This window comes from Anopheles marshallii, chromosome 3, assembly GCF_943734725.1.
Source record: "Anopheles marshallii chromosome 3, idAnoMarsDA_429_01, whole genome shotgun sequence".
NCBI classification, from domain to species: domain Eukaryota; kingdom Metazoa; phylum Arthropoda; class Insecta; order Diptera; family Culicidae; genus Anopheles; species Anopheles marshallii.
The window spans coordinates 58308380-58447936 of NC_071327.1; the positions used below are offsets into that span (position 1 = coordinate 58308380).

General features: G+C 44.3%; 3 protein-coding genes across 3 annotated transcripts; all 3 read right to left on the minus strand.

Annotated features, from left to right (window-relative positions):
• Positions 1-39895: 39895 nt before the first annotated feature.
• LOC128716072 (fez family zinc finger protein erm-like) lies at positions 39896-100172 on the minus strand. Its single transcript, XM_053810994.1, has 2 exons — positions 99671-100172; positions 39896-41781 (listed from the first exon to the last, which is right to left on the minus strand). The coding sequence occupies exons 1-2, from the start codon at positions 100170-100172 to the stop codon at positions 39896-39898; spliced, it is 2388 nt and encodes a 795-aa protein (XP_053666969.1).
• Positions 100173-104064: 3892 nt separating this feature from the next.
• Positions 104065-104726, minus strand: LOC128712910 (uncharacterized). The gene is made up of 2 exons (XM_053807775.1): positions 104181-104726; positions 104065-104127 (listed from the first exon to the last, which is right to left on the minus strand). Exons 1-2 carry the CDS (start codon positions 104724-104726, stop codon positions 104065-104067), a joined length of 609 nt encoding a protein of 202 aa, XP_053663750.1.
• Positions 104727-106178: 1452 nt separating this feature from the next.
• Positions 106179-106865, minus strand: LOC128712911 (peritrophin-1-like). Its single transcript, XM_053807777.1, has 2 exons — positions 106856-106865; positions 106179-106786 (listed from the first exon to the last, which is right to left on the minus strand). Exons 1-2 carry the CDS (start codon positions 106863-106865, stop codon positions 106179-106181), a joined length of 618 nt encoding a protein of 205 aa, XP_053663752.1.
• Positions 106866-139557: the final 32692 nt, after the last annotated feature.

Below are 139557 nucleotides of genomic sequence, written 5' to 3' on the forward strand. Positions count from 1 at the left end.
AGTGTTGATGAAGGAAGAAAGCTAGCTGGATGGTTTGTTTAAGGGAAGAAGGTAAGCAGGACAAGATTACCATCAGCCTCATCGTCATCGCATCCTGCAGCATTGAGGGTGGACACGAGAAACAAAACAAAAAATTGAAGTTGACATCATGGTGGGTAACTTACGAGTAAGTCAAGAACCAACGGATAAGAGAAGTAAAAACAGTTCACCTCGAAAGTGTGTAAATAAGAACGGAACGGATGAATGGCGTCGGAAGAAGATCTTTCCTTGCCGGTGTCATGCCTGCAAGTCCAGCTGCTCGGTCAACCATACGGTTTGGGTCTTTTGGTTTCGGTGATAAGGGCGTTATTTTCGGGACTGGCAGGGCCTCCCTTTTCGTGTTCTTGAGGCATTGGATGAATGTGACTGTGTGTGAGATTGTAGGGTTAGATATTTTCTTACTTCCGTTGGGCAGTGTCGATCATTTTCAATAGGCGGAAGCGAATTTTTGGTAGAATCAATGTGTAGATGAAGCAAAGCTTTCTAAAAATGGGATTTTCTCAAGAAACATTCCGCCTCAATTTAGACGGGCGCCTGTAACGTTAAGAAAATTTAAAAGAAGGATTAGAAATATATCTTTAGAATTTCCTACATAAGAACCCAAAAGTAATGTTCATCTTGAAGATAAGAATGCAATGACTCTATTGGAAAAGAACTGCAAATTAATAGCTCCATTCGCCGTATGCCGCAACATTACGGCCAGCCATGTACGTTTTGGGGCGTATCCAGGGACATGCAAACCACATCCAGCCAGTACATAATCGCCCGTATGTCCTTACCAGACGACCTGCTTCCTAACTTTCAGATCTTACGTTTTGCCAAAAATCGCTTCAAATCGCACCCAGCATGCGGAAGGATCTTGCTCTCCGTTTAAGTCACACAGCACGGTAGTTGCCTTGGAACCTACGGTACAACAAGCACTGACAACCCTTTTCCTGGCTGCCGGGTCGGAACGGTAGTGTCTCTTTTGCCTCGTAATGATTATGACATGATAAGGACATCGTTCGCCAACCGTTTTAATTAAGCAGGATAGGTTGGGTTTGGGTTGGCCGCTTCCGACGAGATTTCCCGGTTGCCGGAAGAGATTTCGATAGTTGCTGGAGCAAGAGTTATGACTTCTTACGTTAGTTTGGAACGATTAAAAATGGTTGGAACGGTGCACCGGAATGTCGGTGGTGTAATAATTTCTTTTGTAAGGATGTCACTTTTAGGATGGTTCAATTATTTGTGCAGCAATGTTCATGTTAGATAAGACATAACTGCACTAAAAAAGTTATCTACCACCGGAATCATCCGTTCAAGAATCACTAAACGTTTAAACCTTTCCATTTGAATACATCCGTTATGAAACAGAAACTTTCAAGACGCGTTGATGCATGTTGCTTTTAAAAGTGGCAAGATAGTCAGTAAACGTTCTGCAGGAAAGAAGTTTCTTCTTCGGTGCATTTTGCTTTCAAGGATAAAGGTAAAGTCTCTCGTTTGTCGTCTTGACCGTAGACAAGCCCCGCGCAGAACGGTGGGTCGGGGAATCACGTGGGAAGAAATTGAAAATTTATACAAGAAACGGTTTCGGTTAGCAGCTGCTTATCGATGCACATATTCAATAAGATCCGTACGTCGTTGTGTACCGGGGTTTCGTCTCAATGACGACGACGAGGATGATGACGTCGACCAAAAAGGACACCATGCCCCGACACGATTGCGTTTGATGCTGAGTGTTGGTGTTGGCTGTATAATGTTGACGTTGCTGCTGGTGGTATGAGACCAAACGACACACTGGACGCATAGCGTCGCATAGCGATTGGGCGGAAGGTGGCCATGCGGTTTCTACGGACAATCTACTATGAATATGGAGACATTTTTGCTACCTCACATACAGCGTACTACCCACAACACTCTGGAGTATGGTAGCAGCTCGTTGACAAAGCAATCGTGCAAACAGGTTGGCCTACAGGCACGGCCCACCATTCCGCCCAGTCCGCCCAGTTCTTTCCTGTCAGGGGAATGTGCATTTCAAAAGACAAGAAATAAATTGAGTGCCTGGTGGGTTTTCCGTTCTACAGCTGTGTGCATCTGTATAACTCCCTTTATCCGGGATGCGCTTCGGAAGGTGATTGGCTGGGAATGTATAAAGGGTGCATTGTATGGACATATTGTTGGAATATTATTTACAGACCTTGGGCTGATTCCCCAGCTGAGTACTGGATCTTCTGTACCATGTTATTCGCAATAAACATGTTATCGTCATTATTGTTTAATTCTGTTACACACTGCCGGGGGTGTTTGGGCGTGATTGATGGGGATTGATGTGCACCGTGTACTGCTCTGTTTGTTTAAAATGATTCCATTTAGATGACAGTTATCGATAGGTGTTTTACATTTGTAAAGATGGTGAACGTTTAAAGTAATAATGATTTGGAAGCATAAATGAGCATATTTGTCACACATTAGTGCCTCATGAGATATGCATATGGTTCGAGATCCTAACCGAGATGGTCGTTTCTTCAAATCACCAACAAAATCAAGTGTCAGTTTGCTACTGAAAGCAACCTGCAAAATCATACCATTTGATTGTCTAATTATATGATAAAAATACTTACTTACTAACCCGGAAGAGTCCTCTATACCGCTCATGGTGGAGAGTGGGTGTTTGTCAATTTAAAATAACGTTCCTACTGACATCTGCTGGAATTCAATTTGGACTCCGAATAAGTCCCACAGTAGGATAGATGCCTTGGGACCTTTGGTCCTATGCTTTACAAGCACTGATTACCCTTCTTTTGTGTAGATGTCATATTTGGGATGGATCAATTATTCGTGTATCAATTTTCATGTTGAATAAGAAATAATTGCTCTAAAAATATGATCTACGCGAACGACCTGAAAGGATTTTGCAGACTTGGTTGTCCGGTGTCATTCTAATAATCTGACATATACACAATTCAGTGTTATGATACATCTTGCGCTTGTTCTAAAATAAACTAACTTATTTTGGCTTGAAGTAAATGTTGAAATTGTATAGCTTTAATAATTTTAAACAATAAACATAAACAATTTAATACGAGGCATTTTATTTCTCAGAACCATTTCGTATAACGATGGTAATATTCGCTTTAATATAAAACTGAACTGAAGAATGCAAATAGTTCCGCATTACTCTCGATAAGATGTACGATTAGTACTGATGACTATAATTTTAATTGATTTAAAATACGATCAATGTAGTTTAATGTGTCAACAGCAAGTTAACGCCATGAAATCAATTTATTTTTCGAATTTGCTTATCAAACTCGTTTTTTGAATGCAAGAAAACGAGGACATTACGTTTTAAAAATTTTGATATTTATTTTGTGAAACACACTATGCTCCAAACTTTATCGAAACACATTTTCACCAGTTCCAAATTTACTTATCCAATAAAAAAAATACCATGAACAGCCTACAAATGGTAGCGGTCGCATGTTGTTTGCATTTGTGAGTTGATCGTAAATTATTTCTGTCACGTCCAACACTCTCCGGTTTTTGGTTTCCGAAATCACGTTGACCACGGGTTGATTCTATCCCGGGCAGAACCTCTATTAGTCACTCCCCATACACAAGGCATTTGCTGGGCTTTAGTAGGTGGAGCTTTTTCGGTGTTGAAACGAAACCCCACGAACTCCCACCACAGACACATCACCTGATGAATGCTGGCAAACGTAGCCATCCCATTACGCGTCACGTTGACATGCGAGTAGCAGCACGGTACGGTTTATGGTACAGCGTTTAGTCAATTAAAATTAAGTATGTAAATTTATACAAACGTCATCTCATTTGGTCTGCTAAAAAGCAGTCATTTCTGAAATTTCCGGTGTACTTTCCAGTGTAAAAAAAGACTAAACCACTCCCGAATTTGGATCCTGCTAGGCACAGGGAAAAGGATAAAAGGGCTGTGAGTGGTTGCGATGAAACCATCCGACCGTTTGTAGGGGATGGAGAATTAGATAAATTTTCCAAAGGGCACCGAATGCACTAAATCGCACTAATGGCCACCGGACGCATTGATGGTTCGCTTACGAACCGAATACTCATGAGGTCGTTGATGCTGATGGACAGTACCGTTGTACTGTGTTACATGGACGATGATGACTTTGCAGATAAAGTATTCACCGCTGATGTTGCAGTTACATTATTTATTTTTTGTTGCTTCCAGCAAGTGGTTCGGGCTGGTGTAAAATAACTCGAACAAAAATCGCATCACAAATGGGTACGATGGTGTAACATACGGGCGAAAGGAACATCACCGCTTTTCCTCTGCTTAAATGAGATAATTAAGAAACTGCTCGGCAGGCGATGTGTGCAGTGTTTCAACAGCAGTTGAGACTTTTCACTAATGAGGAAATGGAAATTTGAAGAATTTGTGAATACACAATTTATAAATGTGGAGAGGATTGATTGCGCTTTGGATGGTTCAGTTGGTTGAGTGGTTGCTAAGAAACATAAATGTAAGGAAAGGTTTATTAGATTGCGCACCAGACTTACTAAATAACTGCTTAATCATAGTTAGTATGAAGGTGATCACATAAACAGTTAAGTATGCAATTTGTTTTGAATGTCGTAGCCACGGGCAGCATTCATTTGACATACGGCAAATGTTTGAATTAGTTGAAAAGCCACGAGTATGTGTGACAAGAACAATAGGTCAGCAAAATATGTAACAAATAAGAAAACTAAAGAGACAAACATATTAAAAAAAAACGATTACTTCATCCAGCAAATTGGATTAACTTCATTTATTATTACATTCAAGGCATTGAAAGTCTTTATCAAGGTACAAAGTGTGGAGTACTATAAAATGGATGAGTAAATCGTTAGGAGTTTCGCATTAATTAAATCATTGCAATTTCATAATTATTCAATATGAGGCCGCATTTAAACCCTTTTAAACATTAACGAGTTCTCAATAAAGCAATCAATACTAATTTGCAAGCGTTTATTCATAACCCCACATACCCACGCAACTGGAGCAAGGGGCAATGATAGGACGATAATCGACGACAGGAAATGCAAGCTAAACTTTGCTAAAACTAAGTGTGAAAAGCATTCAAGGAACTGCACCATCTACAGTCAATCGCTGCATAACCAGGGTCGGGATATGTTCGTTGAAAAATAGAACAATCGGAATTATTGAAAGAAAATAAATCAATCTGTAATGGGATTCCACGAAGAGTGTACCGGCACCATCGTTTCCATGGGCTAATCAATGCCAACCTGCTGCATTCAGCGAACGAAGGACAAACACACCCGCCGTCCTGCTCTCAACATTCAATGGGCTGGCGAGCCGTTTGAATTATGTTCCTTCCCTGAATCGATGGCAAACCGCGGCCATTTGCCGAATGCATGGAAATGCAACCGAGTGCACAATGCGAACGAGAGTGAGGGGAAGTTGTTGCTCCTTTCCTGCTAATTTTCCCTGCTACCGATCGCTGGTGGTAATTTGCCTGCCCGTGTAACGCGAAGGTGCGTCATTCGCCTGTCCACTGGCACGATGATTAACAATCAATCAATATATCGGTACGGTTGTGTATAATGGAATCATGCGAGAACTTCGTTTTTGTACACACACACACACACATGGGTGGTCGTTCACAGCGCAACAAATGACGAGAATGTAGTCCGGATAATGACCGACTGTAGAAAGGATAATCTTTTTCTGCTCGATACAATTTGTGTCCAGGTCCAATGCAGGTACGCAAGGTAGACGGAACCAACGGCAGACAGTGGGGGAAGAGGTTTGGCCAAACGAATGAGTGGGAGGATACAGTGGGAAAAATGGGGAAAAGTGGGAAATGGGATGATGATGGGTATCGATTTTGCTATTACAAAATAATTGAAAATAGAAAATTACATCCCGTTAGTTTGTTGATTTGTTGGAAGCAGCCTGTCAGTAAAGTGCTGTTCGAGCAAAAAAAAAAAAAAAATGTGGTAAAGTATGGCAGATGGTGGCCAATTGATAGTTGAAACATTCCCTATCACAGACGGAATAGTGCCTTTCCGAGGGAAATAGACGATTGAGTTGTAAATGCGGTGTTTAAATCTGCGATTAAAACGTATGCATATGGTTTATTTAACATAACGTATCATAAATCGTATCATGTATGTACAGGGAATAGCTCCACAAAGCAGAGTTGATTCGCTAAAGAACATTGTTATCACACGAGCGGAGATGGCAGATTTATATTATTGTAATTTTGTCTTTTTCGATCAGAGAAAATTACCCAGGGTTGGTGGATATCTTGCTGAGGAGCGTTCTGACATTAACGTAACGTCGTGATGTAACGCTGTGTTTAATATTCACCATCAGAAATTCGTACCTTAATACTTACCTATGTGAAGTACGGCGCGTCAAGGAATTTCAAGTATGTTAATAGATAAATGGACGAATTGTTTTTCGGATCCACTTCCAATAAAAAACGTCACATTCACTTCGTTCACTCTATGGTATGGTACTACTTTTGTTTTTTTTTATTTTTTATTTTTGCTAAAACATTCTAAAAGTTACAAAAAAACTTAAACACTCTCAAACACCACGCACCTACTGTGCGCTAATCGCTACTCTGTCTAAGGAGATCGTCGGGATGGCAGAGTACAAAACTGGTCACCGTTTATTTTCTCAGCTAGCGTTAAAGATTAGTTGCTGTAAGTCGATCTTTCAAAACGTAGAAACGGAAGGTTTAAAATTGGGGGGAAATGATAAAAATGTCCATTTCGTTAACAATTTCTGAAGTAACGTATATATGGTGCTGAAGTTTGTTTTAACGCATAGATATGATGCAAAGTTGAACATTTGAACGCGAAACTAACAAATTTCTACTCAAAATTGCATTTACTTACACAGAACCAATCTTCAAATGTACTTTACACAATGATCGACACAATTGTTTTGCAAAACATTCTCAGTACGAGCGGTAATGCTGAAAAAACATAAGGTTTATACCTTTGTTTCCCATTCCGTTTGATTATCTCTTTTCCCGCTCGGTCATCAATGTAACATGCCTGATTTTTGTGTTGCTCTCCTCTTTATCAGTGTTCCGCCTTTTTCCTTTGTAAAACAATGTTTTCAATGCAGATTTGTTTTCTGTGTTTGTTGCATAATGTTTTATTGTATTATGTTTTCTATTTTGTTCTTACTCCTTCTCATTTTTGCCCATTTGAAAAGCAGCTCCAATTTAAAGCGTAAATAATAGAAAAGCACCACTACTAATTAACGGCAGAACTTATCAACTTTCTTTGTTGCTTCCTCCCGGACACAAATCAAACGCAAACGCGCTTCGTGTAAAAGATGCTGGTGAAGGTGTGTGTTTACGTGTTATTTTTATTTTTTTGCTATTTACTTCATCATGTTGTGTTTTCTTTCATTTCTTTCCCTCGATTTTAATCATCCAGTGAGGGAACAAACACTGTTTTGAGTGATTTATATTTTCCTATTAATTCTCGTCACTCACGTTACAGTTTTGCTTGCCCGGTGTTTGTTGTTTCCTTCTTTATCGCGCGTTTTCCCTATCGGACTTTGCTCATTAAACGCGCAACACTCGGTCGTTGCTGTTTTTGCTGCAGGATAAACAGTCCTGCGAGAAGTTTTCAATTTCTTCACAGCAAGCTCCATCTTATCTGCGGAGCTTGTATGGTGAAATCATGAAAAGTGTGGGTAAGGGATTGATATCACGCTCAACCATGGGATGGTTAATTACGTTAAATTAACAACCAAGAAAATCGGCCACCAGTAACCCCTGCGAGTGGGGATGGATTTTTTTTTATTTAATTTTTTATAACATTTGTTCGACTTTCGATTGACATTCTTAGTGTTGTCCTTTGGCTGTGAAGCAGAGTTTTTGTTGTTGTATGACTGTGTTCGCTTTGACGATAGAAAATGGGGCTTGCTTTTTATTTCGCGCAGTCAGGTGGAGATGGAGTGGTTTTTCAAATTCTTTTGTGTGAATTTTTACTTTTAACGTTTCTGATAGTTAAATTGTAATTAAAAATAAATGAATACGATTAATTTAATACATGGGAGTTTACCTTTTCCACTTTTATCAAGGTTTCTGTAAGTTATGTCAAGTCGTGTTATAGAAGAGTTTATTTGCATTTCTTAAAGAAACAATAAAATCGACAGCTCAGACTCTTATTGCACAAGGCATTATTTTGAACTCCAAAAATACTCTTTGAATTAGTCTAGGCAAATCAAATCTTTCGCCCATCATGCAATAATACGCAGCAAATCTTCTACATTTACTCCACCATCATATCGTCCTGTGTAATGTTTGAGCGTGAAAGTACAGCAATTGAATAGTAAAAACCCCCATCGTATCTACCATTCCAAAAAATACACTCCCGTCGTACTTTAGAAGCGACAACGTCGTCAGTGCACCGTATCATTGACGACCGACCACCGCCGTTGCCGGTGCCATGATGGAAAGGCAGCGATTTTCATATTTTCCAACATTTTAATTAATCTCTCAAAAGGCGCAAATCCCCGCATCGGGAATTGTATGCCGGCATTCTGCTGAAGGAGAAGGAATTTTTGCCTGGTGAAATTAAAATTGTAGATTAAAACAATGTGAACCGTCTAGTGGATCGGCTGGCTGGCGAGTGCTGTGCTGCAAGAAATGAGAACAGCTTCCCATTCTGCAGCGGCATGAAGTATGAAGGTTTAGTTTGTTGGATTGAAGAAACGCTGATAATAAGCGTTCATTGCAAAAGTTTCATTGTGCAGCTTCTTAGGTAGCGCTCTGTCTGTTGCAATCTCGTCTTTCGAGATAACGAGCAAGCTGTCGTAGATCTGGTTGACAGCGACGGGAAAGAATTGATTGATTAATTAAAGCAAACAATTATAACAACTTTCGACAATGCTGCACTGTTACACTACAGAGCATTTTATTAGATTTTGTAAATGTACCTAAAACCAACCCAACGGTAAAGCCGCTCATTCACGCATGTTTCACATTACTCTCTGCGTAAACCATTCCATCTCATGCCATGTTACATAAATCCTGTTGATCGCTGGACTAATCCTTCATTATGAGCAGAAAATGTAAGTGCTACGTGGTCGATGAGAAACATTTGCTTTAGGCTGCTTTGGCACTCATAAAAGGAATGCCACAAGTTCCAACAAGAAGCAAAAATGCCCACCTTATTGCCGCTAGCGTATCTCAAGCAATCCTGCCTACGGGGCATTACGCGCCCCCAAAGAAACGATCGTGTGATTGTTGGTAATTAGTGCGGTTTGGTGATGTTGCTGTTTTGGGCGTCTTGCTTCCATTCGCTACCACTGTTGCTGTTGTTTGATGAAACATTAATCGTTCTTCACTGCAGAGGGTGCTGAGCACTGTGGTGGACTACAGGGCCAAAATGCAAAACATACGCCACCGTGAGCCTGCCACCACGTTAAGAGCTGTCCCTCAGCTTTATTAATAAATTTCACTATCAATCCGCTTCTTTTTCCCTTAGCTTAGTGTTAGTGCTGGCCCTCCAATCCAACAGGATGTTCACCCAAAAGTCCATCCATTCGGGGTAGTTGCGTGGAGTGGCAAAAGAAAACAAAATAACTTTCCACCGCATTGCTGAGCTATTTATGTGCGATAGTTGAGTGAAGCTCGTAGCTCGTAGCCTGTCCCCCGTTTATGTTTGGTGCTGCTGGTGAAAGAAGTTGTTATTATTGCTGTGCTGCTCAACACTTACGAGTCAGCGCGGGTTTTTGTACCAAGCTGTGGTGGTTTTGATGTCGTTAGGTTTTATGCTACCTTACCGCTATCAGTTGCACTGTACCGATGCGAACGAGACCCATCGAGGACTTCGCTTTACTAAATACGATAATAACTGATTTTCGCTTCCACTCTTCTACGACTTCAGGAACGTTCCACGTGGACATTGGAGCGTTGAGCAAACAAAAACAAAACAACACCGCTTACAGAAATCCGTCCTCCACGGGAGTAAGCGAAATACAACCCGTTTGGGAAATGAAACGGTCGATTAAGGACGTAAAACAAATTAATAACCACCAAGGAACACAACTTCTCTTATCGAAACTCCCGAGGTGCACATTTCTTCAGCATTCCGAAGGCATCTCGCCGGACCGAGAGCGGGTCTAACGGTGAAGGGCTAGGGCAAACCAGCTTGGAGGAGTTTGGTTGCGATTAATTTGTGTAAGACCAAAGTACGGATCGAAGATAGGTATAGGTAGGTTTAATTTGGGTAAAATTGGACAACACCTAAGCAAATAGCGCGCTTTACGTTGGTTGGCCAAAGGGAGCAAGTATCGTAAAACTGTCAATTGAAGTTCCTTCCAACCGAAAGGATAATGCTTGATACGAATGGTAGTAAAAAAGAACGGCTCAGTTCTCAAAACCAGAACCATGCAGTGCTAGCGGCCGTTGAAGCAGTTCGTAAAAAGCCAACTTTGGTCCCCAGTGGAAGGGCACAATGAGCAGGCGAAGTACGAAGTCCGCACTAATTAATGATGAAGTAAAACACCGGGGTGACTGCTCACAATGGGGCAAAATAAAATTGTTCCGATTGTTTGGAACGGAGACGACGGCCTGGAATTGGAGCTACTTGTTACGATAAAGCAACCGGTGTGAGGCAACCAATGTAGACCTTCCGTGCAACTTGCATAATGAAGCCAAACCCATCATCAGTATCGAACGGCTAGGCAACCAGTTCGACTTCAAACATTCTTGGATTATCGTGAAAAATTGCTGCATTGCTGCTTCAAACGATCGTCCGAGGGTTGTTGTGCAACAATTGCTGTGGCATCAAAGGAATGGCCGTTTGTTTCAAGCCCGGCAATCGGAACCCTTATCAGGTGAAGGGTGCAAATAAAAAAGGGGATCCAAAATCAAGGCGGCTCGGCACGATGGCGTGATTGATTTTGTGTCGCCTGATTTGGGGAAATTGGAAGGCAACGGGAGCGTGTCAGGGAGAACTGCATGTTCCTCCCGGAATTCCAGCCTTGAAACTGGCGAAATAGAAGGTGAAAAACCTTCTCCGATGGCTACCTTTTTAACAGGTAGCTTGGTTGTGTTTTTTTGTTGTTGTATGTGTACCTTTCTACAGCCCCCAGTAAGTGGCCAAGTGGTAATCCTTCGTGGGTGGACCCTTTCACCGGTGGGACTTATGTGCGGGGCAACAGGGGCAACTTGATTTAATTCGATTCTGGGGAATGGTTTTGTGAAATCCCTGCATCAGGAACCCCGTCCGGGAGGAATGGTTTTCTCGGGAGCGGTTGTTTAATATTAATTGAAAATTTGTTTCATTGCAATACACGTCCCAATAGCTGGTTCCGGTAGGTGGCGGGGTTAAGAAGAAGAAAGAGAAGGCAAATCAATAAACATGAAATCGATCGTAGGGCTGGTAGAATCGTTTGCATTTGGTTTCGGTTGCATGGTGGATCGAGTAAATCGAGTAATTTAAAACGATTAGCTCATGCTTGACTAAGGACTAGGATATGAAGCTTATGTTGAAATTTTCAGCACCGTAAAAATGGTTTTCTTTTATGAATGGATTAGAGGTATAAAAAAATAAGTAAAGAGTTTTTAATGGCTCTTTTATGAAATTAATTAAAATAGAATGCTAAAGATGAAGTTATAGAAAATCCATGATCATATGAGATATTCTACATGCTTTCCACTCGATCAATTCTTGTTGATTAACGTGTAGCTTTCGTTCCATTCCACACAGAATACATCAGTAAATCCATAGAGTATCTTTACACGCTTAAACGATCCAAAATCCTTCACACATATTTTGGTCAGTACCAGCAGCGTGAGAATTGCTCGATTGCTCTGATTAAGATTTAGCCCCAACAAGCGATGGTCCGAAAAACTTTCGCATTGACGGAACATTATGCGCCGGTTGGGGCAAGCAATAGTCTTTCGCAATGCTTTATCCAATTCTTAAATCTTTTTGTCTTTTCCCCCCCATGGCTCTTATCACTTATTGTGGAGGGTGTGGTGCAACAAACAGTAAAAACAAATACACAACAACAAGACAAGCACCGGAGCATTCCATATTGGGAAATGAGAAAATGTTTCCGAGCACCCAATGGTCCCCTACCCACCAACCACCCAGTAGGGGATAGTGGTGCTGAATGCATAAATTATGGAAATGAATATGTTTATTGTAATCATAAGCAATAAGCATAAGCAAGTAGTAGCAATGACAATAACATTCGGCGCTTGGAGGGCATACATATACGTAAGATTGTTGTCACTGTGTGTCTTGCGTATGGCAGGGTCACTTCAATCTGTATGTGTGTGTGTGACAATTTCTCCACAAGACCACTTTCGTTGTTTGTCAGCAGAAATAAATGTCGAACGAAAGTCATTCGAAGGGAACCAATGCTCCGGGAGCTCACGGGTAACCAAGCCACCTATCATCGTGCTATTCCCTCACAAATGTTGCTTTGATGTCTTAACAATAATTTTGCTGGTTGCGACAGAAAACCACCCTGCCCAGTGCGAGTTGTATTAAATTATACCCTTTGGCAAACCGTTTATGGTAAAGTGTTTGAAGAATTTTATGGTTGCCTCTTAAACAAAGAAAAAAAAAAGGAAAAGCAAAACAGTGTCAAATGTGAACCAATTTTCCATCCACTGCAGTCAGCAGATTCCAATGCCCCATCCCACCTAGTGGTGATCGATAATTGAGTTTTTGGATTTTGGGGTCTTTTTGGTGGCGTGGCTGAGCTCGATCAAAAATTCATCAAACTAAACGATGAGCAACATTGCAAATATTAGCAGCAAAGGCTTTGATTATTAATTTTATGCCATTCGCCCCAATGTGCCCTCCTTTACCATACCGCGTGCGTGCGCTTATTGTCGATCCGCTTGTCACTAAGGACATCGTACCGGTATCGGGGTTGACAACACGAAACCTCTGAACCTCGTAGGCAATGCGTCGTACCGCCGGAGGGGTTTAGCTCGGGCGCTTTTCCGTCATAATAATTTATGTTCGCTGCGCTAACAGGAAAGAAAAAGCCAGCACTGATTTATTCCATTCCCTTCGGTGAAGTGGATTTTCACTAAACGATCACTCAATCAACGTTACCAGGCGCTACTCATTAGCAGGGAAAATCGCTACATCCAAAGTCACAGTGGCAGTAAAATAGCAACACAAAAACAACACATGCACAAACGAAAGAAAAACAACACAACGAGTGCCTTATAATGAATTACCATACGGGTATGGTGCCTCCTCCTGTGCGAGTCGCTCAGGAACGAGTGAAAAAGAAATAAAATTCTGATTTATCTCTTTTGCACGGAATTATGGGCCACGGCCTACTGCGGCACGGTGATGGAATATTGTTGCTCATTAAAAATCTTATCCATTTCTATTATCAACCATCACCATCGTTACGATCGTGGTTGGACTGAAGCGATATTTACAGCCTAGCTTCTGCACTACATCTTTTCGTTTTTGTTCGTTGCACTCCTTCGTTGCATATATGTTTCTAAATTGTCTATCTCACTAATGATATTCGTCACTTTCTACTTCACCTCCCACTGGTATCTACTGCTTAATCTTACTTAATTGCTTTCGTTCGGTCGGTTTTCGACACGAGGACGATTGACTTACATGCTATGGTTTTATTGCTTTTCGATACTTCGACATTTTTATGTTTCACTGCCGCACAGCAGCTCGCGAAAGGTTGGATCGCGCGGATGCAGGCTCTAGAAGTGATGTGTTTTGGGTTCGTTGTGAATTGAATTTGTTAATTGCTTTTGTTTGCCTAAAGTTCAGCGACCTTGCAGTACGTTTTCGCATTTCCTCCTCTTGTATCAAAACTTTTGTTTGTTGTAATAAATTCCTAAATATTGCTTTTTTGTTATTGCATCACAATAGCTTATTTTAATTTTTTATTGTTGTTGTGTTTAAGTTAAAAGCTGTATTGCTTCTTGGTTTTCTAACTTTTTAATAATTTTTTATCGTTTCTTCATTTTTGTGTGTGAAATCTTTGCTCTTATTTGGAGTTATATTTGAACAAGATTACATTGTATCGATTCAATCTTTGCACGAAGGATGAACGACACGCTGCAGAACCTGCCCAGCCGAGTATGCAATAATAGGCAATCAGGACACAGCATCTATAATGCAGACGCTACCCGTCTAGGAAGCGTCATGTGACACGCTGCACACGAACTTACTTCGCTAAGCGATTAAAATTGTAAACTGCTGTCACACAGGGTCAGCGGCAGCCGTTTCCCCATTAGCCCCACGTAAACGGCCCATCAGGTGGAAAATGCAAATGACACGGTGCATGGCTGTCATTAGAGAAAAAATTCCTGTCCAATAATTCTGGACAGCTGGAGCGAGCCTGGTTACATGTGAAATTGCGTCGAAAATGGGTAGTTTCTTGCAGGAGTAAAATTAATTTATACCGAAGACGCGGAACCTCGGCTCGTCACGGCGATTGCACGTTCTTTAATCAATTGGAAACTGGGTGATAATTATGTTTTCGCTCGCAGAAAACATACAACCATTAGCCATTGGTCTGCCAACGTCCGAAGGCGCACGTTGCGCTTGATTGGGTGCCATAAAATCCTAATGCTTTGGAGCGATTAACTGTTTCGCTATAATTAAAATGCCTGGCAACGCCTTCTGTCCGCATGTTCGCCAGAATGTTCGGTGTCGGTCATCTAATCGGGTCGTTTTCGCCATTATGACAGATCACAGTCAATAATACAAATGAGCAAGGTTTGGACGGGTGGGAATGATAAAAAATATAACAAAACCACGCCGTGAGTATTCGATACGACAAGGCCGTGGAGCCGAGAATGCAATCAACTGCACACAGCTAATTAGTACGATGAGTCCTCGCGGCGGCGCCTCTGGTAACCCTTCGTGGGTAATTGTCGGAAAGTGGCTGCGTCCGTGGAAAGCTCCTGAGAAGAAGATGCCAGCCAGTTAATTGATTGCTTCACCTTTATGTATGCATTGCTCTAGGAACGAAAGCAATGGTTTAAGTGCTACCGAGCGATTTACTGGGACAAAATGTAATTTGCGACTGATGAAATAAAACGGATGTGCCAGAACTGAGTCATACGCTGTCGGATGACGGTCCAGCAAATGGGTTTCTAGGCAAATATCGAGTTAACATCAACATTTGTTTCCCATTCCTTAGGGATAACATTTGGGGCGAAGGCATAAATTTGAGGGAACAAAAAATTAACATGATAGTAGCACTGCGTGGCGTAACGAACGGCCACTGTATGGCAACGGATTAGCAATAAAAGCATAAAACCCTCCAGCCCAATTTCTTATGCGCTACATAAACTCGCTAACTGTCGGTTGAAATTGTTAGTTGTCATCGCTTTTAACGATCGTGCGAATGGTCCAAAGGGAAGATAGTGACGACAGAGTACTGCACGCCGAGGAAAAAAACTAAACACGTTTGAACGAAATGCTCTCCGCTGCTGGGAGCGTAATCTTCGCCATTTGTAAAATTTATGAATTATAACTCCTGATTATGGCACTAATTTACTGTGCATCCCTACCTACCCCTGTGTTCCGTCACGGTTGATCTCGCCCAGAGGACGTTTATGTGACCGACTAGCTCATCACAAACCATCAGCCAATACACGCGAAATCATAAAACAGGGAGTGCTCAACCCACAAACAGGGAGGCAAGCGAGTAGGTCCCCGTTTAGCCACGGAATAGCACGATTAATTGGTTTATTTGACTGCTCGAACGGTCTCAATCGACTCGTTTCGCGCAAAGCTGATGGATGTTTTTTTTTCGCGTCCGCATGGCAGGACACACAGTCTGGATTGGAGGGTTGTTAAATACTCCACCGAACCAACCCCTTACGGTACCGGGTCGAATTGGTTGATAAATATTTATAAAATCGTAATTATCGCAAATGTTTGCCACGCGGGTTGCCACTGTTCGCGGTCGGTGACGATGAACGGGAGCCATTTTTTATTGGATTTATTCATTAGCTAATCTCGCATGATCTCGTCAACCCGTACAGCGCCGAATTGTTAGGGTTTCTAGGAGGAGTTTGTCTGTTTTTTTTGTTGTTCATATTGTTGTTCAACGTTGCTTTCCATCATGGTTGCACCGCCGTTCGATTGGGTTATGTTTTATTGCCTGCAGTACAAATAAGTGAGTGACAGTTGGCGAAACAGGATCGCGTTTTTTCTCCACTCTTCGCATAACTTGAGTAGCTTGAGGCTTTTTCGTTGTCGTTCAACCGTTTCGTTTAGCTTGGATCGTTATTTTTTTATTTTTGCTTTGTGAAAAGAAAGACATTTTTTGCCAATTTCGTTTGTTTGTTTGCAGTTTTTCCTGCTCCGAAGCAAATATTTTATCAGCTGATATTAATTTATCTTCGAGTGCATCGCCGTTGAAGACGCTGCTTTTTTCGTCACTGTAGTTTTCGTTTCACCTGCTAATGTGTCTGCATCCGGAATCCAACCTTTCGCACAGCACCGTGTTGCGTTATTGCTTATATCTGTCGAAAAATTGTTTTTCTTCACCGAAATCCGTCCCTCGTCAAACCCGGCTAAGGGGAAAGATGAAGGACGCCGGGAGAGCTTATAATAAATGAAAAAATATTGCTGTTCGTTTGAAGACATTCGTTAAGCTTATATCTATTGGCTTACGCTAGTATTGCATTGTTCTACCCTCTGTTTTATCCTCATTTAGCACCCTAGACTTAATATTGATTTTATGATTCTTTTTATTTTACAGTATGCTTCATGAAAGGCTTTTCGTGTATTTACTTTGAATTATGTAGGAATGTTTTAGTTTGATAAGTTTTTGATGACCTCTACTGAATATAATGAAGTTGTGGTTGAATAGTTGAAGTAAAATCGTAATATTTGTGTTGTTATATTTTGTTGTAATCTATAATATTTTACCTTCTTTAATGTTATTAATTGTGCTTTTTGCTTTTTTGCTAATAGTTTTTCCTTACTTTAAATTATTAATTGCTAAGGTTTGCTTTTTTGCAAAGGAAGACCTGTATTTTTATCCTTTACTATCTAATTTTTCATACAAGCATGTCTTTTCGCATAAGCAGTTAATTTAAAAGCCCAACTTGATAGTGAGAAGTTACCAAACTACAAAGTGCCGTGAATTTTAATGGAAAAATTTCGTGTTCAGTCCGTAATTGCTACAAGCGATAGAAAATCTTTACAACTGATTCGACTGTGATGGACTTGTGAGTAGGATTTCTTTTTTTTGTTCTCCACCAAGGAAACCGCCAAGATGGTAGGCAATGTGGTAAATATTGCTAAATGTTGATAAAGCACCTTACAGCGTTAATGTTTCCTGTGATAATAGTTACCACGGACCGCTACTGAGACGCCAGCCAGTCTCACACTGTTTATTATTTCACGACCCAAAACACCCGGCAACAGCAGGACCGAAGGATTACGAGTTGTTTTCCTTGGATCAAAATGTGTATTTCACACCAATAAACGGTTACTTCCATTTGTTGATCTGATATTCGGCATGGCCCCACCATTGTGTTGCGCTCACTCCACCCAACCTGCGCTTTCTCGAACGAATTTGATCACGAAAATTCGTCGAAATCGTTTCAGCCAACACGCCATCCATCAAATAATCAAACATTAAATCAAATTTTATTTTTATGTCCGAAAACCTCGGACCTGCCCTTTTACCGGGTGTTGTTTTCGGCGTTCGGATCTTTCGGGGGTTGGTTATGTGCGTTTCCCGGTCCGTAGCCACACGTCATTGGCCACTTCCACTAATCAAATAGTCGAAAGGGAAAAGACCTCTGACACTGCTTGGGAGCCAGTTGGTAGACTTCGGTGCCCGACGAATTTGGACACCGATCGAGACGAGTTCTAGAGCATGTAACAAAGGGTCCCAACAAGGCAAGAGATAACTAAAACTAAGCAAAGCTTCAATCGATATACGACCGTTGACCGATACCGATGTCGATAAATGGCTTGTGGTTTTACAAAACTGTAATGCCTGGGTAATGAAAGAATCCAGATGGCGTTTGATAGGTTTGTATCCATTATAACCGATGAATCAATATCGGTTGATTTGGTATGAACTCTTATGGGCTCGTTGTAATGAAAGATGCATAAATATCTTTGAGCCCAGAAGAAATGTAATTCAATTTTGTCTTCATGAATCAGCACATTAATAAATAATATAATAATTTATTTTCAATAATTAATAAATTTGGAGGTTCCTCATTGTACAGATGTATATCGCACGACTCAACACTCGACGTGGAGTTAAAAGGATTTACTTAACGATTAAATATCTCGCCACTGGACATGACATCAGTTCAAGACTGACAAAAGGACAGATACAAGTGCCATTGAACAGCAACCTTTAAATATGCTTTTTGCAGCATAAAACCAAACATTAAAAGCTTGCTTTTTATGACTGCTTGCTTTTTTTTATTTAATTTATTCAATCAATTTAAAGTGCCCCAAAAACTTCACACACTTCACGGTCTGCGTATCACGTTTCGCATGATGTTCATGATTAATTTTACTAGCTGTTGTTGGGCGCGATTGATCTTTAAACCCATCATTCGTGCCGTACCTGCGGTCTCCCCTCGTCCGGTAAGCAACTGCAGTTAATTAAATTTCAATTTTTAACACGCATCAAACGAAACAATAAACACATCGATAGACGTCGGTCCAGAGGTGCAACGGTTCGATAAAAATTCCATCGACTGCAATTAACCCACCCACGTTGCGCATTTCTCACAAAAAAGTGGCAGGAATGCAGGGGTTTTTTGTTGTTGTTGTGCAGCAGCAGCAGCAGGCGTATGTGTGCCGTAGCTGTCGTTTGTCCCGTGTCGTATTGTTGCAGGCTGGCGTCAATTAACCAATCAGCTGAAAGCGTCCGGATCAGCCGAATGTTTGAATTGTTTCACTAAATGCAGAACGGTCGGCGAGTCGAGTGTGCCGCATGATTGAGCGATTGCTGCATGATTGAGCAGTTCGTTCGTTTCCTTTAACTGCACACAGAGTCTCTTTGTGTGTGTGAGTTTTTTTTTTGCTGATTTCCCGATTGTGTCTATGTTTGATCGGTTGCCTACTGTCCGCTGGTTGATTCACAAGGTTGACAGGTTGGCTCATTTCAAACCGATTCCAATGCTTACGATGCGGATGGTGATGGGTAATGTATTGGTTTCATTATTTCGATCGGATCGAATGTCAAATGGACGTATTATCAGGTTGTTGTTTTGCTCTGCGTAGCTGTTACTTGATATTGATTGCTATTTTAATGTTGCTTCTTTTATGCCAGTTCCGATAGTTGTTCTCTATTTTTTAACTGTATTTTGGTGTGTCCTTTTTAAGTACTTTACGCCTGTTATGTGGAAATGTACCGACAGTATTTTCAAACGATTCGATCATCTTTTCTATTTTTTTCATACAGCTTGAAGATGTTGAGGAATATCTGGCATAAAGTACAATTTTATATACCAATTAATAACAGATACAGCACAACGAGCAAATTCATCACCAATACAAAGTTCGAACATTATCCCTCTAAAAATATTGTTTTTCAACACTATACTAAGAACATTTCCAATTTCAACCATCTTTTTTTCAGAACATCTTTAACTCAAACCTTTTATCGTCTTTCTTCAACAGTTGCCTTGTTGTCTTCTAAAAAATCACGAATTTTTAGTTACTTAGTGCCTTTTCTTATTTTTTTATAAATATAAAAAGAAAGACTTTATTTATACAATCCTTTCCGATAACGAACTGTAGCTTAGTTTCCTTACTTAAAACCCTTTTTCCCACAAATTCGCTCAATTAAAGCAAACGCAAGTGCTAAGGCATTCAGCTTTTCACCACAATCAAAACCGCACCCATCCATTTGCTGGACAGCTCGCTTTCGGCTGCGGTTGATTAGTCAGCCAGGCGTCGGGTGGCAAATAAATCACTCATCTCAAACTCCCACCGACCGGAACGGTGCGCGAGCATCCCCATAAATGACCAACTGCCATTCCTTTCAAAAGCCAGCTATTGCCGTTTTGTACACCCAAACCACTGCCGACTATGCAAAACAGCTGTCAATTTTGCGTCTGAACGTTTCCCGGCGTATCGTTATCACAAATATCCATCCGCCCGGTCTTAAGCTGGGGCTTCTTGTTGTGTTGTGTGCTTCATGTTTAATCTTCATAAATCCACACGAGCGCGCACTCAAGACGCCCGGCGGCACCGTGCAGCGAGCGGTAATTAATGAGACCAATCTGAGACTGAGAATCTGTGTGTTCTCGGTTGGGGTCCAATACACACACAAACACAGACAGGGGTGGAAGCCGGGAACAGCTAGGGAATTAAATTAGTAGCACGCTTTTAGCATCCCGGCAGCTTCAGTAGCAGTTGGGTTTGGGCGCGAGTGGTAGACGAAATGCCGGTACTGTACCGTGTTTTCGGAATTAAGAACGTGGAAAACCAGTGTGGGCAAGTGAAAACAATCAAGCTTCACTCGTCCACGAAATTTCATCCTCCACCCGGCGGGGGCAAACGGTTTTCTCTTCTTCTTTTCTCTCGTATCCTTCTAGCCCGTTGTCGCTCCCGACCGCTCCCGGTCTTCGTTTTTCTGGGGCTGATTAATTAGAGTGTGTTTATGATTTATTCGAGACATTGGTTTTAATTTTCCGTCATCCAACTTCATCCGCGTTGGTAGCTGCGTTGCAAGCGTGGCCAATCGAAGCGAGACAATCGCGAACGTAGCCGGCCCAGAACGAACTGGTGAAGCATTGTATTTTTTTTTTCATTATAGTTTAGCAACCGGCACTGGCCGCGTTAATCGCCAGCTAAAGTGGGTTCCTTTCGTCGGTAGGGAATGAACGCCGCTGAAAATCTGTCGACATCAGCCGAAACAACACTCGAAGCAACAGACCAGAACACAACGGTTGTAGAAATTGTACGCATTGGCGTTGATTTAGTAAACTGTTGATTACAGCGCAGTGTGTATGGGTGGGGCGGAGACGAACCAACGTCAGTGAAACAAACCAATCCCAAGCAACCGCTGATCTGAGTTTGGGAATGAAATGGAATAAGAGTGAGAGAGAGAGAGAGAAACAAAATCACACATACAGCAACAGCTTTCTTTGAACGTGAAAATGTTCCAATATAAGCTTACTTTTTCTTGTTTTCCTCTCGGCTTTTATTATTTTTCTTTATGTTTTTTGTGCCACCGTGCGACCAAAGTGCTTTGTAGTTCTGCTTCGTTCGGCAAAGCCCGCCGCTGCGTACTTACGCGAAGGCCTAAATTCCTTGAGCTACCAGGCGCCTCCATGCTGTCGTTCCTTAGCAGATTGCTTTCAGTCGCCCCCATAATCCCCGGGGCTGAGCTTGTGTGTAATAAGCACCTTTGCCTTTCCCATCATGCGCGTTTGCTTTGTTTTCACACAACACAACACACACACACACGTGCGCATCCCGTATGTTTTTTGCAGCGAGCGGAAATGTAAGGAAAATTCAAAGAAACAGCCACCAGTCGGATTAACTCGAAATCGCTGCCGTAAGTGCGGAAAGCAGTCGAAAAGTGTCCCAGTGGAAAGAGCAGGAAATAGGAAAGGAAAGCACAGTGAAACCGAAATGAAATGCTCGTCTGCTTGATGAATCGGAAGCGATGAGGAAACGCCGAAACGTTTCTGTCGCCAGCAGCTAAGTTTTTACTTGGCGAAATCCGCTCAAAACCCACGCCACCGCCACACGCTGGATGCTGGTTTGCCTGTTGCCGGTTGGTTTCTTTAATCTTTCACTAAGCATTCTACTGGTGCGTTTTTCTTTTCCGATTGCTGGGTATTTGTTTCCGTTTGTTTTTATCACATTTTGGCCAATGCTTTCCGAACCACTTTAAGAGGCCCTTTTAGATTTGGGTGATTTCAAGAAAATCTTGGGCTTTTTTTTTTGGTTCTCAAAAGGGATTTGTCGAACCTCATTTGTTAAAATAAATAAAATGTATTCATAACAACTGTAAGATTGCTATTTAAAATAATTTCAACTTAAAATTTTATCAAACAATAAATTGATTAGTAAATAAAAAAAACTTTTAGGTATTATTAAATGTTTGTTTATCCGTAAGTTTTTAAAAGATATGGAAAATGAATGGTTTGCCGGGAAATCTTCAGACATTCGAAAGGAATACATGAGACTTAAAAGATTGATTCTCAACAATGAAATTCATGGTTTAGATTAAAGGTTTTTTTTTAACTGATAACTAATTTAATTCTTTAATTCTTTTTTGCTATTATATTTTTTTTAGCGAATATCTACTTTTCACTCTGGAACAAATTTTGATTCATTTAAAATCGGCAAAAGTCTACATCGTCACCGATTTAAAATTTAATCAGCCTGAAACCTTCCAATAACCACCAGCATTGATCCTTTAACTTGATTTCACGCCCTGTTGCCATCCGGCAAAACCTTCGCAACTGTGCGCCACTCCTTCCCACGGGCACACACACACACAGACACACAAATGGGTGGCCAAAAAAAAGGGCGTACCGAAAATCCGATATGATGCCTCAAATAAAATAGTCCAGAATCGTTTTGTTAAATCACACACGCCACTCACGGCGTTGTTTATATTTGTCAGTATTTCGTCCTTTCATCTCTCTCTCTCGCTCGTTCGGTTTTCGAGCCATGTGCCATCCACACCGACCGCGTCAAGTGGTTGTCGGAAATGCTTTAACGGTTAAACATTTTGACCTTTTTTTTTGGCATTGATGGTGCCGTCAGACCAGGGTCCAGGAGTTTTCCCCGGCATGACAACTCTGCGACGGTGAACCAATCGTGTCCTATCTATCATGTCATCTCGTGCGAGAGTGTGTGTGGTGTGACTGACGATGACGGTGACTTTGGTGTCCAATTTATCCCAAAATGAAAATGCTTCACCACCGTGAAAGTGGTGCGGCCTGGTGTGAATCAACAACTAGATATATGGTGAAAATCGAACAAATGTGTGTGCCCGTCCATCGAGATAAGCGAAGAAACCACCGGTGCCGATTCCGTGCGTGATTTCTTTCTGGGTTTGGCTGAATGTGATGAAAATGGGAAAGATAGTGCCCGCCGATGGGGTGGCAGAAAAAGGAGTGCAGTTTGACAACGCGCCGTTACATCAACCAACCGAAAACGGCATCATATTCGTGGATGGGTGGTGTTTGGGGCTGGATCTTTATGTATTTTCCATGTCCACTATCGTACACGATGAAGGAACCGCAACAAAGTACGACTAATCAGGCGACCGAAAGCATGGTTTTATGACACACACAAGCCCTGTGAAGCCCAGTGCAATGGGCCGACCTGTTTGTAAGGTGTTGCCCCAGAGGGAAAATGCCCCATTTCGATTGATTCCCTGCTGTAATTGTGGCAGACAACCAGGAGAAAGGTGATGGCCCTTTTTTTTTGTTGCTAAAGCAAGACTTTATGCATCGTGGCCATCCAGGTCGAGGGACTGTACCGTAACCTTTTGGCGGTGAAATTCGTTCCATGTTGCATTGGTGTCGGAAATTAGCGGGCTCGTTTCAGTGTTCGCTATCGGACATTTGTATCGAACACCGTGGGGCTTTTGGAAATCGATTTGTTTGGCAATCGAATTAAGGAATTGTGTTTGTTGGTGTGTGTCCAGGGGATATCGGGTGAACTAGTGGAGTGTTTTCCGTATGGAATGACGCTTTAAGAGGTTGACACAGATAGGAACGTTGAGATTTACTATATAAAAAAGGGTTTATTAATGCGCTTTGATGTGTTTAGAATATAAATGTAGCATTTCTTACTTAGATTCAACTCAAATATACATTCTGAAACGTGTGAGGTAAAATAAACTATTTTAAACGATACTTTAGTAATATTCGACATAACCACGTTTCATGATTTATTCGATAGCGATAAATAAAAAGATAACATGAACTGCTTATTTCTGTGGTCTGATTCTGACTTTTGCTTTTGCGAATGAATGCGATTAACAATAATCACATAAAATAAGAATATTTTACATGCCATACCTAACGTAACGGCTGACACGTTCCTGTTTATCAAACGATGGTACAAAGTAAAGCCGGTTCCGGCATTACAAAAAAATATGAAGCGCAAAAAGTGAAACATGACAAAACGAAATATTTCGAAACCCGAATTACGACATCAATCATTCGCCAACTAACTATCCCAACCGGCAACTCGCACTCCAATGCCAGGAAATGAGTGTCCCTCCAACACACCCCGTACCATTCCCATCCCAACCCGGTCGGACTAATGAAAATCCTGTCCATCAAACAACACGATCGCAACGGGGTTGGAAAACAAAACAAAACAAAAACAAAAAAACCGGGCCACTACGCCGCCGGCGGATGTTGGTGAGCGCGAGACGAAACGCGAAAGCATTTCAAAAACACGTTAAATTGACACCACGATCCATGGTGTAAAGATGCACCGAATGTGCACGTTTGTATGTGTGTGTGTGTGCGCGTGCACTGCTATTTCTGACAGAGACCGGACAGGAAGGATGTCAGTTTCGGTAGAGCTGCGTCTGGTTCCGTTCGCCCGTTGTGGAGGTCAACAGTGACGTGAAATGGTAAAATAATGAAAGCATAAATGGGCATTTTGTGGGCATAAGGGAGAGCGGGTGGTGTAGAGAAGCGGACAGGGGAGGTTTGTTCAATTGCGGATCCCATCCGGTGGCACATATCTTATTCATAAATCAATCAAAATAATTCACTTGGCTGTAGTTTACAATCAAAAGCTTGCGTGAATAGCCGGAAAGCAGGCTTAAATTACTTATAATTCGAAGTTTTGATAGTGGAAAAATAATATTATCAAGAAAAGATGCCGTTTTACAACATTTTAACAAACTTTACCTTTATGAAACTACAATATAATTATTAAAACTTTAATAAGACGCTTGAATAAGCCTCCAAAATAAAAAGCTATACAATATATTCTAGATAGTTCCATACCACACTTAAAATCGCCCATTTGCATGTGTAAAACTGTTGATTACCGTCAAACTGCTCCAGCAAAAGCCGCGCTAATTTCACGTTCGCTTTCACAAAGCCATACATCACAACCTAGCAAAACCGGACACGAAACTGCAATCCACTCGGAATCGGTTGCACCGGTTGCATCGGTAACAGGCGGCGACTAGTGCGAACCGAAAACGTGCGTCGGGCACGATTTGCGATTTGTACGGCGATTGATCTCGGTTCATAAATCAGTTATATTAATTACAAACAATTTCCGAAAGTGACTCGTACAGCGGATCCTAACGCGGGCGGAACGGCCATCGGCTTCTCCGGTACGGTACGGCCCCATGAGCAAACAATGCCGCCTATTGCAAAATGCATTGCCGTCGATGTGGGGGTTGGTTCATTGAATCGAACCATTTATTAATACACAAACAGAGTGCCCTGTGTGACCATACTATGTTTAAGGCCTCGGAAGCAAAGCCCAGCTACCGAAACGGTAGCTCGAAACCGTTCAACTAGCGCCACAAAAACCTTACACTTGCGGTGGAATTGTGGCTTGCCGGGTGCGTTCAAACCTCGATAACCCCCCCCTTCCAATCCGGTGCCCGTTGCATATGCAAATTAATCTCCTCTATTTGCACTCGGTGCATCGGTGTGGTCGATTGTGTTGCAATTGTTGTGCTCGGCACTCGGCAAGAACCAACTGCGGCCATCGTCTTGGTGTGGACAGGGTACCCACCGCACGCATGCAGTTGCTCCGGGGCTTGGTTCGATTTGATAAATTTTCAAGATAATTTCGTTGGAAGAATTAATAAATTACCGTGGCGAAGAAGGAAATCCTTTCCAATCCTACCAGCTGCAGTTGAACGTGTCGAATCGTTCGTTTCTTGGGGTTTGTTTCTATGGGGGGGGGGGGGGGGGGAATTCCAGAAATCTCGCTAATGGATCTTCATTTCGATCGCAAGCATTGATTGTTGGTGACCGTGCGAAAGGAGACGGGACAGTCTTACATGCGCTGGGTGCAAAATCGTAGCCCAAACAATCGTTCCATTTGGCATTCCTGGCGCTGGCAATTCTCTAATTGTATGGATTAGTAGTCGAATGCGTTACTACCGCTAAGCAATCCACTTGAACGCTGTGGACGTACGTGAGATAGCTTTCTAGGCTTACCAAGGCAGCTTACATTCTTGCAAGCCTTCGTTCTACATGAAGTGGCTACCTCAATCTGGCTTACGGTGGTGAACGGATTCTCAACAGCCCACGAATTAGCAAACGAGGGTTGGCGTGCGCTCGCTCGCGCCTTCATTCAGGATTAGGTGCATCCTTCCGGCGGCAATGGTTGGGCGAAGCCTGGTAACATCGATGAACGATTGTCGATTGGTTTAATTACTATTGTCCAGGTTGGTTTACTGCTTTGCCGGGATTGAGGTGTGGATAGTTAACGAATGGCACGTACTGCTGTTGTAGTGGGAAATTGCATGATCAAACTCACAGTGGGTATATCGAACTCACGGTGTAATCGTTTATAAATAGAAATTTAAACAAATATATTTTTTTCACTATCAACCCAAGATGAGCTATCCTTAAGGTGTTTAAGAATATTCCAAAGTTGCTTTTATTTTTTGGCCAAAAAATGAAAAATTAACCCCCGTTCCCATTGTGAGGCTTCGCCAGAAACACCTGCACTTCCGGCAATTTACGGTTTTCCGGTCGCGGGCCCGTGTACAAACTGATTGCGGTTAGCCATCTTGCGTACGTTGGGAAGTACCGCTCACAAACCGCTCAATTGTTCATCGTCCTGTACGCGAAAAGTTTCCACTCCGATATCCACTCATCCACTGGCCGGTCGGGAGTATCCTTAAATCCTCAGGAGTTGGCATTGTTTTAAGTTTCTTCGCCATACTGCATCTTTCCTCTCCCCCGAAACCCCAACGGCCCCCACACCCATACCGTTGGCGTTCCCATACCCTTTTGATTGGCTTTCTGTGCACTTTTTTTCTTTTGGCGAGTGCTCTGTATGTGTGACGTTGTTGTTTCGTTTCGAGATTCCGCCACCTTCTGTCAAGGATCGAACGACCGTGTCCCGGAAAAGGTGCGCTCATTCTGTGCAAACCGCTCCATTGCAGCAAAAAGGTGCTGCACAATGGCGTTTTTGGCACACGGTTGCGCTTCCACCTTTTTGGCTCCAAATCAGAACAGCAGGCTATGGGTGGCTATGGGTGGGTGTGTATGTGTGTGTGCCTGTGCTATCCATCCACGCCTTGCCACTTTTACCACTTGCAAACGGAAAATGTGCTCATTGCAGATGCACCCGGCGTACCCGCTTTTCCACGATCGTGCAATGCACCTACACACACACACCCTTACTGCACCACGGAAGTGAGTTCGATGCGGATTTGCAGACAAAATGTACCACAAAATATCCTCCCGCACCGTAAAACCAATCGATAGCTATGGGTTTTGGGCGTTTCAGTTACCGCCGGTACCGTGCGCTGGGTACGTTTGGATGGTTGGCCTAAAAACAAAAAGCAAAAAGGAACAAAAAAAAGAAAACAACAAGGAATTGTCGAATGCAGTGGAGTTGCAGCGAGCGGGATGCATGGGGAAGGGGAGAGAGAGAGAGAGATTTGCTGTTTGTGGTGCATGGGTGGATTAAATTGCACTTTGTCTGCAGTTTGGCGATGATTAGTGGCTGCAGAAGTGAAATTTGATTGCTCGCTTTGGCCCCTCGCTTCGGTGCTGTTGGGCGACTGCGAGTCAGTGGTGCAGTGAATGAAGCGCTGAAGAGAGATAAAGTTTGATCCTTGTTCGAAAAATGGTTCTTGAGTGGGAGAACGTGTGAGTGTGCATATAGGTGTGCGTTGGGGAAGAAGTGTCTACTGATGAGCTTTTGAAGAAGTTTACACAACGCTATGGTACCGAGCAGAATGCAAGCCGAAAAAGTGTGCTAGGGTGTATTAAATGTTAAAATATCTATAATTATGAAGCGAAGTTCCTGTTCAAGACAAAGGGTTCTACAGCATTGCGACAGGATATGCGGATGCAATGTATTTTCTAGACTTTTCCAGTGTTGAAAACTGAATTGTTTATTGCCATAGGTAAGTTATTTAGTACAACAAAGCAACAGGCAGACTAGTACTGCATTAGACACAAGTAGTTTAGTCATTTAGAAATGGTGCCTTGTGCAATTTATACTATTGACGGTTAAATAACTTTCTGTAGCTTGAGTTAGTAGTTAATAAAAGTTAATTTAAAATGCAAAGCAATTACCCACGTTCAAACGTTCTGCTCTTCAAACCAATTTCAACCACACCGCACACAGTTGCAAAGCATGCAGTTCGAGCAATCAACACTAATCGCCAGCAAAACTCAACCAACCATGTAACAGCAACGTGGAAAACCGAAACAATCGTGCATTCCCAGCACCACTTGCGTCTCGAGACACACCAGTCCACTTTACGAGAGTTCCCTTCGGTACGATGGTCGTTGGACAGTGGCAATGTAACGCTATGCCACCGTTAACAAGTACATCGAGATGCGTGGAGAGTGATAAAAACGTCCAACGACCGATGCTACTGGTGGTTGCTAGAGCCTTCATAAATTACAGCAGATCATGTAAGCATGTGCGATAAATAAAACGCAACTCCCGGAAGATCCCGAACTCCCCGATCCTGGCAGTGGAAGAACGCGGACACGGGATAGGGCAGTAAATTGTCTGCACCATCATCCTGAAGGTACGCCAAATCGTGTTCCGCTTATCAGGCACAGCAAATGGTACATGTGTTTTTTTTTGGGAAAAATGGTCCCGAATCGTTCCAGCGGTATCCGATAGCAGCCACCGACGCATAGCACTTCGAGGACACGTAATCACACTGCGGAATCACTAACGGTCCCTGCGTTCCCGGTACGCCTTCAGTGGGATTGATTTCTGTGATTTGCCGACCAGTATCCCGAGCAGGAATCGCCAAGGGAACCACGGGAACCAAACAACTAATTGACATTTATGGAGCGTTTCAAATCGCACTCGGGAAGAAATTTCTTCCAATCATTCCCATTCGGGATGTTGCACACCAAGGTAGCGTAGAGACGCGATACCTCTTTGTGGTCAACTGGATATCGGTACGAGTGTCTCACATCATGATATCATACCACTGTATCGTGCAACTTATCGAGTGATAGGGAAACAGCTAGAGAGAAAGAGAGCGGGAGTTCCGTGAAATCTCGTGTTTAGCTAATAGAACACTAAATTAATTACCGATACGATGCTACCGCTTACCAGCGAATATCCTTTTGCGAGTTTCCGAGTCCCAAATATCCCATTTCCCCCGGACCTTTTTCCGAGGGACACTTTGCAAGCGCACCCACTCACCGCACAGACAAACAAATGTTTGAGCCATCAATAATTCACATAAATTACCGGCTTGATGCCTTCTCGTTAACAAGGCACCAGCTCGTGTAGGTAGTGTGTTGGACAGGGGATTGCACACGAAACCCCAGGAAAGCTCCGTCTATGCCCGGGGTTGCTGCTGCAGAAGGCTGTTCACCGTCTGCGGAAACTTTGGCCCGTCACATCGAGCGAAGTGCGATGCGCACGTCATCCCGTGCGATCGTAGAAGGTGGAAGGTGGCAAATGATAGGGTGTTCCCGTCTGTCTGCCCGTACTCCGCTGGGAGGTCGCCGCCGTGGGAAAAGTGGGCGGAGAAGTTTAGGAAGCCAGTTAATTAATACGAATTAGTAGCGACATTTATTCAGGAAACTTACGAGAAGCATCCAGCCGGAGGGTGCCTAGTTCCCGTTCCGACCGAGTGATATCATAAACATTCACATACACCGGGCGGCTCGATCAGCACGGCACACGCAGGCAGGATCAAAATCAACAATTAATCATGACTTCATTCGGGTACCGCACTAAGACAGCACACCGAAGCTACTTCCATCCTGGGAGTAGCACAGTGCATGGTGGCGTTTCGGTCCCATCCTTTTAGGTCTGCCTCACCAAACAACCGGGAAGGAAACCGGGTGCCAAAAAGGGGCGGAAGTCTTAGTATGACGCACGTTAGTGAGCATCCGAAGTGCTTAATCCTAAACTTTAAGTAGCTTCATATTTCACGACAGGATTACGCCCTTTGACCCCGCTGGCGAGCGGGTGGAGCGAGCTGTGAGATGAAGAAGTCTAGGCCACGTAGCCAACTACACCCAGATAACAAAGATTCCCCCCTTCGCTTGAACAGAATGGCGCTAGGGTACCCATTCTGATGTCAATCAATTTCGGTACGGCTTTCATAAATTAGAGTAGCGGCACGCTTTAATGTGCTCCTGTGACGACAGGGTGACCCGACAGCGTAGGGAAAGAAAGAAACCGTTCGGAGCAAGGCGTAACGCGTGCGGTACAATTAAAAGCTTGCAATAATAGATACTTGGGGCGAAACTTTACCCCAAAGCCGCTGACAGCCGGTGCAAAACTTCGTGAAGGATCAGGCGTGCCGCCCGTCAGTACACCTGACATGAAAGGAATTATGTAGCACGAGTGAACAATGGAATGGAATGGTGGTAAGTTTTTGGGGCACACATTTTGGCAGCTGTTTAATGCTAATACATTACAGCACTATCTTTAATTCACTGCAAGTGCATGGTGATGCGATCGTTCCTGAAGACATGCTTGTATGAGAAATGTGTTCAAATTGCTTTCAATTACCTCGTTATTCACAGCTTTATACAATGGAAATGGTTTTAAACATTTGTAGTTTGTTCAGTGTGATTGTGTGTACTGTAAGCAGTATAATGTACAAGCGCAAATATTTACAAAAAAACGAATTCCAAACTCAAAAACAATAAAGTCACACAACAAAGTGGAAAATATTCAAACAAAAAATAACGTAAAACTCGACGCTAAACATTACTTTAAACAATTGATTATGTTGTTTTTTTTTCTCCGCTTCGTTTAGGAACTTTGTACCGAACCACTGTCTAAAGGCTACTGTTAAGTAGTTTATACAATTAAAACTAAAGAGAGCCAAACTTTTGCTACGTTCAAGCGTAACCTTTTGTATCAAACCGTGCAGTATTACAAAAATGAATTGAAAATTTTGAAAAACGCGCCTCGTTAGCGCTTACTTACCGAAGGTTTTGTTTTATGAAAATAAACATAAATGCAAGCTTTCGTTCATTTTCGTTTCTTTCTTCCGTTTTCTAATTCCACCGAACGATTTCTTTCCGACGTTGGGTTGTAGGATTGTAAGTAAACAAGAAACCATATTAAGAAACTTAAGCAACTAAACACAATGAACTCATAGGAAGAGAAAATGAAACACACAAACACGTGGCATGGTGTTTTGCTTTTATAAACGGTTTCAAATGGTTTTTGTCACTATATTTCATTCCATTTCTTTTACGGTCTCCATTGTGTTTTTGTTTTGTTTTTCGCTTAGCTTCTTATCTGCGTACGCCCTCACTATCAATAATTGTAATCAATCAATCGGTAATATAATAATAATAATACAGTACAATATATAATAATTTAATATAATATTTGCGTTTGTTTTGTGTTGCCAGTGTGTCAGTGTGTAGGTGTGTTTCGGGTGTAAATTTCGAGCGTTTTGCTTACTGTGGTTCACATTAAATAGGAATTGTTGGTTTTTTTTTGTGTAACTCTCCAAACCTACGCAGTTAGTATATGTGTGTGTGTATGTTTGTGTGTTTTTATTATGTTTCTCACTGCTGTGCGTCTTCATTCGCTAGTCAACCGCGTTAAATAATGTTACACAATGCCGAGCTTTCGCCTCCATCTTCAACGCACGCACCATTTTGTCTGATCGCAACCACCAACTCGTTGTTTGAATTAAATCCTTTTGTGTTCGAGTCGCGTTGGTTGGCATTGTTGAAATGTCTTTTTACAGGTAATTTTTACATACTTTATAAAACAATCGAAACAATCGTGTCCTTTAGTTTGCCATCCGTCGTTTCACCACAGGGGTTTTTTTTTCTGTTGTTAACCGCGATTCGCGTGTTGTTGTGTGTTTAGGTTGCGTGTTTCATTGCTCTGTTTACGTGCTGTCCGAAAATGTCCCACCAGTGAAGCGAGAGTTTCAGTGAATTTGCATCAGTATAAAAATATTTGTCTTTTCTTTGATCACCAGCGTCGAACATGCTCCAAAACAGCTATTTTGATGGAGATGGATTAAAAGTTGCATTTTGTCCAAAATTCTTGAACAAGCGGTTAAGAGTGTCTTTGCTATCGATTTTAACTGTCCCATATATTTATACTTTCAAATATATACTTTTCATGCGTGAGAAATAAATTGTTGCCTCTACGAATATAAGTTCATAGCACTACGTATTTAGCTGATGTTGCCTTTTATTTCCTTGCAATTAATATAGTTTCCTTCTCTCTTTTAACCAACTATTGTTGGCTTTTATTCAATTCAAGTCGTTATATAATTGCTTGCATGTATGTAAATGTATAGATATTGCTTATTTACAATTGCTTATGCGTTCGTTTTTCCTATCACTAGTAATTTAGAGAGGTGAAGTTAAAGTATTTTTAGCACACTTCTCAATATCACCGCCAGCAAAAAAAACCCCCCCTCTACCATTACAAACGCGCAAACGTGATTTAAACGGCATCGAAGTGAGTATAGCGCAGCAGATGAAAACCGAAATGTCAGTCGCTTCGTCCATTCGCATGAGTATTGTGTCGCTTAATGTTAAGCCAACGGTACTGGCACTAATTCGTTCACTACCTGTGCTACAGCAAAACGAGAGCAAACGCATGAGTTAAGCAGCACAAAAGCAAACGGCTTTTTTGCAGTGCTTTTGGGAGGGGTACATTAGTGTAAAATGTTTTTCAAACCTTTCATCAAGTCTTGTAAAATTGTTTCTACTGATGTCATTTATGGTTGACATGCTTATTAAATAAATGAATTATTTTACATCACGCAATAAATAGGTCTTATCTACACCACCGTTCCGTTCGTGCTTTTGCGTCGGTGAAGCTTTGGTTTAATACGTTTTGTCAGAGATCATTTTGAAAGCTGTTCCGTTCGCAATCGCGTTTTTTTTTGTCGTTCTGCTATGACTAGATGTTACACTCTCTTACTTGCATTTGCTCGAACTGGACATTGCAGTGGGCAGGAGTGAAAGAAAGGTTAAACATGTGCCTGTTCTGTTACGAATCGGCCCGTTCCGTTTAAAATTGCTCATTTAAACTTATAGTTAAATATGTTAAGTGATTAGATAATTGCTCGTTTGGACGCAGCACGTATCCGTCAGTCGGAGCGTTTGCCGGGTGCTGCATCTTGTACTACCAGTAGATAACGCTAATTTAGGCCCTCTAGGATAGTGAAGCGGGATATCGGGAGAACCCGTGACAAACCCGTGACTACTAACGTACTAATTGAACGCACACTCTCGATCGTACCAAGAAGTTGCACTGAGACGATAAGCACTATAGATAGAACAAACGAATTGACAATCGTTGCCAAAGATGGCGTCGGTAGGGACCTGCCTGTACTTTCATTGCTTAGCCTTTTCGCTTTCCTTTTGTCTGTGTGTGTGTGTGTGTGTATTAACGTAACGCATAATTGACTATACAGAAAACGGGAAAGAGTATGTTTTCTAGTGTAAATCTACCAGGCTTACGAGTAGTATAGGGGATGGCGATTATAGTTTTTGTACAACATTTCACACATTCATGCACATCTCTCTTCTCGTTCATACCTTATATAGAGAATCTCACATACTCATACATACACTCCACTTAATACTAATTTGTTGCTATTTATTTGCTTGTATTGCACGTTTTACCCACCTACTCCAATAAAGCAAAGTTTCGTTCGCGGCGGAAAGTGTTTTCCCCCGGCAAGACGAACGTCTTCGCTGTGGAGAAGAGATATAGAAAATATAAACGAACGATCCGGTTCGATTTGCATCGTGCCGGGTGTGTTAATCGTTGAAAAACGCGACAAATGAAACACTATCAAAACTGACTGACCGGTAGCGCTAAGGTAGTGCACACGGTTCACACACCATTACGCATACATACCATGGCGACACGTGGCCACCCACCCACGTACACATACATCAAGACAAGCACACAATGCGCATTTAAAATTCATTTTTAAAACTCGATCTCTTATGCTCTTTCGGGGGGGAAAAAAACACTTGGTCATTAACGAGCGTCCTGTCACTTGTTGGACAGCCCACCAACAAAATGGGTGCGTTTCCTTCCTGTTGCCTGTAGGCCAGAATTTTTCCCTTACTCATCCTGCATTTCTCATCATTAGCGGGCTGGACCCGGGGACCCCAAACGTTACCGTACTGGTGTCCAATTAAATTTCATCAAGATAACGAAGTAATCGTCCTCACTTTTGCAGTGTTCGTTTGGTCCATCTCGGCAAGGTGGAAAATCTTTACCAACGCCGTCCGTTACTGTTACCAGCTACCGTTCGGTGGACGAAGGACATATTTTGCAAATAGAAAAAATGTGACGATTTGACAAATTGGTGACGACTTGTCAGTGTTTTTGCTACCACTTCAACATCGTTTGGAACAATCGCAAAAGGAAACACGTTTATGAGAGTCATTTTCTTCCGACTTCCGGCTAACAGGACAGCCGCTTGGACATTGCCTACAGGTGACGTAGGCATTTATAAAGTACCACAAAGCGAATCTAGTGAATGGGGGAAGAGTCTGTGTTTTGTTTTTTGTTGTTGCTTCCTTTTACGTTACTGTCTCCTATTTTGTTTTTCCTTAGGGGTTTAAATTTTCTTTTAACTCTACTGGCATTCATGACGATACATTTTTTTTACTTTTCCAAGGAAAAAAAACACCACAGAAGGCATCACTTTAACGAGGCTGGCTTTATCTTTCCCTTTCTGTTCTATTCGTCCTCCATGCTGACAACTTTCCGTGCCGAATAAAAGAATCTTCTCTGTCAATAATCAATCAACGGTTTTGGCTCTAAAAAGCAACCGCACCGAACGCCATACCATGAATGGCAATTTACGACGGAAGCAAATAAAATCAACATCCTGCTGCACGAGCGCCACGTTCACAGGGGGAAGGTGGAAAAAGATTCATACCCGAGCACCGGGTGACGCCCCTGACGGAAGTCACCGTAGAAGGGAACTTTTTTCGAGAAGAAACTGTTCGTAAAATGAAAATGTGCTCCTTGTAGTTTTTTTTATATATTTTTGGTTGCTTTCTTGCATTGGAGAATTTTATAAAGGTTTTGCCAGATTTCCACAAGGAAGTAGGCTTCATACTGAACGTCTAACCGGCAACTCCCTGGTACTTTCCAGTATGAAGAACGGGCACCTGAAGGACTTGGAGGGAAGAAGTGAAAACTAGTTTTAATTAAACAACTTTAATCGTTTTCAGCATCTTTTCAAGAAACTGCGCGTCGTCTTTGAAGGCCCTGCCCTGGAAGAACCGAGGAGAGATCATCAAAAGGATGCTTCAACAGTCTGTTGCCAAGAACTTCCGCTTCCTTTTGCAGCAGATACGCCCGGAGAGCTCACGTACTACCCGGTTTTACAGCGGAGCCGATGGGATGAGAATCGAGTTTTAAGTAAATGCTCCTCTACAATCCTTGGCCCCCATTCATGCATCCCCAAACACACGTACCTCACACATCCAACAGCTCACAAACACGCTCACTCGCACCAAACGCACACGGCAAGACAACGGTCGGAACAACAACCACCGTGCATAGATCTTCCCAAAAAGCTACCACCTTCTTATGCCACTTCCTATTTGCATCGGAAGGCGGAAGAGTTTTCTTTAGCAATAGTTTGCTCCAAACACTTCCAAGACCCGCATTACTGTTGCCCTATTGTCACCGTTTCTAACAGCGTGCAGCGTGTGTGCGATGTGCGTGTTTGTGAGCGTGAAACATCCACATCTCATACAAACCTCACGTAACCCAGCCTGCTTTGGCGTGGGGTTACCCGCGTGGGAATGCCCACGGAGTGAAATATTTACAGTACACGGTTTTGTTGTTTACTTATGTCCTAATTCGTTGTTTCAGAAACGTTTTGCTACTTCGTTCAGAATCTCGTTGCATCCGGAGTTTCGATATTTGTTTATCTCGTTGCATTCCACGTCCTGTGCAGTTGCAGGGTACACTTAAACTTTTTTTCCAGGAGGAACAACATAAGAAACAGTAAGCCCTAGAACTTAAGTGTACGTGAAGTCTTTTGGCATTAATCAGTTGGGTTTATTTCATAATTTTAACTAACTAAAACAAATCATTAGGGGCAGTCAGGTATGCATTACTCTAACAGATGACTAGAAGTATTAACAAAATCTATATGACATTTCTTAAGACACTGGACTATTAGGACTAATGAAGAACACATGAAAGAATAGTTATGTTTTGTGCGGATTTAAATAAGAAATAAGAATCGATGTGTGCTTCAACTTACAAACAACTTGAAGGACATTTAATACTAAAGGACTTTGGAGTAGTGCTTCGGAGAGATCAAGTAGTTTTCACAGTAGATACAGACGAACTTCCTACAAGTAGCGATACAAGTAGCTGTGGGCAATCCCTAGCCCTAGAACCAGATGCCCGCCACAGCTAGAAATGAACTTAGTAACCAAAACAAATACCATTACAGACTAGATGAAGACTAGATTTTCTTTTCCATTGCCTTAAGTACATTAGTGGTCTAGGAGCTAATCGATGCAAACGGAAACTACGCGCCTAAGAGCTTACGTGCTATCGTGCTACAGTACTATACACTATGCTTCTTACAACTTAAAGTAGCTCCCAAAACTGGTTCCCTCGCCAAAAAAGCTGCCTATCCAAAATGGGTTAAGAAAAAACGAAACACTATTAACAATTTGCTTATCCATTGCTTACACACCAATCGTTCCTTTCGTCTTTTTCAACCCCCCACCGGTCCACATTATTGCCAAGCGTATGTTATTAATCGAAAGTTTTCCTTATTGCTTTAGTACTCCTTGTTTCGCTTCCATAACATCTTTACACCTAAGCATTGCTTTAATCGTTTACACCATTCTAATTTGAGTTTTGTAACAAAGTTTGAGTAAAAGAAGGAAATCCTCCGTAGGCGGGAGGTGATTTTTTGTCTTTGTTTTCTTGTGTTTTTTTGTTTTGTTTTGTTTTGAGGCTATTCCATTGCAAATCTGATTTGCTGCAGCGCAACGTTCAACGTTTTACTGGTTTAACTAAGTTGGTTTTTGTTTGTGTCGTTCTTTTTTTTTGTTATTTTGCTGGTCTTTTGTATTTCTTCTAAAGTTTAATCGTTTTTATCATAAAGTTTGGTTTGTGTTTTAACCGCAAAGGAAAATGTGTTTGCAGTATAACATAAACAGTGTTAGTTTTCTCATCTTTTTAACCTTTTTCTCGTGTTGTTTCTTTACTTCATGGACGTATTAGTGATTTTTTAAAAAAGTTTACTTTCTCATGTTTGTTTCTCGCTTCTTTTAAGTAGTTAAATGATGTTTCCTAAATTGCTTGCGTTGTTTCACATGTTAATTGCTCTTTATGTTACACTTTTGTTTCGTAGTCAAACCGACCACACACGATTGATCGTGTGCATGTTACGTGTGTTGCTTTAAACACTCTAGCAAATCAATCTGGCCCAGGTAAATGAATATTGCAACTGAAACAAAACACTTTCTACCAGGTTGATTAATTGAGTGACATGAATGTAAAGTGAAGCGATTTTCCGTTCGCATGGTTCGCACTATCGTTTGACGTGAATCTCCACAACCCCACATGGTGTCGTTTCCCACCGACGGCCATAACAGACGCTAGTAGTGGTTGCACACTCATTTACGCCCGCCTGTGCTCGGTTTTACGGTACGCTCGGACTAATGATCCATTTGCAGCACCTTACCAAACCCGCCCACACACACACACGCGACGTCACGCGTCACGTAAATTGTGTGCTTCAACATGGCGTGACTGGGGACACGCTTTCCGGTGAATCGTTTCGTAGGTGAAAGGTGAAAAATATATGTTTTTTCTGTTACCGCCCAGCTGCGGAAGGTGACGATTAGATTAGGGCAAGATTTATGATGAACTTGTGGTCCAAATCAACCATTTCCCATCGCACCCCGGGGTTTGTTGATAATGAGTCAGCCGTCAAAGGAGGTAGGAACTACAAACTAAAAAAAAAAAACAAAGACATACACCACGTACGAAATAATGCCTGCAATAAAACCGTTTTGTAGCAGGCAAGGATAAAATAAATTAAATGTGCTTTTGGAGCTGCTTTTCTTTGATTTTAAAACGTTTTTCGGGATTAGTTGTTGTTGCATTGTTAAACATTTCTCTCCACCTTTCCTTCGCCATTTTTTGCTTTTCATTTGTTCTGTTAGTTGCACCTGCACGATTCTTCGTCTCTTCAATTACGAGGTTTCCTTTCAGCACTTTAATGTTAGCTGTAGCGTTTACGTTACTATAATTTAGTATTAACGTTGTTGCATTTGCAGTTTTTAGGATAGGAATTTCTAAACTTTTAGCTTATGTAGAAAGTAATTGCTGATTCGTTTTCTTACTAGTGTTGTGTTGATCGTGTGTGTATGTATGATGTGTGTGTGTATATGGAGTTTTCCGTGTTGGTTTCACTACGCATAAATGCAATGCAATAGAACTAGAGAGGATAAATAAGAGCACGTTATACTGGCTGGTGAGGGCAGGCCAGGACGCTAAGCCAACCGATGAAAAGGGACAAGAGCACGAAAAGTAACGACGATATGGACATCATTCCACACTCTACTCCATCCCTTTCCCACCTGACTAGCTTGCATCCCGATCCTGCCCCATCACAAACCTAGCCAAGGGGCCCGAAAAAATTAATTGAATCGTAGTAGTAAGTTAATTGAATCGAATTGCGCAGGACGCATACGGCAAGCCGTTGCGTTGGTGGCATTGTTTTAAGATTCTCGCGAACCTCTGCCCTTCTATACATACCGCACACAGCGGCACCCATCTTTAACGTGCTCACCTGCTCTGCTAGGCTGGGGGTTCCTTGAGGCTACGCGCTCAACGCACTATATCTGCTACTGCTAGCTTCCTTCACCTGAATTGTTACGGCCTACCAGCGGGTTACGGCAGCTATGCAAGAGTCGTTCTACAGGGGTTTTTTTTCCTCTTGCGCTGCTTGTTTGTTACTTTGTTTCATTTTCTTTTGCTTCTCCTCTTTTATAGATGTATAAGGGTGTAAATATAATATATGTATATATATACTTTGTGTATATAAAGGTTTCATTAGGTATCGAATCCAGCTCCAGCTTGCTCAGTTAATCAATCTTGCAATTTCGTTAAATCGGCGCTTTTTTTTTGTTCAAAGAGAGAGGTTCACTTTTTAAAACGTTTCTATGCATGACTAATGGGGTTGCAATGACTAGTAGAAGGGTTTGCGCTTTATAGGTGTCCGGTGCATTCCCTTCCGAACGCACGCGAACTGTGGTTTTTGTATGCGAGTACGTGGTACGGGAGATTGATCATTTGTGTCGGGATCGCTATTTCGCCGGGATTTGAAGGTGTATCTGTTTACTATGCGCTACTACGTTTCAAAGGGATGTGTTCGTAGAGGTTTGCTAGTTTAGTTTGTTCTACGTAATGTGTTTTGGTTTCTTCGCATTCGTTGCTAAAGCAGTTATGTTTTGTTTCTGTTGCACTTGTAAGAGTAACGTTTGATGAAAGGTTATTTGAAGAAGGAAACAATAAAATGCTTAAATGACTACTTACGAACCGCATTTCCATCTTGCTCTTGTATCCACGCGCCACAAGCGCCTCGATGTATGCAACCAGCAGCACTACGTACATTCGTCGATCAGCTGTTCATGGGGAAACAGTTGCGACCACTTCACAGAAGGCGATCATTTCATGCGGGTTGCTGTTCGTACGCGATCGTAACCGGTTACCCGGCAAAGTTGACGTTTATCTGTACTGCTGCGGCCGCCGCAGCTGCTGCAGCGGCTGCCGCTGCCGCCGATGCCGGATGCGCGTGCTGGTGAAGGTGATGCTGGTGGTGCTGCTGGTGATGGTGGCCGTGGTGATGATGCTGGTGGTTCGCCGTCGTCAGAATCGCGGCCGGACCGAGAACGGCTGCTGCTGCCGCTGCTGCGGCAGCTGCTGCTGCAGCAGCCGCCCCATTTGCCAACCCCGCGCCCGGGGACGTACTACCATTCGCCACCGTACCGTTCCCTGCCGTCAGTGCCAACCGGCTGGCGGCTAGATTTTTCATCACAAAGATACTGCTCGTACCGTTCGTGCCGGTGCTGGGGCTGATGGTGAGGTGAGGTACCGGGGACATCGGTGACGGGCAGGGCATCGCATCGTCCGACTCGTCACCCTCGATGTCGACGTTCCGTTCGCGCTTGAGCGCCATCGGTGGACGCCGGTCGGCGAGTGGCGTCGAATGCAGCTCATCCATCGAGGAACCATCGAGCGAACCGGGCGACATCGGTGACATCAGTGGCGATTGTGGTGCACCATCCTCCTTAAAGCAGGCCGACTCCAGATGCTTGTTGAGGTACGATTTGAGCGCGAACGTTTTGTGGCATCGACCGCACTGGTAGTTCTTGTCGATCGAGTGGGTCTGCATGTGCGCTCGCAGGTTAGACCGGTCGGCGAACGCCTTACCGCAGTGAGCACAGCCGTACGGCTTTTCGCCCGTGTGCGACCGAAGATGGCCCTGCAGCAACCAGGGCCGGGAGAACAGTTTCCCGCAGACGCCACAGCTGTGCGACAGCTTGTGCGTCAGCACGTGCATCGCCAGGGCGGGCATGGACACGTACGCCTTGCCGCAGGTGTGACACTTCTTGGCCGACTGTGAGTCAAGACTTCGGTGAGTTTGCTTGTGGCGCGACAGATTACTCGAGGTGGCGTACTGCTTGCCACACTCCGTGCACGTGTACTTCGCCTTGTTCTCGAGCGCCGTCTTCGGGTCAGCCATCTTTTTCTTCGATCGTCCATCACTGACGAAAAACGCCTCGTACGTGTAGGCAACCGTTTTCGACCCATTCTTACCCTCCGAGTCGGATGATTCCGTCGACTGCTGCATCTCATCGGAGGAGGAATCCATGCTGGCATCGTGCGTAGAGTACCCGGGCAGGGTGTTTGTGCTGTTGCGGTTCTCATTTTGTTCCGGTGAGCTCAGTGCATGCGGTACGGTTGGTGGTGACAGCAGGGGAAGTGGGGAAGTTGCCTGATGCAGTGGATGCGGGGACGGTTGCTGATGCTGGTGCGTCTGCAACGGTCGCCGGTCGGGATCGCTGGTGGAAGATTTTGCGGGCACTAGCACGACCGTGGGACTGGCGGCATGCTGTGTGGGCGAGGCCGCTGGCTGCTGGGTGGCGAGAATTTGATGCGGTGCCGGCGGAGGTAGGAACGCCGTCGAGGCACTCAGGTCCAGGATGGCATGCGCGGCGTGCAGATCTTCCTCGGCCGGTATTCTCAGCTCGTAGCTTGGCCGGGGAGGCCTATCGTCCAGCGAGTACGGCCGGTAGATGTCTTTCTTCTTCGGGGGCAGCGACAGCGCGGTACCGGTGCTGGTGAAACACATGGCGAGGGACTTCTTCTGGGATGGGGATCGCTGTGGACTTTCGGCTCCGGCACTGCTCGCACTCGGCGATGCTGAGGTGGTTGAGGGCGTAGCACACAAGGGTGCGAGGGCGATGAACTGTTGCTGGGATGAAGACTGTTGCTGCTGCTGCTGTTGCTGCTGCTGTTGATAGCTGGACGACTCCGGATCGAGCTTCGGCAGGTAGGCGGTAAAGTGATGCGAAATGTCCTGCCCATAGCCTGTGTGAGAAGCAGAAGTAAACAAAGACCAGAACACTACGATTAGCATCAAATAAAACTGTTGACGGTAGCTCCATGGCATCCATCAATGGATAGTGTCCAATGTCGTCAGTTTGTTCGTCGCATTCAGTCCGCATTCGTGCGGAGTTTTCCGTCTCCCTAAAGTCGTAAAACAGCATTTGAACGACCCTGTCGCCATTGGAAGCAACAGTCGTCATCAACTGCACCACCACCATACACCATGACGATGCGTCAGTACTATAAATCTCTCCCCTCCACTCAGCTCAACTGTTTGTTCAGTCGGTGGGATTTCTGCACCAGACGAAAAACAATCCAATTCCAACTGCACGGACCAACCCATGCATGTACTGGGGTATTGGATGTGAAGAAGAATACCGACAGACGTTGCAAGAATTGCAACGGTCTGCTGCCTTTGGCCACTCTAGTCCCCCAGGCTCCAGTCTCCCAACGAACCGAACCCAGGCATGGATGAGCTATATGTTGCTCCTCAGTTCTACACGCGACTTCGTTTACTGCAATGCTTTTGGGACGTTCGTACAAAGCGTTGACCAAGAACGAACAGCAATCGGAACACGCAATGAGTGGCGAAGATGTTTCCACAGACGCCACAATAACCTCCGCCGTGTTGCCGTACCCTGACCACGGCTTTCCACACGCGCCCTTCACTTATGCTGGATCATACGTGGCGCTCGTGTTCACCCGATTTAGTCCGGTTTGGTAAAACGAAAGAAAAAAAAAACCCTGGTTGCGAGCTGTTTCACATTTTCTTTTGGATGGCATTTGGCGGCACTGAACGTCCTGACCGCAAAATGAAACGTTCGCCGGTTCTGGCGATGATGGGAACCCGAGTTCCCTTGCGTGCCATCGGCCCGGACTTTTGATTCGCTTTACGGGTGGAAAATGAGAAAATTGTTGCTCCTGGCCGGTTCGGCATTTGTCTATTTCTATAGTTGTGTTACCTAGGCACAATATTGCCGTCCGTATTTCCACTTTCTTGGTCACGAAATTGCAAATTTCCGTAACCCCTTTCGGTGGGATGAATGGAAAACTTCATTTTCCAATCGGTCGCTGATGGCGCCAGCCCTGCCCCGTATGGACAGTCGGCACTTTTGCGTTAGTTTTATGGTCCTGGAAACAGGAGGTTCCACGTTCCAGCAACGGGTTCGGGGCATTCGCCGGTGATCTCACTTCTTCGCTAGCCGGCCGAGTCCAATAGCATGTGGTTTTACCGCAGCTCACTTCAGCACCGAAATGTCAATCCGAAGGACCCGGTTTTTGTTTGTTTCGATTCTGCCTTCAAGGTGTATAGGTGTATGTGTACTACGCTCCTTGGAACTAGTGGTGGAGCTCAAAGGCCTAGGCAAGGGATCGGAAAAGGCATTCGTTATTTTTTCCACCATTCGTTTCGCCATCACCCCATCCGCGCTCGGCACCGACCACATTTATATTCATTTTTGGCATCTCGGGGGAGGGTATGTCACGTCACCAGCAGGGAATGCTACATGTCCGACAGAAAACAACCATAGAGCTCGAACACGGGTACGAAAGAGAGAAAGAGAGAGAGCGACAGATAATAAGGGAGAAAGTAGAACGAAGAAAGTGGCGAATGGATGGGTTCCGGTACGTCCTTTTGCACATCGAAACGAGCCGATGGATGGGTTTGGATTTTCTACCGCATTGCAGCACTTTCCAGTACTTGTTTTTCGGCGCTGACGAATGGGGCTTTGGCAGAGGCTTGGTGCACGGATTGCGAAATTGGTACTCGTACGAAAAAAAAAAGAAACCACACGGGGTGTTATGTTTATAAAATCTTTTCGGAATATTTTAATGGACCTGCTCTGGTCGGGTTTTGGTTGAACCGCCCGGCCAGTTTGCGAAGGGCATTGCATCAACCGTGGAAAAATAGATTCCCAATCTGATGCAGCAAATTCTTTCGACTGTTTGGACGAGCATTTCAAACTTGAAGTGTGTTCTAGGTGCAATTTTTTTCGTGTAGCTGCATGATGTAAAGAAGAGACACTGTTGCGGTGTCTACTCCGCACATCGAGCTATGGTACACAAGTATGAGTGCGATTCTCGCCTCGTAACCTGCAGTACACAGCGGGAAGGGTTTGGTCCCTACCGTACTGGACACTGAAAGACACCAAATGGATACATCATTCCGCCTTTTATTGTAGACAGAAACGGGACAGGCTTAAACCATGCGGTCGAATGGCTTCTTCGGGATTCGGATAAGACGAATGGCTTCATTGCGCTCCCAGTGGATCGAGTGCACTCGAAAACTTAATTTCGGAAGGATTACGAACCTGAAGCAACAATCCACCGACCGCTAGCGATGATAAACTACGATGATGGTAGCAAAACATGCACTGAATAAGCAACGGCAATAGCTTGATTTGTCCGCCATTGCGGTTGAAGATGGAGTCATAACAAAACTCCCAATCGTACCGTGCTATTGTTTGGAGGAGTTGCTGACGGGGAACGACTTCGTACGTTGATACGGCAGATGAATCTCGAATGAAGCTTTTTGAAATAAGTCTTAGTACAACAATACATTAAATGCTGCATTGTATTTTACACACGTATGTGAAAGTTTCTTACTATTTTAACACAAATTTCGAGATATTTTGAGTTTGAACAATCAATCTTGAACCAATCTTGAATCTGTTATATTGTGATAATTGAATCGATTGTGATACAAAATTGAACAATACTTTAAGGGAAATCTAGCTTAATGTTCTGATCAATTTAATTGAGTTGATGGTTGTCCTAATTGTATTTCTGGGACATTTATTCACCTATAGATAAATATTCAATCCTCAAAAAAATCTTCCAGATTCACAGGTTATTCTGAATTCTGATATGTGTCAAGATGATATCAAAATAAAATAAATTTAGAACCAAGTTAGATTACTTTTTTCCAAAAATAAATAAATTCTACTAACAAAAAAGACCAAAATGCATGATAAAATAAACTCAACAGCTAAGCCTCTTTATCCCGTTTAATTTAACAATTATAGAAGCTTCTATTATCCAGCATACGAAACGAAAGCTCAACATTTTAAGTAGCTGATTTTGTTGTGGGAAAATGGTCTGAAGATGATATGATGGTTTACCTGGAAATTTGCTCACACTAGACATTAAACAGCAACGTGAGCTTAACCCGCAGAAGCCCCACCATCACGAAGCCAGCTTTAGCTGAATAGTTTTCGCTTACATCTTTATCACCGCAATAAAGACGTTGGCATGTTGTCTAGGTGACTGTAGCATTCGCGCTCTCCTACAACCGACAAGTGATAAATATGTTCGACCGGCACGTTTGTGAAGGTAGCGGCTCAGAACAAACAGCGCTGACTTTCGCAGGCAAAACGGTGCACAAGTCACACACAAAAAACAAACCACTGAAAACCCTTCTGCCCAAAAAAACGATACAAAGAGAGAGCGAGAAAAAACATCAACAACATACCCGTTCCTCACTCATCCACAGTGGGGTCATAATTTAATATCCTTCCCCTGGGTATTTTGAAGCTCCGAACGAAGCTAGTGCCACTAGCAGCGGAACGTTGTGATTTAGGCATACACGAATGGGAAAGAAAGCCGATATTTATGGAAAAGCTTTCGCGTACTGTTCAGCCACCGGCACCGGAAGTAGGTGGATAGGTGGACGAAAGGCGGCGGACACAGGGAGCGCGGCAAGAGGGAGTGGAACGTTGAAAAAAAAAAACACCGACGCCCACAACCGTGCGCTGTTATAATGACGTTTATTTACAGTAATTTATGACTTCATAATCCGCCATAAGTAATGATGAATATCGTAGGCAACGTTCTGATTTTGTTCCCTCCCCCCCCAAGCCATCCTCATCCCGCCCGGTGTGCCCGGTGTCCGCCATCGTGCACCCCATCCCTGCCGGAGGTTTTGTGGCATGCGCCATCCCATCGTTCATTCGCCCCGAGTCCACCGGTGGGGCTTGATGATGGAGAAATTTGCATAATGTTTGCGCAGATAGTTACCGCACCGTTCGTGATGCAAAGCCATCGATTTGAGGTTGAAGGTGGGTCGGTTTGGTTGGTATGGAACGAGCCAAAAAAAAAAAAAAAAAAACAAGTGAATAGATGGATGGATGATGGACAGAAAGTGAAACATTCGCCCGGCTCGGTCACTACCCATGCTTTCACGATTGTCACGAGCGCTCCCGCCAGCCTGCAGATAAACACTCTCGCCCGATAAAACTTGTCATAATTTTCAATAAACATAACAGTAATTTCGCCATTATTAATACCAAATTCGGGCAACATCCTTCCTTCCGGGAGTTACTTCCTGCTTCCCACTCCATCGCGCTCCATTATCCCACAGCCGTCTGAGTGCGGTCCTCATTTACTGTCAAAGTTTTACCGTCACCACAAATCAATTTCCCAATGCCCTTCTGCAGGGGTTTTTCTACCACCCAGACACGAAGACAAATATTCACTTCCTCGCGAGAGTTTTGTGTATGTGTGTGTGTTTGCGGGACAGTTCTGCCATTCATTATTTACATTAATTTATAAATTATGATGCCACTGTGCGCAAAGTGGATCCTCCCGTTGCGGTAGAATCGCACAAGACAACTACCACCGGTTCACCTGTTTGCTGTGGCGCTTGCTCTGCTTTGGCGTAGCTTCAAGACGCTCTCATGAATGGGAAAGCTAAACCAACTAAACCCTGATGCGATGAAGCGTGCGAAGGTGCGGAGTTTCCTACCATCCATTCGGACGGTTTCAGGGTGATGCTGGTGATGCAAAGTTTCACCGCAGAAACCACTCGCCAGGAATGTTTTTGGGGACGGGAGAAGGATAAGAAGTTGGCGCTGGGACGCATCGAAGACGCGAAGCAACAAGAGTCACATGAGGGACCGTCACCGTGCGCGTAGTGTTCATAAAGTGTCCCCTTCTCTCTGTGTTCCTCGTAAAGCGGGGGGAGGCGAGAGAAATTCGAGTGTATAAGACAACCTGACCTGTTTGCCGAAGAAGTGTCGCCTTGGGTTGGAAAAACTTTTGCCCGGGTGATGCGAACTGGGGCTTGGGCTTCAAGTTTGCCGAGATGCGTACGATGCTGATGCACATGAAGTTAAGATGAATGTACTGAACCTGGCAACTTGATTCATTTAATCCTAGTTCAATACATTTGGTTAACTTTGTGTTGCCGTACCGTTTCGAAATAGGATTAAGAAGTTCCCAAATGCCAGCACATTTGCTTGGCGGAGAATAGCGTGCTTATTGCAAAGAGGAGCGTAAGTTAATACACTCTTTACTTGAAATGTTTGCTTTAAAGAGTGCATTCAAACATCAGAGAATGGACATAGGCATTACGCCGAAATGATATAGAAAAATTTCCCTTTTTATAGCAAAACCAAACAACAAAAAACAGTTCACTTTACTGTACAATCGTTCCACGATTCGATACCATAAATAATGAACTTTAACCTATCGACAACATATGCTCGTCCAGCATCTGACACACGGGGAATCGATTTTTGATTGTTGCAAAAAACATAAAGGCCACACTAAAAAATCGAACAGCTCGAACCGAAGCTTTACTACGCCTTAGAATCTCCCGATACCAATATACAAATCCACGAATTTCGGGCGATGTTGTTGCGATTCCGGGTGATGCCCGCCCAACGAACGAGCAACAGTTTGACCGTGGAGCTCCGTTTGCCATTCGGAAGGAAATGGCAGTCGCTTAAAGGAAAGAAATGAAGCAAATCGTAGCATAAATCGTAGGTCACAAATGTGTGTTCGATTTTGGGAAAAGAAAGAAAAAAAAATCGCGGGCCGGGAAGAAAATAGACCAAATAAGAAGGCAGACCTGTTGTTCAAGTTGCTGCAGGCGATTCAAGAGCCAAGATCGTCAGCGAAAATATGCTGAAAATATTTACCACCACGTGGGGGGGTGTGGGGTGGAAATAGGGGGGCCGCATGGGGTGGACAGCAGTAACATCTCACACTCCACCAGCACCGAGCGATTACGATGTCGACGCGAAGACGTTCTCGCGACATGGACGATAGAAAGTTCGTTATTTATGTTGTTTATTTTATTCGCTCCATTGAGCCAGGACCACGATGGACGTGATCGACATTGGTGGTGGCCCCCACCCCACCAGCCTTATGCTGAAACATCCGGCAAAATTTTTATTATTTCCCTCACACTCACACCATCGTCCGGGCCTTGTGCTTGTGTGCACGTGCTCTGATTATTTATGTACGCGCTGCAAACCTTCCCGGCCACGGGCACAGTATGCGACGCGCAGCATAAGCAGCATAAACCTGGCTGTTCGAAGAGGAATAAAATGATGCGAACAAAAAAAAAAAACGTATAGAAGACAAGCGTTTCGAAATTGCCTGCCCGGTGTCCTTACCCGGAGCCGATCGTTGTAAGTGGTTGCTGCAGCCTCCACCGGTGACCTTTTGGCTTTCCGGCACGCAACGCAACCGTGCGCCTGTTGTGAAACGAAGTGCAAACGAGAGCTTGTCGACAGGTTGTCGACAGGTTAGGCTAACTTTTTTCCGTTTTCCTTCCCCAGTGTCAGGCACGACTTTTCGGTAGCCTCAAGCGTAAAGCCTTCAACAGTCGATGAACCCCACCGGAATCGAATTTTCATCCCTTATTCATGTAAACTTTATTCCGAGCCTGCGCCGGGTCTGGACTGGTCGACCAACCTGTGGCTGTGGCATTGGGATCCACTCAAGGGATTGCGACGTTTTTCTTCATCATGTATTGTGTGTTTGTTGAAGCAAACTCCCTCACGCTTCTAAAATACCTGCAAAGTAAGGTGTTCGATGCGTTGGTGATCGTTCGCCAGCAGATACGCCCTATCGCCCGAAACCGGCGGGTGGATTTACGCGCCCGAAACACTTCTCATTTGCTCACAAGCCTTGCAGCAGCTCATGAATTATTTCCACACCGTACACAACCGACTTTAGCATATTTTACTCCCACTTCAAGTGCTCTTCTTTGCCGCATGGTAACGATCCTGGGTATTTATATCCCTGGGTTAGGTTTTTTCTCTCCCGCCTTCCGTCCAAAGCAAGAGGTTTTAAATAAAAATTATACTAAAATTCTGCCGCTTCATAATTTCCTCATCATGATAAAAAAAGCACGTGGCAAGCTACGACACAACATGGCATGTGGAAAAATCGGCAAAGAAGTCAAGAGTAAAAAGTGTGCCGCTTCACTTTATCCATCCATTCTCCAACGTGCGGCCGTACGCTTTTCGGTGGAACCGCGAACCAAAACCGCGGTGGAAAATCATTATGCTCGGTGAAAGTACGATAAGCGATGGAAGGGAAGGAAGTTGACTTGGGCGAAAAAGGGAACGAGGCAGTGAATGAGGCACAACAACAACAACAAAAAAAAGCCATCGTAAAAGCTCCATGTTTATACGACGGGATAATAAAGCAATTTAAATATGACGAGGTGCGTCAGCGTCGGGGTTGAAAGCTGGTCGGAATGGATGGGTGTTGTATTCTTTCTTTTACCTTCCATTTCACGGGGAGTTTTTTTTTGTCTCTTATTTACGTTTCATTGCCCGTTTCGTGGTTTAGAACGGAAGACGGCAGCACCAGAAGCGTACGGTGTACGGTGAGATGTAAAATTTTCACCTGACTGGCTGAATTTCGGGCAATGATGTCGTACCGGGTGCCAGGGGGGAAATGCAGGGAAAATCGACAATGGCATCAATATGATGATGAGCGGGTGCCTTATTTTCCTCATTTCATCATCATTATCCCGGTAATCTCTGCTTTGCAAAACAAAACCACAGTGCCAGAAAACAAGGTGAAGATAGAGCCGTGGCCGTGTATTGGCGTTTTATTTGCGAATGAAATGAACGGCATTTTGGAGACATAGCCAGTAGAGGTCGTACTGGGTTTGGCAAAATTATAAACGAATGTTTCTAAAGGTAAAATTAAATTTTCATACATCAATCTTGATAAGAGTCAAGCGAGTGTGGTCCAATGCATCCGGAGGTAAAAAAGCCTCAATGCCGAAAGAGTGAATTTTAACAACGTTATACAACATTTTCTAAAGGTCCAAACTGTTTTTTATAGTATTTCAAAAATGGAAAGACATTTTTTCCCAATTTAATCATCAAATGAGAACTCACAAACGCGCAGTTGCGACCAATAAATTATTAAATCGATAAAATGGTTAAAAACCTCATCAGCTTCATACATGAAACTAATCTCTGTAGACAATAATATTTCCTAATCTACTTCTGCTATTTCAATGCTTTTCCAACACAGTTTCAAAAAGATCTTTTAATATCCTTCTAAAATAAGTTTTGATTTAAAATACTTAAAACTGTGGTACAATCAAGGCATCAGATGCCAATAAATTATTCATTAAATCGAGTTTAAATTTGTTTTTTTTTTTCATTTACTGCATTTGTTTATTAATTTACTTTAACTACAAGACTTATTAAAAAAAACAACATTTTATTTGTACTTCTTTGCAGAAGTAACAATAAATTGTAAATATTCATTACTACCAACTTAAGGCTAGGCTTGATGGGTGTAGATAAATAACATAAAATTATAGACATTTTTTTCTAGAAGAATCAAGATAGATTTCCAGACTACGTAATCATGTCCCAGAATTTGTGTAAGCTTTGGTCCTCTTTACAGTGAAAAAGCATCATTTTCATAAAGAGGGATGGTAAAATGTGTTTTAAAAAACTGCACCAATGCGCGGTGGCCACTTGATGCTGAATTTTCATTACGACGCATTTCGTGTCCCACCGTCCGAAGTGAAATGAACACATTAAAAATGAAGTAAATGAAGCGTCACACAAACCCGAACACACATGGCCGTGTGGTAGTGGTGGAACGGTAAAAAAAGGAAAAATTGCGGCACTAAAGAAACGAAAACACATGAAAGCGACTTTCCATGCGGCTTCTGTCCGTGGTGCAACTGGAAAAGCCTGATGGAGTGTAATAAAATGATAAAAAAATAAAAAAACAAACAAACAAACCAAACGCTCTCGGACCAACGCTGGTTTGCCCGTACGTTGCGTCACTTCCGACCATCGAGTGTATTCGACAAACGAATCCCGTCTGTCCCTTGGTCTCGACGTCTGCACGTCCGTTCCATTCCGAGGTAAAGGCAAAAAAAAACCAGCAAAATCATTTGTTATTTTATTTCCTCGGCAACGGCAAACTGTAGCTAACAGCGTGGTTGCGCCCCAGCAACGGCAACCCCCGTTCGGCCAGATGCCGAAAAGACGGTGGCAGTAATAGTTGTAGTAATAATAATAATCGTTATTATGATTATTATAATGTAATCGTAAATGGCATTGCAGCAGAAACGCGTAACGGGTGTATTGGCGTCCAGTTTTCGGGTTTGTCCATTTTGCCAACCGGCCAGTGACTCAAACCGATGTGCGGAAAATGGATTAATACGGCATCGAGGTGAGGGAGAGGACAATGCATGCTGTAGCGCTATAAATTCGCTTTTTTTGTTCTGTTGACTTCAACTATGAAAAACAACTACCAAAGTACAATCCATCCATTACTGAAGCTGCAATGTTTGTCAAATGGTACAGGGAAAATGGAAAACATGCGACACATTACTGGTCTTGTTGCGTTTGATGCTTTATTTTCTGTTTGAATATATTCACTTTTTCACTGCATGTGCACAGTTTAACGCTAATTTGTCGTTTTTTGTTCTCGCGCAATCCTACCATTGCGATGCTTTATGTGTGTAGGAATAAAAGAGTTGCTGCAGCAATAGCAAAAAAAAAACAGGGTCGCGCTGGTGAAAGGGGTTTAATCCATCAGCACCTGTACGCCAGCAGTGTTCGGGATGGGATAATCAATCTAGAAACTAGATAAAGCCATACACAAAACTGTGTGCAAATTGATTTTGTCACAGTGAACGGACAGCAACGCAAAATAAAAATAGGAAAAAAAATACGCTAAGCGATGCACTTTTCAATAAATGTGCACTAATGCATTTTTGTATCGCTGCTGGTAGATAAAACACAACGAAAAGTAGAAAAAATGCAATCTAGACACAAATATGCATGCGACCAACTCTCCAACACGACACAAAAAAACAAACCCATTTCCACAGGTGTGGAATATGTTTTGCAGCAAACAAAAAAGGCAGCATCAACGAAAAATAAAGCCTTTAAATGTCAATTTTCTGTTTCCACGTGAAGTAAGCCAGAGTTGTTATTTAACTTGTCTCGTTTCCCGCTCGTTTAGTGTCATTGATTGACAATTTGCCGTGCATGGAAAGCGATTTTTACTAAATTTAATCACCACACTAATCACTCACTCAATGTCAATTATCACCAGAAGGAAGGATTTTATTTGTGTTTTATCTCCATTTGGCAGCTTTAAGGATTTTTTGTTAAATGGTTAGGTGAAAATGGTCGTTTTACAGGACTTAAAACTGGTTCTCTCTTGTGGGCTCTTTCATTTAGGTATATCGACAATTCAACTTGCTGTTGAAGCTGTTTTATATTTTAAATCCACTTTTATCCTTCATCTAGCTTTGCGCCTAAATGTATACTATGTGCAGCAACAAATTCCATCGCTGCCTTTTTTGCTGGCATTCCTATCGGATCAAGTACCTTCCAACACACGTACAGACATACGGTGGCCTAAGTTCCGTTAATGCCCAAATTTACCACCCTCTGTCTGCGTCCCCCTCCCATTCTCCATCATTCTGTGCCATTCGCCCAAGATAACGAGGACTTTTTCAAGTAATCCAATAGATCAGATCAGCACATCTTGCAGGGGGGGGGGGGGGGGGGGGGGTCGGTACCAATGCCATAAATTCTTCAAACGGCCCCACCAAAAAAAAAGGATTCACAGAAAAACCCGAGAACGAGCCTCAATCCGAAGAACCACCACCGCTACCAACCCACGCTGGATGATTTGGTGAGGAGGCAAGCGACGAAAAGAAGCGACACGGACAGTAAAAAAAAAAAGCACTGGCACTGCAAAAGAATTATTGCCTCGGTGCCGATCCTTGGTTCGGATTCTTCATCGATCCGAAAAAGCTTCCGAGAGCTGTGTGTTGCCTGCCACCGCTGGGATGGAGCCAGCCACCCGGAAGTGAAACCAACGCTCTTCTGTCCTATCCGATCAGCGTCAGGATCTTCTTCACCGTCAGCAACAGCATCATCATCATTACCCTTCGCATCGGGTATGGTGTCCCCGTTCTAAAACCAAAATAGCTAACGAAAAGCCCAAAGTTCACCCTAGCCAAAGTACGTACGGTGGAGAACTCTGCTTCCACCCCCGCCACCCGCAAGGGATGTTGTGGGAGTTGTTCGGAAGAAAGTGACTCTTGGCGAGAAGCAAGAAAAGAAAGAACCGAACGTACGATGAGTGCTCGAGTGGCACAATCTCGGTGCCAAAATGCTCTCGCCATCCTCGCCATTTTGTGTGCGCTTTCACCAGGCGAAGAAACTACCGTACAGTCTTCCATCGCTCCGAAGTTCTGAAGCAGATTTTAGACAAAAACGAAAAATTACTAAAAGACCGGAAGAACTTTGGCAGCTGCTGTTGCGACTATCGAGCGCAATGCAACTAGTGCTGCGCCATTTCAACAATGGCCACCCGTGTGGTGTGAGCCGTCGTTTGTCGGGCACGTTATTTTAAAGCAAATGCGCCAACAACCTCGTCCAATCTTCCCATTCCCGACGCTTCGAGTGAATGGGAATGCTGCAGCTGGCGCGCGCGTTTTTGGTGGATGGAACTCTTCGGGTGTTTTCCCAAACCGTCATCACCATCGTCGTCATTATCAGTGACGCTACTGCTGCAAAACCCTGCCCTGTTGCTCGCTTTGCATGCACTTCATGCTACTTCCGGTGTGCTGTGATGCTTTCACAGGAGCACTTTCTTCCTCCCGACGAGTGCAGCTCTTAAAGTTGTCCGAATTTGCGCCATTGTCCCCGTCTGATGCCTGACTCGAAATAGGATACGTCTTCAGCCCGGTACGGGGCCGAGATTTTTGCGACTGCAGTGAAAAAGTTTAAACGAACCGTCTCAAATTTCTCGCCACCGCGTTATGTCGGAAACCGCAACCTTTCAGCTCAGTCCGGATAACGTCGTCGTCGGACGCTCGGTGCAGTCCTGCAGTCCTTTGCCATCGAGCAAACTGTCCATTTCGTACGAGTACATTATTATAATAATAATAACAATAATTGGATACAACGGCACTCGGGACGCTCTTGAAATAACACTGATAAGCGTGTATACATACAATATCTTGTGCACCAGCCTCACCATCCCAGCGCCATCTTGCCTCCGTTGGTTTGAAATCCAGCCGGACTTTACTTCATCAACCGTCTGGAGCGGTGTATGTTAAGAGGTTTTCTCACCTGCACACCATTACTGCAGCCCGGTAAAGTCAGCTCGATAAAGGTTTTAATTAAATACATGTACGCATCCGGACCGACGGGAGTGTGGGCTGGTGAGCAACGGGGAAAACTTCAACCACTACCGACAGCACCCGGTAGCGCAAGTTGTACGGCTGTTTGTTTTAATGATACCGAACCTGTTCTTACCCAGGTGAAGCCAAAAGGTGAGAAATGCGGATTTGCAGTCCACGCCTTTACACCCGTAGCAGCCATAATCCTTCCAGTGGGCGAGGGGAAAACTTTTGCTCGAAGACCGGTCACGATATCAATTTCATACCGAGTCGTCCTCCGTTGTACCCACCTCGGTTCCCGGCGTCGCCTGATCCTGCGTGGCATCGCCCGCACAGCATCTTTAAGGCCGCATCGTCTCGCAAAATGACCAGAGTTTTCCCATTTTCCCACCATGGCAAGCTAATGAACTGCTCGATGGCCAGTTCCCATGCTCGTTAGCCATTGATCCCGTGAAGATTGGGTGTTAAGGGTGTAGTGGACCCGCTCGGTTGATGGACCCGCCGGGCAACATCGTTAGGCCCGGTCATTAAGCCTTATCGATGAAGCGATTATGACGCATCGAAAATGTGTATTATTTGGCCATTAATCGAAATGGAAATCGTTTCGAACGCTCGTGAGGGAACAACGGAGCGACAGTGGGGGAGCGTAGCCGTTGACAAAGTCATTGATTTTTTCGATCATTGGTTCGGTGTTGTTGATGATTGTGGTTTCTCACAACAAACATATAACTTGACGTATAAAGCCAATACCGTTAAAGCAGAACTTCATAGCTACAAATATTAGTTAAAAAATAGAAGAAACTAAAACTTGTATCTTATACCATTTCGCAAAACAAGAGTCAGTACGATAAGGAAAACTGATACCAAAGTCCTTAATTCCACCGCTCGATTACCACAACCGTGACGAGCAGTGAGAACACAAAGCACCATTTGCCCACCGGGGTCGTCGATACCCGATGTACTTCAACCATCTCCATCGGACCAAACGAGCCCCGAGTACGGACACGAAAACAAAGAAAAATGCTTCACACTGGATACGCTGGACGCAGGACATACTTTGACTTTCGAAGATTCCTGTTGCGAGCTCGTTCAATGAGCTCTTACAGCGTAACAACAACAGCAGTCGTCAGAAGGTAAAAAAAAAGTCATTCTGCCGGATGATGCCTTAAAGAAACATCCCAACCACCTCAAACCGCAACGGGCGGTATCATGTGACGGGTGTGCCCTCTAAGAACGCATCAAGCATCCTCGGAGTGTAAAACCGCACGTGGGCAGGGGTGAAAGTGATGCTTCGGCCAGGCAAGATTGAACGATGCGAAGGAAGTTTGAGGGCGAAGAATAAAACAAAAAACTGGAGCAAAATCCACCATCGGAGCTCATCAATCGTTCTGAAAACCGATGCCGATATTTATCCCACCCAGGCAACCGGTACACTGTAAGGACCAGGCTATACTCCTGGTTCGAAGTGTGTTTTTTTTTTATATTTGGTCCTTTTTTATTCTGTTCTCAGCATCGTTTGGAAAGAATCATGAAACGAATTGTGGGTTTGAATGGTCTCAGCGGGAGGACGGCAATGGCGAGAGAGAAAAAAACCGCCCAGTTCCAACCACATGCCACGTAAGCATGTTGAATGTTTTCTTCCAATCAGGAGAGAAAAACAAAGTAAAAGAGAAAGGGAGAAAGAGGATAAATGGAAAATCTTGTGGAAAACCTGTGTCAACCATGGTTGGGACTGAGGACGATGATGGAAACCGTAGGCTCTCCGGTAATGATGCTGATTATGATGAACCATCCGGCTTGCCACGATAACTCCTACAGGTCGTCCTTGCCACCCTCGACAAGAGGGATAGAGCGACACCCCCTTTTCCACACAAACGCAATCCACTAGGAAAAAAAAGCGAACTCAGGTCCGTCCGAAGAATTAATGGATATTTTCAATGACAATTTGATCCTCATTGAATAATCAATAGCGCAACGGTGGTGCTTGTTGTTTTGTGGCCGGGGCCTTTCGTTCGCTTTTTTTTCCCATTGTTCCTCCAGCACAACGATCTCGGTGAAAATTATCCCTAGCGTGCGAGGGGATGAAATGAAATCTTCACACTGCCGTGCGTGTATTCGTCGTAGCAGAGAGAGAGAAAAAAAACTCGATTTCCACCATTTACCCGGTGGTGACAATCTCAACGATGTCAGTAATTCCGGAAGCACAAAACGATTTCCACCCGGAATCATCTTCTCACCCGTGCGGCCTGCATCGGTCCACCACCCGCTTAGCGTGTGGCCATTAGAATCGTTTGCTGTGGGAAGTAAAAAAGCCGTTACGGTTTCGAAATCGGATGATATCTTCATTTTGTTTCTCACTATCGGCTTAACATGGGAGGATACCGGTCGTTTATGACTTTCGGAAAGAGGACATCGCATCACAGTTTGATGTATTTTTTTTCGCTTGCGGATTCTGCCATCCCTTCACTGGTAGTGCGTAGTGTTTTTTCCCATTCGCTTTATCGTCCTCTCGATGACTGTTATCATCTGGCTGATTACGGAAGCGTACTCCCATTCGGAGGGTATTAAACATCGCATCCAACGGGAACAGACCACCACATTCTCGGCTACACTTTGGTGTTGGTATCGATTCCCACACGCTTTAAACATGTTTAAAGCCACAGATCTACTGATGCAGATGGTGGAACTTTAATTTGCCAACGTCAACCACCATTGTTTTGAGGCTTTTTCCTTGTGTCTCTTCACACGTTTGTCTCCAAGTACATCCTGATTTCCTTGCAGCTTCATTTCTTATTGTCTTACCATTTCCACTATACCCCAAAAAAAAAAAAGAAAAGCAGAAAACCCATCACAGTGAGTGACCTCAAAAGACGCTTCGAGTTGTTTTTTTTTCGCTCTTCGTCTTCCAAAATTAAATGTAACCGTAAACTCCGAAATCACTTTAGAATCGTTACAGCAGACAAGAAAATAGCCACACAACGAAACTGGTGGAAGGGGGTGGGTTTATCCCTCCCCCGAAAGGCGGAGTACCAAAACGCGTGAAAAACAAATTCATCATGACTTGGCCTGGCGCGGCGCTTACCCGGTGGTACCACTTTGTCTCGGGTTTAGTGCGGGATAATAGGATGTGGAAAGTGAAAGGCGCTTTTCCTTCGCGTGGAGCACTGTTGATTCGAGCTGGCGCCTAGGTTTTATTGTTTCCTCTGCTTCCAAACACACCACCGGCTAAGCTTCATCTTTTTTTTTTCGTTCTCCGTTTTCTTTTTTCATTTTTTTTGTGTATGTGGGGTGGCCATATTTTCCCTCCCTCCATTGATAAGGAAACAATCGTTTCGATCGGAACGACGGTTTTCTCGCTTTCACCGCGCTCATATTGGAAAACCTTCATCATTCAATCCATCGATAGCACAATCGATCGATCTGACCTTTGTGTCTGTGTGCCTGGGTATGTGTGAGTGTGTGTCCGGGTATTGGAAATGCACGGAAACAATAAAGGACGAGTCACTGAGCGTGTACGAGAACCTAACAGGGATGCTTCAGTACGTTTGTGCAAAAGAGAAACAACAAAAAGGAATCCAAGTAGCCATTGTGAAACGTCTTGCACACAACAAAAGCATCAAGAGATGGAAAGACAAAATAGAAAGCGTGAGAAAGAGAGAGAGAGATAGATGAAAAACATCGCACTGTAGGAAGGAACAGCCTAACCAATAGCCCATTAGAAGATGTAAAGGACAGTAACGGCCATGGTTCGGTGGTACGCGGTTTTGTTATCGGATGGACAGTAACCGATACGGTCGTGTGGCACAATAGCCCGGGAACCTAAAGGACACTACAACGAAAACAAAACAAAACACACACAAAAAAAAATCCCTCCAACGAACTGTTGCCAGAATTCTTTCCTTCTTCCGTCATCAAAGCCCCACATCATCACCGCCATCGACATCATTGTTCTCGCCGGAACCGGAATGGCTCGTAGTAGAAGGCACCAAAAAAAAAACCACGTGATTGTGCGAAAGTCAACAGGAAGGCGCTACTACCCCGGCGTCGTTTGGAATGATATGATGAAGTAAAAAGCTTCCCCATTACTGGTGGAAGTGTTACGGGACTGAGCAGGAAGGAAGGGGAGAAGAAATGCCGTCCCAATGAGAACGAAAAAAATCATTAAGAAAACGAATCAATCAATCTCGTTTCGCCATTATTGGTTTCGCGAAAATGTATTTCGGGGTGGTTTTGGGGGAGCGTGAAGCCAACAACAAAAAAAAAGGCCCCACCATCACCAGCACACATTTACGCGATGACAGCATCAGGTTGGGATGGAGATGGAAGGATGCGTGGATGGTTCCGTGTTCTGTTCCGAGACGAAGGCTCCACTTCGAACGCACAATAGCATGAACAATAGGAGGAACGCGTGCCTGAAAAGGGGTGGGGATGGGGAAAGAATTCTTCGGGTCATTGTATGAAGGCACAACAACAAACTGAACGCATGAAAATATATTCCTACAACCACGCCAACGAAAGCACCGCCATCGGAAGGACTCGCGAATGCTGTGCCCTAATCGTGGTACGAGCTTTCGCAGGACGAATAGAGAACGTTTTCCCCGCATGCAGACACTTTCAGATTTACTTTCTGCGGCTCACCATTTCCACGGGCGGACGTACCGTAGCCTAAAAACGTTTTATTTGACTTGTCGTTTTTTTTTGTTTGATTTTGCTGCTCTGCTTCTCGCTCTTCTAATTCGAAGGCTTAGCGGAAAATGGGGCGCCCTGTGGGCTCAGTTACGGTTTTAGCAAATGAGCGATGATGGAAAATCGTTTGATTGCTTTCGGCTCGTTCTTTCTCCCACCGCTAGTGCCCGGTGCGGAAGAATGCTTTCGCTGCAAGAATATCTACAACCGAATGCTTCTCCGCCAGGAACTAATCCTTGCCACCATTCCCTTCCCTTCCGCACCAGCAAACATCTCACCCGGAAAAATGTATCGGATTTTTTTTTTGTTGTGTCGTGCACGGTTAATAGTTTTTATGACCACAATTGGTCGCTTCTCGTGATGTGATGCGTGCTACAAAATGCGAAAATGGCTGGTGCAAAAAAAATCAACCTCCCCACCGGCAGACAGCAGTGTACGAATAATCTCGATACGCATTAACTTGATTGCGGGCTGTTTTTTTTTTTTGTTTGCTTCGGTTTTGTTCTTGGACATTGGGCTCACCCCTCACGCCAAACGTTTGACGGGTATTAAACGTGTGTCGAACCGTTCGCACACCACCACGACATTGATCGGAGGGTGGAAATGGAGTCGTTACGATGATGGACAGGATTTACTCCATCGGTGAAAGTGATAGCATTTGGAAAAGGAAAAACCAAAGCGAAAGGAAAAAACCAAAGCGAAACAACCACCCAATCATGTGGTTTCTGGTTGACTGTAATTAGTTGAACAGTTCTTGTACATTTTTCCCAAAATATTGACTGGTGGTTAAATGAAATTTAAAAATTTTAAACATATATTTTCCAGCGGAAATCTGGAAATTTGGGACTGGAAGCGTCAATTTCCATCACTTTATCAAGCAGGTTAGCAATTAAATGCACTTGCAAAGTGAGTTTTTCAGTAGAACCTCGCTTATAACATGTGTTAAGAATACTGTCTAAAGGACAGGAAATTACTGAAGAAAATCGCTTTGAGCGAATCGACTTTATAACAAACTGCAAAACAAAACTAAAAAATATGTAAAACTTTCTAAGCAGACCACAGTTGTTTTACGATGCTATATTGTGTAGAAAACTTGATCAAATAGAAAACAAAACAACCAAATGCTGCAATTTTTTAGTTGTAGGTACAAAAAAACCACACACACTCAAAAAACCACAATAAAGCAAAGAGAAACGAAACCATCTAGCTTACTCATTTTTTTACCAAATCGTGCCACACAAATCGCAACCGGTGCACGAAACCTTAGCAGGAAAAGCGGAACAAAAACCACCGCCGCACAACTAATCAACGGAAAACAGATAAATTTACGTTTAGTATATGTTTTCCTGCACTATTTTGAGCCCCCGTTCCGCCAGGGTTGGTGCACCAAATTTCACCATATTTATGCAACCGACTGTTTGTTTTCAGCTTGGTTCTCTTTTTTTTTGTTCTGTATCATTCGTGAGCACTTTGCTGTTGCATGTTGTGCTGTGGCATGAGAGCCGGTTTGTACTGTTACGGTTTCAAATCGTTTTTTTTTCTCATACGGTTTGGATTGTTTTTTATTCTGCTTTCCAAGTTGCCATCAGTTGCTTTCTTCAAATCGGCTCAATTTAAAATTGCTTTTTCTGCTAGCTTTTATGGCCGATGCACTGTTGCTTTCCGAATGGCAGGCAACCAAATGGGATAGAAACACACACACACAAACGCCAAAAACAAAAACAATAAAGGCAGACCATTTTCTCTTGACGTAGCTTTCCTGCTTCTGGCTTGGTCTAATTGATGCGATTGGCATGGTAAGGGAAAAGAGATTTTTTTACGACCATCGAAAAAAACAGGAACACTGAAACGTTTTAATTTATAATGAGCAGCAGGTTTCTTTCCGTAGGAAGAAATTGAAAAGCTCGCTCGGTGCGAAAGGACACGAAAAGCTACTCCGCGATCGGACAAGTGTTTCGGTGTGCTACACACAGCAACACTGCCAATTGTCCTTGTTCGACCGAAACGTTGATCACAAAGCTGAACGCGAAGGGAATAAAAAAAAATGGCAGCCATCGTCAGGAAGCTTCAGGACCGACCGTACACGCCAATCGCACACACAGGTTGGGCTTTTGAATGGAAAATTGAAGGACACGGGCGAATAATACTTTCCTCCCTGTGCCAGCCACTTCGCTCTCGGTCGCTTAAACACTCTGCAACGATTCGCACGAAAATGGTGCAGTCTGTCGTAGGCACACATACACACAGAAACCCTTGGGCTTACCTTCGATTTTCTGCTTTTTCCACAGCTGTTCGTGATACCGTGTCGTGGCATTTGCGCAACAACATGCTCCCTGGTGTGATCGAACAGCCGCCCATCATCGATACCGAATCGATCCGTCTTAACCGGCCGGCATTCCCGTTTTCCCACGTAAGGTTAGCCATTGCTCTAACGCTTTGTTTGTTTATATTTGTCTTCGCACCATCAAATCCACTGCCGGATCGACTGAGTCTGTCGAGCGACCCCGCGCACCTGTGTGGGTATGGACGGGGAAAGGGTTTTTTTTTTCATGCTGCTGTTTTGCCATTCATTTTTCAACCACTTCATTTTCACTTTATCCTGTTGCAGTTTGCTGCAATTTGCCCACTTTCGTTGCCCCACCCATTCGTTCCCGGTCGGGTATTTGTTGTTTTTTCTTTCCTCCTTCTGTTTGATTCATTGCTCCCCTGCTCAGTCTGCATTCCACGTGCACATAATGGTGCATTTTCTGCAACCCCTCGTCATTACCGCCTCCCTTCACAACCATCAGCTCCTCCTTTTCTAGTTCCATTTTTCCACTCGAGACATTTCGCTGGCCCGCTGCCAAGGAACGGGGAAGGGAAAAGCCGGCCGGGGTGGGGTTTTATTTGAAATTTATCAATAATGCAGCCATTGCAATTATGCCATTTGCCATCGCAAACAAAACGACTGCATTGGAATCAGCACAGCAAAACCGGGTGGATGGAATGAAAAGCGGCCGGGGGCAGGAACAGGGAAAAGGAGCCAAAGAATTGGTAAATATAGTTCCATCATGCAGACCATTTTGTCTTTTTTCTTTCGCTGTTGCTTCTGCTATATGTGCCACGACTGCATTCCATACCTTGTGTGTTCGATCAGTCAGGGATTTTTTTGTTTTGCCTGCCCTTTTTCCATCCCATTTTTCATATCCTCGTTGGCCTCAATCCGCAGCAGGTGGCAGACAATCATCGTATCGAATGACGACAATACCCTTCTCGATGATCATCATCATCGTTCGTGATGGACCGGTTGTTAGAAAATTCTGGCACATTTTCCGTCTGTTTTGCAGCGTATGAAACAGGAAAAAAATCACACAAACACACACACAATACGGCGTGCAAAGGACCAGCAGGTGGTTAAATTGATCAAAATGGAGCATACCCAAACAAGCGGGAAAGGAGCGCAGGACGGAAAGACGAGTCCTGCCCGGGAGTTTGGTGGAAAGCATTCCGCATTTATGTTGATTTAGCATCCCTTTCACTAATGGACAAACAACCGTTCTGGCTTCCCCACCATTGGCCACGTTGCCATGTTTTCCCTCGCACGCGGACCATCCCCGAGAGAGAGCGAGCGAGAGTCCTTTCCCGGTTGAGATTATCCTTTTGCCATACGTGAACTATTTCAGTGCCGTGGTGCAGAGCTTGTGTCTGGTTTTTGGTACTTCATTTTTTGCTCCTGCCCACACAGAGCAATCGTGTGTGATAGGATTACTTGATTCACATAGTTTCCTAGCTCCACACTCATCCTGTCGGATAGCGCTAGCCAAGCGATTTCCCTATCCCAGCTGCGGAAAAGCGTTCCCCGCACCGGACAATGGGACGCCGATTCGCGAGGGAAACGTCACCGAGGTTAGGGTGGTTTTTGTTTATTTTGATGAAACGCGACTCAAACCGGATGCCACCCGGGGCCCTGGGTTTTTGCGAAGATGGGTGGGGGAGATTAATAACTCATCGCCACCATCGCTACCCTCATTTTCCGGCTGTATTTTGTTCTGCGGGTTGGTTTTGTGCCCGCTCTATTCATTCCCTTCCAATAGTCCATCGGATTAGTGGAGCTTCGTACGTCAAGGACGTGCGAATATCGTGGTCTGGTATGGTGTCCCTACACACACACACATGCGCCCTTCTTGTGGCCCCGACCGAACCGTCAGCGAAATGTGCGCCAATCAGCCACACTGACAGGAGCAATTTTGTATGTTATCCTTTCTGTCGTCCCCTCGCAACTCCCGGTTGCCACCCTTCCCCTGTTGTTACCTGTCTGCTTGACATTCCATGACGTGCAAATGCTCGATACTAATCGGCCTGCCGGTAAAATGGTCTCGGCTGCACGATGCAAGGGGCAACGCGCAAGGGAGGAAAATGAGCGCAACAGTCACACAGGCACAAGGAAATGCGGAAAACCCGATTGTCCGGTTTGAGAAACCGTGTGGTGGAGTGTGTTTTGCTATAAGGTAACGCAAATAAAAACACACACAAATTGACACACCAAGGAGACCGCGAACGGCAATTGCGAATGGGTGGATGGCAAACGGATACACAACACCGCACCGACCATCATCATCATCATTGCTGTCCGATGTTTGGTTTAATTATAGCCAACAAACATGTGCACCCTGTCTTTGAACCCGTCGTACCGACAATGCGGTACATCCAACTTTCGCCATGCTCCACGGTGGATCCACCGTCCAGTTGGAATTATTTTGATTCCATCGATTGGAGCATATGAATGCGCGCGAGTATTTGCGATGGTTTTGTTCTTTGCTATTCGCTGCACCGATACTCATCCACCTTTAAAATTGATCGAAAGAAAATCTCTGTGGAATTTACCGGAAAAAATGGCAGCGGAAATCCCCGGTCCGTATGCCGGACAATACAGCGCACAAAGCACTATTGTGTTTAACATTCCGATTTCACTGGTGGAAGAGGCGATTTTCTAACAGTAGAGGCGAGTTAATTTATTTACGACAGTTTTGCTGTGAATGGGTTGCGTATGACTTATTTAGCGCATGTCTTCGTCAGTTGTTGGATCCATAACTGAACTTTGTATTTGCCGTTTCATACCAAAAAACTTCCAATCATTCTAAGCAAAATAATAAAATTCAACAATCAACGGCAGAAGTTGACATCAGTTCACAAAATACCCCAAGTTATCGAGAGAATAAGCATTCCAGTTTAGTTGTTTTTTCAATTTGCGTTACTGAAAAGATGTATTTGAAATTGCTACACTAGAAGAATGTTGATTAAATTTTTATTTAATAAGAAAAGTATAGTTTTTAAACAACCTTCAAGAAAAGATTTATTATTTTATTTATTTACTCCAATATGACGGCATTTGCCGTTTCATCAAGAAAAGATTTGTTGTACATAAATTATCAAGGAAACAATCATAAACTGATGTCACCTTACATCAGCAAACACGTATTAATCACACTATCTTCATTCAATACTCATGCTACCTGTTGGTCATTCGCATTCGAAATGGTTAGAGCGTCCTTAACGATTGAACCCTCAAAAAGCAAACTTGTAAAACTGGCAAACAAACTTCCACGTGAGCACCTCACTCGAGCAAACCGCTTTTAGTGACAGGGCGAGACAAGCAAACAGTTGATTTGTCACATCGTTTTGAGATACTTCAAGCTGGATAGTTCCAATATTTACAAGCCAGCAGGTGTGATTTGGCAGATAGAACAGTTGCTCAAACACCTCGATCGATTGGGGACTTTTAACAGTCCATTCAGGTATTACGGCACTTGACAAAGGGATCGCCCTGTCTGATGTCTATGGCGGTTTCTTCACATATAAAATAGAGTCAGTAAAAAGGATTTTGCATGTGTTTTGAATCATTTGAGGAAGTACACGTATCGATCTTTTTTTAAAAGAATTGCAAGTTTGTATAAAAGCAGAAAGGCTTTGGTATTATAATTTAACATTTTCCATCATTAATTCTTATGCACATATACATTGATTACCGGAAAACAGCATAATTGCACTCACGAAAACATCCCAACAATCAAAACACCCCGAAAAACTAACAACTATCGATGTTTGCACAAGCATCCTTTACTCGCCGTCTGGCATTAGCCTTCCGAGTGACGTCTCGATCCGTTTACCCTGCCAGCAGCACCGTAGTCGAGCTGCACATCCCGCCACCTTCCGAGTCTTATTTGGCATTTTAATTAATTGGAATAAATTATACCATCTGCCGAAGGAAGGTGGTTGAATCGTTCAGCTACTTCCAGGGTATTGCATTAATCATGCATCGACGTTTGGATTAGAGAATTCCTGCCAGCACTCCGGAGAGCACGGTTGAGAGACGGGCACTTCGCTGAGGATTATAATTTAAAACACGACGTCTTCCATCTTTCCGGTACTTCCCGGGAGTTGAGTGAAAAATAGACGCAAATGGCGGAACGAGGCAAAGCTAACTAGTTTCAATGCGATAGAGGTAGCTTCCTTCTCTTCGTGTGCAAAAGATGATGATCGAAAGAAATTTGCATTTTCCGGGGTGTGTTCGTCTCGTCACCGCCTGGCCCTTTCCGTTCCCAGAGACGCGAAGGTTTTTGAACCGCTCTCGCTACGAATTTCATTTTTCGTAACCCTTTTTCCCGCTCGCTGGCAGAACTCGTTTGGCTTCAAAGGAAAAAACCCCACCCACTGGGTGGGACTGGTGGGTACGAAAGCCACGGTACAAAACGGCATGGACGGAGGGATTCATTTTAATCTGAAAATCGGAAAAGATGTTTCCGGACAAAGGTTTTTCCAACCTCGTCAATCCTCGAACATCGCATTCATGCTGGGTGGATCCCGATCCCTTGTTGCCACCGAACCGAGGGGCCAATTGTAAATGAGCGCAGTCAGCAGGATAAATGTTTTTCCGAACTGAAGCATCGAATTTCTCGGCAGTTTTTTTTTTTGCTTTTAACGCTCGCATACCCATTTTCTTTCGCTCGTGTGCCTGCCGGTCACATTGGCAAACGTTCCTTTCGCTAAAGCTGATCGATAAAAGGAGCTGAACGGGATTCAAGAAACAGCGAATTAGAGAACAGGGCCGATACGGTGTGCATTCCGTCTGGTTCCCAGAGTACCGATACGTTCGATTGCCTCCCCCGGGGGGACACACAACGTCAGGGAAATATATGGATTTCAATTTAATTTTCCTGTTTTCACGATGTCTAGAATCGCTCCATCCGCGTATTGTCTTTTTCTGTCGTTGATTTCTTTTTACGGCTCATTCCGAAGGCACTCCGCAGTTGTTTTTGCCTCCCTGCAGCACAATAAGCCATTGGCTGGCAATGCAAATTTTCCCATTCGGCAATGCACTTTCCTTCGTCCGTTTTTGGTGGAGATATTTTGTGCCACTCTCCATCATGCATTTGAAAAGAAGCTAAAGCCGACCCTAATGTCATTTCGATCGGTTTCGAGAGCGCTACGGAGCTTGGTGTTGGCATAAACCGACGACGAAAACTTGTCTCTCATCGATCGCATCGTATGTTCCGGGATCGATCGGAGCCCGTTAGTTCGCACCGTCGGAAGGATAATAACCTGTCCTCCATGGCCGACCGGGTGGATTTGTTGCGGAGGTTATAAATTGCTCCATATGTTACCGGCACACATACGTGGGTTCCGTTCCGTCGGAACAGTCTTCTGCCCGCGCGCGGTGTCGGAAGGAAATTAGAGTCGAACCACCTCTGCCCCGTTTGAAGTCATTTATTTCGGAAAACTTACACGTCAGCCCCGGCCCCGGGGATGCCGGATGGAAAATGGTACGCCAAGCCACCGAAACGAACACTTCCTACTCGGTAAAAGTTTGAGGACACATTCTGGCGGTCGGGTGTCGTCTTGAAGTTGTTCCAAAGAGCACCGGCACGTGCACGCTGTGTGTGACAGTGTTCGGTGAAGAAGTTCTTAGTACGCTGCCAAAGGATAACAGGTACCTTGAACACTGTCCTCAAGCGTGTACGGTCGGGCAGGGGAGTTGAAACTCGCAAAAGGTACAGCTGTTGCCGCAAGGAATTTACCAACATTCACCATGGGCGGCACAACCAGCAGAGTCAGCCCCCGGACATCCCTAACGAACGCGAGGACACTTAGATGTGGAATCAAACCACCAACAATGGTGCCTCCGTTCTAGACGGTGACACCTGACGTCGCACACTTCTTCAAGAGGGGGGGTGCGATTTCCCGAAAAAGCCTCTGAAACGACAATTTGAACATAACTCGCATCGCGAACATCACATTTTGCACAACTCGTATGGATGTGAGTGTTCGTGTAAGGAGCAGACTGAAGCTGTTCCCGCTCCGTACCGAAGTTTAGCTCCACAGCAACTTTAACCATCAGCTGTGTTAAGGATTTGAGTTGGAAAATTCGCTTTCCATCTACCGGGAAGCCACACATATAAGGCACGTTGGAAAAAGGGAACAACGGAGGGTCGTAACACCGCAGCCGGGAAAGGTGTCCCGGGGAGGAGGGTTGATGTGTAAAAATTTCAATTTTCAACAAGTTGCTCCGACGAGCAGCATACATTTTACACACAAAGCGCACCAAATGGGACGGGCGGATAGAATGCGCCGGAAAATGGGAAAAACGGAAGCCGGCAGCAGGTTGCGGACGAAAACGAACCAATAATGAAACTAGCAAACGTGCCACTGACAGCACGTTTACTGCTGCTGCCCCTGTTTCCCCTTAACTAACCTTCGCTGCAAGTTGCCTCCCACACACACACGCTGGCGAAACGGACGATTTAGATTAAGGTTTTTTGGTTAGAAGGAGCACTTTGTGGAAATAGCAGCCAGCGCGCAACAGTGTATATATGAGATTGCATTCTTACACGTACCGCTGTATATAGTGCCGGATGTGGATGGAAGTGTGAGCGAGATGGAAACCAGACAAAATATTCAAACTAACAACCTGATGCAACCGTTTCCGGATGGTTCCACAGGACACACAGACTCGCTCACCGCACGATCCCGATTGTCCTTGGGGAAAATCAACCCCCACCGGGGGAAGATGAGGTTTCGTTCTTCTGCAGCGGGAAAATTTCCACCCCACCATAGCACATTTTTCGACCCAAAAACACTTCACATTCCACCTCTGCAAGCGGACGTTGCAGCGTGCACGAGCGTGCACGGAAGGAAAACCCCCGTCTTGCGGCAGATGGCAGGAAGCGAAGAGAGCAAAAAAAAAATGGTGGACTATAAAAAATACCTGTGGCATTTCGAGTACGAAATGGAAACCCCGAATCACGACCAACAGGCGACCAGCAAAGTTAACGGCACCAGCGCCGTGTGCGCCTAAAGAACGGAAATGGAAGTAAGAATAGTTTGCATTTCTCGTTTGGCGGGAGTTTGGAGTTGAATGGAGCAGCATTATTTTTTTTTTTTGTGTATCTAATATCCCACACTAGACGTTGAAGAAACGTGTGCTCCAAGTGTACCGTATCCAAAACATTCGTCTGTAACGATCCCGAACGGGGCATAGAATGGGGATTGAAGCGTTTAAAGAATGTAAAAGAGGATCGAAAGGAGAAGGAAAATGTAAGGAGAAAAAAATGCTTAACATTCACCACACCTTTCGGTACCATTTTCCGCCGGTTTCCTTCAGACGAGTTTTTAAAACATCCCAGAAAACCAGCAACGAGGAAGCGTTTCGGCAATACGTTGGAGTGTTCCACTCGTAAGTGCAATGTAGTCAAGGTGCACCGACGCCAGCAAGCGCAACAGCTGGTTAGCATACCAAGAAGCCAGAGAGAAAGAGAGAGAGAGACTTTAACCAATTTTAGGAGGTTCAAGTGGTTAGAAGAATCTCAACATCCACTTTGGAAGCCGTTCGGACGATTGCGGATCGGAGAAGTTTGTCTCTGCAAGGCGTCGAAGCGTTCAGCAACTTGCATCCAAAACTCTTACCATTATTAAAGCATGTTGAGGGGTTTATTATTAAAAACTGTTCGTTGGTTTACGTAAAATGTATAAGTGTTTGAAATGGCATGGGCTTACGAAGGCTTCCGACAACTGAAATACGTCAGTTCAAATTTGCTGTTCCACAATTTTCATTCAACTAGAACGAACACGTCTCGCCGTCGTTATCATTCTTTCCTGTCGTCCTTTGTTTTATCGTTCGGGGCGCTTAAAGATTCGCCCCAACACATTACCTGTCTCCGGTTACAATTATGCCTATCCGAAGTGCATCCTTCCGCAGGTATCCAACGCGATCTATTATTCCATTCCGAAACAATTTAGCCAACGATAGACACCGTGCCGTACCGTGCACGGAAGCAACTGCTCTCCATTGCAATACACCGTCACACAGCCGTACGGTCAGGTCCATTATCTGCACGTACCAAACTTCGGTTTCCTTCCAAACCGAGAGTTAGAAAGAGTGTGAGAACAGCATGAAGAAAGTAGAAGGAACAAAAAAATCTCAAACTGCATCGCGTGAAATATGCAACAACTCGTTGCTAGCCCTTCGACACAAACGATTTGCATTCGACAGTCGTTCCGTTTCCGGTGGTTTTGTTTTGTATCCATCCCTCCCGGCGTACTATTGTTTCACTCTTCGACGCAACCCTTCCTAAGGGTACGTGGTACGGGATTTACACTATTGCAGCTTCCTTTATGCCCATCCCGTGGTGCTCGTGGTGAGTTTTGCTTAGGTGTGCCATTGTATCGGCTTACCAACTGGTTGCATTCTCGCAACGAAGGATGCTTAGTCGTGCTGTTGTTTTTCGTTGAAGTTGACGATTGTGTTGTGCTCTAAACCGGTACGGAGTGGAGCAAGAAAAAAAAAGCGTTTCAGGCACCCGGTGGGCCAATTGTGGTTTACCCGGAAAGCACGGTTACCAGTGCGGTCGATATCATGACGCTGGCTGTTCCGGTATCGAGGACATGCCCGTTCGCGGTTCACAATAAGACACGGATCGTGGTGGCGAAATCTCCAATCCTCACACACACACACATACATGCCTGAGATGTAAGGGTACGTACGGGGAAAATGTATTAACCGCACCGTATCCCAACGGGTTACCCGGAAATGTCCTCTTTGCTGCAAGTGAATAAACGCTGCCCGTCGTCGTTTCATGGCCATTTCGGGAAGGGTATGGAAAACGTTTACCGATAGTAATTGGTTTTTGTATGCGAAATCGTATCACTTTTGGTAGCAGCAAGAGAGTAGAGTTTTGTTTTTGTAAGCTCTTTAGAATTGTTTTGCGTTCCTGGCAAAAAAAAATCGTTACCATGGTTTATTTATAGTCTTTAATTAATGTGTTTATTCCAGACTTATTGCTGAATAATGGCTCACTATTAAATGACACGGTAGGAATAATTATTGATGTTGATTGCATACTTTTAGGCGTAACATTAGGTATTTCACACTAGAACTACCAGCACCAGCCTTTTACACCGTAACTTGTCTATGCTTGACTGTTGCATTGCAACTTTACAGTATTAACTCCAAAAAATATTAAAACATGTTCAAAGTCTGATAAATTGTTTGTAAAAAAAACATCTATATAAAACTCTTAAAAGGTTTGCTAGTGTTACTTTATGCGTCATTTGGAACAATTTCTTCTTGAACTAACCATTAAAATGTCTTAAATTTAAAAGTCTCTTCAAATTGGCGTTTCACTTAACGGTTTACTTTGTATTTTCTTATTCACACTGTGGAACTCACCCTAATGGTATCGAAATTGCCTCTGCCGTGTAGTACAGGTGCTGAAATTTGGATACCAACCACCCAACAAGTTGCTAGCTTTGGGGCAATTTAAATCGTTAGCACTGCGAAAGCAACAGTGTTTCTGTTGTAGGCGTCTCGTCCCATTCGACCACCTCAAGCTCGAGCCGGGTTTGCAAAACTTTTTCGACATCCAAGAACGAAAAAAAAAACCCGATTGCCTTAAGCGCGTTGAGTGAGAAAATTTGGGGTGCCTAACAAAAACAAGCAACACATCGTATCGAAACTGCGATAAGCAGACAGGGCAGTCACCGGGAAAGTTGTAAGCGTGCAAAGACGAAATTATCGTCACATGGTCTCGTAACGTTTCTGCCTACCACCATCCATCCCAGAGCTATGCATGCACACAACCCGACCCGAATACACGATGGCGCAAATGGCAAAAGGTGTTAATGGCATTTTGTTGGGCTCGCAGCAGAAACATCATCGCAAACGATCCTACCTCAGCGTGGGGCGATCCAGTGGCAGCGGGAAGTGCGAGGGTGTTGCGTTCCTTTTATGCGCTGCTGATGTGCTGATGCGCTACCGCTGAATGTTCCAGCTGGACCAAACCAACTTCCACAGCGCACCAGTTTGTTCACCCAACTAATGACATTAAACGAAAAAGCAACATTCACCTGCCGCGGCGCATCAGTCGTCCCTTGTGGCGATGGTTATCTACCGCTTCTACGCTTGTTCCCGTTCGCCCGGGTTCCCGGGAGCAATGATGAACGCTTAATGTTACACTGGAACTGACACTGGCACAAGCCACAGCGAATGGGAAAGCGGAAGGAAAGCACCAGCAACCAAAACAACAAAAAACTTCCATTTGGGGCCGGGAAACAACGAGGTTCCTACCAAGGGAAATCGTTCCCGGTCAGGTGAAAACGAAACGGGAAAATCACTCGGAATTAAATTAAATATTTCCACGTCTGACATTCATGCACATTTTTGTTTTTTTTTTTGTTTGCTACTGTTGCTGTATGTTCTTCTTGTTCGCATTTCTATCTCAAACTCCCCGTTTCGTTCTGCTCGGGCATTTCAACTCGGAACGATTTCCCCACAGTTCCCGCAGTAGCCACACACCGTTGAATCGTGAATGGAAGCAACAAGAAATAGCGAACACGAAAAACACTACAACACTGCCCCCCAAAGACCATTTCGATTCAAAGTAGAGCAAGTTCTCAACCAACTCGGGGCTAGTAACCGACCTCTAGAACTTTTTCCCTCCACCCCTGCCCCACATCGGGTCCAGGCCACAAACATCGCAAACGAGGCACGAGAACCATCGTTTCAACAGTTGGTTTTCACCCTGTGCTTTCGCTTCCGGTATCCCCAAACACCACCACCCGCCCTCCTGGTAGGGATGGGAGGGTTTCGTTATTGGAATTATAATATTTCCACCTCAAGCGGCCCGGGTACACCGATTCCTCAACGTTCCGGCAAAAGGAGACGCCTGGTCGCTCACACCAAGAAACTGGCTGCGTCTTGTTTTCATCCCTTTGGTTGGTTGCTGTTTTTTTCCTCTTCTTTTTGCCGATTCTTTCGACTACTATGGCGAATTCTTTCTGCCTTCCTTCTACATTCCCTACCTTATTCGGACGGCGCCACCAGAACCACCACCGTCGGTGGGTTGTACTATTTTTTCCGCTCCGTTCGCTTCATGGCATCCTTTCACGGATGGATGGACATCCTTGACGGATGAAAGCGTAATTCTCGGGACGAAGGCAAGCGCTCCGAACGGGTGGGCAGGGTAGCAGCAGTAGAAAAAGGAGTCTTTCGGAGCGCAAAAAAAAACCACAGCCAACAGCGTGGTGCGGAACTCCGCGACAACGCTAACGTACCGTGCCATTTCTGCCAGCAAATCTCTCGCCGACCGGCAACGGGGAAAATGGAATGGTTGCACAAAGCCAAAGACGGTCGAGACGATGCGCACCGTACCACACCGGTTGGTTATTCTGTGCGTTCTTTTCTTAATGCCTCCTGCTCCGTGGCGTGTCGCAACTTCTACCCCTCTCAACGCAGCCAACTGAAGCCGCGAGGTGTTGCAAAATGCCAACAGTCATATTTTTCCGCACGTTCCTTAATATCACCTCTCGAAACAACAGGAAGGGGAATAGTGGGTACGTGAAACCTCCCATGCAGGGCGTTGTGTAAGTCTCCAAGTTCTTCAACAATTCAACCACCCTTCACTACGCCACGTCACCACAAAAGCAACTGCTTTGAAATGTATATTTGTTTAACGGGCGCGTGATTCCAACAAGTCGTTGCCGCGTTGGTTGAATGTATTTTTTCAACTCCTTACAAACCCTGCCACAACCACATCGACAAAGGAAGGAAAAACCGCCACCAACGGGGAAAAAAAGGATACTTTAATGCGCGCGCGAGACAAACTTCCAGCGGCGGCAAGAGATTGAAAGCGCCTGAAGCTATGCAAAGCGTAAACACAGCCCAGCCGCTGCGGTACTTATCATTTACGTTCGCTTCCTCGAGCGCATTCAATTTTCCGCGCGTAATGAAGGTGCGTTCCATTACGGGCACGAAATGGAGTATGAAACAAATGAAACATTGTGGTCTACGGTTACGTGGTGGGAATTTTTAAAAAACATTAAACTGCGAGAATGGAGCTATCTATGCAAACACGTTTACATGGGTGGAACTGAGTACGAATCGAGGTATAGAATTTGGCTTCATAATCAATTTGATTGCAAATAGATTGTAAAACTGTTTAACACGATTTCGATTGCATTGAGTAGTGAGTTTTTTTTTGTCCATTTTAATCGCTTTAATAGCCAACAGTGGAACAATCCGGTGACACAAACACGAATCTCCATAGTCCATGCGTAACCAAACACCAAACACCACACACACACACGCAAAAGGCGAAGCCAAATTGAACGAACCTCAACGAACGCACAGTGGTGCAAAATGAGCGAAATAAAACCGCCGGATCCGCCGGAAGGCTTCCGCGTTTTCTTTCGCCTGCTTTGTTTCGAATCCCATTCCCCATTTGCACATTTTGCTCCGATTAGCACTCTGGCGTTTCCTTCTGATAGCAAAACCGCCAAACAGCAACAGGATCACGGCGGATCATGGCCTCGGGTGTGTGTATTTTTTTTTTGCCTTCGTTTTCAATCGGAGTTTGCAAATGGCTCCGATAAACCAGAAGGTGTCGCGTGGTAGGTGCAAAGGACCGAATGGCGCACACCAGAATTGGTTCACAAATAAACTACCACTCGCAGTGGCAGTGGATTAGTGTGGACGGATTTTTTTGTTTTTTTTTTCTTTTTTTCACATTTTCCCGTGCTTCATTTTCCTTACCCGCTGCACACCTTCCGCTATTGCCGAGGTTTGCGTATTCTTTGGTGTGCAAATTACCATTCATTAGCAATCAAACGGAAGCGAAAACCGCGGGGCACATTTTGTGCGCGGAGCGCGTTTCGGAACAGTCTGAGTGATTTTTTTTGTTGTTCTTCGTTAGCCTGTTGTGTTTTCCATCGCTTTTGTATGGTTTTGTTTCATTGAAAAAAATGAACCACTGGGAAGGGTGCGCGGGAACTCATTTTTTCGACTGGTTGATTTTCGGCAATGGATTTCACGAGCAACAGCCGCCGCTGGCTTTAATTTGGCGAAGATTTCCAACCGTCCCAGTGTGTGTGTGTGATACACATTTAATATGAGCTGTGAACTCCTGCTGACTTTCCACCGACACAGCGTTTGGGAATGGGAGGGAGAGATCGAAACTGAGCCGAAACCCTCGGTGTTGATTGAAAATTAAACGCACAACCACAACATGGGACGAACGGTACCCGGCCGGCACCGGCAGGGAGTGTTCGAGACGGGAACGCCACGGAATTACGAAATAATTGGGAATTATTCCGGTGCGAATTGTTGGCGGGAAATTGTTCCACCGTTTTGTTGCTCATTGTTTTTGGCCCGGGCGTTTTTTTGTTGTGCTCGCTAGCAAAATCGCCCTCGGTAGTGGTTGTATTGTTTCGCATCTTCGCGATGTGGGACACGAGATGTGGAAATAAGTTAAAGGTTCTTATTTTTGGCGTGCTGTTTTAGAAATTTATTCCAACTGTAACAAGGTGTTCATTATTTCGTGTGAAATTTTCATGCTTGTTCACTTAATTTAGCAACTTACGAACTAACGTCTTCTTCTATCTGCATAAAACTAGCTTCTTAACCACCCGTTTGTAAGTAGCCCTATTGCTGATAAGCCATTGGAAAATCACCACCCTATCGTGACGGTTGAGCGTTAGACTACAAGTCTTGGCTTAACTATCTCATAATCCAAACCTCCGTTTGGAACTGCTCCTTTTAACACTCGCTAGACACGTAACCCCAGTCACAGCTCACAGAAAGGTGTCGACGAAAATGGAAAGCACTTTTTTAAAAAGCGTCCAAAGCGTAGTTTTCTTTTTCCATTCACAACTCAAACACTTGCAACAACCATCCAAACCAGACGTCGGACATCTTGAGCGATAAAATATTCAAATCCTCCAAACACCGAACAACATCGTCCAGCAAAGAAAAAAAAACCCCGAGGGCCACAAAAAATTAGTCACCAAAATGAAAAGGTGAAGAAACAAATCGTTCGTCCCTGCCCTCGGAAAGTGAAAGTGGAAATACTTAGCAGAAATGATTTCAAACTCCCACGGGGACCCAGGGGTGAGACCGGTTGTTTTCTTTTGCTTTGACGAATAGCAAGAAGGAGAGAAAAAGAAAAAACACATTCATGTTGACCAACTTGTGTGACTTGTTGTGTGTTGTTGTGTTTGTTTTGCGTATTTTGCCTTCATCCCTTCTGACCAGCGGAATAGTCCCGGGCATGCCACTTGCATGTCCCGGCGGGCGGTCACAAAGTTTGGTATATTTGTATATTCCCAAACCGATGATAGATACGCGGGGACGGGAAAGTAAGTCTCCCGAGAGACGGTTCCGACCAGCCGAAACGGGAGGGACCACGGTACGGAAACGTATAAAAAAACCAAACTCAACCGAGCGCTTAAGGACCTTCACCGCTGTCCCTGGCGCTTCAAAATCCTTAATTTCCATTCTTCAGCACCAAAGTAATAATTATTCATATCGCTGCCGGATGCAAGAATTCGGTACCGGTGGCAAACACCGAAAAAGTTCAGCAAGGTGCGAATGAATCAGGGCACTTTACCGAGCTTTAGAAGAATTGGGAAAACCAACATTGCTTTGGGAAATGTGACCACCTCCCTCCCCCTCTGGATGGTGGAAGTGGAGTGCAGAAAGAAAAAAGAAACTAAAAACACAAGTCAAACTTTCCCTTTTTGTTGCTCGGTTGGAGGTTGATGATGGAAGAGGAGTGAAAAACAACATTTACCATTTGCCAGTTTTAGTCGGCGCCCATTTCTTCGGACGCCATCATCGTTCTCATCACGCGCTACTTAATCCGTCTACCATCTCTCTCTCGTTCTCTCCCTCTCATACACTCCCGATCTTGCTCGGGCAAGAAAGGATGTTTGCAGGAAGTCAAACAAATTTTAACCCACCCACCGGGCGACGATGTGGACGATGGCCGACAAATGATTTTCGGCTAGTTTTGGTTCGCTTTCTTTTTGTCGTTTTTATTTGTTTGTGTGTTTTCGTCTCCTCAACAGGCAGCCCACGGTTGGGTCGGCTAAGTTCCATGCCGTCCGCTTAATCCTGCGGGGACAACAACAATCGCAAAAAGTTGCTCACTTCGTAGCTCAAAGCTTTCCCCACCAGCCCGTTCGGGTGGGGTTGGAATTTTTGATTATCATTCAACGTGGCATTACCACACATTCTACGGCCCGTTCGTTGGACGGCGTGCGGTGGCTAAAGCCCATCACACGTGTGAAAAGGACCGAATGTCTTCTTTTCAACGATGCATAAATTAATAATTCAACCACCCAAACGTCCAATGAAAACAAATCGCAATACACAAAAAGGAGCATCAGGAAAGGACGATCGATGCAAAAGAAAACAAGCGCTTCCAAATCGTACTTTTCATTTTGCCGGTCGCTTCGTTTGCTCACATCTTTAAGCTGTTTTTTAACATAAAAACATACTCCAAAGAAAAAAAACCCATACAAACACACACACACGCACCTTCCTATCTTCAATGACGCTTTTCCTTTTATTTGGAAAAATATCGTTCGTAAAACCACAACCAATCACCACTGCACTGCACTACACTGCGGTGTATAAACGTCCACCGCATTTCCCTCCATTCAGCGGTGTTAAAAAATGTAAAAAAAAAAACGGAAAGAAAACGGATGGGACCCCAGCAAGTACATACAAATAAACAAAACGGGAACCGAGCAGTAGCGCAAAAAAGAAAAATCCACTCTTATCCGCGGCATAATGAAAGACCTCAACGAGAGAAATCAAATAAAAGAGAAGCGAATCGCGTGTAATGAATAGATCCTAATGATTGAGTTGATGGATGGACGTCGTGCCGTGTGCCGTGTGGCTTTCTGCTATGCCTTGACTTTCCATTCCAAGCGGGGGAAACGAAAGTCGGCACAATGTCCTTAAGGGAGACGGTTTTGAATGCGTTACTGTTAAATTTGCTTTTTTTTCTTACAACACTTCACGCCTAACCGGGGAAGACGGCACGGGTGGGACGGGTGAGCGGGGTGGGATAAGTATGTTTTTCTTTTCACACTCTCACTTTCCATGCTGCAGCAGGGAAAAATGCTCCCTTGAATTTCAATAAATATCCTTATGCTTCCCTTTCGTACGCATTTTGAGCAGCGCGAAGATTGTTTCTTCCTCCCTAGGCACAGTGGTAGCCTCTCATACAGATGCGGGCATAAAAATACGACGCTAATGGGTATTCACTATTTTGTACTGTTAAAAGGGGTTCAAAGACTATCGTTAAGTTATGTGATATTTTCTAAACTTTTTTTATAGCCATTCCTCGGCTTATTCCAGAGAAATCCGCGTAAGTCGAATTTGCTTCAACACATCGTTTATATTTCGTGTTAAGGAATCAGCTACTTCCACAGTAAATTACATTACGATGCACATTTGAAACCGAAATTTCTACGTTTATCGTAAAGTTTGCGTAAAATTTTACCAAATTAAATGTTTATCATCATAAATTGTAACATGCTTTTGATAATATTTGAAATATGACACATTAAAAATTGGTTTTCGCATGCAAAACTCCACGAACTGTCAAACTGACATCATTCGCGTAGCTCAAATCCATGTAGTTGCACAAAGTTGCACATGATTTAAGTAATTTTTAATGTGTGTGTGGATTTAAAAAAGCAATTTCATCCCAGTTTTCGTCCATTGTGCTCTGAATGGTGCTTTTATTGAATTTAATCCGGAAGAAAAAAACACCATTCACCGCAAGACTTGCTTCAATGCTATTTGTGTGTGTGCGAGTTTTTTTTTTTTGCATCCCCTCACACTAATTCCATTTACCTCTCTCTAACCCTCCGACCCAAATATCAGTTCAGAAATGATCCTTGTGTTTTTTTTGTCTTTGCATCTCGCTTGGTTGATTTGTTTCACTGCAGCCCGCTGACATTATTCCCTTCGCTAGAAACAAGGACAAAAATAAGGCAGCAAGTCATTGCCTTCGGGGCCGTCCGCGGCGCCACGCGCAATAAGCTGCAAATTAGTGATTATCCCACGACGCCAAAAGTCAGTGCCATCGGTCCCGGTTTCGACCTTCGGTCCGGAGGTTCGGTGCCCCGCTGTGTCATAAAGGGCGGGAATGCTTGCGAGACACGATGATGGAATGAAACTTAAAGAAGGAACCAACAACCCCAGCAAACAATAACACCCGGTGGTCCAGTATTAATAACACTGCTATCATAATGCTTAAAAAAACATGATAACAATAAAAAACCCTATGAAGTGGTTCGAAAGAAGCTGAGTGTCATCTGTTTTGGTACTGGGAAAGGGTGGAAAGGCTAACCGTTCTTGGGTGGTAATTAAAATGCAGTCAAATGATGGATGATTCGTTACATCAACTGTCATTTTTTTTTGTATTCGGATCCCATCTTGTCCTTATTATCATTGCAATTCTTTTCGTTCTATTTTTTCCATATTACTGTCAAACCATTCTGTGTTCTTCGCTTCCCAATTCATGTCTTTTAGGTTAAGGATGATTTTACAAAATTTTTTCATGCAAATGGTTTTATTAAAAATGCTGTTTTGCCTTGGCATAAGTACCGTCCTTTGTTTTCTTCAGTGCTCGTTAGGGACATTCAATTTGTAAGAAAATAATTAAAAAAAAACCCCTACACTATTTCGACGAGTCACTGGCATTTGTACGGCAGCATGCAAGCAATTCCAGCTTCAAGTTGTCATTTACATCTGTTGCCCCTGTTCTCGGCTCGGAAAAAAAGAAATCCCTCATCATAGTTCTATTTATTTTTTCTTTGCCCATTTGTTTTGCGCTATAAAAATATTAAATGACTTTGACTTTTTATGTGGCAACAATTTTAACCAAGCTCCGAATAATCAACAAACAAAAACTCACTCATCTTATAACGCATATGCCAGGCAGTGTAAATTATTTACTCCATATTTTAAAAACGAAAAGCATTCCATATATGAACACGTAAGGACCACACACACACACAAAAAGCGCAACAAAAGTTTTATTCTTCACCCACTACCACCCGGGTGCCCATTAAAACATTTTATATCTTGCCTCATTATGAGTATGATTACGGGTGAAAGTGATGCGCACATTTTAAAGCCACCAGTAACCACACAAGTAACCCACAAGCACTCACAACTCGAATGCAATATTCACCTTCACGGAATGTTAAACAAATTGTTTGACGCTTCATAAAAATTCATCTTATCCTTTGCCACTTTGCCACTGGAAGCTGCAGCCCGTTTCGGTGGATATAAATGCATCTCACCTCGACATGACGATTTGTATCTTCTTCGCCTTATGGTGGGTGGTGGTGGTGGATACCAATTGGAGAGAAAGAAAAGGGGGAAAAAGGAAAAACGCTCACAACCCTCATCATTGCCATCATAATCTTAAGAATCCGGGGTTTTGTTTGCCGAAGGTTTCCTGTTCCATCTTTTATTTTGATTTCACCAACAAGCACTTCAACACTTCCGGGTCTTTCTTTTACGATCCATCTCTTCATCAGCACATCCTTCGCCACACTGATGGTACCATTCGTTTCATTTAACGCCTTCTCTTTATTCGCACCCCAATATGGGTGGTGATGGGAGGTGTGGATTGTAAAAAAAAACCCCCCGGGCAAAGATGTATGTGGGATTAAAGATAACACCTTCCGGGCATGGAACTCCCGATGGTTCGGGAAAGTGATATGGCATACCTGCCTGGGTTGGGGTGAGAATTGGGAAGGGAAACAGGAAATTCAGTTAAGTAGCAGTCAAAACAAATCCACAATGTTGCTCTTCATTTTAATGCTTCCCATAGCAATTCGCCTTTTTTTTGTTGGTTGGCCCAGAATGGTAGACGCTAACTGGTGTGGAGCCGCCTCGATGGTCGGTTTTACGAGGATCATATAAATCCTTTATTTTAACACATCCTCGCATCGCACCCCGTTTTCGCGCACGGTTTTACGGCGGCAGTAGGGAAGGGGGCGAGGGGGTTGTTGGGTGACCGTATTTGCCCCCTACATTTCCCCCCATCCTCAACAAAGCACACCTTAACAACAACAACAAAAAAAACGCGTCTCGTTTAATGTGCCATGAATGTACGGATTACGACAGTATTGAGACACTGTTTGAAGCATTTCTGGGTGTGTATGTTTGCGGCTGTGGGCTTTACTTTACAGGGGTTTTGGGTTAGAGTACTCCAGTTCCTGGAGCTGTTAGGCAAGCTGAACACGTCGCTGAAGTTCCACAAAATGGGAAAGAATTCGAGGGAGATCTAGAAACATTCTAGTTCCTGGACAAAGTCCTGGAATAGCTCCAAATGTATCACCAAGCCTCGAAACCCCTGTACAGCGCGTTATTCATTTCGATGTCATTCTTCATAAGTGAACGTATCTATCCATCATCAGAAGGCGGTCATCACTCGGGAAAATGTTTCAATTTGAGAACAGCAAGCTAACGCTGAACGTTATGGCCGCTTTTCCCTCGCACGGAACAGAACGCTGATGGAATACAGAGAAACATCATTAAACGTGTTATAACTGAGACCGCCCTCCCGGAGCACCTGTACACGGGGGTTGCACACTTAACGCCGAGATGCGGAACGTCCGTACGATCTCGTCAGCGCACAGGCATGGAAACGCAACAAGCTGCTCAACTCTACCGAACCGAAAAGAAGCAATCCTTAACGATGTCCTGTGCTTGTGGCGCTACACAGCAAAGAAAGGAGATAAAAGGGACCCACCGTTACCGTTTCGGGTCGTGCTTCCCACAAGAAAGTGTCCCCAAACCCGAAAGGGGGGGGGGGGGGGGGGGGGGGGGGGGGGGGGTTAAAGAAAACTGGGTGCTCACAACACACTCATAAACTGTCATAGTCAACAAGCACTTAATAAGGAATCATTTTGTTTCGTTCCCGGTTACAGCCCGCCCTAAAACCTCCCATCCCACCCAGCACCCCCCGGAACCACCCGGACACATGCGAAGAACAATTCTCGCCGCACGGCAAACGAAAAGGTTGTCGTGGGAAAGAAAGAAGGATGTGACAGCTTCTTCTCGGTGTCCTCCGGGTTGCGATAAGCGTGGAAACTTGAAGGGAGCTTGGATGAAAAATGGGTTTTCTCTACCGGTTTCAGCCGAACCTGCACATGGAAAGGCGTACAAAAATTGGAAAACGCGACCGTGGAGATGAGTTTGCCCTGGCCAAGGTTTGGCCGGTATTATACTTTTAAATTTATGCCACCCAAAAAACCCCCCACCAACCCCGTTGTGCCCCTTTTTGCCGCTGGCCGGGGTGACAGTACCGGGCCCATTTCCCATTTTCCCCACAATACATCACTCACGTTCTTTTCTTCTCACATCCGAAAGGTGAAGGAATGCCGTTTGTTCTTCGCGTCGCGAAATGCGTTGTCGTAGCGGGGCGTGTGGGCGCGGCGTCCTCTCTTCAAATACCATTATCCATCTTGTCGGGGTAAAGCGTAATCTTTCACTCACCTGGAACGAAAAGGGAAAAGATGAGAAAAGATCCACCACCGTTAGTGATCATCGTTGACATCGTTGTGCTTTAATCTAGTCCCTGTGTACGGCATCGTTTTCCCACTGTGTTTCGAAGCGGCTTAAAGCTTGTTTGCCGGCAACGAGCGCTAAAGCCTTTCCAATAATTCACCTGCACGTTAAACCTTCTGTTTTGCTGTGCGCGTTACAAATTCACTGCCGGTAATACGGTTACAGCCGGTCGGGGGGGTTCAGCACTCAAACGTCGTCAAGGTGCTAGACGAAAGACGCGCACACCCGAAAGGTCACACGGGGGGAGCGAATGAAACGCGTGTGGCCAAACAAGGTATCGTAAATAAGAATATTAAAGCACAAACGTGCACATTTTTATCGCGCTACATATTTCGTGCTAGCGGCACGGCAGAAATGGCATGTCCCGGTCTCCGTACCAAACGTTCCCGTGCTTCCTCCCTGCGCGATACTCGCATGCGAATGTTGCGCTGTTGCAGTAAGTGGAATAACATAAGGATTCGTAAGGATTTCACCGAAGCGAAGGTGCGCATCCTTTTGCCCGATGTGTCCCACATTAGAATAAAATATGATCGTGGAGAAACGCGCGAGAGCTTCCGAAAGGCACCCCATAACCCTCCGGCGGGAAAATGAATTGCCAGCCAGCAAACGACCAAACGACGGCCAACAAACGAGAAACACACACACACACCCACAGCCGGGGCTTTTGTTTCCACACGGTCGCGTATTTTGGTCGGGTGCCATTTCCGGTGTGCGACACCTGCACACCTGTTTTACCCGTCAGTGTTTTTTTTTCTCTCTTTCGGAAAGCAAAAACACCTTGTCAGAGAAATGTCGCAACAGCAAAGTGGGAAGCACACGAACACACGTGTCCTTTTCCGCTTTCCACCCAGGAGACATTCTAATAACGGGACAGTAGAAGCGCCTGATAGAAATGGAAATATTCCGCTGCTGTCCCAGGAGCTTGGCGCTCGTGTTTTTAATGATTTCTAATGTGTAAAGTATGTTATTTGGGTGCTCAAATTTATATCCTCCCGCTTCCGGGGATCCCAAAGCGCCCGAATGTAGGCAAAGCAAAGGGGGAGTTCGTTAAAGGCACACATTTTGCTTCACCATTGTCGCATTTCCAACCAGCCAAAACCGTGAGGCCCCAAGTGGCCCCCAAAACAAACGGACATCCGGTTCCGGTTCAGAAGCGGACCGCGAGCTGGCGTGCCTAGCGGCAATGTAGCGCGGTGGGCCATGCTAACCGGATGTGAGCGCCTGCCCTATCAAACCCGCGTGGCTGTAGCAGGGGTGTCCCTGAAATATGACACACCGTCATCGTAGCGGTGGCGGGATTAGGCTTTCTTTAAATTTCACCATTAAATCCCCGTAAGTGGACGCGAACATTGCTCTATTAGTGCATGTTTGTTTTAGGTTCGGAAGCCTACTGGGGAGGAGAATTAAATTGTACCGTCGCTTTCGAAGGCGGTTTTTATCGCGCCCAATCTACATGCACTAAAAGCGGCTGTTTCACACTTTTATCACCGCGGTCGCGAAACCACAACGTAACGTATTATGGGAAAACATGCAACTTCAAGCCATCCAATCCATTATCGGCTAGCAAGCTGTGTGTCGTCTCACAAAATGAAATGGTGAAATACAATAAATCCCCACAGTGTAGCAAAGCACACATTTCATTGATAACCCAAGTGCGTGAAGTACATTGTGCCGTGGGTTTCAATGTTTCACTTTGAAGTTTCGCAAGGTGCATCGTCCGGTAAACAATTTGTGGAATCCACCACAACCAACTCGCCAGAGCATCAAGACTCGTGTAACGATACCGGAATCGATTGTAACGGACGCCAGGCAAAAAGGGCGCACAATCGTGCCAAGTGCGAAAAGAAGATGTCTCTGCCAACCACCAACAGGAACACACGTACGGTCTGACGCCAGGTTTCTACCTTGCCCTGTTTGCTGGTGTGCCTTCATGTGTGATCATAATTTTTCCGCTCCGTCAAACCCCGTCCAAGCTAACACGAGGGGTGGATTTTTCATGTTTTGCTTTCCATGTTTGGTCAGGATCCAGGATCCACCCAGCCACCCGCCCAGACGCCCGAGTCCGCGGTCAGGGTCCATTTTTGCCACTGATGCTGAACGACCAAACCCCGGAAGGACGGGCTGGATGAACATTGCGGCCCAACGATCTGCAGCGGCGAGGATGGTATCCCGCAAACCGCCTGAAAGTATGCATGCAGCATACACGGGCTCGGAACTCGGTTGAGAGTGGGAGGGAAACAAAAAACCGAAAATCCAACGAGACGCCGTTCCAAAGCGTTTCCGTTTTACCTCCGGCAGGCTACCAGCGACCAGCTGCCGGATGAGATGCTTCCGGACCCCGGCTGGACCCGTTGTTTTCGGGCCAGACCTGTGTGTATCCTTAGAGCCCCGGTCACCCTCCGGAGTACGGCACGGAGAAAGGGTCTTTCTACGGAACGCCTTTAACTCCACCAAAAACGGAGCAGGAGTTTGCGTGTGCCGTGTATAATACCATTGTTTTTTCCACTGCTGTTATTTGCCACGGTAACAAACGTTTCCAGTTGAACGTCATCATTCTCTTTTCCTGCCCACACTCCCCCCATTCGTCGCGATCCTACGTGTGGCGCAGCGAGTTAACTTGTTGGAAGTTTTTCGGCTGGCCCTTTTTACGGTTTCGGGCTCATTGGAGCGTATACTTTTGCTCCGCTTTTCTGCCGGGGGATGGGAGAAGTTCCCGATTTTGCACCAAACCATTACGTTGACCGCACAGGAATGAGCGAACTTTCGCCCGTGTACCGTAAACGGTGAATCCTTTTCCCGCGCTCGTTATCATTTTTATCCCGGCCGCTGTCCCTTCTCTGCCGGTTTGGCGGTGCCATTGTTCAATTCTCACTGCCGCGGTTTGTCCACGCCGGGAAACAACAGATATCCGTGCCTGTCCAACGAGCAGGATCGGCCACCCTCTCCCCCCGCTAGTCACAGCCTTATTTCCGCAAGCATTTGCACAACTTTTCCCCACGACAAGAAAGCTATGCACGTGGAGCGGAAACCCCCGTGTACATGTTGTTTTACTTTATTTTTCACAGCACCGAAAACAAAAACCTCATCCGAAATGAGTTGTTGGGGCGATGAACGCGAAGTAAGAGTCGCTGGAAACAACATAAAGGGATGATAAAAAAAACAACACACACACAGACAGACACAAAACCCCAAATGGTCGAGCTTTGTTGTGGTCTTATTGAGCATACATTTTGATTAATGTGTTGGGGCCGATGGAAATGGTTCGGCGGTCCAGCTGTAAGGTCAGGGTTTTCGGTTTGAAAACTCCAAAACCCCGAACCGAGATGCCGGTTCTGCGCCCGGCCGCATCTCGTGTGACGTTTGATGCTTGGACCATTGTTTGCCACGCTCGTACGGCGGAGTCGCACCCGAGACACCCCTGAAAGCGACCCCGGGTGGATGTGAAATGAAATTTTTATTCATCGCTCTATATGTCTTGCCATGAGCGAAACGAACAAAAATGAAAACAAAACTTTTCCTGCGGCTTTTCACTGGCAACAGTGTCAAACCGTTGTTAAAACCCCATGGTCGGTGCTATTTTTGTGCCACACTCTTATGAACCAATTTCCGAACAAAGGCTAAATTGTGGGCCATTGTGTGCAACGTGACAACCGGCACTGGGAATGGAATGGAAATAAAGGCTGACAGATTGATTCACAAAAGCTTCGTTTAGTTTCAATTAAAAACAGATGAGTTCTTCCGAAAGGAACGTTCCATTTTTTTTTATTTTCAAATCATTTTATATAAAATTGCATAAACAAATATTGACTCCAAAACCACCCTCAAAGGATTTAATAAACTTGAAAAATGTTACACTCGATTGCTTCAGTATTACATACTTGCTGCAGGCTTAAGACTTTCGGCCGTTACATGAAAATTGCTTTTCTCCCTAATTTTCTAATGAGAGTTACCACACACACACACACACGCACATCCTGCGGAAGCACAAACTTCTGTCTTGATGAAACAATTTCTGGAAGGAATCAGAGCACCCACCTTTCCGAGGCCTAAAGGCTTTGAACTTTGAAGATACCTAACGCGACACGTCCCGAGACGCACATACTCACGCATGAATTTGTCACCCCTTTCAGCAAGGAACTACAAGGAACAGGAACCTTGCTTGTCGTTACGCGTAGAGCATACATACATATATATTCCCCTTTCGAAGCCATGCGTCGTTACCCCGAAATTCCCTACTTTACGTGAGTGCTTCATTTGCCTTCCAGCCTAAAACACCGGAACCGGAATACGATACGTAAGATGTTTGTCGTGCTGAGGAGAGTCAACCATGTCGGTGGGGTCACTGGGCCTTCAGCTTTCTTCGTCCTCAAATTAACAAATGACTTTCCACTCATCCAATTAAAAGCATCAATACGACGACGCGCCGTGTCTTTAATAACGAAAAAGGGGTGTATTTCGGTCAGGGCACCATTACAACCCAACCTCCACCCACTCCGAATCGTCTACGCGGGAAGGTAAATGGGTGACCCGTTCAAGAAAGTCAAACCAAACGTTTATTCTATCCCGTGGAAAACGGGGAGGGTTCACGATCCACCTCGAAAAACCTCGGAAAAGATAAACTGCACGCTCGGATCCAACCAAGAAAATCCTTTCACGGCACACGGTTCCAGCGCTTGCGGGGCGGGGAAGGCGCGATAGGGAAACCCGAATGTCAAGCGACAGGCACCTCGTCAACTATTCTCAATCAACGAATATTTTCCGGCTCGTAATTTTCACTGTCAAAGCCTATCGTCCGAGTGAATCTGCCTCCGTGCGCAAACCGTTAGATACAACCCTTCGTTGGTCCCGCTTCGAAGGCGCCGGTACCAAAGCAATGTGCCAAGCCTAAGCGTCAGCCTGAGCGTCTGTTGATTAGCAAGCGAGGAGTGGAAAAGTTATTTGATTAAAAATTCTTTCCCACACTGCCCGTGTATCCCTTTGGCGCAAATCGACGAAAATATGTCTAGCATGATGAGGCTTTAAGACACGAGCTAGTCAGGCAGCGAAAGTGGATGGACATGTAGGGAAACATACCGCCCAGAAAGTGTATCTTTTCGGCTTGAAGTTGTGCGTGCCAAATTTTAAACAAACCCTTAAGAACGAAAATACAATCCTATGTTCCTGCGCACCGTTAAAGATGCTATGCATATTGCCTACATTTAGGCTCATAGTAACTCTTATCCGGGTTAGCGCATTTACCACCAAATGCACTACACTGTTTAAGCGACGTAATTTTCAGTAATGATTCGTCACATCATTTATAAATCAGCAAATAAAGCTTCTACACAGATAGCGTTATGCGAAATTTACAAAAAAAATCACACATTTCACCCAATGCTCGGTTCGCAATGGTATCTTGCACGCGTACCCAATCAAAGTCCTACATGCCTCAACCTTTGCTCTTAATTAAATTTTACACCAACAGTTCATAGGGGCGGCCAGTACCGATATCCACGCCACGCCACCACACCGTCAACCTGTTGCCACGCGCTGTTAATTAGTGCCAAATTTAATTTCAATCGCTTCTCGGTACATGCTAACCGCCCTGTTACACACAGCCGCCACCCGTAGTACATTGCGTTGGGCATATTAAATTTTTCATTCAACCTGCTCCTCAAACACGGTGGTTTCGCGAGGATATATTTCGAATCTGCACCGCAACACCGGCTACAGATCAAAAGTATCCACACGAAACCGCTCGGAGCGTCCGCGCTTTCGGTTGAATGTAATCAATTTTAAACTCCACGCACATCGAGCCGGGAACTGTCTTTTCCCATGACCATCGGCAGCAGCAGGAATCCTGCCTCGCTCTGTTCCACGATGAATGTGTGCTCGTCTATCGGCGGGAGAAAAAAAACAGTCCTCCATTACTGTAAACCCCCGTTTTTGTCGGCATCTAGTGTTCACCGTTCACGAACGTTCGGGATTCCAGCAAAGGAAGGTATAGACACCGGCCCAGCTCGTTCCATTTCCAATCTATTAGCAGATTGTTTTTCAATCCTTTCACGCTACACACATCCACCGCCAGCTCCAAGCATTAAGCTGCCTGCCAGGAACGAGCAGTAAAGCCTACGCAAGTGAGTCCTAAATCCCATTCCTCCCTGTATGCGCTTCTGGCTTCTGGGAAGGGGATTGCCCCCTTTGCCGAGTGAATTTAAATTATTAACACGAATAATAGATCAAAGAGATATTCCGTATCTTCCGGTGTTATGACACCGAACGCCGGGTGTGCGACCGAGGACACGCAAGGCAAATGCGCAATCCAACTCGTTGAACTGTTGATTAGAACTGGGACGGCTGTTCCGCCAAGGGTGGCTGTTCTTTTAGAGCCTTTGATTCTTTGCACCCAGCGTACGACACTTTGTCCCCGTTGCGTTTTAGGGTGATTGAAATTTGAGTTTAAAAGGAACCAAAAAAAACACAACAACACAGAGAAACTATTGCTAACTTCTGTATCCTACGCGTTCACCAGCAGGCACAAGGCACTGTCTTGGAGCTGGTTCGATATCTCCAAACATTGAGTATCGCTTTCGCTAATGAGATTGAACCGGATTGTCGTCATCAAGGATGGAGGAGAAACGAAAAAAAAACCCTCCAATGAGATGTATCGGGAGAAGGAAACACGGACACAAATAACAATCAAATAACGGCGACAACATGAAACGCCAATCCCAGTTGGCGAGCAAATTCCTTCTCGTCTTGCACACAAATCACGGTGACGATTTTGGAGTGCAGTCACGCACGGCTAGTGTCCTTTTATCTTCCGGGTTTGGCATTTTTTTGTTCTGTGTAGAACGTTTTTTATTTTTGCTCCCAAATGCATCCTAACAGGCAGACGTTTCCTTTCGGACGGCAACACCCACCCTCGGGTTCAATCCTGCTGCAACCGTTCACACGTTGGACCTGGCACCTGCCATCGAATGGTGTCTGCGTTGCCAAGGGGTCGATTGTCGAGCGATAATTAAAAGGAATCTTTAATCAGCGTAAAACATGCAGGCACGTACAAATCGTGTAAATCGAATTGTTTGAATGAGGGCCGTGTACGCTTTCATTTGACCGAAAGCTTAGCTTTTGGGCAAACACCGCACGGAAAAAAGGGCGAACTAATTGCAAACAATATCAATCAGTGTTAAAGCCGAAATGCATTGAAATTTCGAAGCATTTTGTTTGGTTTTTATTTCGAAAGGCATTTATCATTTACATGAATAATTAATTTATACAAATTGCTGACAATTTAACAAAATGAGAATCCTTGACATTAGAAGGCATCAACAGTTTTAAGCGTTTTTTTCTTATTAAAGGTCACTTAACAAACAATATCTACGGCCAGGATAATGTTTTAATTCTTTGTGTATGAGTACGTGCTACATATATATTTTAAAGCCATACATAAATTGTTTAGCCTTAAAAAATAATGAGATAAAAATTATGAGTACCAGTCAAAATGACCGGTCCGGTAGTTCTAGTGTAAATTAATTATTTCAAATGTAAAATTCAAATTAAATCGTTACCCTTATACTACACACAATGAAGAGCAGAATTCCTTCAACACACACTTAAACACCTAATAATAATTATTTTTCGCCACATCGTGCCCTTTTAAAGGTAATATTTGATCAACCCGTAAGCCCGTAAACCACAGCTGGACGCCTACATGATACCACGCTTCACAGCCCCTTTTGCCATACGAGCCTAAAAGTATGCTATCGGCTGGCACCGTCCAGATAGCAGTGGTTCCGCCACTTCCGGTAAGCCACACAAGTGCGTCGTAAAAATTCACAAAAACTCACCCGAAACAGCAATAAATTCGTCTTTGCGAGCCCATGCATGAACAGTTGCGATAAAATTTTATGAATTTTTAATGATTCGCAAAACTAAAATTACGGATCGCATTCTTTGCACCAGCAACACACACACACAAAGGGGCTCACAACCGTTTCGTCCAACTGTTTGGCGTACGAAATCCGAACCTGTGGGTCCGGGAGCGAGAAACCCCTGCACGGCAGCTTAGTGTGAAATGTTTTCTTACCGCGTCCCATGCCGATGCACCACCGATGGCGACCAGTTGTCCAAGCGTGCGAGGGAAAAACTTCTCTCGATTCCTTCTGGTCCTTCGAATTCGGGAATACGGGCAGAAAGGGGAGTCGGGCTATCGGGCAACCTACATGACGATTTGCGCTGCCCGTGTGCACGATACGGGAAGGGTATTAATCCTCATAAGAAGCTTAAATTATTCAACGTGGAGGGTGTCCATGTTCGTACTGATTGCACCAGGGACCCTCCAACGGTGACAAAGGTGATGGAAAAACTTCGGGCCCATAAGTCCAATGGGGCCGGAAGATAAGAATGGGAACGATAAGGAGCATGTGTGTGTGAGAGCGAGAGAGAGAGAGACGCACGATTCCAATCCCAGCAAACGATAAACACCGTCCACAGGCAACAGACTGCAGAAGACACACGAAGTGTAGTATCTGTGGATATACTCCTTTCAAATGCTATTAGTCCCAGCTCGTCGTACCAGCATTACTCGCGCATTCACTTTGCATCGGTGGTTATCAAACTGACGTAAAAATCCTTAAATTTTAACATGCAAGAAAAGAAACGAATGACCATCGCACAGGCATCGGGCAAGGTTGGATGTAACCATTTTTCACTTGTTGGCTCATCAACCCGACCACTTCAAGGAACAACCGTCGTTCCGGTTTTGCTTTGTCCCTTATGGTATGATTTTTGGTAACAACACAACTAAGCAGAGAGAACGAGAGGAATTATGGTCACATCAACCCTACACACCCATCTTAAAGAGCTACCGCCACCTACACCGGGAGATTGGAACAGAAAACAGTTGGCTCCCGTTGGTTCTGCCCACCGGTCATGGTGTCCCAGTGCACAGCGACCAGCACCAGTGCACACTCCGGAAAGGTGACGCAAGTGACGGGATTTATGGTTATGGTTATGGCCAACTGCTTTTTATCGCACGTTCTTTATCTTTGGGGAAAACCCTTTTTTGCCCCAAACCCCCACGCTGTTGCGTTCGGATCGATTATTTTCGTCACCCAAACCACCCGCCACAATCGGCCAACCGTTCCCGTTCCCTCCGCCCTCATAAGAATTCCCCATATCTCCCGTGTGTCGAAAGCAATGGCAACAGGAGCCGACAGAGGCGACAATCCTCAGCTTTGGTACGGACTTCCTTCCTGCGCAACTTTCGCTTCTTCCGCATCCGGGCTGGTTTGTTGCCTTTTTGTGCAGGGTTGACCCGCAGATCCTGGAGCCGAAATTCTAATGACAGGAGTTGGTGAAGTTGGTGAACAGAAACAAAAAGCAACAACAAAAAAACACACGCACAGCACAAAGCAAAACACAATCAGCGCTGCCACGTCAGCCGGCTGGTGGAACTGTTTCTTTTTACACAGTTTTAGGTGTTTCGCTCGAGTGACTACGAGCATCCTTCCACTTTCAGGCCCGAAAGTATTGACTGAAACGGGTTGACATTTCCGGGTGCCGCCTCCGTTCGGGGCGGACTCGCCGCAGCAGGGACGTGAGTGAAATAGATGATGGTCATGATTGTTTTCCCTTATCCCGGGTCCTGCCATATTTATCATTCCAAATAGGAAGAAGCGTTTACCTCGGGAGTCATGCCCAAAAAGAATATATATATTTAAATGCCTCATTAAATTAGCTCCTTTATAAAATTGTCACTGCTTCGGGATGTAATAAAAACATGATTGCATTTAGAACATTTTGCTCTTACAGTTTATTTCCTTATATTCCCTTTCAATGCTCATATAAAATCTTTTATTCTAGCACAGCATGACGTACCTTTAAATGATGCCAACTTCAATGTTAAAGGTTTTTAGTAGCAAGATTAAATTTCCAAAGCACACTCCCTTACGACGGATTCACGCATGGCTTTTGATGGCCAATTTTTGCTCCCTTGTCCCTACATCATCCAGCACAACACACTAAACGAACCGTGTGGAATGTTCTGACAAAACATAAAAATAATAACACACACAAAAGCGAAAAAAAAATCGTGTTCCTTCCATTTTTTTTCAGCACCAAGGACAAAAATCCACCTATCCTCTAAATCCGTGATGCACAACAACTACAAAAAAAGCGGCAACACAACACGAAGCCGCTAGAACAAAACCCAACCATCCGGTCAAACGGTAAAGGACGCACGGGGAGAGATTTACCGATTGTGGAATTATTTATAACATAAATTATCTTGTCCGAACGGTTGTCGTTCCGGTCGTGCTGCGGACGCCCCTGTACCAACCGGGATCCGGATCAGATTTTGTTAACGATGCCACTCGGACGCACCCGGGCCGGTGAATGCCGGTCGCGCCGGAAAGTAAATGGAAATGAGACCGTCCAGCACACCGATGGAGACGTTTCTGGTCCCGAGTTGGGCGAGGGAACCTTTTGGGGAGGCGTGGACAAAGCGTGGCTGCACCGAGAGGGATTCGCCACGGAAATATGGATTCTTTTCAAAATCGGCACACCGTTGGAAGGGATTTGTGTGCGGTGTGCAAGCACAGCGAAGAAATAAATCATGAAGCCAAAAACGCGAAAAACTACAGCCTCAACTGAGGGAATGAATGGGGCTGGGTGTCCTTTTGGGGGGGGTTCCAGCGCGCCCCAAAAATGACAGCAATAATCATCGTAATAATGCATGAACACAGGGATCTACCACCCCTGTTGCACGAGATCAATTCGACACGGACCTATGCTGGACGCATCCACCGGACCAAAGAAGAGAAATGACGCAAACTAAAAACACTCCCGTCAGTACAACAACATCAGCAATTCGTGTGTGTGGGCGTTTTTTTTTATCTTGATACCCTTTTTTTCTGTCTCGTTTTTCACCACCCCAGGTGTGGTCCCTTTTTTGCCACGCATGAAGGATCACTTTATTGGTCCAGCATACAGCATCCCCCTTGCGGGCAGCGAACAGTATTCCACCTGGACAAACCCTTCCGCCATACGTGACGCGCGGACGTTAGCATTGTACGTGAAAATTAAATTAAAATTAACTAAAGCAGACAAATTTCGCCATCGCCACGGTGAAAAAAGGGCCATCCAGAACATGGCTCCGCTTGACGGAGACCGAGAGTTAGAGCGGGGCAGACAAACATCCCTGTCCACCATCCAGTCCACCTTCGTGTTGCTAAGGCGATGAAATCAATGAATGCGCGATACGAGAACATTGAACGTACCGTCGGACATCATCGGAAGAATGCAAATTCCAGCAGCAATAACAGAAAAAAACACGAGTAACCTTTCGATGTTGGACATCGGAACCAGCGTTGGGAGGATTTTTTTTTAATAAAATATGCAAAGTTTCCCTCATCGGACACGGACGCACGGTTTTGGTCTGCCCAGTCTGCCCGTGTTTTACTTTCACCTTCAACTGATGCGGTCGTTTGCACCTCGTTGTGGCACTCCCACCACTTTCGTGAAATAGTCGAGAATTGGGAGGCAAACGATCGACAGGTGAATATCTGGCACACTACTGAATCATCATCGATTGCAGCTCTGCCCGCGACTCGGCAGGCGTAAATCGATTTAATAACGAGCAAAGAATGAGTGCCGCATTCTGTTGAACCGTGCTGGAGAGTAGCAGATCTCCACCGGGCTCGTAAATAACCAAACACAAGCATCGTGTTCCGTGCATTCTCGCCCTTTTTTTGTCCCTCCAACACCTCCGCAGTGGCCCACGTTGCTACAGTGTCTACAGCCACACTGAGATGCGCCATAAAAAAAAAGGGATACAATTTCGCACGCCATACGCTGCAAACGCACGGCTCCATATCTATGGCCAGAAACCTCCGGGCCGCTATCGCCCGACCGAATACTAATAGTAATTATAAACAACCGGCAGCCTTGTTTTAAGTATGTGAAAGTGGTGCTGCAGTGCTTGATTGGAAGTGGCATTCGGATAGCTCGGCCGGGCGTCTCCATTCGACTCCACTGCGCTGCACACACTAATGAGTGCAGTGCAACGTTCTCGGTCCTCGAGTTCCGCTTTGCAATGTTCTATTAATATTTTATTACCAATTGGATGACAATAATTAGCGATCGTGCTCCGAGCGCTTCCGAGGTGCCTGGCCACGAAATGGATTGCTAATGGAATGGAGGCGCAACCGTACGGTGAGCGTTGGGATACCACAGGTTGTACGAGTGATCGATTGAAAATGGTTCTTTAATTGATTTCAAGCAGAAGGTGCTAATGAAGCAATTCTTATGAAGGATTATGGAACGTAACGGTTTTGCTAAAACATTTATTTATTATTTTATTACTCAATTTTCACTTACCAAAGTATGTAAATAAATTATTAACCTAAATAATTCAATGGTTTTTGTGCAATTTTGTGTTACATTATTTGTTTAAGCAAACATCAATTTCTCGCCTATTTTAAAACAAACTGCAAGGAGTTCCCTAATTATTACGAGACTCGAGTAATTGAAATGTCCGTGTATGTCAACTCCTGATGCAATATCGTTTATACTTCAAAGTTACTGAGTTTACTTCTTATCAATTATTTAAAAATTGAATATTTTGCAAATCAAGCGACTTTTTGAAAGAAAACATTTACAAAACCTAGAAACAAATGTTTTACATGACCAGAGAAGGTATTTTCGGAGAAATTTTTCACCTTTTGGCTTAGAATTTGTGCTATAAATTAACTTAACTGTCAAATTTCCGATAATCAAGTTTTTTATAAAACAACCGGATATTTCAAAGCAAATAAGCCTTTCTGTTCAAATATATCTAACACATGTTTTAACAAAAAAACAACCATCCCTACACCACAAATTGACCAATTAGGCAACACCAGTACACGATGGCTACTGCTCGTTGAATATTTCAACTATTGCCATGTTCCCGATAGAACTGTTGCTTCCATTCACCCAACTGTTCATCTTGAAAGCGTTCTTGGTGTGCAACTTCAAACAAGAAACGTATGGTTAAAAGAAACCGCAAGCTATTTCATCGATCGCTCCATATTGAATCGATTGTGCAACGAGGGAAACTGACAACCTGTGCCGCATGGTTTGCTGCAGCACACAGTGTGACGCAGTCGTGACCATCCGACCCGTTGGGGGTTATCGTTGTCAATTTCCGCGATTAAATAGTAAAAAAAAACCTCCACGTGATGGGTGCACCAGACCACTATAAGCGAACTGTATTCGAACATAATTTCATTCCTCTTTGCATGGGTCAGAGTGCGTGCGAAGAATGTTTCGTTGCGGTGAATGTTAAAATCGATTTATTCGATATGGATCGATTGGCATAAATGCTTTACCTTTACCAAGTGCTCACCGTGACGCAGAACATACGTACATAATGCGTTAAAAAACAGGGACGCATTCACATTTTTTTGTTCCTTTTTAATGCCATGTTGGTGGAATTTTTCCTTCATATTCTCTTTTGTGTGAGTGTGGGAAATGATTGTCATTACCCAGACGCAGCACATTACGGTCATTAAATCAACTGCAGCAACGAAGCGCACCGCACTGTCCAACAATGCCAGTGCAGCAAAACGTCTACCAAACGTGTCCTATTTGCCCACCCCGCACACTCCCGAAGCGGGCTCTTACAAAGGCGAACATTGCCAAGTGAATGTCCTTTCCCTTCACTGGGCACGCCTGGGAAGAAAAGCTCGGCTGGAAAAACAAAACCCACGGAGCGCCGGAACGAACGGTGGGAAAAACAACAGAACCAGAAACCATAAATTCATCCACCGTCCGTTAATCCGTCATCTCCGCAGACACTTTACACTTCCCTTTTCTGGCCGAGCGATTATGGGGCGAAGGTGGTCATAAGAATGCAGATTTGCCGACTTTCCGTTCGAGTGATTTTCCGCACCGAGACAACTGCAGCACTTTGCCGTCGAGTGGCGCGCCAATCGTAAAATCGCTGCATTATCACCACCCACATTTGCTGAAAGCGGAAGGGAGAGGGAACTGGGAAGGGCGAGAAAAAAGGCTAAATGGCACCCTGGCACAGCGCACAAATGACTGCCGAACGTCAATCGGTGGAAAATCATTGAAAAATAGCGGTAGCTGGAAAAATGGAACAAAAACGAACCGAGTGTGCGATAAATCGCATCAGCGTGAAAAGAATCTGAAAAACAGACGCCCACCCTCCCGAACTCAATACGGAATGGAAAGATGATTGGAGGGGAAAAAACACATGAAGGGGGGTGTAAATTTATTTGGATTTTGGTTCGATTTGCATATTTTATGCATTGATAAGTGGAACAAGCACCGAGAGCGAATGCGAATATGAAATTGATTTTTGCCCACTGCGCTTCGGAATGCTTTCTTGCATTCCATCTCTGCGTACAGTTGCGGGTGGTGGTTGTTTGGGGTTCGCAGCCCCAGAAGGGATGTGAACAGAATTTCTGTTTTTATTGATTTTTTAATCCATCCTACCCTTTCGGACCCTTTTGCCCCTTTTTCACCTCGACACGGTGACATTTTACGACAGCACAACTGTGACGGTTCGTTGTTTTGATACGGAGGTTGCCCATTTTCCCACACCGAATTACTTTCACTACTATCGATTTTCCCTTTGTCGGATAATTGTTTTTATTCAATATTTTGCACCACCGGATTGGATGGTATTTAATTAAGGTGTTTTTGCAAGCTGCCACGTGCGTTCGTCATTTTGAATCGCACGCTAAAGAATGCGCCTAAAGCTATGCAATTTGTTACAAAGGATATTTCTGTACATTGCAGTTGAGGTATCAAAGTAGCAGCAGAATGTCAACGAGGCATCGATTGTGTTCGAGTTTTTTCAAATACCGTTCGTTATGTCCTCTAAACTCCTAACCCATTAACAAATATGGAACTGGAAATTCGGATTGTAAAACAGATCCATCCCGTATCGTTGGCTCGCGTCATGTCCAACTGTCACGTATGACTGCGGATGCACGTCGCACCATAATTTGCTGCCAATGTAGTAGCTCTACCCATTTACCCCGGCCGGTGGAAAATGTTTTCCCATTTTCACGTGCTGCGATGCGTAGTTTTTCGGCGTGGAAAGTGAAGGACCACACCAAAGAAAACAAACAGTCAGAACCTTTGGAGATTTTTTTTTTTGCAAAGGAAATGTGACCCGGTCCCATGTGGACGCTTCGAAAGGAAATGGAAATCTTCCATTCAGCGCAACAGAGAAGCTGGAAAACGGGTGCAAAAAGGGTGCGATGGAGTAATGCCCCAACCATTACTGTTTTCGCAAAATCACAAACGCCGAAGGAACGATCACGACCCGGGCCTGGTCGTGGTCGAAAAATCGCAACAGCTAATGTGATCGTAGTTTGAGTAGTTTCAACAACATTTGCCATCCGCTATAAACGAACGACCAGCGACATCGGGGGAACATGGGTCGGCGAAATGGCGACGGCGGCAGCACTCTAGAATCACCCGAACCATTTGGGAGACCTGTTATATGGGTCCCTTAATAGACATAAAGTCGCCAGAATGTATAACAAGATGACGCAAACATAATTGGATATTTGATACCGTTTCGTTCCCCTATCCCACCGCATTTCGTCTTGCCATGCTGCCACTACGGTCAGTTTGAATGACCCCATCCGGAATGGGACGCGCCTGACGTGCGGACTACACGGACAGCAGCAAGGATAGACTGCTGCCAGCCAGAACGGACGCTGGAAGCAGCCGGAGCAGCATCACATTCAATTCGCATTCCCTCCCGATGCAGACAGGACGGAAACACGGCAAGAGCTCGTGGACGACTTTCATTCCTACTTAATACTATTCGGTGGCCATTAGCAGCAACGGCCGGAATAACAATAAAAGCAGTCAACATTTCAACGCCCAGCCGGTCCACACTCATCTTAGCGCCTTGCCCGGAATCCCGCAACGTTTTCTTCGCAACACTGCGTCCCGGTTTCGGTCTTAAACTTTCGAAACACAGCGAAATGAACTGAACCTTTCACTTCATTTGAGTCGCTCCATCGCGCGACCAACCGGACCGATCCACCCGACACCGACTACGGCCGACTGCCGATTGCGAATTTCCAATTTTCCATAAAAGAAAACTCACCCGCACTCGATCCCTTCCTCTGCGGACGCTTCATCGGGCGACCGTTTGTTTGGGGAATTCTTTCAGTGCTTTTTGCTTTTCCCCCCCAAAGAAAAAACGCACACAGCACATCCAGGTCTCGTCCGTACCATCATCAACATCACCATTCGCCATCATCGGGCTGAGGAGTTGGGAAAAGACGGTAGGCATTTTCCCTTTAAGCTGACTGCAACTCGTCGGCCCGCCTAATCCCGTCGGTGAACGTGGATGCTTTTAAATTCTGCTGCTTTATTTCCGGTTTTATTGCCTACCCGTGAGTCCGGGTGGCCACTGTCCGAAATGAGTTCAAGGATGTTGTTTCTTTCTGCTGTCCCTCGCCGGTACCGAGGTGCCGGGGTAGAATAAATGTTTGTTTTCCCGCTGCTGCTGCCACTTTATGCTGCCCTGTGCTGCTTTTTCTGTGTGGAAAGTGCGTGTTAATGAAAATGAGCCACCAAACCACGTTGGGGCTGAAAATCCAATGCTTTCCGGTGGGGTAGGATTCTTTCTTTTTTTTGTTGCATGGAAGGATCCCAAATCGGGAGGTCGGACTAAAATATCAAAACTCTATTTCGTTATCCGGTCAGCTCCCGGGGGATGATGCAACACAAAATTGGGGACACCGATGCCGTGGCCGTTCGGGTATTGGGCGAAATGGCACGTGGTTTTGATTTTGATTATGTTTACGTTCGGAAATGGCAACCGCGGAGGGGGCTCCATCCGATTGATGACCATTTTGGGTGGTGGTCAATGGAATTTGATGTGATTTTTTCATTACACTCTCGGGTGAAATCAAATTGGGTGGAATGGAGAGGTGTTGAATTCGATACCACAATTCATTGGACACGTTTTTTCAGGTTGATGGAAGAGACATTTATAGCAAAAACAGTAAGAAATGCTTTAAAACACTTGAAAAATGCCACGAATTCTTGAAACTTTTGATGGCTGTATCAAAAGAATCACACGAATCAACCGCGCGAAGAACAAATTGTTCTTAATCACCACGGTCGCGTACAATAGCAACAAAGCAATACTCTTAAGCAAACCATTCTTCTAATCAAACATTTGTAATCCTTTAATCCCCGAACAAACACTATCCCCTTAGCGCTAGCGCTGGTTGTTTCACATGGCCACAAACGTACGGGCTCACGCAATCCGAACCCCAAAAAACGCCAGCCCACTGCTACCGACGGACAAAATGTCGCATTAGCATTGTAATGCGTATCACTTTAACCATCAACAGCAGATTACACAAAGTTAGAATTATGTTAGAACCGCGTGCGCCACAACGTTCCTCGTGGACACGGTCAGAACACAAGACCCGTTCTGCCTGGCGGCGGGGTGTGAGAACGTCAACGTTTCGTTTTACGCTTACTTTTGGGGATGCTTTCTTTTGCCACTTCTGGAGCTCGCCAACAAAAACCACTGACGGCTCACTCTCTCTCTCTCTCTCTCTCTCTTTGGTGTGGCTTACAGGATACCAACACCAAGGAGGGAAATCGTTACCAATTCAGGGCACGTGCACCTGCAGTCCATGCTTTGGGGACGCCGCCCAACAAACACGTCCAGTCGTCCTGTCCAGTCGCTGCCCATTAGCTAATCCCAATTAAACGGAGCAACTAGCGGTGACTGTCGTCACGATACATGCACGCACGCACGTTTCGTCCCCTTGCGCGATAACGATAACAGCATGAAACTGCCACAAACAACTCACCGTTGTACAGGATGGTCGACTCGCGCGTGGCCGCTTCCGGTGAGTGGGGCGGTGGACTGGGCGCCGTTGCACCGGCAGTCGGTGAGGATGGACCCCAACAGGTGGCTACCGTGCTGCCGGTGGACTTGCTGCTGGCCGCGGTGGCCGTTGCGGCCGCCGGCGAATCACCCACGACGTCTATTTCTTCATCCTCCTCCACGAGTTCGGCCGGGCATTGGGTCGTACCCTGCGGTTGACTACATTCAGGCGCAACCGTCGTGGGCGTGCTGGATGTGCTGGTCGTTTCGTTGTTGCTTCCGCTGTTGCTGCTGCTGCTGCTGCTACTACTACTACTACTACTACTGGTTCGTTCCACCGTGGACGATGAAGATGGTACCGCGTGCAGTGTACTGCTTGTGCCGGAGGTGGTCGAGTCCAATTCTTGCTCAGCGGTCGGCTGTTCTTCCGCTCGGTCGGGCCATGGATAGGCCTTCCATTTTTTCGCCATTAAACAGCGGGGCATTTTGAGGTGCTGAGTGGGTGTTTGCGGAATTCAATGGATAGTGGGTTGGGAAACTTAACAACCCTTCCGGTGTCTACTACTCTCCGTGTGTTAGTCTGTGACTCGAGACGGGTAAGGATTACGTTCAGGTACTTCTAAATACTGCTCCCAGCGTACAAGTGCATCGATTGCCGATCAGTGCCTTGCTCACGGTCGGTTGAGGTGGTTCATGACGTGGACACCGGATTGTACCGAGTCGAGTTTTATCTCACGACCGACAGGCGTAAATCAATACTACTGGTTGCACATGGTTGCTCGCACAGGGAGGTAAATACTCTAGTGCCACTTTCGGGAACCGATAGACTTCGAAGCTGGTTTCTTCCGTTCCTTCCGAAATGCAACAGTATCCACCGGGCTGCTTCACAACAATTGTTGGCGTCTGTTGATTTTGCCTCACCTTCTGTTCTCGTTTAGTGGGGAAACGGTTTTCTCAATTTTGCTCGCAATAAGAACCCGGGATAGCCGATGTACCTAAGGCTACATCCAGTTTTATATCCGCACAACACCGTACGTGCTGGGACGCGAGTGGGATTGCTCTGGAGAATACGCTCGCCAGTGCGCGGACGTCTCTTCCAGCACCGAAGGATGGAATAAATTTTACGCCAGAACGTGACACAGATACCAAAGCACCACTTTCATCCCGGGCAGGAACAAGAAGAATTGGCTGGAATTGTTTGGGAGCCAACTGGGATCGAGCACGTGCACACTGCGGATGGGCAGTGAAGAATTGCAGTCCCTGCTATCCCGCGCGGCAGCGGTGAACTGGGGGCGCTAGTTGGGTCGCAAACACTTAACGCCCGGTTACGGTTTAGCAATGTTTAGTTTTGAAACTGACGCGTGAAAACAGAACACAATCACCAGCACAGCTTCGTGCAAATGGAACTAGACGCACGTAAAATTGACACCGTTTCCACACCCGATGAAACACAAACAACCGCCTCCGATAGTCCGAAGAGTAGTGGTGGTGGTAGTAGTAGTATGTAGTAATCCGTAGCAGTTAGAGTCCATCAGCAAAAGATGCCCGTATCAACCACAACCGGGAGCTTGCATTACGGGACAGCGTAGCCCCGAAAATTCTAATAAAACCAACGGAAAAGGCCACCGCTCACACAAAACACAAATTTCACCCGAACGAGCGGTACACCTTAGACATCCCGCTTCATCCAAAGAGCCGCTGGTTGCCCTTATCCCAAACGGCTCATACCGGACACCGACGGTACGACTTATTTATTCGCATCGAAACCACTGCCTCGGAATCGATCGAACCGCCCGACACTGGGGCTGGGGCAACTACCTCCTTCGGCAGCCGCACTTCACCTGCGGTTGCTATTGCTTGAACGGCTTTTATTGCTTTTCTTCCTTATTGCTTTTCGGTTTACCGCTGGGCGCGGAATGGATTGTGCGATACGTTGCTGCCTTCCTTTCGCTTTAATCCGATTGTTGCATCCGGGAGCAGTGGGAGCGGACAGGTGGCTCCGGGTGGCTTAGAGTTCCAGCTTACACTTAGACGTACAGAGGACAGACGAAACTTTGCTTGCGACAGAAGCGCACAGGATAAGCACAGAGCTTTTAGCTTAAGTAAAGTTCGTCGGATCGGTCGTCCTGAGCAGAAACCCGAGCACGGTTAGAACAGGCTCGGTGGAGGAGCAGAAAAGTACAGTACATCAACTTCACATTGTCACGTTACAGCTGAGAAATGGCACAGAGTTGGCCACAGAACTTTGGCACCCACGCTTGAAGGCGGACAGTTCGGGGTGATCAGAGTGAGAGTAGACGACCGATAGTAGCGACGAAAAGACGTTACGTTATCCTAGTTCATGGCGGCTACTGTGATATTCGGTGGGCTGTCCTGTTCATTGCCGGGTGCAAGCAACCGGACGGTATCGCGAACCGAATACCGTGACACAGCATTGGAATACTTCCGCTCTATCCTCCAACCCGGGCACAAAGGATCCGCGAACGGTGCGATGGCGCGAAGCAGGTACAAACACCAAAACTGCACTCAAAAACTCATCCGAAACTCCGACGAAATGGAGTAAAACCGAAACGACACCAAACACGCGATAACGTTCGCACAGTTACTAGCGCACATTGCACAAAACCAACGGTCACTTGATTGCTTTATTCACCCTCTCTCACACTGCGGATGGTAGAATCTCGAAGCCGAGATTCTCCAACGTGTCACTGACAGTGCGGATGCGTTGCGTCAATCACCACTTGATGCACTGTTGCATTTGCTGACCGTGCTTATTCCGCCATGTTTGCCTGCACACCAAACGGGATGTTACACTGTGGGTAGAATTGCTGGCCAGCCCAGTTGAACAGCAGGAAGAGGAGTAGTGAAAGGCGGAAACACTAACGAGCACAAACAAAATACACTATTCACAACACGCACACGTGACAGATGACAGCGAACAGTTTTGAAGTAGCAGTAGGCTGGTAGTAGACCCGAAAGGAAACAAGGGGGCCGACACCGAGTCCATGTAAAAATGTAAATGTACACAAAACAGGAAAAAAGTTGATACAAGAGTGATACGAGAGAGAAAAAAGTATCGGCGCGACAACCGCACTGTACGAACCGTCGAAGGCGTTTGAATCCTGGCCGGCGCCGTGTAGTTGCATTTATGAAACCGAACATTCCGGACCCGAACCCGAACATGGCAACATCCTTGCCGTTCGGTTGTGCTGCCGGCTCCTATTTTGCCACACACGTTCGGCACCGAGCGTGCGACTGTGTGCGCGCGCCCGAGGTCGAGGGTTCGTGCGCGCGAACAAGTTGCAGTCACCCGTCCTGCTGACGGGTGGTTGCATGCAAGTTGCAAGAACCGACCAGCCTCGCGCCAGCAACACGTTGGTTTACCAACACCGACAACCAGTGCCAAACCGAAACCCAAGTACATGAGCATAACGCAACAAATGGTACGGCAGCAACAGCGAGGCTGCTTGGTGAAGCCCCTAAAGGACGTTCGGCCGTTCGGTTCGGTTCGAATTTCCCCTTCACGAAACGCACACACAAACTGTGGCCCGCGGCTGGTCACCCTATGTTGCGTGTACAGTTTATGCTTTATGCTCCGGTGGTTTCTTTCATTTCCTCCGGCAGGCCGTGGCCTACCGGAACCGTGCTGTTTCATTCTCACCGTCACAAATGCCGGCCTAGTGCGATCTCGCCCTGGGTTTCGGACCGCTTTCTACATCCGGCTGACGTGTGCCGCGTACCAGTGCTCCATTGTTGATATCTTATTCCTATCTGCGTGCATCCTCTTTTTCATTCCTCTTGATCCTGTTCGGGACCCTTTTTTATGTTGCCTGCCCGAACGAACAGAATGTTTCATCGTGTTTCTCTCGAAACATCGCATTTCTCTCACGGGTTCGCTCGCACGGCCGCACTGTTATGAATGAACTGTGCTGCTGCGATCTTTGCTGCATTTTCAACATGCTTCTCACTGGTGAGTTCGTGAGTGAGTTTACGACTTGCTCACCGCTTAACTCACAAACTCATTAATGGTTTTCTTACCTTAACTCTATCACTATCGCAATATTTGCTTCTGTTACACAACATTCTGTCTCTAGACAACGCATGTTTATCGTTTCAGCGTTTTGGCACGTATTAATATTTATCGCTTTTGTCGTCCATTTCATTTTTCAGTTTGTAATGATTATGTTCAGCGCAAACGTAACCCGGAGCAGGATTAGTGCCGGACTATTTTTAGAGTAACCCAGTATCATCTCCGATCCAAACCATTACACAGCATGTTACAAAAACCAAAGCCTATAGCTTACTTTATTGGACGTTCGAGACACAGTATGAAACAATAACTGGCTAACATACCGCTTAAGCTTATCCTTCTTACAGCTAATGACTGAGAAATCGTTTGTTGTGCCGTTTTCCCCCACTGTGCACAAACTGCTGCACAATCTGGAAAATTGCATCAGGGAAACAGAGTCAGCTATCACAAACTAAGGCATCACCGCATCCGCCACTGATGCTTCGACATTAGTTGGGATGAAGAAGGTTTGAACGCCTGTTTGGAGCTCATTGATTGCCGTTTTGATGTCATCCAATCCGTTTAAGAACAGGTTCAGTAATGATTTCGACCCTTTTTCGTTGGTTTCGAGCCGCTTATGCTGCTGATTATCTTCCGCCACGTCCGGTTCACCCTGCTCCAAAGCTGGTGCAGTGTCGGCTGGTGGGTTTGGAACAGTTTCATCCTCACCGTCGGTCACTACCGCTTCAGCAACATCATGATCATCCGCATTGCTTACTGTTGGGTCAGCATCATTCTTTTGCTCCTGCAGATCTTTCGGTGATTCAGACTCTTTATCTTCCGGTACTTCCTCTACCGGATGGACAGATAATTCCGTTGAAGGTGATACGGTTTCGGGATCGATTGCAGACACTTCTTCAGCTATAGTGGTGGGGTGTTCCGATTTGGCCATACGAGCGCGCCGTGGAGACGCCATTGCAGTCGAAAGTGTCGCTGCCACAAACAGCGCAATTAACAAACTGTTTTTCATCTCTGAAAACATCGAAAATAGCAATAATCGTCAGTTATGAATGATACCAAATTCTGAAGAGTTTTTTTAGCACACTCACTGTAATTTGTTCGCCCTCGTCAAATCTACTGCAAAAAATATTACTCTCCGGCTGGATTGTTTTGTGCGTTCCTTAATACACGATGCAACGAAATGCTAGTTGGTTTTCTTTAAGGGCTCTGCTTTATATAGCTTATTTCATTCTTTCGGCCTCTATACACCTTACCTGCTGTGCTATAAAGCATTGTGCACGGAAACAGCGACATCTTATCACCTGGCGAGACCGAAGTCACTAAACAATCCCCACTTCAGAACGTGCCCATCGGTACAAATATGCAACACACTGCGCTGTCCATCTTTGGCCAGAACGTCACGTGTTGCACAGCGACACAGAAGCGGATCGCACCAAGTCATGTTATTCAACAGACTGAAACTAGCTTCTTAACTGCCCGCTCAAAATATTATACCACGACTGGCTATCTAAAGCGTTAAGCGTTTCATCGGTTGCATAATACTCACCCACAAACAGAAAACATGCAAACACAAAACAAAACTGCTAACAGCGCATGTGTTCGGTTTAAATCGGTACACATCACTGTAATGCCATTGTTTACCAACAAACCTGTGTGAGGTGCAGTTGGTTGGTGTTTTCGCAACAACTGCTGGTTATGTGTTTTGTTTGTACTTTCGTCCAGACCAGTTAAAATAAAAGAACCGTTCAGTAGACTGGGTTGTTCTCGCCATCTTAAATACACAGCTGACCGGTTGGGGCTGTGCAATGCCAATATGACTTATACCAGTCGAGAAGAAGCTTTGGGTATGTAAAGATCATCTTTGATCATGGAAGTCTTTATTTGTTACGCGTTTTTTAATTCTTCGCTTCTTTTGCCCTTCATATTAAATATTGATTTTGTTACTACTTAATTTCTTTTGTCAAAACTTTGAATACAAATATTCGTTGAATATTATGCAACGGTCGATACGAATGTGACAGCTGGCTGAAACCGTTTGAGAGTAGAGGGCGCTATATCGGGCGGCGAAATCGATCGAAGCAAGAATACCTGAGCTAAGAGGATCATCGACCGGTAGATATAGCACTAAATAAAGCTAACTCGGCATATGAGGACAGTTTTTTTAGCTGCTCTAAATACCCAACTCTGAGGCAATCGGTTTAGCAAATCAAGATTGCTATAATAAGTCATGTTTGTGCGTTTTTTATTAAATTTGTGCAGTTAGTGTTTCATGTAGCAGAAAGAACGCGGTTGCTTGTCGCAACCGTATTTAACCAACAATATTCTGATTTTATTGTTTTAATCAGTTGAGTTATCGATTTCCTGTCCATTAACAATTGATTCTCAGTGTGTCACCCGAAACACCTTAGTTATCGAGATAGTTAAATTCATAAAAAATTAAGAAAATGAGATTTATAGATTCTCATACATTCAAAACCACCGTCACAATTAGCACTAAAATCGAAGTAACGCCACGAATAGCCGCACCAGACACTTCCGGTGCCGTTGTGGTCACTTCTTCGTCCGAACGGCGTACACGACTAAAAGAAGGTAACCCCAACGTTGGCTTTGGTCGCTCCACAACACATTCAGTACCGGGTGAATATTCATAGTCACATTTGCATGACTCATGGTTCCAGTAGAGCCGCTTCGGGCAGCTCAGCTCAACGGGAACGGCCGACACACAAGCGTAGAATTTATGACAAACACTGTGCGGTATAAAGATCACTTCCTCGGTCGGATTCGCATGTACAGGACAGCGGGTAAGCTGTGGGGGGCACTTGCTGACATGTGGTGGCGGAGGTTTACGTCCAACGCCACATTTTGGCACTTCTGGTATAATGCACGTCGACTCCGAAATATCCCATTCCGAACCAGCTGGGCAGTGTTGTTCGAAGGCTTTCGTTCCAATACATGTAATGTACCGGGTACAATCGGTAGGATGAGGAAGATACAATTTGTCTCCCAGGCACGGGGAAACTTCTTCCGTGAAACCGGACACGAAATTCACCATCAAACACACGGCTAAAGCTGAACCAAAAACAAAAGAATTTCCGTGTTAGTATATACGATGGACGAAAATGCATTTGACAAACATACCGATCACCATTTCGTCACCAACACTGCTTAGTTTGCTGTGCGCCAGAGACTTGCGATGGCAAGACTGATAAAAATCGTCTCCACAACCTGCACAATTAGCTAGATATTATCTTTATATATCTATGGCCGGAACGAGCTGTGAAGAGAACGCATCAAGTGTAAAACAGTCAAGTGGCTGGAGAGTGAATCGATGTCAGTCAGCACGAGCCATTTGCTCAGCAATGTTTGTACTGATGTTTTATTTTACAACCGCAACGATAGTTCCATCAGGTACTTTTATTAGTTTCTGTTTCATTATTTACGTAGTTCAAATATACACAAAAAAAGCCTAATCTTGTGAAGGTCACCGTGCGAAAGGGCAATTTAATTATTTCTAAGTAGGAACAAGTTTAGCAAGTATATTTGTATTTTTATTTGTATTTATGTCTCAAAATTGTGCACTCAAAGGGTTTAACAAAAAGTAACTTAAATACTATGTGAAGCATTCCATTAGCTTATGTTATTAGGACAGGAACGTTATATACATACATGAAGCTACATATATAATTCTAATCTATTCGCAGTGTTCGGGATATTAAATTTTTCGAGACTGTTCAGAAATAATGGGAATACGCCCCTAGATAATAGTTTCAATTGATTTTTTCGTTCAACATAAAATAAAGTAGTTGCACCATTTCGACGCAGCTGCATTGTGAATTTATTTCATATTTTAGAATTTTTCTAAATTAAGGGACAGTGAGTGAAATCTTCAAAATCTAAACAAAAACCGTAATCAAAATAATTAAAATAGCAACTATAATTCCTATACAACATACAGAATGAGAAATACTAACAAGAAATACAATATTAAGATAACACAAATAAATATAATCAATTCAATCAATACCCTTAAAATCAGATTTAAAATCCAAGCAACGACTAGAGAAATCGCATCATCTAATACTTTCTCCAAACTCCAGCATAACCACTCCGGGCAGCTGATCTGAACGGAATCGGTAGACACACTATAAGCCATGCTAGCCTGCCTCAAACCGCATTTTGGTACTACTGGTACCAAAACTGGTACCTCCGCAATATCCCATTCCGAATCAAGCGGACAACAAATGGCTAAAGCAGATTCAAAAGAATTTCGCTGTAATCATACGTGTTAGACGGAATGCAGTTTAGTAACATACCGATTGCCATTTCGTCACCTACATTAATTTGCTGTACGCCGGGGAATCACTATGACAAGACTGATAAAATACTTCTCCACAACCTGCACAATTAGCTATAGTTAATCTTTTGTAGATAATAGACATTTAAAAGTGGCCAGGGCAGACCCGTCAAACATACATCCCGCTAATCGGATGCCTCCTCCGAGGTCTTTCAATTGAGCCCGCAGTATAACCTAACTCGATTATAGTACTTTGTAATACTCGAATTAACAGTGATGTGCCAAAAATGGACAAAATCGCTTTGAAGACAAAACACTATCATGGTTATTTGAGCTTCGAAGTTATTGCGGAGTATCCCCTAACTCCATATAAATCAGCATTTTTATAAGCGAATGTAAGTTTGACATCACTGGAATAGCGTCACGCAACAGTTTTCCATACATACTTTTATGACAACACTTTCTTCAATCAACTTCTATAACAACATGTTTAGTGAAAGAACTTTTAAATTTTTAAAAAATCTACCTTAATACTATTTTTGTCTGGTTCATTCAGTCAAAGATCTCTCCATCCCATCACGAGCTGAAAGCAAAAACCATGACTGGAGCCATCCATCCGTTTGACAGGCCTGCTTTAGCCACTTATAAAACTCTGTTATCAATAATAGATCAAATATAGCTGATTGTGCAGGTTGCAGAAGGTGATTTTTATCAATCTTACCACAGTAATCAAAACCCGTTCGACCACTGTTGTTGCCAGTTAACTTGAAAACGAAAACGATTTCACCCAAAACCAAGGCATTCGCCAGCTGAGCGCAAACAAACGCCGACATTAAAGAATAATAGCACTTCAAATATCAACAGGAAACACACCAACCACGTTAATGTCAATCGAAACAGTGCTACATATGCAAAAATATTCATGCATTGCGAACGGTGCAGTTTAAACCCTGTTTGTTTCCACCTGTACACCTTCTGGTTCCGCCTGCTCAACTAGCCTATCTGTTTTTCCCCCTCGGCTGGCCGGCTTCAGCCAGTGCTGAATCACCCATCACCCTTTCAGCTGGAAGAACCAAGGGAAGGGAACCCATTTTCAAATTTACCACCTTGACACTGTCGATCCCGGGCACCGTAAACGCTCCCGACGCATTCCCGGCTGTACAGAATTGGGATTTCATCCTGGCCCAATATATTGCCACTAACCTTTAGCCTCGCGTGCTGCCCTGTTTTTTTAAAATACACCACCGTACGCCAGATTAAATTACGCATTCAAACGCAATTGGTTACATTTACATAAATTTGTGCACCACTTTACCACCATCCCTTCACCACCGCCACCACCAAGCAGCCTTACCGTAGTGCTGAATGTTTGGTATGGGGAAGGAAATAGGTGTTAGTTTTTCTTTCATTAAGTTGCCACACTTGCTTCTGGATATGTTTCATCTTGTTGTAGATCGTTCCAATCGAGTGGCTTCAACTTTATCCTTAATTGAGAAGGGAAACTTCATTCATCTCGCTGTATTTAAACGAAATGAGTGTTCAGTTTTGTTTATTGTACGGCTTTAATGTACAATAATGCCAAAGTTTGGATGTTAGAATCCCAAATAAAAGCTATCGTGAATAAAGTTTTCTCGAAGATAATTTATCAAGAACATCTTAAACAGATAGATACAACCAACATTAAACAAAATATGACAAAAAGGTATTTGTTTAATAATTTTACTACCACAATATCCAATAATAACACCACGAAATGGCACTCTGGCGGTAATATCTTATTTACTGAGGAATTGATATATATTGATATGAGATGTTGATATTATTCAAAAGATAACTACAAAGTTAGTTATTTTAATGTTGATGCTTGTTAGCAACATTTCTCTAACTGAAGGAATAGAATAGCAACAAAATGTGGGATTTTTCGGTTTAGTTCTTTCTCCCACGATTGTTAACACAACTCGTGCCGGCTGACATTTTTATAGATGATTCGCCCAGCAAAACATCTTTCCATATCTGCAACTCTTCGATCACCTTACATCTTCGCTTCAAATCATCCACCCGTAAAGGGTTTCGTACCACACATCACTTCCATCCGACTGTTCACCACGGCGCAGAGACATCAATCAAATCCGGCCAAATAACCGCACAGCAAGACATCCGCCCCCGAAAACCAAAAACCACAAACATGAATCTCACCGTAATGGAAAAAATAACCCGAAAACTCGCCCGACAAGTCCGATCGAGATCCATTACTTTCACATCGGCAAGATGGCTGTGGGGCCGATGGATCTTTCAGTCACATTCATCGTCTGCTACCACCTATTTCCTGCGCACTTCTGCACACACACACACACTCACAAAAACTTCACTGTGTGACACATTTCGAAGTGCTTTTCAAAACATCGTATCATTCTAGTGAGGGATGGATGGGTTTTGGGTAGGACGAGCAACCGATGTAGCGGAAGTAGAAATGAAAGCATACGTGAATTTTATTACTACCGCGATTATAATGCCACCCGGGCATCGGGAGACGAGCTGTAATCAGTGGCATACAATTTACCACAGTAATATTACGATGGGGAAAAAGTGCCCTTTTCTCCAACCGTTCGCTACCCCTTAGACACTCCCACGGGGAAGTATTTAGTCGCGAACCTCGTCACCGTGGAACGGCACGGATGGATACTGTCTGCGTGCGAAGAACCATCCCCGAGCACCGAGACGACACTATTAATCATGTATAATTTTTAATAAACACAATCCACTGCAGCATCCAACAGCATCTAGCTGGGTGCTTGACGATCCTCCAAAATGCTCTACACCGCACGGTGTACGGGCACGTGTGAGCGCGACTGTACGCGAAGTATGTGAAGTACGGAAGGCACAATGCTGCAAGTTACAGCCACTGGGTAGGAAGTGCTGGGTCCGGGAGGCCACTTTCCTCGCCCAAGAGCGCTGAATTGTGCAGAATCATTAATCACCGATATTACACTCGGGGTTGTGCTTAGTACTTGCTGCTTGCTGCTCCTTGTTGCGTCGGGATTCGTTTACCTTCCAAGAAAAAAGGGGGCTGTCTATACCTCGGGTCCACATCCCCTCCTTCCACCGACACCTTCCAACCCAACAATGGATGTAAGCTGATGTAACAATATTTAACACATTTGAGCACCATGTCGCGCAGTGCAGGAGAAGAAAGAAATGTCATATATTATCACCGGGTTGTGCGACGTGACACGCGGCACGGGAGGAAAGATGGACGGCAATGGTTGTGGCAGGAAGTGGCTGAAGTTTTGCAAGGACACCAGTCGAAAGGTGACAGCGTAAAGTACTTCCGTTTCCGGTGCACAGGCACTGGTAGATGGGGGAAAAAAACGCTTCTTCCTGCCCTCTTGCGATCGGCCAAATGGTAAAAGGATGCTCACAACACTTGGACGGCGTAAGGTACCTTACGGCGGGTCCGGCTCATGTGTGACAGTGCGGTTTTGATTTGCGTTTGGCAGGTTTTTAATTTATCACACTCAGGCCGGACACTTACAGTGACCACTTGTTACCGAGCATGTGGAGGGGATTTTTTTTTACTCGATGGTCTTTTCCAAGGAAAGATAACGATTTCTTGAGCTTTGGCTTGCGACTAAGTGACCATATGAAGTATGTAATATGTATTAAATATTCACGTTTGGGAGAAATACAAAACGCTATAGGTAGTTTCAGAACCGGGAACTACACAACCACATGCACTCGGTATAAAAATTTCCCTAGGCTAAATGATTCTGCCGTCTGTCCACTCCGGATGCTGCTCAGCGTCCTACATACTGTCCCCGAGTAAATTAAGGCGGTGAAATATTGTCTATTTAAGTCACATTTTCCAAAATCCTATTAAAACCCATCCCTCTACATTGCTCAATTGATCTCACGCCTAGGACCCCGATCCAAATCTATGTCCTTAAATCTCTGCACCCCAACATCCCCTTGGTGTACATTAACCTGTCATAAAAAGGTATATGTAATTCCTCGCACCGTCGTACTTTCCATCTCTGGTTCCTTGCCCTTTGTTTAAATTTCCATCCAATTTTCGGAACACAGCCCCTTCGGTCAGTTTCTGGCTCGTGGTTTTTTAGCCCAAACTTTACCGGGCGTGACACTGAAACAGTGCAGCGCAATGATGCGTGCATTCCCGTGTTGTTGGATGAAAAAATAAGCCAACCGACTCTCCCTCCCCCTTGTAACGGAACCACCCGACCAACCCTGCTGGTCATCATCATTTCGGGGCGCTTGTTTATCACCGAGCGTGTTATCGTTGCCGGGGTGACCGCGCTTGGACCAGGATTGCCCGAGCGAAAGACTTCATTTACACACGTTGGCAATGGTCGGGCGCTGTCGGTTCGCACGCAGCCACGCACGCACCCGGGGTTTGGACCGGACTGACCAGTCGGCAAGCAAAGAGGGAGTTTATGTAGCGACCAATCCATTTTCCAGCTTGTCTGTGGTTTCGTCCTATTTTTTCCTCCCTTTTTATTTCCCCGAAACACTCCGGGCCGGTCGTGTTGAAGCTCGTAAAAATTCAGCCATGTGTTGAATTACATTTCCAAACACTAAAACGCCACAACGAACGGGGGCTGTCCGGTGTCTGGTGTTTCAGTGTGCTGAGCCCGGTCGAGCAGCGGACAGAGCACTCACGTCAAGCTGCATCTAGCCACATTTGGTTGCAGACGTCTCAATCTTTACTGCAGCTTCTGGTTCGGCAAGAATTATCTGCCTGGTGTAGTGTAGTTTTACGTTTCACAAAAACCCCCAATCGAATGCGGCCAGTGAGTTACGCGGGAATAAAAAATCGTGCAACAACCCAAAACGAATGTCAATGATGCTTTGTGTTCTAAGCGATGCAACCGGTTCGGAAAAAAACATATTTTAAACGATCTTTGACATCGTATTTCCAGCTGAAGGACAGTGATAGGGTCCGAATGATAGGGGCAATCTGGTGTATAATAAGGTCACAACTTGAAGATATATTTTATATCCAGAGAATGTGTTTTTATAAAACAAAAAGTTGTTTGGTTAAGGACTCCAACATCTGTTTTCTGACCTCCATAAGTGAACAAGCGAAAGTTCACTCTCATTATAAATGCACCGCTGTCAGCCTTCAACGCAAGCAAACATACAACTCCTATTCAATGCTAATGAGGAAATGTATTAAAAATGCATCCTACAACAACGGCACCCATTCGGTGCTGTGCACCTACTTGTGTCTCGTGATTGATACATCACAATCAATTACCACGTTCCACGTCAGGAGCGGCTAAAACTACGCACTTAAATAAATCACACTTTCTCCCCCAGCCAGCCAGCTAGCCCTTAATCATAACCTACTGGTACGGCTAACCTCTCAACCAACAACCCCGTTTAAGATGCAAGGAACCGGATTCCAATCAGTGTAATAACTTAATTGATCACATTATTCATTCCGAGCAAGCGCAACTCCTGCGGCCATCGTTGTATCGGGTCGCAGTCATAACACGAACTCATCTTTGTAGATGGAAAAAGGAAGGCCTCGTACACACCGACGAACGCGCCTTCTTCGCCAGCTGGAAAAACCGAGGTGCTGAAGAGATCGAATAACGAAGATCAATACTCGCATATGGTAACCGGCAAGGTGGAAAGAAAGCTGCCGAACAGTGTAAATACGGATGTGCTAGCTGCCGTTAGATTCGGTACCGTTACCGCTCGGTAGCATCCTCGAAACCCCGGGAATCGTTAAACGGCACAGGACAAACAGGACATTAAAATCTCGAACGTGTCCTGCCGTGGATGACGGAAGCAGCAACAAAAGAAAAGGGTCGCCAGTGTTGCGTTACTACAGTCGGCATATTTACATAATTACACATCCTAATAGATTTTCATTAATAACGAGAAAACCCCAAAAACGCAGGACGTCGAACCGAGGAACGGGTTTTTTTGTGCCGATTACCTCGTATCTGCTAGCGTACGAATGTGCCAGCCAGCTGACTGCATATTGAGCTAAAGCGAGAGGGTGCCCACTGCAGAGGGTCTGCGAAACATGTTCCATTTGCTGGCATTGTTGCATATCGGTTCGTGCTCTTTTATGGCACACCGAACAAGGAAAACACCCCGAACACATTGCTTTTGGGATTGGTTAAGATCGACTAATTGACGGTGGTTTGGCACGAGTTTTGAAGCGTGCCAAATTCTAAGCAAAATAAATGCATGTTTTGCTTCAATCCTGCCTTTATTTCGGATGGTTTTTTGTGGTTCTAAGTGGGATAATACATATAACATTTTTAGGCCACCCAAATGGCTATAGAAATTCATGGTAGGTTAGGTGCTAGTAATCTTATTTTAACGGATTTGATCTTATCTCGTTTAAGCTCTTTGAACTCTGAGATTGATGAACAGAAACATTATATAAACACTTGTTTTCATAAGCTGAAAATATAAGCTTAAACTAAGCTTAAAATTAGTCCTGTTATTTCCGGCACACATAGACTTTATTTACCCGTAGCTCAATAGTCCTGATTAAGAAAGTTTGATTCCGATGCGATTTTGCACTTATTTATTTATTTATTATTTATTTTATTAGGTATTTATTTATGCACTTGTTATTTTGCACGGTTTTGAGTTAATTGACAAGAGTAGGTAGAATAGGAAAATTAAAACACTGGACGCATCGTTCGGACGACGCTCACATCGTTGTCTAAAATGTGTTTAAATAGCTTTCTCCCAAAGAATAATAAAATCAAAGAAATTACCAAGAACTACATTAGGTGGCTGAATTAGGTAATCAATTAGTATAAATAATTGTATTTTATTCACTTATTAAAAACAGTCAGAACAGAAGCAGATTAAATGGTAAACGCTTTTTTGATTAACTTATTTCAATATTATGAATTACTAAAATTAAAAAGAGGTAGCCCTTTTCACTCGACAGGTCCAGTCCAAAATCCTATCCGGACCAATCCTTCGCACGCAGGACTGAATTCCCTGCTGACTAAATGACCTGCATAGACTTTTTGAGGTTGTTGTGCAGTTAAAGAAGAAGAAAAAATTACAGTAAAATGATGGCGAAAAACTGATACGCTAGTAATCAATTTTAATATTTATAAAATTGCAATTAACAAATCAATAGCGAAAGCATTATAAAAAAAAGGTGCATAATCGGCTCCAATTTGTTGAAAACTGTTCCATGAAAGAACTTTCTGAAATTCAATCTCCGTTCTACCGTTTCATGCAACTTTAGTTATTTACATAACAGCCATACCCCGGTTACAAACCTAATCCATCCGTTATTCCTAAGCACCTCTCAACCCAATGCTTCCTTCAACAGAATGACACATTTCCATCTGCTGCTGCGTGTGCTTCTGCTCTTACTTCGCAATCTCAAGATCGATACCGTAACACAATGCACGCGACGTGCGGTGTTGGGTACGGCAAACAGTTAGACGTAACCCGATACACCTCTGCTCAGTTAAATCTACATCTTCCGAAAACAGCTTTTAATGACAACACACAAACCCCTAAAACCAACCCTGCCAGTTGTCCTTGACAGCCGGCGAGAAGATGCAAGCTGTGCTCGCGTAAAAATTATCGCGATTCAAGTCTGCAATCGAGTAGGCTGCGAGCGTGGGCTCAGCTTTCATCAAACACGCTAGGCGCGTAGGCACTCTTGACCAACCATGGCAAAAGCCATTCCGAGACGTGTACAATAACATGCCTGCGCGGTACACAACCCGGACCAGGAAGTGAACGGTAGCGCACCCCCGGGTTCGGTTGGGCCCTTTGTCGAGCCCCTTTCGATGCTCTAGCGACTGTTGCATCTGGTTGCACCTTTTCGCTCGGTTGCGGCTCAAATGCACCGTAATGTCCTTGCCGACCCCGGTGCCGAATGTTTTGTGTTGTTGTGCTGCCGTGCCGTTACGATTCGTTTCGTTTCATCCTTTGCGTCACTCAAATATTTTGGCTCACGCAAGTATTCGTCCCTTTCGGAGCGTGTTCCATCTCTCATCCTTGTGCGTACGCTGTGTTTGTGCATCCCTTGTGCCGTCGGTTGTACGGTTTTTATGTGATGGTCCGGTCCACATCTGGAAGCAGCTCGAGGGCTTACCGCATAAGTAAAAACAACGGGAATAAAAGATCATTGAACTCCATGCAGCGGTCATGTTTACTTCGGTTGAATCTATTCATAGTTGAAAAAGTTTCCAAATCTTATGATTAACGCAGCCTTTTCAATATTTATTTTCCCTTTTACTCATACACATGTTATTAGGTACAAGCCTAATAAACCATTACAAAGTATACGATATATTTAAACTTATTTGCAGGGAATAAGCTGAAATCCCTCCATATTTAATTGGTACAACTACATGACGGCTTAACCGCTAGTTCACTACATTCCAACGGCTGTCTCATGAAAGTAATTACACACTGTTGATATGTAACCACCTTTTATAACATATTGGATTCGACGAAAAAAAAAAGACAAATTAACTTTTCTCACAACCAATTCGTTCACAAATTGTATGACCCCAATAAGATCTCGTCATTGTCGACAACGACAATTCCACTAACAATGAAAGCACGCATAACGCACGGAGCAAAACAACATTTTTTTCCCTAAACCATGACAGCAATAACGCACCGCAATTATCGAATGTCGGCAAACTATCAATTTAGTGTCGCAATACGTTTTTTCTGTTCGCTCCTCTTTTACTTTCATTTAAGTCTCGGTGCGTGCGCATAAATGATACGGTTAATTTCACGGTCAAAAAGCTATGCAACCGCTCATCGAGCATTCGGCTGATGCTGATGTTTTTCTTCACCTTCCATTGGTTCTTCCTATTGGGTTCTGCGAACCACATTGCTGTGCCAGACTGATGCCGTCTACCATAATCGCCATATGATTTGCCAGATGTTCTAACGGCATCACATTGCACCACCGGTCACGGGCGTTGTTCCAATAATGCACAATGTATCCGAAAACAAATGGAAACTGATGACAGCGAGAACGATATGGGCATAAAAACAGCTGGAATCTTTATGTTGCAGTATGTCCGACTTTTTAACGGATCCTAACATTGCATTGCAGCCCAGCCGTAGAATGAATTGTGGGAAACAATTAAATTGGAGCTCGGCATTTAATTGTAACCTCAAAATAACCTCACGCTAACCTCATTACCCGGTGATAGATGCTTATTATCGGTTGATTGGTGGTTAAATAGCGCCTGGGAATTTTTTTTATTCAAAACCATTTGACTCTTGGGAAAGAAGGATACAGTGCCTCATACTGAGAATATCTAAATCTAATTGTTCACTCAGATAATTCAGATGGTATTTGTACAGTAGATAGCATTCTATTTCTATTAAACAGTAATGTAGTAGCATTATTCCAGACGAGATACGTTCATTCCACCGACTTAATGTAATGTTCTGCATAGCAACTTGCAAACAAAACAGGTGCACAACTAACCTTCTAAGCGGAAAGATCCCTTTTACACCCCTGTTGTTGATGGTTTCTAAATAAACTCGCTACGACACTGCAACCGAATTGAATTTTTCCGACCATTTCCACATAAAGCACATTTAACCGTACCCGATCCAACCAAATAAAAACACAACATTTCGTGAAGGGGTAAAAGTTTTTGCTTCTACTACTAACTCAATTTCCTTGCGATGCAGACCAATTTCACTGCAACAAAGTGTTGGATATTTTGTGCAGTATTTGCATGATGTTAAGCCAAGTTCGTGCGTTTTTTTTTAAGTACAACATTTCACTAAGCGGAACGTAGTCAATATTACACCTGCGTAATGTCGTACCTCCATTTTAATTGACTTTGATTGAATGATTGAAATCATCGACATATTCTTCATCTTTTGAATCGTATGAGCTTAGACTGTACGCATCTACGTTTTTGCTGTATATCTGTCCATAATCAGAGCTTTCAGACACTGATTTTACTTACAACTAAATCAAAAGCATCAACACATTTCTAATATACGTGGTTGGTGTTGGTTTTCCTTATAGACTCATATTCATGAACTGATATTTTAACATTTTCATTTAAATCTTCTTTGTTTTTTGTTTAATAAAATAATAACAATTAATAACAATTTTTTTTAAATTTTTTTTGTTCTACGCTTTCTAACATTAAACAAGAATTAATATGATACTATTTTTCACACTATGAATCGTTCTTATACAACTAAACGATTTATAGGATAACAGTTTAAAAAAATTGTTATGCATCCAGCACCGATTTTTTTCATATCAAAATCATTGAATAAGTAAGATTTAATTGTGATATTCGTATTGCATGTGTTGTATTAGTATACTTTTTTTTGTCATGCGTATTAACTATTAGTTTAAATAGAGTCTTTCTTTTTATAGTACAAGGTTAAGAGAGTTTGTTGTATTAACATTTCTTTCCATTCTATTTATTGCAGAAGCCACTACAATGACGAGCTCTATGAGCTGTACGACGAACCCACTGTCGTACAGTGGTTAGACACGCCAGGCTCCGGAGGGCTGGTCACGTCATGAGAATGACACCGCACGACCCAGCCCACCCTTTTAAGTCGTCCACATGGACAAATAAACCACATTAGACCCAAATTTAAATGAAGTGATGACGTTGATGCGTTCGCCAGTAAGGCCGGGATAATGGATGGGCTGACGACGGCGCTCGACCGTGAGCGGTTTAGAGGAATCGTGCAGCAGGCACGAACCGGTTGTAGCGCCTGGTAAGTAAGTAAGTAAAGTAAGTATTTGTTTCGTTCATAAATTTATCAACAATATCGTCATAAATAGCATGCTCCCAAGCCTATTAAATCATAAAGTATGATCCCTACCCTGTATGTTCCTTTTTCGTCTTTTACGGCAACTCTACACAAACCCATTTGTTTGATTTTAGCAACTAAAACTAAATTCTTTCAACTCCGAACTGTACAGCCCGAAAACGTAGAATTCTCGGCCACACAGCTAGCAAGCAAACATTTGTTTATTTATTCATTATGCAAAACACAAAACAGAAATCGCTGCTCATTAAATATTAATACACACCCGAGTGCGGCCCCGCACACCGGACCGGATCGGGTTACTTCCGGATTTGTGCGGGGTCTTAAAAGCAGCGCCCATTATGGCCACGCGCCTTAAGGATCAGCCCCGGGCAAGGGCCTCTGCGTCCCTGCATGCGACAAGCCTCTACCGTTCACCTTGACCGATCAAACGAAACCACCACCAGCTGGATTTGTTGCTTCGGGTTTGCCGAAATTCTTCCCTACGAAACACGCGCTTGAGGTGAGGTGCGCCATGCACGCAAGATGCGACAAGGTGCGAACGAGATGGCAATAAAACAACCGTTGCCAACCGTAAAGGGGGATGTGAAAGGATATTAAACAAAATATTCTATCGACACTAGAAAAACACGGAAAACAATTGCGCTACTCGCACACACGTAAACATTTCCGGTGGTGCAAGAGCCCGGTTCCATTCAAGAGACCCTTTAGCGAAGGATCAGTGCCCACAATGCAGTAATTCACCCGCCCGTTTGCGTCCTCGATCGGGTGCGGCACGTAGCACGGGAAAGTTAATTGTATTCCCGCGCCATGTGTTTTATACACCATAATTAGGGCCGCGACATTCGTTTGCGTCGCCTTGGCACTGCCCCGGTGCGTGAACCACGCTCGGTGCGGCTCGTGGCAACGACCTACGGTGGTAAGCGACCCCACTGCAATGGGACGAATCCTGCGTGAACGGGCACATTTTTTTTACAAAACCCGCTCCCATTTATCCTTATCGTTCGCTTTGCCGCACTGGTAATGAGTATTAGAATTATCAGTTTCATTATTTTTGGAGCAATGGTGATGGTTTTCCCCTTCCACCGGAAAACAGCATGGAATCAACAACAAACTTCCCCGAAAGTAAAAAAAAAACACCCGGAAACAATCCAACTCTACACACCCTCAAACAGGAGCAGAAAACTCATGGGCTTCTTGGATAGAAAAAACAAAACCCACGTACCAGCTCAGCATGCGCTTCGGCCCACACGTACTATTTTACGCGAGTTCATTTAGCGTAATCAACGTTGTTGTTGTTGTTGAATTAAAAATTACGGCCTGGTCGAGCGCGAGCACACGCCGGTGAGTGGAAATTTAAATGCAATATAAAAAAATAGTACGCCATCACCTCGCGAGTACCATCAAGACACAACGGGCGCATGCATACAAATGCGGAAAACATCCACCGAGGGGCTAATATTTTTTGTCTTTCATTCAATTGTTCTGCCGAGGAGAGGGGGGGGGGGGGTTTTCTCCTCTGTCTCTCGTATCCCTAGATTTTTGCTTTCCCCGCAAAGAACAATCAGGATGCATAAAAACAGGAATTACCTAAAATCATGCTCTCGCCCGCGACAACTGGGCATCTGATGAACTGCGGCCGACGGTGAATAAATTAGTTTTTATTGTACCGCGCTCTGCTGGTCGTCATCATCGACAAGTGTTGGGTTCGCACCGACAAGGTTGTGGTGATTTTCCGTTTTCTTTTTTACTATTATCTAAGGTAATGCGCTTATCTTGCAAAGGTTAAGCGTAAAATAAATGTAAACGTTATTTTTAAAGCACCTTAATTAGCACCGATATGGAATGGAGAATGGTGCTGTGGGACTTTGAGTGGGTAAAACTATTTTATTATGCAAGAAAAACAAGACAGCGCTGATGATGAACGAGTACCAGAGAAAATTTAAGCAATTGGTAATATTTTAAACTCAGAAGAAGTGCGTGAAACCTGAAGAACCCCGTCATAAGGGAAATGCGCTTGTTTTTATTTCAGGCGTTAGGTTTCTTAAGTTTGTTAGGTTTCTTATGTTTTCAGTATGTTTTTTACATGTTCGTAGTTTTTGTCGAAGAATTTGCTGGTTTTGTTTGTATTTATTCATTTATGTTTAATTTTTAAGTTTCATGATTGAAAATGACGGTTCTTTGCCGTATTGTCTCTTGTTAAATTTTTATTAACCCTTCACATACCAGGGGTCGAAATATTAGTCCAAATGGCATGATACGCTAGAAAATTCCTTCTATTACTCTTGATATTTATTTTTTCTTTATTCTGAGATAAATCTCTTAGCGAAGGTTAAGTCCTATTTTTAAAGCTTTTTTTAAACAGTTTATTCTTCAATCTCTTTTGCTGTGCAACAACACTACATGAAAACTCGGACTTCGAACGTAACTGGAGTTTCCATTCGAAAGACAACGTCAACAACATGTTTGAAACAATGCACACCAACAAAACTCCGCCACCAATCCATCGTCAAGGACAAATCGAGAGGCCACTTGTTCAACGTTGATACACGGTTGCTTGAGCCAAGGAGTCGACGTGCTGGACGCTGTTGCAACCAGATTAAAATTGTACTTTTTCCAATTGATCCCCCGGGAACTACACGGCAGGAACCACAGTCAAAAGGGTCCAACAGTCGAACGGTGCACGGTGAGGGACAAAGTTCAATCGCAGGAAAAATTCTCCCTTCGGTAAGGGACAGCGGGAAAGGTATCAAGTTCATCGACACGGTGATGTGGTGCACGAGGTAGATGTGTTTGAAAGGATCAAACGCAATTAAAAAACCCTACGATCGTCATCCTCGTGGAAAGACAGTTGGTCATTCTGTGGAGGAAAGAGATGGTAAAATAGAAAAAGGAAAAAACTGACTTGACTTTAAATACATATAGTACCTACAGTAATTTAGAAAGCGTTTAAATATCAACTTTTAGATCACACATTTTACTCAATTCATGCAAGTAACTATATATATATAACTATATATATATAAATAATATAGATTATTGGAAAAACTTGCACTATTCCTTCACCTTCCTTCATTTATTTTATAAAATCACTTAAATACATTCTCATATTGATTCTCCTGAATACATTTACTCCGCGCACGAAACGTCGAGCTAAACTAACAATTGGCAAAGTCGAAAGTCACTCACCCTGTTCTGCTACTTCACGCTCTAAATCCCTTTTTCGCTCGGGAGTGCAAGTGGGTCTAGACTTTCGGCGGCACTACACAGAAAAGTCCCTTTTTCACGAACCACCCAAGAAGCGTAAATGTCTCCCTACCGTTTCCCTCCCCAAACCGACCCCACTGTACAATTGTGGATGATTCACTTCGCTGCCGAAATCGATACGTCAGTCAACATATTGGCAGTAAATAAAACCGATAAGGGACTGCCGACAGCCCATCCCCAACGCACCATGGATGGACGTGAAGACATTCGATCAACAGTGTTCGAGTGAGTGGATCTAGTTTTTCTTCTGTCACATGCAAGTGCTCGCACAGTAAAGCCCCAGCTTAAACAGTAAAAGGAAGGAGTACCGACGATGGGGAGGACCCGTGCAACGGCCTCAGACGACACCGTCCCGTGGTCGACATAACGACACTCGACTGCCAGTGCGTAATTCCTGTGGGAGCACTTTTTTCGCTTTTTGATTTACCAACCCATCAGCCAGTCCATCCGTCCGTCAGTTAGCCCGTTAGGAGATCGGTACGCTACCGGTAAGTCTGGCCAGCGCACACGCACTCGAAGCGAGTAAACACGCATCGGAACACACAAGGGATCCGATGGTTCCCAAAGCGAATGACAGACGAACGTCTCATTCGTACGGACGACTAGTATTTTTGTCTTTACCGTTGTTTTGGTACCATTTTCAATTCCGTTTTCTATTGCTCCTTAGAGGCCAGATTGGTGAAAGTGCTCGATGATTTAGGAGCAGAGTTTTGAGTCGAGCTTGGCATTAGTTGCCTGCCCCATAGGACATGCCCGGTGTCAGGATCGTACCGAATCGATAGATAAGCAAGATGAACACAGATAGATGGGGTTGAATTTTCCTCTGCTAAGCTTTGTGTGTGTTTGTGTACCTTTGTATATTTTTTCGAGTCCTTACAAACGACTGCAGTGAGACGAAGATGTGCTTTTAACTTGCAAACACATGCATGCCACTTTGCAGACTTCAAACGCCAATGTCAATCACGTGCTGGCTGCAAGTCATCACAAAGATTTCAATCATCTGTAGTACTACGCAGGAATATACATAAAAATAACCATATAAGCCAAACTATTTTGCTTATTTTATATTAAAAATTATATCAACATCGTTTAAAACACAATGCTTTCTTCCCTAGTCCACTTTAAACCCTTCCTAACTGCTTCTAAACCAATTCATCCTCGCCGACGTACCGCCTGCCAATGTCTATTCAATAGCAATCTTGGCAATCCCTATCCCCGAAAAAACCAATTCCACCCCTTCACCAACACTCTCCATCCGCACCCAGCACCCAGCTGCAGATAGGTGGTGCAAAGCATCTTACTGACAAATTTCCCTCCCATTATTAAAAATTATTTATCACCTTGCGAACGAGACCCACACGAGACGGCACGCTACCGTTTCCTGTTACCGGGGTTGCAGTTATGGAACTTATTACGTCCGAAAGGCCGAAAAAAGGGGTAAAACCCATCCACCGGAAGGGACCTGCGTGTATGATGTGTGGATGTGTTTGAGTGCAAAAATACCGAACCCCTCGCCCCAGCTCGGGGCGAATTCCCAGCCGTGCATTCATCATCACACGAACAAAACCCCATGAGACACTGCAGGGTGAATGATGTTTTTGGCCACTTTCGAATACCGTTGATCCCTTGCCACGTGTACGATTATTTGTGTGTGTGTGTGCGTGTATATTTGTGCGTCTGTTGATGCAACACTGTCGAATGCAGTTGAAATATGGCACTAACAGGCGAGTGCATATTCGACGATCATGTCTCCTAAATCGGGATAAACGGCCCGTTGTGCACCGCTCGGGGAGAAAGAAGCAATAAATGCGTTGCTTTGTTCATGATGTTTTATGTAAATTATTTATGATACTAACGGAAGTATTTTTTATCATATTTTTACTTGGATTTAGAATGTTAAATATGACGAAAAAAAAGGTTTTTCAAAAAAATGCGAGAAAATAATTTATGTAATAATTTAAGAGAGATATCCTAGCACTCTGCATATGACTGTCTCATATAAACATAAAATCTGATCCCTTTCCCTCAACGTCAATCAAAGCGACACGTGCCCTTATGCACCTGGTCACGTTTCCTTCGAACTGTACCTAACACAGCTTCTTTTTTATTCCTATTCTGAGGTTTCCTTTTGCATCATCCTTTGGGATTAGGCTTCCTCCACTTTCTTTCTTATCAGGCTGATCATGAAGCATCATCGGTCTCGCGATCGAGCGAAAACTAAATTATGCGTCACGATTACATGTTTCTGGTCCTTCTGATTCTAGGCACTATTCCTTCGAAGCAATGCTGCCAAGAAATGGCTCGTAAAATCAAAAGGTGTTCAGTAACATACAGCTCATGCTAATAGGCTCACACTGTGCACTCCCTCGGCTATTTCCAACACCCTCTAAGCTTCCGTTATGTTACCTTCAGTTCCGCACAGCCCATATGCCACACTGGGTTTTAAAGAAACAAAGCCAGGCATGCATACACACAAAAGCATACGGATACCGAACCAAAGCAAGGAGAAAGTTACAACCGCACAAAAAGGGCGTGGAACGAAATGCAACGGGTGCAACTTGATCCGCATGCTGCACCCGACTGCAGGGAGTGTGCATATGCGTTTGGTTCTGTTTTCTCCTCTCCGCGCACCGCACAAAGCGTTTCAAGGGTTCGTATTTACAATCGATTCGTGCAGTTCATCATCACCATCATCAGCTCGCAGATGACGTTCGCAACGAGCCAACATGCTAGATAGAAGTAGGGTGAAAAAACGGGCGTTTTGTTTTACCTATCCTATGACGCTTTTCCCCTGCGATACATTTTCGCTAGCATCAGCAACTGGTTGCTGGTGGATGACAAGGGAAGGAATTCCTTTCGGTGAAACACCGATATTGCACACGATCGGATGTTTAAGCTTTAAGCGAGCCCTCTACCTCTATTACGAGAATTAATAATTTGGTATCCACATGGTAAATTAAATAACTTTCCCTATAACAACTATAAACACGACACAGTCTTATGTTCCTGTTTTTAAATCATACTTCAATTTCCTTCCAATTGAACAATGCACGACACGGGACAAACCAGCAAACCAGCGTGCTGTCGTCCAAAAACACTCCTCCTTGAACGCGGCCTGCACTCATCGCTCCTCGGCTCTGAACGATCTTCATAAATCCAACACCCATTCGGTCAGCGCAAAAGTCAATGAGTTATTTGCACAGCGTACAGATACACTCCCTGAAACTCCATCGCAGGATCATGCTCGTTAATTTTCATTTCCCGTCCCTTACCCTTTGCTACTTTTATATCCGTGCATCCCGAGTGGATTTATTCGCACTTGCCTTTTTACTGCACGATCTATCGAGTCTCGCCGGGTTTGGCCAGGCATCAGGATGCTCCCGAAACCTTTAAAAATCAACTGCGTGCAAACAACATCGAGTGCCGGGAATGCCAGCCGACCACTATAAATTATTTTAATGCAAAACTTCTGCTCGACCCGACATCATTAATCTCGTTTATCTGTCCATGGGTGGATGGTGGATGGAGTAAAAAAAGAAAAGGAAGGATAGCAGTATAGCACCGTACACTGGGCGGTAAGGTGTCTGCTTCCGAGTGAAGTTCACTTGCATCTGCTTCGATTTGCAATGCGTTTCAATAATGAAGAGCAATTGGACGAATGGAAACGGAAAACAGCACACTTTTTCAAAGTCTGGTAAGGACTTCAGAGAAAAACAATAGCAGTAGCACTAGTGTACCGAAGTTTTCAGTAATATTAAAACACTATTGTTCTACCAAAAGTACATAAAAATGGACTTCTTACTTTGCACTTTAACAAGCAAAACCTCGAACGCTCGTTTAATCTCAACCATCTGTTACTCAAATGTGGGCCAAGGTAACGTATAAAACCTTCCAGTAGGCAGATCTTCCTGCTCGCAGACCCGCCACAACGAGTGCTTTGCGCTTTCGACCACCTGCTGACGATTGTGACGGTGGTTTTAAGGATTTTGCATCCACACATATTGCCCCGGGAGGATGCATTTCTTCCTCTACCAGCACATCCACGCAAAGGGAAACGGAAAGCTTTCGACCACACTCGCACCAAGCTGAGCAGCGAACGAAAAAATCCAATTACAATACTCTATTATGAATGCCAATCAATCAGCAATCCGAAGGAGGAAGCAACACAGACCAACGTCACGATTATCCCGGCAAGGACACAGCGAGGTTGCCGGGTGAAAGCAGACCACTCGAAGTATTCTTCTTAAAGAGAGAGATGGAAGCAAAGGAAGAAAAAAACGATCCAACCAAGCCGATAAGGAGCAAGAAGCAACGCGAAGGATAAGATATTGAAACCAATATATCGATAATATCATTATTCGCAATGTGCAATGTGCGCAATGCATGCGCTTGCATTTTTGTCTTCCACACTCACCCATCCCGTACCTTTCATCCGCGGATGCGGAAGCGAGAGTTCAATTCCTCTGTCAAGAATGTGTACGGGTTCGTCTCTTTTTTCGCCAATCGCCAATTCCTCTTCCTCAGCAGCCAGCAGCTTTATATCATTGCTGTGTGTGAGTGTGTGTTTTTTTCTAGTTGTTGATGCCCCGTTACGAATCGGCAACATCGTTCCACAGCTGCGCTGCCCAGGAAAAGATTGTGTGCAGACTGCACCGGGAACGGACCGGGAGCTATTACCGGATATCGGATTGGGAATCCCCAGCAAACGATAGCAACTGGATGGGGACAAGATGTAGAGCCGGAAATCCACCGACCGAAAGCCTTCATCCTTGCCAGGCAGCAGTAGTTTATCGTGGAGAAATATTCAAGCAGTGGATACACTGCACAAACATGTACGGCGGAAGGAGCGGTACGGCGGTCCACGGTACAACGGCCAGCAAAACGGAACGTAATGGCAAATGGCGAAGGGACGGATTTCCGGCAATCAGTTCCCGCAACGGTTGCGTTGTAGGTGGATGTAGTACGGACGGTATACCGGTGGCGTATCCTATTACATTGATTACATTGTGCGGGATGCATTTGTTGCATGATGTTTCGATTCGAGTTTTTTTATTCACCTACCTCGTACATCATGCCCCTTCGTTTGTGCTGCAATGTGTCGTTTTTTTCTATGTTTTCATTTAGCAAATGTAGCAGGAACATAAATCGTACATATTTGCGAGCATGTTTTGTCAACCGAATGGGAGAAATAAAGCAAAAATTTGCTTTTTTTATGAGATGTGACAGCAGCAAAATAATTAGTAAAAAATAATTACTTTGCTTTTATCCCGACCCTCTGGAAGGCAGGATCAATACTATTTTCCACCTTTAGTCAGGCTCAACATTCCTACCAGACCTTCTCTATCTGTGTGAGCAAGCAAACAGGCACCGTTGTGCTTGATCGACCGGTATCTTTTTCATGACATGGACTAGTTAATAATTAATAATAATATGATACAACTTATAATGAACTTTATTTACTATTTACTATTTTTATTGCGGGTTCCAGTTTCGTGTGTGGTTAGGAGACTTTTTTAGATTTTAGGAGACTCATTCCTACGTTTCTTTAAAAGTTTTCAAGATTGTTCTCTAGATACATTGGAACTATTTTAATGTTTCTTACAAACAGATTTATAATAAATATATCCATTATTTTAAAATCGTCTAGGTTAACAAGGATGTTGGGATGGCCCGATGGGGTATTTGGTATCCTAATCGGCTATTCATCTGTTTGAGTTGAGCCTAAAAAGATGCCAAATTGCTTCCAATACCTACAACATTGTTAAAAATTAGCTTAAAAATGCCTAATAATTTATTGCTAGACCAAGTGCTAGCCCTGCAATAGGTCATTATAACGTAGGAAATTTCGCACCTAAGTTTCAAGGCTTTTGGTTCAAGACAAATATCGAAGAGTGAAGGTATTTTAAAAAAAGTTACAAGTGCGACTATTGCTGAAGTTGCTTAAGCTGCATGTAACACAAAGTACAGCTTGCATTTTGGGTGGTCTAGTGGTCTATTTGGTAGCCGCGCCAGTTTTCACACGACAGGATCGATCCAAAACTCCATCCGGACTATAATCCCCCATAGGCAGTTGACTATCCCGCTAAGGGTAACTAAAGTCACAGTGAACCAGAAATGGTAGACCTTAGACCTTTTGAGGTTGTTGTGCCAATAAAGAAGAAGAATCTACTTTCGTTGTGGATGAAGACATTTAAATCATTTCAGAATTTCAGAAAACCTCAGTTTCTTTAGTGCCATAAATCCCGTACCTCTGGTAATACCTGTGACAGATCTCAAACGATAAAAAACTGAATAATTGAAAATGCCTTGATCCTTGAGATTACGTTAACATCGAACATAAATATCTTACAATATCGTAAATATCATTCTAGTTGTATCTAATTTTAATCTATATACCCGTCGAGGAGTTGTCGGATATTATTGTCTATTGCGAAATCCTGAGCTCCAATTGTCATCTAGCTAATCCTAAAACCCCTGAAACCTTCGCTTACCGAACCCAATTTGAATGCTTCTCATTCTTATCATTTACATAATATAAGTAGCAGAAGTTACCTCTTCATCCAACGAAGTTGTAACACACATGTCTCAAATTACCTGAAGATTTCTCCACTGATACATTAATATAACCAATCGTTGCTTGATGGGTATATTTGTGTTTAATATTTGTTCTGTACTATCTTTTTCACATGTGTTTAAACTCAATTTTTAATTGCCCTTTTACAACATTTATACAAAAAAATTACTGTTTTCAGTCATACACGGTCTCGCTCGGCCTTCGCCTGACACTGAGTGGAAGACCGTCAACGAACCCTGTTTGCAACAGGGCAAACGGTACAAAAAAATCGAAGAGACACACAACAAGTAATCAAGGGGAAATATACTGTCAAATCTGTCCAGCTCATCAACCACCGTCTGTCTGCCATTCCGCACCGGTGTGCGGTAGCGGCTTATTTTGCCCCGACAAACGCTTTATCGCCCGGGGAATACGATTCGCAATGCTCCGATACGGTACAACGCCCGACCGTTCGCCTTCGCCCTGATTAATGTTAACTGATTAGTGAACTGAAATTGTCATTGCAAGTGACAGTGCGTGCTGCCGAGTGTGGGAATCAAATTAGCTCACCCCGAAACGGGGACACTTCGGCCGTTCCCGACGCACGGAACAGGCGGCGCTGCGTTCATTAGTGTTGTCCCTTTTGGGTCGGAAGTAAGCGTTAGAGCACAATCTGGTTCGAGCACGAAAATTCGCACTCAGTGTATGAAAAATCCATTCCATTCATTCGCCGTGAGATGTGCCGGGGATAAAAAAAAACGCACACACCATGCAGCAGAAACAACAATCAAACCGATGGGGGAAACATTTTGCGTTCTTACGCCCCTTTCGTCCTGGCGGGCGCCTGTTGGTTTGTGTGTGTTTAATGGGCATATTTCGTTCCGTCCGATTATGCTTGCGTCATCGATGCCAGCATGAATGGAATGGGCGTGGGAGCGAATGGTTTTAAAACCACATCCATACAGGCGGATGGTAAAGATTTAAACCCAACGAACGTGTGCCTGAGAAAGTGTTGGAGAGGAAGTGCAACCGTGGTTCGCCATTTTTCACTTCCGGTGTTGAAAACTGCTGGAACGGCGATGGTTTCTAAGGAAAAACTTGTCTGTTGCTCTGCAAATGTTTAGTTGGACGATTTTATTGTACATCGATAACGCTTTACGATCTTTGTTTGATGAAATTAAGCATCTTTAACCTTAATGGAATCTCTGAAATTCAAACAAATTAAAGGACAAAGTTCAGCTCTTTGAAGAGTTGTATATGAACGTTTGACCATTTGATATGTGACCATTAATTATTTTTATCCATCTTTGGTTAAACAAAAAGTTATTTAAACCTTAAGAACATCATGGGGAAGTCCTTCTCAATAGCACGGAACGATATTAGGATCAATTCCTCGGCCCTCTGCTATAAGGCCGTGCGTCCACACGTCACGACTATTACACAAACCCCGGCAAATATACATGACTTCCGCCTGCGTGCGTGCGTGCGTTCGTTTCGACTAAAACCTCAAGATAAGCACACTTCGAATCAGATCAACAAATGAACCTTAAACCACCGCTCATGCATTCGTTCCCGTTCCTCTGCCCGACCCACGGCCCTCCACGGTGTCGGATGAGATTTGGTTTTTGCATGCATGAAAAATGATCTCCATTACTATCAGACGCCCGAGTTAATGACACACATACACACCGAATACAAAAAAGCAATCCGTGGGGTTGAGAAACGTGCCAAAGAAAACACTCTCCCTCACGCATTTCCTTCCACAGCGCAATGCAGTGCACGGTGTGCGCGCACACACGGAGGACGGAAGGATAATTAGTACGAGAATGGGACATTCTCTTCCAGTGAGGAAGAACAGCGGAGTACCCGGCACGTGTGCCAGTACTTAACTTCAAAACAGGAAAACAAAACACCACACGTGCCCATGGTCAATTGCGTCCCTCGCTGTCGAGCCAAATCTCGGAGGTTAAACGCAAACGCTTCCCTCGTCAGGTTCTTTGCCGTGTAATGATGGTGACGACACACTGGCCCGTTACGTCCCTCGCATCGAACACCTTCATCAGTGGCACACCGTACTACACCGCAGGAAGTCAGCACGGTCTCCACGGTGCGCGCTCCTGCAGCTCTGTTGATAATTAATTTTAATTATCCTCACATCCTGCACACCTTCGCGCGAAGGTAGATAAAAATCTTTCCGCGCACCGGTTGGGCGGTGGCGCGGTAGCGCAGGATACGGTACTCGAGACCCGGACGCAAAAGGAAGGTGACAGCTTCTTGGCTTTTAAGTTTGTCAATTTGTTTTACTTTAATGTGACAGCGCGGTGGCTGTACCGGTGGCCCAAGTTGCTTCGACGCTCCGCGGGAAAGATTATTGATGACACGTTAATAAACCCGACGTTCGGTGTGTTACCGTGTGAGCGGGAGACCCGGGCTTCGTGCCGGGGTTAATGAATAGAGTAATAAATCTTACCGTGAAAGCTATTGATGAAAGAACGGAATTGAAGGCTGAACAGTGACCAATAGCTTACAGGAAGATGAATTTCCTTGGTTTAAAAAGTAAATTTAAACGGCCCATAATGAGTAAATGTGTTGGGAATATCCTGACAATAAGCAATGAGTTTATCACATTGAGAACAAAGACATTCTCCTTTTGCTTCTTCTATCTATGATTCTTCTTCGTGTTCTTCTTCTTCTTTTTTTTTAATTCCTTATTAACCCTGGTCTTGTAGAAATTTGTATATTTAAATCAATTTGAAATTATTCCAAAGCATTTCTATTAAGTTTTGATACAATTATGAAACACAACAATCTAATTTGGACTTGCTTGATTGATACTCACTCTGTACATTATTAATCAAACTCACCCCGTTTAAAGTATCATTAATCGAAAGTGACTTAAAAGTCTTTCCATGTTACAATTCCTTTTTATTACCTTCCAATTCATTAACTAAAGATTTTCTCGACTGTTTTTTCCATTTGTTCACGTTCCTATAGCAAAGAAAACACCTATTCTAATGCAAAACTCTTGCTTAAATCATTACTGCCAAACGCTCCGTTCGTCCAATTTACATTCCTCCCCATCAAGAAACCTCTCGCATGATCAACATCTATCGACAAATGGTTTGCGGCCCCCGAAGGTCACGCGTCACAACTTGCAACTTTCTTTGTCAAATTGCGAAAGGAACTGTGGTTTTACAATTTCCCCCGAACCAACAGGCGTCCAGCCATCAGCGGCACACGACAATCCTGCCCACGTCATCATTGTCTTCGTCCGAATTGGTTCGAATGGTTTTAGAATATGATGCGCGTTACTGCCACCTTCCTCGGTCCGCACACAGCGCCCGACGAGGTGCGAGGTAAAAGGGCTTCCTTTGTGGTGCCGTGTGGCTTTTCGCAAATAAATCTACCATCTGAAACCGCTGTCATACTGCTGGTTAACGTTGACAGGTTGTGCATCCAGCGAACGACTGCGACGATTTGAAAGGGAATTGGGTCATGTGGGTAGAAGCAATAGTATTATTATTAATACAATCGGGTAAGAAAAAGACTCTGTTTTATCTCGAAGGATAGGTACAAGAACTAGTGCAATTACCTGATTTACCAAAGACGATGTTTATAAAGCAGTTCTACGGTCCATGATGGGCTTTACTTTAACGTTAACATTTATTCGTATAATTTTCCTCCAAGTTTTCGTCAACCTAAACGCGAATATATTCCTCCAAATGAACGACCTCTTGCTAGTAAGTACTTCACGCGAATATATCTTCTAGCCACTCTAAGAACAGTCGCTAACTATGGTTAGTATGTCAAGAAAAAAAAACATCTCTTCCCTATTTGGAGCCGCCAAGTCAATGGCAGCTCCAAAGGGCTTAAGTGCCCACTTCGGGCATGGGAAGGGATGAAGTTTCTCCGGATTGGCGCCGTCATCATCATCGTCGTCGTCATCGGCTCGGATCCCATCTTCCGCTATGATTTAGCTGCGTAATGGAGTTTAGTCATTAATTATATTCAAAGTTGCCGTAGTCTGTTGCCGGATTTACTCGTCATTTTTTGTCCCGTAACTATGGATTTCCCCATGGTCGACGGTCGCCCCCACCAGTCAGTGCACACCCAAACACTCCATCGATCAGGAGAAATATGTTAGGAGGTTTTTTTTTTTTATTTTGCTTCTGACAACCATTTTTTGCTTTTAGCTAACCGTGTTCTAACACTTCTTTGCTAGCAAAAGTGTTTCGCAAGCTCCACCATCCCGCATGCTCTAGCTGCATACTTTATACGATGAAATTTGATTCGATTTTAAAGTTTTGCAACGCTTCACGTTGTCTTCCTCCGGGTTTCCCATTTCCACCAGTAGCGTTTCGTCCGATGATCGGTTAAAATAGCGCGCACTATTGCAGGAAACAGTGAAAGTCCCATAAGGAGAGTGTGAGGCTGGAGGCTAAAACGACATGAATCGATCGATCGATTGATCGCTAAAAGCATCCGAGCTAGTGGCGGGAAGCACCCAGCGACGATAATGATGGATGCGGATGGAAAGTAATTGCGAAACTTTGACTCACCCCGTTAATTGATAGATGCTGTCGATGCCAGCGACGCGAAAACCTCCCCGAAAATGTCACCAAATATCGGTTAGTCACGGTGCGGCTGTACGGCCACTGCTTGAACGCATGTTAACCGCATAGTTTTGGGCATTCAAGCAACTTATCGAACGTCCGACTCTAACCTTCAAACGGAACCCTTTTTCAACGGATAAAAAGCAAAACTAAACCATAAGAAACCTTTTCAAAACTGCCATTTGTCGGGTGGTTGAGTGGAAACAAAAGACTCCAAGGCTCTTCGAGCACGGGGGTTGAAGTGGTTATCTTCGTTTGTGAAAGGAGCAAAGCGAACGTAGAATGTATAGAAAAAATCGGAAGCTTCTTCGACAGCACAGGAAGAAAGCTATCGATCGTTCTCGAACCCTTGCGATTGCGATGGCTTCGATACACGATCATCCGTGTTTTGTGGCGAATCCGGCAGATGCATAAAAAAAACGATGATATCGATTACCTTTGGCACGAGCTAGTTTTATGTTTTTACTGTTCTAAATCGTTGAACAGGCATTGAAAACGTATTAAAATGTTAGTTCTTCTTAAATATGAAGCTTTTTCTGCATACAAGACTCCGTAAAACTGACGACTATTTGGTATCCTAACCTCAAACAGGAAGCATTTCATTTTGCATGGCACAATTAAAAACCCCCCGCAAGTTAATCAGTGCAGACTGGCAGATCAGAAACCGCCTGTCCTACCACTCTTCTAATCCAACAATTATCAACACGGAAGCAGCAACATTCTATGCAATTTTTATTCTTTTCACCCACAGCGCTTCCTTCCGCACGTATTGATGATCCCGCATACAACGTCCGACCCCTAAATGTGCCGGATCACGAACGGTATGGGTAAGTTTATTAAATTACACTTGAAATTTTGTAATTAATACCATCCGGCATTCGGTGTCGACGGTACGTGCTCTCAGTTCTGGGGTTGAGAAGCAAATAAAGCGGAAGAATGCACTTGCGCCTTCCTAGTCTCACTCCACTGTGACACCCGGAGGAACGGAACTCTCGAATCCGGCTTCCTTCCTGTCAACCTGCTTCTCACGTGGTGAAACAAAACCTGCGGGTTGCCATTTATTACGGGAACCCGCTTCAGATGGGAACGTTGCCCCGGAAATCAACCCACTGGAAGCAACAGCACGCCCATCTTTAACACATCCGACACATTGGATCCCTTCGCTTGCTCCGATTGGGATTAGTTCCTTGTGAGGTTTTGGCTTCTTTTTTCTCCGGCCAATGTTTTCACTCCGGCCGCATTCTACTTGGCTTCCTTACCCTGCCCAATACCTTAAATATCACATAACGTGCCCATTGTTTCTTTCATGCTGACCGAATCCCGCATGCCTCGTACACCCGTGATCAAGCACACAAAACACTCGATGGCACCTGGGGTCATCATTTCCTTATCAAAATGATATTTCAAACATGTGTCACCCACTGGTAACCTTCATTATTGACTCGTACGCCTTGTTTGTCTTCCCTTTCCGTAGGGCCAACGGTTCGGAACCGGAATTGTGGAGTGCGACAGAATGTTCAAGGGCTTCCGAGTTCGTACCACGGTAAGACAATTCTAATCCCACGAATCTAATACCCGAAACCAATGAAACGAAACCATTACATGTTGGGGAATTGCTTGCCGGATCCTCGAAATGGGTTTCAAATACTAACTAAAATACAAGTCTGTACCTGCTGTATCTTACGAAACAAACTGTTGATAAATTATTTTCTTTTATTTTTAATTCAGTTTTTAAAACAGTGTTCAATGCCCTATTTTTACACTATTTTGTTACACTATTTGTAACGAGGATGTTATTTTTTACTCGAGTATATTTTTGGTAGCAGGCCACCAAAGACGCTATCGTAGAATGCTATATTGCGGTCCTCTAGCTCCTATAGCTTAGAAGTTCATTAAAAAATACCTATATAGACTGGCCCCTGTGAAAAAAGGAAATGAGTATAAAGTTTAAGAAAACAATAATATTTCTCTTAAAACCCACTTCAAATAACAGAACAAGTACAACCACATTTGGCGTCGGGATTTTTCAATATTAACAAAAAAACAGGTTTGATGATTACTTGCCAACTCGCTGTTGGGATTCTTATATTTTATTGTCCTTAAAACAACACACCACTAAACTCTATCCCACCCTTCATCCCTTCAACAGTTATCGAAGAATCGCGTCAGGAGATCATGCAATTATCCCGACTGTTTTACGATCTGATCCCTACCCCGCAAATGCTCTCGAATCCTGTTTGATTGGATATGTTTTTCCAACACTTTTCCCACTCCTGCATTTTCCCGCTGTGCGTATTGTGTGCGACGATTTGTTGCGCGTTTATTTCCACTAGGGAAGGTAATAGCATTTTGCCGACAAATTTGTGTGCATCGAGAGTGAATAATTAAAAATAAACAGTTTCTACAAATGGCCAAACAGTGACGCGAACTGCTGCAGCTGACGGACCGACACGGTCGCTTTCCAATCTGGCGCCTATCTAAACCCTTCAATACGATTTTAGTAAACATGTTTGAAACAGTTTTGTGTGGTTCTTTTCGAAAGCAAAAAAAATAAACAACAAACTGCCTACCAATCCTAGCGTCACCAATGGCAACCGATCAATTTGCGATCAATTTCATACCCCGTTCCGTGTTTGCTGCGTGTTCAACGGTATCACGCACATTCCAGTCGGTAGCGTTCATTCACTCCGGGGATCGTTAGGTTGTTTTTGTTGCATCAACAAGGGCGCACCGGAAGACCGATTTAGTGGTGACCCAAAGGGTGACTAACAGGCTTTATCGAACCGTTTGCCAGAAGAAGCCATCCAAACCGAATCGAACATTTTCAACCGAATGGGTCAACACCGCTGGGAAAATGTAGAGGCAGCATAATGCATTTTGATTACGGCAACTTGGGTGGACGATGCGTTTCTAGCGCGGAAGGTGGAAAAATTGATATTAAAACATTATACACTCTATTTTAAAAGGGAAGGAGAAAAAAGAACCGTATCGGAAACGAAACGCCTGACAAACCCCTTGGGAATTGGGACGACTGTTGCAGCAGTTGGCAAAATAGGTAACCAGAATTGTCACGCCGCCTGTTGGCATAGAGCCCACCTTTGGGTAGGATGTTTGTTGCTGAGCACTTACCGTAGCGGCCGCTGTTGTTTCTTTTTTCTGTTGCTGTTTACGATCCCCTTTTTTTCCTCACACAAGGCTAGGAGCTTGTGAGCTGGCCGTGACACATCATACTCGCATTAGGTGCTTGCGTCAGGGCGCCATGACGTGTTTGTTGACTATCGGGCAAGCTGATAGGAACCGATGATCTTAATTACGATCAAATTGCACCGAAACGAAACACAGAACCACCCGAAAAAGTCATTGAGTGCATGAGTGCGAGAACGAGAACCGGGTTGGTGGGTGAAATCGGAACGGTGGAGTGATGGAGACCAAATATCCTCTGCATGCACCTAGGGTGGCAATACGCCCACAAAGGGGAAGGAGACAATGTTATGAGGAATTAAACTGACCCTGCTTTGCCACGGAAGCAAAAGATACACCTGTTTATTAAACGGCTCAAGTAAAATGAACCCGATGGCTTTTACAGTGTGTAACCGTTTGAGGCTCATGAAGTCTTACATGTGTACAATGCGTACGCGCCTTAATGGTTGAGGTTCATGCAGGAGTGCTTACAGACATTTTACCATTGAGAAAGGGAATCAAATTTACATCATAAATTGCTCAACTTTAAGGTAAAGCTCTCAATCATACCAAAGCCATCTTGTAAATCGAAAGAATGTAACATTTCATTTAAAAAAAAAGATATTCTTTGTCAAGTAAATGCAACAAAACAACGAACAAACACTGTTCTCCAACTTGGTAGCAGTAAAGCCGGAAGTTGTGAAATAATGCACCAACGGATCGCGCCCACTTATCCGTTCCGCAAGAAATGCACCTGCCACCAGATGGATATCGATGGCATCGTAGGCCAAAAATCCAATCCTTAACCGTTGGCTACCGTCGCCCAACCCCCGGTTGCAGTGCAGCGAAGGGTCCGATTATTGACAAAACACGTACCCACGACCCGTTCCGTGCAAACGAGGATAACAAACGGTGGGCGTAAGCAGGAAGCGTACATTTTGCTCGCACTAGCACTGGGCAGGAAACCTAACAATGCACGGCACAAAAGTGCATCACCGCGCGCACCATCCCGTAAGCAACGTGCCGCACGGTTGATAGTTTTGCGTTACTCGCCTCGCAGCGTTTGTTGCTTTTACTTTTATTTTGTTACATTTTCCCCCTTCAGGCACGCTCCATCTTGATGGCCGGTGGCAAAACAACGGCCGCCTGGTGCCGCCCACGAAAACCGGCTGCCGGACTGCACAGGAAGTGCAGCATAGGAAGTGCAATTTATTTGCCTGCAGTTCGTACCGGCGTCGAACGTCGTTTCGCCTTCACGAAATGCCTAGCCTTGGACCTAGGCGGAAGGCCACTGTTACGCTAGCTTGGGACGGGGTTTAGATTTCGCCAAAATTATTTTTGCACCGCTTTACTTTTCTTCTGGCCGCGTGGGGTGGAAATTTTCGGTGGGATACACGGGAACGAAATCGAAATGGTAACACGCGTTTTAAAAGGCCATCAATTCTGCTAGGAATTTGAATTCATGTTCTTAGTGTCGTTTATACCAGTTTAACAGTGCTTTGGTGCATCGATGCAATGGGGGGTTGGATTGCAACATTGCTCTTGCAATCAATTCTTTATTTGCATCAAGCGACAAACAACGCAGTAAATATTGGGTTTGGAAGATGAAGATTATTGACCTTTAAATGAAGATGATGATTTATTACCTTTAAAAATATCAATCTTGTAGTAATCCTTGTTAACTCACTTGAGTTCTTAAGGTTCAGTGTAGATCTTTCTAGGACATGATCTCGTACCTAGTCCTTTCGTTGTTTAGATCTTTATCAGTTATCGCAGTGATGCAGGGACTTCTCTAACGTACTGTTCACACAGGATCCGAACATCGCACAAAAGATTTCTATTGTCCAGTTCCTCTGGTTTGATACTGAAGGTCATCAACTTCGGGATTTTCATTCACATCTGCCGTTGTTTAGAAGCTATTAAAACAACCGAATTCTTGACTGTATATATATTTGTGACAGTGTATATACAAAACAGACTCCTCAAACTGATCAAACTCAAACTTATGACAATACCCTGCGTACTTAAATGTATTAAACATAATATTAAACAGTTGCAGTGTAAGTATTCAATGTTTGTCGATATCTGTGAACAATTTCATTTCATACATTTGATGGATAACATACAATACAGATGAATATGAATCGAAAGGGATTCTGAGTGAATGAGACTAACCCTATTCGTCAATCCGATAGTATTCGAAAAAAATCTTAACTAATTGAAACAGCATTTACTGTGACTAAATAGTACAAAATTAACTATTATTCAACCACAATATTATGATTTCTAAAACAAAACAGATTAATTGAGAATCTAATCTTTTCTTTAATCTTTTAACTATTTGTACTGTTTAGTGTCAAGGGTCTCAAGGTTAAAAATATTTTTTATTCAAAAACAAATCGAAACAGTTCAAATTTAAGCAATGTTGTTTCCTACATCATGGACCTCATATCAGATATTCATAAATCTTAAGAAAATGAAATGTAAACGGTGTAGGGACTTTTGGTGCTATTTATATGTTAAAATATTGCCTCAACAAATTGAAACCCATGATTGGATAAAAGCAATGCAAATTTTACTGTAATTGAATGTAATTCAACTTTTTCCACGAAGATTATGTTTTGTTTTATTCGGTTACATTTATTACCCATTTTTTATGACAATTTTTTTTAACGATCCTTAACCATACGATGGTAACCGGCACTTCCCCCAACGACCCTTTACGTTCGGCAGCAACTGCTGAGAATAATAGCAACCAACATACACCACCCGCCCCAAAACAACACCATCAACGCTTGCTACGGTGAGGAAATAAACATAATACACAATGTTTGGTGTTTTTCGGTTTCGATACCGCGCACGGGCAATGATGCAAATCTGCATAATACCTACTTAACTGCATTTAAACACGTGCACCGTACACTGCACCACACCACTCGCCCATCCCGCACCCATCCCATCCCGCGTAAGGGATTGCGTACGCGTGCCCATTTTGCGGTGACCCGGTACATGTGTGACTTTCCACCAGCCAATTCCCTACTAAAGGTCTTACCGCTGGTGCGTCTGTGTGTGCCGGGTAAGCTTATTTGTGTCGGCAGGAGTTTTTTTTTTTTGCACCCTTTTTTTCATTCCT

Excerpts from the sequence above, each read along its gene's own strand:
- LOC128716072 (XM_053810994.1), bottom strand. The coding sequence starts at position 100,172 with ATGCCCCGCTGTTTAATGGCGAAAAAATGGAAGGCCTATCCATGGCCC. Across the intron at positions 41,782-99,670 it reads GTCGACCATCCTGTACAACG|GCTATGGGCAGGACATTTCG; the intron begins GTGAGTTGTTTG and ends CTTCTCACACAG.
- LOC128712910 (XM_053807775.1), bottom strand. The coding sequence starts at position 104,726 with ATGAAAAACAGTTTGTTAATTGCGCTGTTTGTGGCAGCGACACTTTCG. Across the intron at positions 104,128-104,180 it reads AAGCATCAGTGGCGGATGCG|ATTGTGCAGCAGTTTGTGCA; the intron begins GTGATGCCTTAG and ends GCAATTTTCCAG.